Source organism: Diadema antillarum, unplaced genomic scaffold, assembly GCF_040938485.1.
Source record: "Diadema antillarum isolate AM-2024a unplaced genomic scaffold, OU_Dant_1.0 seq00000550_RagTag, whole genome shotgun sequence".
In the NCBI taxonomy this organism is placed as follows: domain Eukaryota; kingdom Metazoa; phylum Echinodermata; class Echinoidea; order Diadematoida; family Diadematidae; genus Diadema; species Diadema antillarum.
Genome location: NW_027271495.1, coordinates 3282066 through 3424213, shown reverse-complemented (window position 1 = coordinate 3424213; position 142148 = coordinate 3282066). Strand labels below are relative to the sequence as shown.

Here is a 142148-nt window from a genome sequence, read left to right as displayed (position 1 = left end):
ATGAAATCTTGCTGTGTCAGGCAAGTTCCTGGACAAGCTTTTATGGTTATCAGGAAAAACTGGTAGAACAATTAATAGAAACTTCTGCATTATGCTTGAACACATTATCGCTAAGGTCTACAACTGTGCTCTTCTATTTGAAATGTCACTCTTGGCCACAGACTTTGTGATATACATGTAGATGAGCAGAAATCAGATTCTAACATTGGCCTCAAAAGTTACTTTTGACAACTCAAATACCCAGCCTATCTAAGAGCAATTCTGAAATGTGTGCAATGTTCAATTCTTTAGTTACAGGTGGCACACCAACATAGAACTGGTTGACATAGATTACCTGGCATTTTGTAATAGGACCTAAACAGTTTTACATCAAATGCCATTGATTTGAAATATTCATACAATGTTCTATATCCTGACTTCATTGGTCTGAAAAGACACCAAGAAATTTTTAAGACTGAGAGTGATATCTCAGTAATGATATGGTAATCTTCAACCTCAGCCTGTAAGGTGTGTAACAGTAGTTGTACACGAGGTGCATGCTGTGCTATGGTAATGGGGTTTGCAGAGAAGGTGTGCTGACTACAAACATCCAGTTATACTAAGGAGGTTTAAGAGTTGGAGTTCCAACTGGCTGTAATTAATCAAACAGTTGTCAGATTTCTATTGATGAACAAAAGAATTTCACCGGTGCATTTGTGCCTTTGATGATCGATGTTTGACGTCGCCGTCTTGCTGAGCAATCTGCAGATTCATTTTGAATGTTAACATAATATTGGCCGTATTTTGCTTATTTATTTATTAAATGAAATGAAATTTCACTTAATGATAAACCATGTAAAACAAAAGTCAATCCCGTGCAGAAATTTGTGCAAAAGTGTAAATCAGAGCTGTATCATGTGAAAATGTTTAAAACTGTACCATCCTGGAAAGCTGGTTTTATCACTTTTCCACTTAATTTCCACAAATAAAACTAACATGGAATAATCTTCAAGTATCATTCGTTATTGATAGATATATCAGATTGGTGCCATGGTATGCCCAGTCAAGTAATTTTCATCTTTATTTCAGCATTTTTTGTGCAATTTCTATTCGCACATCCTCGTGTCTGTACCACCTACCTTTTGTAAGAAGGGATAGCGAAAAGTAATTACCATCACACAGACATATCTTCCTTAGAAAGTGATTATGCGATAAGACATGAGTGAATTGTCTTCCTATCTGCGTGGCAGATCCTGTTTGACACATGCTTCAAATATTTTTGAGCGGCGGCATCGAACATCTAGCAAAGGAAATAAGACGGTTTTGACTCCATTCTCTTGAACCTCCTTGGTTATACTTGTCAAGAGTAACAATCAAAGGTAATGATATACCTATGGTCTAATTTATTTCAGTAAACCATAAAAGAACATAAAATGGACCTTAACCTCTGATGCATTGATTTGTGTTGTTGATGTCAGAGTGATATTGGCTGCATGAAGAGAGAGAGGGAGAGAGACAGACAAAGAGAGAGAGAGAGAGAGAGGGAGAGAGAAAGGGGAGAGAAAGATGAAGAAGAGATTACCGTATTTTGTTTTTTACCATTTTCAGGTCAGTGGTGCTTGGTGCAATCTGATAGTGGAGTGTACTAATAACAAAGATAATGATGATAATGATGATTTAGCCATTTATTGAAGATAATAATGAAAATGATAATGATAGATATAATAATAGCAATGCTCCTTACCACTGACTGAGTGCTCAAATTGCATGAGAAATTCCTCACACAGCATAAACAGAAAAGAGATTAAGGAAAGAAGGAAAAGAAAGGAAATGAAGTTATTAATCATATGCTGAATTAGATAGGTGATGATGATAATGATGATTATCATCGTACTTCCGTTATCATTATCATAATGATTGCTATTATCATCATTATTGATATTATTATGATTATTATTATCAGTGTCAATTTTTTAAAATCATTATCATTGTCATTTATTATCATCATCATAATCATCATTATCGTCATCCTCATGATCCTCATGATCACTGCTATGATTATCTATAGCTTACTTGCCAGCTAGGAGAAAAACTAAAAGCTGATTTACTACCATAGCTAGTAGCTCTGAGCTACACACACTCAAATTCACACACACAAAAAACACTTTTTTACAGAGATGCACACACATGCACATACCCACATACAAACAGGCACAACTATTCGTTGCCCTCTATACACATCTACCCCAGATCTTGCTCCTCGCTGGACCATCCCACTTGGGCACGGATTCTAAGCCTGTGGGTAGACCTGTCTGCTCATTGCCTTTCATCTATTTCTTTGTTAGACCTCCTTCAAGGTCTACCGTTGAAGATATGCTATCACTATATAAAATGGTGCGTGTTACTGTAAGAGTGGATAATTTTGCACAACTAATTTTTCGCACTTGGCCAAGTAAGAAGAGTTTGGTGTGTTTTTAATTCCGCGGAATCAAGACATCAACTACTGGAACATATGGCAAGCAAAAATATTTGCGTGCTTTTATTTTTGCGCTAGTTTCTGGTTGCGCGAAATGCGCTAAAATTTCAACATGGCGAAAATTTCCACTTTTACAGTACTCCTTGGGGAGACTATGACAAGACAGAGACAAATCCAAACACTAATATACACAATGAACATTTGTTGTGTCTTTATTATTTTTAGTGCGAAGGGTTTGTAGAAAATCCAAGCAGAAATGTCTTGATTCTGATTCTGTATGCGCCTAGAGGAGACAATGAACTATTAAATCTGTGATGAAATTTTAAAGAGGTATATATGCTTATTGCAAAGTATAGTAGTTTGAAAATATAGATAATTGAGAAAGACTTAGAGTGGCCTTAGTTTTCTTGGATGTGCCACAAGGTTTTAGTTTTTTTATGTTTGGTGTTGATATCTTGCTTTTCTGATCAAAACCAGCAGTTTTCGTCTCTGCAGTAGTAATTGGATGGTAAAATCAATGTCCTACACATCAACAGGTTACTGTGTTAACATTAAATGAGGGTTGCATAACCACTTGCTTGTGAGCTGTCTTGTGGCTGTTACTTTTCACAAAACAGGAGAAGATTGATGTTATACAATTATTTCTTGCTAAACTCATAGGGGGAGGGAAGAGAGAGAGAGAGAGAGGGGGGGGGGAGAGAACAGGGGGGGGGGGGACCCATTCCAGGCTGACGTCGAGGGCGTGATGATCAACTGTACAGTGAGCTATATGACCAGTTCTTTGGATGTTCATCCTGATGCAGCTATATATGGCTCCATGGTAAGCTGCTTGGAAGAATGTTAAAGGAATAATTCTTTGGTAAGATGAACACACTGATGAGAATCAAGATTTGAGGATGAGTTCATTGTTTGAGAGGAACAAGGGTTTGATAGGGGAGCTGAGTCAAAAGGGCACCCAAAAAGGGGGCATACATATCCGCGCTAATTTAGGCAAGTATTAGCGTGGTTCAAGCTGCGGGAAGATCCAACCTTCGGAGGCTAATCTGGGAGTAATCCACCAGCTTTGCCAACCATCGTCATCAATCACCACGGCAACCTATAGGCTCTATGGTAGATGTGGATCGATCTGGGCGGTTGATTTTTTTTGTTTGATCTTGCTATTATCAGATGCATTTTGACAGAGGAAGATTCCACTCGTGATCTGGCCATTAATCTTTAATAGGCCTGCAAATGAGAAACTAAGGAGGCCTCATTTGTCCCTTGGTCCTTCATGTTAAGTACCAATCCTTGAAATATAAGAACCAATACTCTTGACTTCCCCTCCAAATTAAGATGACAATTCATCACATAAAATCCCACTTTGATGCATCTATAGATAAGTTTACAAACTCATGAACACATAGAATATAATACATTCCCTTGTCAATAAATAAAGTAAAAAAAGAAATGTGTAATATAGTTGAACTTTAACAGTGATATTTCTTTTGTTTGCTGGGGGGGGGGGGGATATCTCTGAAATCTTTGCAGCAATCAACTGAGACTGTCAAATTAAAAAGTTCGTGAAACAAGTGAGCCTCCATCACCTATCACCGACTGTGACCTGCTTCTTATCTAACACTTTGATAACCCACGATGCAGGCTGTATGAACTGCTGTCCTCCCGATGACATCAGGATGGCAATATAGTGTGCAAACTGCAATGAATGATATAACACTTTGTCAAACTGGCCTCTGTGCACGGCGCTGCATCTGTCTCATTGTAGGTCTCTTCATTCCGTTTCATTTCATTTCATTTTATATAATTCCACTTATTTCAGTTTATTTCATTTCATTCCATATATCATTTCATTTTATTTCACATATTTCATTTCATTTTACTTCATTTCATTTCATTACATTTCATTTCATTTCATTTCAAACAAAAATGCAGTTACAATAAAACAGGCACACATATACTTTGATATACAAAATCCGTACAACAGTTCAGTGAACAGTGCAAGGAAAACTCTGTGAGCTATGTTTCTTTGTGTGTATGTGTGCGTGTGTGTGTGTGTGTGTGTGTGTTTGTGTGTGTGTGTGTGTTTGTGTACAATAATCAATTTATCCCTTTGAAAAGAAATGCAAGATTTATACAGCTTGTCCACTTTACTATCAAAAAGAGAATCCAGAGAATCAGACAAACAAACAAACAAATAATCACAACATCACTATCAATGAGGAAATTATGGTTAACCATTTTGCGTAGCAAAATTATTTCATCCAGGCTGATATGTAATGCCCACATGTGAGGTCCTGATTTAGTCAGGTATTCATAGATAATAGAGAGTATCATCTATTGTGGTTTACAGAGGATTGAATGAGACAACACGATGATGGGAACCAGCTTTAATGAAACACGATGAAACAAAGAGAAACACTGTTATAGACAGTAGACCACGTTAACATTTCAAGACATTGTACAATGCTAATAGATTCCTACCACTGTATCTGGTTATATATCATACTTCTCTTAGTATATAAAATATCCACAATGCTCTTTGTCCAAAATCTGAGCATGATTACTTTTGAGATTTCTGATTCAGGTTCTTTGATTCATGATAGAAATCTTTGCTAATAGCTCTGAACCTATCTACCGCACGACTTGCACATTGTGCATGTATTCTTACTGTAATTGCTTAATTCACCTGATGTAACACTCTTGGTAATGTAGTTTATTTATCCAATATTTATACAATAAATGTGTGTGTGTGTGTCTTCAGTCTAGATTTGATGTACAGTGCATTGAGAGTTTTGTGAGATTTTAAATGTCTTTTTTTTCACAGAATTTATGCACTCTGTAAGTGAAGACACTTCAACTTTACATATTCAAAGAGCTGTTTCAAAAAGAGCAGAGGCTAGCTTTGATTTTTGTGGCCCCAAACTGTGGAACAGTTTGCCAGCATATTTATGGCTATGTACATCAACAGAATCTTTCAAGAGAAACTTAAAGACATATTTATTTTTATTGTAATGTAACGATATTGGAGAGCTGATGTATGTAAAGTGCGTAGAGCAGTTTTTAATTGATTATGCGCTATACAAGTGCCAGTGTAATATTATTATTATTATTATTATTGTTATTATCATTATTATTATTATTATTATTATTATTATTATTATTATTATTATTGTTATTATCATCATTATTATTATTATTGTTGTTGTTATAATTATTATTTATACTATTTCTTGTCATGGTCCAGTCTACGAAGAAATAAAACCAATATAAAAGAAAAACCTTAAGAGTGACCGGAGCATTGGTTAATCAGGGTTCATACAGGTCATGGAAAACCTGGAAAGTCATGGAATTTAGCCTAGTCTTTTTCCAGCCCTTGAAAGTCATGAAAAACTGATATTTCCATCAAAAGGTCATGGAAAGTCATGGAATTGCAAGAATTATACAATTTTATCTGTTATTTGTGTGAGATGTGTATGTATCCCCTTTGCTTCACTTTGAATTGAGATCAAATTTTCAGTTTAATGTGTTAAAAAAATGTGTAAAAGTCATGGAAAGGTCATGGAATTCTGGCTAAAATGGTCATGGAAAGTCATGGAATTTAATTCATGTTAATCCTGTTAATGGATATTCTGACGGGGTCATGGCAATATCTCTAGATATCATACACTTCAAAACTCAGAACACATAGAAGCACACACATCCACATCAGTCACACGCACAACTAATGATCGATCGGGAAACAAGTAGACAGGACAAAACAGAGAGACATTGGGAAGTTGAAGTTAGAGAGAGAGAGAGAAGAAAAGACGTAGACCTACAAAGCAACTGCCGAACACTACCCTCTGCCATTGGACAACAGCAACAGACAATATGATATATTATCATCCATACAGAGGATTTATAGAGCCCAAATACAAGTGTTATTTTGTCGACGCACCTCATAACCTCCGACCCACTTGGAAAGTTTGTTGAACTCGACCAATATTTTTTGCCGAGGCGACCAATAATTAAAATATTGGACGGCAAGAGGGGAATTCCCCAAAGTTTTTATAAACTGCACCGTGATTGGTTGAAATACACGAGATAACCCGAAATATGAAATAAAAACGTCTGTGATTGGTCAATCACGAATTAACTAAAACATCGGGGTTTTTTTTTCTAAAATTCTGTGTTTACACAAACAAATTTCATATATTAATTAGTTAACATTGTATACATCGAAATACATTGATCACCGTTTTATCTGGGAATGAAGTGGATTAACTTGCACTGAAGAGTGTACCATACCCCATGTCAGGATCAAGTACAGTAGGAGACCATACAGCACTCAGAGACAGAAAGGGTAAGTGAAAATATTCTTGGCTAAAATCCTCTGTATAATAATGATAATATTGGATGTCCTATTTTCGGTTAATACAAGGAAATATTGGACTCGCAAAGCAAAATATTGGACTCGTTTTCGACTCGTCCAATATTATGTGCATAGCTCGTCCAATATTTCCTTGTATTAACCTCAAGGCCCTCCAATATTGCATAATGCAAATACAGGCTAATTAAAACAGCACATAATTCAAACAGTAAGTAAGAACCGAATAACACTTTCTTTAATTTTATTCAAATACAGCAAGACTTTGTGCATTTAGATCATCATTTTGATTTGAAAAACTCGGTCTAGCATAAGCAAAATGTGTTCTCTGATGGAATACTGCATGCGGAGTATAAAAAAAATCAATGAAATTCATTTGACCGTCTAGTAGGGTACGAACAGTGCATCTCTACGAAATACATCATAATAAAAAAAAATGGGAAACTCCCTGCTCGTATCATTGTAACTGACCTATGAAATTCACACATTATAACCATTATCATGACTATAGGCCAGTATACACGCGATCATCATTCTCAGCGTTTTGTTGAGGTATTGCTTTTTCGGATAGGTCGACCAATAATAAAGAAATGTTAGTAGTAGACTACCAGTTTAGTAACGTCATGCATATCATTATGAGTATACTGTTTTAACAACTTGAAGTTAATTAAACTTTTGGTTACCTATATTCATTTACCCTAAGTAGCCTATGTTCGATTATACCTACTGTGACTTTGTTTTGTTATGTTTTTGAAATCAATAAGATATGAAGAGAAAAATGTAGTAGACACATTTATATAGGGACAGCTGGAATCAATAAATCTCCCTGCTTTGATTATGATACAGCTTGGGATCGCCACAGTAACTAACACAACGATGTCAACATATGACAACAACATCAACAACAGAAACATAAAATATTGGGGATGCTGAGTATGTAATTACCAGGTAAATCTGACTGCCGGCTGTCAACCTGTGAAAGTAACCTTGTGCGGTTTCTAAAACAATCATGAAATGCGTATAAGATTTCCGATGGAAGCCTGTAACTTGTCAGGTGTCTCATTAATGTATATTTGTTTGTGTTTGTGTTTTTCCTGTTGAGATGCACATTCCGCGGGCTTCAAATCTGCCTGATAGGATGATGAAAATTCTATTCATTAGGCCTAGTGTTTGTCGCTGGCTTTGGTGAGCTAACACATCAACATCAGTGAGTGTTGATTTAACTGAATGTCTTTGTGTTTATATTGAATGCTGAAAAAAATTGTATCCTCACAAACATGACGCAAGCCAAAAGGAGGAGGGATGGGAAGAAAAACAAGCAGTGCTGAAAACCTTCACCTACGTGTCCTTGTGAGGGGATGCCAGTGAGATTGTCTATTTTGATTGTGAATTATTCACAGAATTACTCCGACCTTCAACTTAGAGCGGATGCACTCCATTCAGGTATAGAATAATGTACAAACGATGCGAACAAAAGCAGTGCAGCTTTACCTCCCCTTCCGCGATGCAATCAAGAATTTTATTTTCCCCACTTGGTACTATTTGCTGTGATGTTTGCTGCGTCTTTCGCAGTTTAAATGACCACTTACGCCGCAGTGTGTTTACTTTGCGTGCGTTGAAAATGAGTGGTTGTTATTGTTGTTAATAGCCCAAGTTATACATTGTATAAAAAATATACCGAGCTTTAGCGAGATTTAGATCTGCGACGCAAACGCTATAATAGACGACGCAGCCTCCCGGGTTGAATGGAAACAGCTGTCCCGCGCATGAGCAGAACACCATTTTTGGCCTGATAGGCGTCGTCTTAGCGTTTGCATCGCAGCTCTAGCTTAAAGCTTGCTAATAGGCCCTATGCCATTTTAGTAGGACCTAGTACCTATAACCAACACTACATGTGGTTGGTTGGAGGATTGTTCCTTTTCATGGTGGTGACCACCTGTTTCCATATCGATGCCGATCAACTTAGAGTGTCCCGATAGAATTACTCAGTTGTAGTTTTATATACACTGCCAAATGTGGCCATAGTTTTTAGATCATTCATTCGGGATGAAATAACGTCATGCTGATTTTAATGTTTTGAATTGTTATAAGGGAACGGGGAGACGTCCCTGAAGCAGTCAAAAGAAATGTGGCCTTTTATGCCTAAATTTTGCAATATGCACTTACACGAGAGTCTTATATAGCATTCAGATTTTCTCCACACCATTCTTACACTTAGTCTTCTTCCTTGAAGAGACTCGAGTTCTTCGAGAGAGAAAAGAAAGAGAGAGAGAGAGAGGGGGGGGGGGGAAACAGAAGGTATTGATCGAAATATATATCCACATCCATCAAATATGAAACAAAGCAAAAACGGCATGCACTGGATGTTTTGGCATTTCTCTTCTGTAGATCTCCTTTTTCTTCCCTCTTTTCTTTTAGCCACCTGAAGTGAGTGATATGTGGATGTGAGTTGAAGCTACGGAAAGATTACATTAAACTACAACTGGGTATTGCTATCTCTTGTTGAACTTTCTTTTCTCATAAACAGTCGAGCATAGCCTTACTTCTAAAGTAAATTAAAAAAAAATGGCGTAATGAGCCTGTTTTGATCACGTCATGTACACCCAAAGCTGTAGCCGAGTTCGAAGTATTTGCGCTATAGAGTTTATCACGAGGGAGGGTGTTGGAGCATGGCTGATTACCGTCTGCTAAGTGTCTGCTTCATAAGAAACATCAAAGCTTTGGCTAGCTCCTCTAGACCCCCGCAGAACATTTTACCCTATCCGTAGTCCTCATGGAGGTGTCATACATTACAGGACCTGGTATGCCAAGCCGGAGTGCTATTGTCACTGCTCGCTCACCCCAAGGGACCTGGGAAGTTTGAAGTGTGTGAGGGGTTATAAAGATACATTAAAGAATTTACTGGCAGTTCAACTTTCTGCATCAATGTTGTATCCATATAGATGATCCAGTCTGTGAATTCAGAACATTTTTTCTTTATTATTATCATTATCATCAATTTATTTATTTACTTTTTTTTTTACGTGGCGTGTGTCATACATGGGTGTTATCATTTTTCGCCTCAATATGGCGACAGCACACATTTTTGTTTTCAACTAAACAAGTACGCATAAAATTGTATAGGCTAGTATACACACTTCTAATTTCGTTTTTTTTTTGGTATATTTTGTCTTGTTTCCCCCTTTTGTTTAGGGATATTTTATCTTTGTTTGTAACTAAATAACAGTGCAAGATGCCTGCCCACCAGAAAACGAAAAAAGAAAAGAAAAAAAAAAGAAAAGAAAGAAAAGAAAAGAAATCAAGAGTCATTGTTTTACCGGACATTATTCCCCAAATCGATGGAATAATCAAATAACAGTGCAAGATGCTTGCCCACAAGAGAAAACGAAAAATGAAAAGAAAAGAAAAGAACAAAGAAAAGAAAAGAAGAGAAAAGAAAAGAAAAGAGAAGAGAAAAGAAAAGAAAAGAAAAGAAAAGAAAAGAAAAGAAAAGGAAAGAAAAGAAAAGAAAAGAAAAGAAGAGAAAAAAAATAAAGAGTCATTGTTTTACCGGACATTATTCCCCATATCGATGGAATCGACACAATGAAGAGTGATAATGGCTATATGAGTATGATTGAAGTCCAACTAACCCCATCAACATCCTTCCATTCTAGGCTATGTTGTTCACACACCTTATTTATCAACGTAACCGTTACCACCCACATTGAAAACAATTCGGAAAAAAATCCTAAAGACATCATTGTATAAACGGTAGGTAGTAATCAATGTAAAAAGTAGCATAATGGTTGTTAAACGCTGATTTATGCAGTATCTTTTAGTTTCTTTACTTATCATTTCCTTTTATTTTTCTTTCTCTCTGTAAAGTGCATATAGAAACCCTATCAAAGGTATTATGCACTGTATAGGAGCGGTAATAATAATAATAATAATAATAGTAATAATAATAATAATAATGATAATAATAATAATAACAATAATAATAAGAATAAAATATAAACAACGCATTCTTGTGTCAATTTTGCTGCCTTTCAGATGCCAGATTCGACTAAACTGCTTCATCGCATCTGTTCACAATATATTTTATTTCTTTACGGCAAATAAACGACTTTGCAATAGATGATACTGTCTTTCTTATAGCAAAAGGAGGCCCACAGCTGTCATAAATGTCGCAAGCTGCAAGGATTAAGGAGATAATGACATCCGTTCTTATTTGCATGAGATGCATTCCCAAGCATCCTTGCAAGTGAGGTGTCAGAGCGTGTGGCATCACCGTCTGGGGAGCAGTTAGACCGGAAAGGTAAAACAAAGAGGGGAATATGACTCTTCGCTGACAATTGACTTCACTGCATCCTTTCTGCGTTGTTTTAACTTTTTTTTTTTCTAAATCGTTTCCAAACAGCGACACAGTCAAATTGAAAACACCAATCAGTATAACATTACACTCCTATTACCACTTCTACTACTAATGTCTGCTACTACTTCCGTTACTGCTGCTGCTGATGAAATGATGATGATATCATCACATCATCATTGTGGTGATGGTAATGATAACTGTGATAATAATGGCATTATACTATTGATAATCATCATAATGATTATTGTTATAGTTATTGCTATTATTATCATCGTAACGATAATGATCAATACTTGACAACTATATGATCGACATAAAAGGGCTGCCGAGTGTTTTTGAGTATGTGTACGTGTGTGTATGGGGGGGGGGGGGGAGTTCATAAGGGTAGTACTCGTCGTTGGGTCAATGGTATCCACCCCCCCCCCCCCCCCCACACACACACACCTTGGGTCAATGGTATTCCCCGCCGCCCCCTCTTTCTTCGACGGGAAGAACCCTCCGAAAGTAACATGATGTGTGTGTGTGTGTGTGTGTGTGTGTGTGTGTGTGTGTGTGTGTGTGTGTGTGTGTGTGTGTTTACGTATTTCCCCGAGTTTTTCGCGGCCCCTGCAAGTATATCTTTTGCTGAATTGAGTAGGCTCTATAACAAAATAACTCAAATTCAATAACATTCGTCCTACACCTTTGTGTTGTTTCTTTCATCTACAAGAAAAATGGTGATCTAATTTAATGAGAAATCGAAATTACTAGTTTAATGCATGTGTAGGTATGTGCTAGGTACAGTCTTCAAAGACAAAGAGAAATTACCCTTTCTTTATGTGAACCGTGTCATTGTACTTTTTTTTACAAAGAAATAAAGTTGCATCTATATCGTGTTGTTTTACAGTGTATATACGCCCGAGCTGTGATGTAAAATCTTCATCAGCAATTCTAATTCCAAGGTGATTCTGTATTCATAATCTGAAGATGTCACCTCCTCATACCAATGAAAACTTCCATGAGTAAATAAACAGATAAAGAATTTCATCGCAACGCTCAATGGTTAGATATAGAGTGATTGTGCTAATTTATACCAATAGTACAGTTATCCTTTCCAGTGAACTTCTGTACCGTCATGATTATGTAAGACTTTTCTAAAACTCTAGTCTTTTCACACGCGAAAGATTAAAACAAATCTTTTCAAGTGTGCAGTAAGACAAATAATAATAATAAATACATTAAGAAGGAATGAACATAAAAATACGTCAGTGCGTTGAGACACTTTTAATGACCATAATGTGTGAACTTAAAGACGGGTAATTTGACATTTCCTTGAACCAGCAGGAATGCCTCAAGGAAGATGGTGCCAAGGAAAATGGTGTCAAATTCACAATCAATTCTCGCACGACTGAGCACGTACAAACTCATCAACGCCAACTAGCAACGCCAATCCTTCACAATAAGATTTAAACTACTTGCTCATTGCCCGAGGCTTTTTGGATGAAAGCCTTGGGAATGCAAACAGCTATATGTGAAGAGCTGTACAGCATAAAACTATTGTGGCATATAGGTCGAGGTGGTGTTACTCTAACAAAATTATACGAACTTGTCTGAGTTTATTCTGTCTTAACAACAACAACAACAACACACACACACACATACACACACACACACACTCACACACACACACACACACACACACACACACACACACACACACACACACACACAGAATGGATATTACTCTCCAGTATACCATACCTGTGAAAATCTGTTAATTACAAACTCTTTTAATTGCAAATATTCTCTTCAGAAGCACCATAAGAAAACAAGGTGCAGTTTTTGTTTGATTGTGGTTTACTAGAGATCACTACACAATGTCTACCCTGAAAACTTGGTGTGATAGAGGTGCCTGGTATTCTTGGAGAAAGACCCCATCGCCACCCATGGCTGTAATGGACTTCATGTGAACTTTACCCAACTTTCCAAAGCCACTCTTGAACTACTCACCTCTATTTCTTCTTGCCCAGGTAATGAGAAATTCCTTTGTCGGCTGGAGCGTGTGGCCAAGCATCATTTCCTGTTGATTAGACTGCCACTAATGCCTTTATTGTTAGACACCTTTTGCTTGCTTTGTGCTGGAAAGTTTTGAACTTTCTAGCATGACCCCATACTGACATTAGATAGTATGCAACATTGGAATATCAGAGACACCAGTTTTTCCTCTTTCCTCCTGGTCTACTTGTCATCATCACAACAAACTAATCATCCCAGTACTCATATTGGTATCAACTATATCATCATCATTCACATCACTTGTACGATCCTCCTCCTCCTCCTCCTCCTCATCATCATCCTCATCCTCCCCATCATCCTCATCCTCCCCATCCTCATCAACCTCATTCTCATCTTCCTTATCCTCATCATCCTCATCATCACCATCATCTCTACCATCACTCATGTAATCTTCACAATCGTCTATAACATCACTACCATCCCCTTCATCAACAATCTGTTACTTTGCAAAAAGAGTTGGCTTATAATTTAAAAGTCATTAATTTTATCACATCGGATAAAATTACTGACATTCAGCCATTGCTTCATTTAAAAGCATCAATAACTTGGGAACATGACCTATGGATGGTTGGATCAAGGGTCTTTCAATTATGAAAGCTGATGAGCATGCAGTTCATGTAAATAAAAAGCTACACATAGGTCCTGTGGGATCACAAAACAGTATTTCATACGTTCCACAAGTATTTATCAACCTAAATGGTTTACTATCTATATTTCTACAATAATTTTGCTTTTTATGTAATCATAAACATTACAGACACACACTAACACCAACACCAACACAAACACAAACACAGACATATAAATAAACATAAACAACAAACATCAAAACAAACAAGTGAAGTAGAGGTTGATACGAATAAACATAAACATGACTTTATTATTCAATACTGTTTTGTTCCCTTCAGGGGAAAAGATGACTCTGCATTACTTTTGAAGTCAATCACACCTTGCATTGATTCTTCTGTCATGAACATATTGGAATAATCACATTTCATAGATATCTATGCAAGAAACAAATACCCTGGCATAATGTGAAGCTTTTAAAAACAAACAAAAAAATATAGCATCATTTTTAACACCAGGTGGCAAAAATAAGCTGTTGCAAAATCATACATCAAATAATACATTAAAACATGGAAGAAGATTCCTTATTGGCACTTTATTCTGCATAAACAAATATCATGTTCACTGAAAGGCTTGGTGCCAGGAGCTGTGGCCATGTAATTATGCTTCTCTTATGTAAGCATCCTATGAGATGCCTTCACAGGACAAACCAACACCACCATACAACGAAACATTCAAAACCTCAAAATTGCAATAGATGATTAGCTTTTGGGATATATCTACTTGTTTCCACAGTATTTTCAACAAATGCAATTGCAACAATATCACATCAATTGAACTCCAGGCTGTAATCAACTCTGGTCCAGCTGAAGTGCAATAAGAAAAAAAAAAAGTAAAATAAATCCTCATTTCTATTCTGTCTTTGAGGTTATCAGAAAACAGACCATTTTTCTTTTGAAAGATTTTCTGTGCAGCTATCTTGCAGCACTCACTGAAACCTAGCATAGGTTAATTCATTAATGTGTTCCTTGAATTGATAATTTCATTATAACGAACAATCATCACTGAATCCAGCCTGACATTAATGTCATTAATGATAAAGGATTTAGTACACTCCTTCAAATATTTATCAAAAGATAAACTTATCCTTTGCACATGTATTCTCATGATGTAGTGCTCTTATTATGGTACAGATGCAAAAGAAGAATTCAGCTGTAGCTATAATATTTCATCAAAATAAATCCATTTTACATGAAAACTGCAAAATCAAATATTTGAAGTTACAAAAGCAAAGCATGAGAAATGATCAAAAGAGCAGTCTTGGATTGACATACACTACGGAGAGAAGCCAGAAAACTTCAGCTGAACTACACTTTGCTCTACGTACTAACATTAAAGAACATTAATACTCGTCTTCTGTCATGCCACTGCAAAATTACCCCCCCCCCTCTCTCTCTCTCTCAAAAAAAATGAACCAACCCTAGATTTAAGTTAAATGGGTTGTCTCCCTTCATAAGGGAGTAGCTACGATAAGGAACTTTACACCAAGGCACTATTCTGAGAGATACATGTATTTTTCTAGTGTGTATCATAACAGCTGGTATATGTGACCCGCTACAACAAAATGGTCCTAAAGTCGCGCACGGTCGAAGCCGTGGAAATCGAGTTTGAAGTTAGAGCATCAAAATTGGTCAAAACTTGCGATTTTCTGAATTTGACATATTATTAGAGTCTGACATGTCTTCTATCATCTGTCGAAATTTTGAAGCAAAATGATGAAAGGAAAGACCAAAAAATAGCGTTTTTCTGGGCCATGTTTTTTTGGCGTTTCAACGAAGCAGAAACTGGTTCGAACATTTGGATTGAGCGCCACACATAGGCTCCGCCCCTAACAACGACCAGAGTGATCTCATTGGTCAGTTTGCTGCTTGCCGCTAACCGAAGCGTGAAGCTCGCACACTGCCCAGTCGACTGGTGCGTGCGGGCGGGTTGCGCTATGCCCAGCCGCTTCTCCTGACATCCTGGTCACTGATTGGTCGGTGAGGAGACCGCCGACGCTGTGTTTGAATGAGCATTTCGGGGGTTGCTGGGGCTTTACTTCTATTGTCCGGAGGTGAATACTGACTTGCGTGTCTCTTGATTGTGGTTGCGTCGCAAGGAGAACTTTTAGGGCGCTTTTCTCGAAACAGTGATTTCCAAGACGTCTTGACATGCTCTCTTTTAAACATCGATATCTCCGCAGCCGATTATTTTTATGAGACGTATTATATATCAATTTAAAGCAGAAAGATTAGGGAATTGTGTCATGCAATTTTTAAATAATCGACCTCGCCCGACTTTAGGATCATTTTGTTGTAGCGGGTCACATATGTATAATTGATGAACTTTTTCAAACTTGAACATTTTCCAGTGACCAAGTGCAGAAAGAGGTGTGAAATCACATAAGTTCAAGGAACCTCACTGTATTATCCTTGTAGAACACAAAACAAATTCCATCAATTTACAATGAGGGTCTCTGCTCACTGTGAAAAGGTTCTTACATGGTGTCTCAAAATGGTTGACAAAAGTGGATTTAAGACTTAATTGGAAGATTCATTTTGAACAACTGAATACTGCCTTTAGTAAAAATTGCCCAAAATAAAACTAGATATATCGCTACGGCTACTGATATGCCTCCGCCATAATGCATGGTTCTCCTAATAGGTCTATAGTACAATGTCTTGACAATGTGTGATTCATGACAGTTTCACACAATTGGCAAAATATTAAAATGACAGGTTTGACACAAATGTGCTGAATGTTCACTTTCCTAGAACTAGGTTCAATTGGATGAATGATTAAAATGTCAGAGTGCAGGTATTTGGGGAACTGATGATTTTTACTTGACTTTTGATCCTTTTATAAGTTTATGCATTGAGTAATTTTCAAGGTATTGAGAAAAAGTATAATTTCAGTATCAAATGGGAAAATAGCATTTTATCTAAACCTGGCCTTTGACCTTTGACCTCACAGTTCCAAAGAGAATCACTGTTAGGTTGAACATGCATAAATATGTAAGTTTCATGATGATACCTTGAGTTACTTTCGAGATATGGAGGAAAAAGTGCAATTTAGCACTTTCACTTGACCTTTTACCTTTTGACCTTTGACCTTTTGGCAAGAAACTTCCCCCAAAATACAGTCAAACTCGGATACCTCGAATTCGTCGGGACTGAAGAAAATGGTTCGAGGTACGCGAATTTCGAGGTACGCGTACGTCGAATTTTCTTCGACTTATCCGAAGTTTATCGTTGTTCAACATGGTATCTGTTGTAGTGCCTACTGATTGTTTACATGCTTGTCAATTGGAATTGAATCGACTTTTATGTGAATGAATTGAATGAAAATCGGAATTGAAATTAAAATTTCAGAAATAAAGATTTTGGTGGCCCGATCGCGCCACCGAAAAAATTCGAATGTTTGCCTTTACTAACTTTTGAAAATGAATAGCGGTAACAATCGGCTACGTAAGATGCTAAAATACCAGGTAAATGTCAGATGTTTGCTTTTAATTTTGGAAATGAATAACGATAATATTCGACTCTGTATGATACTAAAATAAATGTCGGATGTTTGCTAATACTTTTGGAAATGAATAACGCTAAGACTCAGCTCTGATGGTGCTAAAACTAATGTCAGATATTTGATTTTGCGTTTGAAAATGAACAAGGACAACATTCGGCTCCGGAAGACGCTGGAATAAATGTCTAATATTTGCTTTGACGTTCGGAAACTAATATTCAACTCCGTACTATAGTTTGATAAATGTCGGGTGTTTCCTTATACTTTCGAAAGGAAATAGCAATAACATTCGGCTCCGGAAGATGCTAAAATAACTTTCTGATGTTTGCTTTTAAATTTCGAAATGAATAAAAGTAACATTCAATTGCGTTCAATGGTAAAATTAATGTTTGATGTTTGCTTTGACGTTCGTAAATGAGTAACAATAATATTCAACTTCTAACGATGATAAAATAAATGCTGGATGTTTGTTTTTACATTTGAAAGTAAATGGCAATAACATTTAGCTCCGGAAGATGCTAAAATAAATGTCGAATGTTTGCTTTGATGTTCTGAAATGAATAATAATACAGTGTAATATCAAACTCCGTACGATGATAAAATAAATGCCGTATGTTTGCTTTTACGTTAGGAAGTACATGGTAATAACATTCAGCTCCGGAAGTTATTAAAATACATGTCGAATGATTGCTTTTACGTTTGGCATGTTTGGAAGTGAATGGCGGTAACATTCTGCCCCATACGATGTTAAAAAAATATTGGATATTTGCTATTACATTTCAAAATGAATAACAGTAATTCAGCTATATTTGATGGTAAAATAAATGTCTGATGTTTGCCTTGACGTTCAAAAATGAAAAACAGTAACATTCGGCTCCGTACAATGATAAAATAATTGTCAGATGATTCATTTCACTTTCGGAAGTGGACAGCAGTACCTTCAGCTTCGGATACGATAATGAAATAAATGTCGGATGTTTGAAATGAATAACCGTAATATTCTGCTCCGGACAATGCAAAAATAAATAACAGACTGTTGCTTTTACATTTGGAAATGATTAACGGTATTAATCCACTCAGTTAGATGCTAAAACAAATAGCGGATGTTTGCTTTCACGTTTGGAAATGGATTAGGATATAAAAAAGAGTTCAGCTCCGCCAAGATGCTAAAATGAATGTCGGTTGTTTGCTTTACATTTAAAAATGATTAACGGTTATATTCGGCTCCGTAAGGTGCTAACATACTAATATATGTTGGATGATTGCTTTTACAATAAGAAATGAATAACGGTAACTTTCGGATGCTAACAAATGTCAGCAAATGCTCCCACTTTCTCATTTCAAACGTAAGTTTTAACCTACTAGTATAAGCATCAACTTTTATAATAATCTCTACGCCTATGCAAAATTTGCTAAATCTTACAACACAGAATAAGATGATTGAATTTTCTATTCACTTCTTTAAGACATGGGCATCTGCATCACTTCAATTATGCTTAATATTAATTTTTCTATGTTCAGTAGGACTAATTTAGTTTTTCTAATGTTTTTCCCGTTTTGGTTTTTTTTTTTTGCGTCAGCAGATTTTACTTTTGACCACCAAAAAATAAAAATCAATGACATTGGTGACCCGATAAAGTCAGTGTGGAGCCCTGTCTATTCCATTCTTTATTATGCTCGGCCTATACTTCCAGATCATTATACGACACTACATGCATTTTCATAATCGCATTGCTGGAAAAAAAATCCAGTGCTTGCGTTCTCGGGGAAGAATAAATGAAACAAACTTCGTGAAAGGCCGAAAAAAGCTAAAATATAGGCACTACGCAGGAGATTGATGTTAGAACAGTGGACCGTGATTAACGCCAAAGATATACCTACTGTCAACACCTAAGCAGGTGCGCCACGACAGTTAAGAAATCTACGCGCACGGTATGACTACTCGTTATCACGATCAAAAATCAGAACACAGAGGATAAAGAAAAGAGCGTAGTGTTAACGTAAGTACTCCATTGGCATGGGTGCTATGTGCATATCGTGTACGTGTGTAGTAGGTAGGTGTTGGGGGTTTTTCTTGTCAGCTGTGTAGGCCTACCCGGTATTTCTTTGGGCGCGCGATTGTTAAGAATATTTACAGTCAAGTGTGAAAAGATTTGTGACATGTCTCCGCTGTCCACGCGCGCTTAATCGGAGATTCTGAGTGACGTTGCAATTCGATTCGAGCTACATGCTGGGAAAAACAATAAGTTAATTAAGATCAGGACAGTAGATTTCACTTCGAGGTAACCGAACTTCGAGTTATTTTCTTCGAGCTACGCGAATTTTAATACACGGAAACTCCATAGGAACAATCGGGACTTTCATTTTGCACCCGAGGTAAGTGATATTCGGCTTATCCGACGTCGAGGTATCCGAGGTTGACTGTATATATTGGGTAATACATGCCATACATCAAGTTTTAAAAAAAAAACCTTCAGGCATATTGCATTTTAAGGAAAGTAGTGATATTTTGAGGAGTTGACCTTGACCTTTGACCCCCTGACCTTTGACCCATGACCCCCAACTTCCCTAGATAATCACTGCCCATCGGTACAAGCATATATACTAAGTTCCATGAAGATACCTTGAACCATTTGCGAGATATGGAGAAAAACATGAAATTTCAATTTTTTTTTTCCACAAAATAACCTGTGACCTTTGACCTTTGACCCTGTGACCCTAAAATCCACACAAAGTATTATCCCCCAAGGATATACCCTCATACCAAGTTTGATGTAAAACCACCACACGGTTCTTGAGATATCGACAAAAACAAAACGGGACGGACGGACGTACGGACGGACGGACGGACGGACGGACGGACGACCCGAAAACATAATGCCTCCGGCCACTTCGTTGCGGAGGCATAAAAAGTTAATTATGGGAAAGTAAAGAGTAGTGGATATTATCTTCACAAATATTCACTGGAACATCCAGATTACAAAAGTTTGAATTTTGTTGAATACCATCATGGCTTTCTAACCATCATTTGACCTTTCGTGGTAATAAAAAAGGTCACTTCCGATATTTCCAAGGCTGTCCAGAGCTGCCTGTCCACTCTTTACATGAGAGGCTGAATGAGATCAAAGCAACCTGTCCCGCCGTTGACCACTCTGCCCACCACAAGACGAGCGGACGGTGACTGCAGGTTGTCCTTGGCACCTGTTTGACGAAGAAAGTAAAGAAACGCTCTCTCAAAAACTGACTGGCAAGGCAGACAAACACTTCCAACTGACTGAGCCACCTCATCATCCTCACACATCTAACTGGCTAGTGGTAACAGAGCAACAAATTGTGGTTACTTAATGGACAGAGAGTACCCCTTCCATAAAAGGGTTTGAAGATTTAGCAATTCACTCAAACTCAGTTGAAACAACGCTCTCCTTGAGTTGGTGACAAAAGAAGAGGTGGAATTTTTTCATATACATATATGCCCCACACTTTTTGAAACTTCATCATATCTCAGCACATATCCCTGGAAGCACAGCACAAAATCTTAACACTGCTACCAGAATCATCACAATTCAGCGACTTCATACTGAAAGTTCTCCTTAAATTCATTGCAATGGTCATCCACAGTAAAGAAGCCTTGGTAAAATCCTGTGGATTTCACTGACCTTGAATTGTGGCCTCACGGAGAAACTTCATACAGCTCTCAAAGGTCATCTTCTGCAGGGGTGAGGCGTTGGACTCCAGGCCAATACGGTTGAAAGGTCGGTAGACACCCTCAAAGGTCATGTAGTCTGCAATGAGGGACAGGTGACGGGGGTCCACTGTGATCCCGTACACTGAGAAGACATCTCGAACTTCCTGTTAACAAAGACAATTTTATTTACGTTAATTAGCAGAGGTTCTACATTCATGAAGCACAAAAAAACCTCTATGCTGGCCTGTGGCATCGATGCATTTGCTCTAGCACTGCAACAGTTTACTGACTGTATATTTGTGATAGCTATCTCTATCGTTCAGATCGTTATCGCAAGACGTGAAATTGCTCCAAAAACTGGTGGGTGATTCTATTGGATTCATGAGAGCACTACTGCCTAAAACACACAAAGAGCAAAATGGTGATTTCTATTACAATTTCTTTGTAGCTAAAAAAAAAAACAAGCTTCTGAAAACTGCTTATCCAATAGTGGTGAGCCAATGGAGTAAAATGGAGTCAAAAGGGGCCTGATCTTTTGATCCTATCAGAATTTTTGTCAGAGGCAAAATAACAAACATGTAGGGAAAGTAATCACATATAAGGACTACACACAACAACAACAGTCAGGAGAGGGCTAGGGACACAGAACAAAGAAAACAAAAGGGAAGGATTAGAAGTCATGGGCAAGGAGCCCAACAAGTTAAAGCAGGAAGGTGGCCAGACAAAAGACACAGGGAGGTCAGTGATGATCCCAAGGACCATAAGGGGCAACCTGTGAAGGATAAGGATGAATAGGGAGGCAACATCAAACAAGATAATGAACAACAGAGAGATAAAGAACAGAGAAAGAGTGAAATAGCAACAGCAGGAGTGAAGGGATGAGGGGGGGGGGGGGGGGGGGGTGGGGGCTGAACAAGCAGTGTGCCCTGGCCTGTCTGTCCGCCTTCCTGCTTTAATCCCCCTCCCCTACTTGTTGGGCTCCTTGCCCATGACTTGCAAACCACCCATTTTGCTTTCTTTGTTCCGTGTCCCTAGTCCCGCCCTGACTGTTCTTGTTGTGTGTAGTCCTTATATGTGATTGCTTTCCCTGCCTGTTTGTCACTTTGCCTCTGTCTGACGAAGATTCTAATAGGATCGAAAGCTCAGGCCCCTACAATTTCTTTGTGTCAATTATCACCTCAGAAAAAATGGCTTCTATTGTGACAATCTTTTGATGTACACTTCAATTCAAAAAGAAGGCAATAGAGCACAGACAATGTTTCCTGTAACTTCAAAAAGCATCTTGGCAAAACAGCTGAGGATGCTATTATTTAAATATCACCAGATATTTTGTTGTGGGGAAATAGTCTCTGATCTTCTACCTCTATCGTACACCTTAACCATTTTTCCAAGTAAACGCATCATTTCACCAGAGTAAGAGAGAATGAGCACACTGGATGCTGCTCAGCGAAGACTTTGCCCCAATAAAGAGGTGTGTCCAGAATCAGTTATGAGAAGCTAAAGTTTAGTGGCTTTCTTGTGTCCCCCCCCCCCCAAAAAAAAGAAGAAGCAACAAACCAAATATACTCAAATCTCTTGCGAACTTGCCTTGATGATGGCTCTACACGCTGCTTCTATTCCATAAGTGTTGGCCATGGCATGGATATCATTGGTGTAGGCTCTGTTCAGATTCAGCAGCTTGTCATACTTGTATAATTCCTGTAGGAAAAAAAGAAGAAGAAGAAATCAGGAAGTGACAGCAACACAATCAAAGTCATAGCACCATTGAACTTTTGGTTATTAGAAAAAAATGAGATAGAAGAATATATCAATGCAATAACACACATTTATTTCCCTCAAAATGTGAAAGCTGTTTTAGATAGGTTTAGGAAGGACTATGACATCAGCACATGATTTGTTGGTACTTGAATGGCTTGCATTTCAGAAACCTGCCACTAGATGGATGCTTAACCCTTGTGAAAAATGACTGACTGCTCTCAGAAAATACTGAATATCAGGACCCAGCTGCAACACAGCCTGTGACATTAAAGACACCTGGAATGAGTGTTCACATACTTGGGTTGCTTTGGATGGCAGTGATATTTCATTTGTGTGTCTGGATGATCTTCCCCTGACTAGACTATTTTGAGACATTGATCTCCAGATGGTGATAATTTGCATCAGTGCAACACGCACTAATTATGAACATGCTCTGGTCGAAGGTTGTTTTCTCTACTATAATTGCTAACCATAATCACCAATTCCTGGGAAAATCAATTTGCTCATTGTGAACATCCCTGGTGACGCAAGAATGCCCTCAATTCAGATCTTATATGTTTTTTTCCCCCCAATGTCACATTCCCTTCACTAGCTTATGCTGCCTTCTGGAGAAAAAAAAAATCTGTGATAACTGGAGGAGAGGAGGAGGGGGAGGGGACCTAGATGGGGAGAGGAGGAACACAAATCCCAGTCCATTACAGGAAAGAGTCCTCCTTAGCAAGCTGGTAGAATACAAATTGAATATTACCTAAGGACAGTATTTGTTCCAAACCCTGCCCTCTCTACCTGTAGTGCTGATATGGACTCCTGTTTAATTTTTGTGTTTGATTGTCTGTCATTTTCTTTCAAAGGAATGCAGCAAAGTGATGAGAATACTTGATGTTCTTGACAGGTTGACTGTCCACTGCTAGAAGTTTTAAATGACAGTGGCAATTCTGCACCTTCAAATATGATACTGTTACAATGAATACTGTGATGTATGTACTCACATTGGTGACACAACATTTGCTCCTGTGAAAATTGCTGCAGTCTTATTTTCTCCAAGGACTTGGGGTTTGGGTTATAGTTGTGCAGGGTTTTAGGTTTACATGTAGTTTTGAGGTGAGGATTAGGATTAGGGTTAGGGTTATGTTTGTGGGTAGAATTTATGTTTATGTAGTGTGTAGATATTTAATTGAAGCAGTTGTCATAGGAGCAAATGCCATGGAACCATTTACATCACCTACTTTGAAATGTTACAAATCAGCCACTTTATCTGCAAGACTTCCCTGATAGGTGTGGTGACCACAATAAAAACAGTATAGACTGAGATTCCACTCTGTAGTGTATCCTCCAACATTAACTGTTAGATGAACTGATCTTTAACCCTACAAGTACCTACAGGTATCTTCAAATGTCAACCTGTATTCATTAAAGAAGTAAAACATTTCACATTATCTAGCACGCATTAACAGAAACTGTACTGATTGTATACTATTTTGTTTGTTTTTGTTTTTTTACTCCATTTAGAAAACACGGGAGTACAGGGATGCCGTGGACCTTGAAATGAAGCACATGCACACACACACACAAACACACACACACACACACACACAGCTGTGCTATGGGACAGCTGCAGATTGTTATGTAATTTTCAAGAGGGGCAGCCCAGGGTCACAGTTCAGAAGCAATATGGTCCAATGCCGTAGAAGTGGAAATTTTCGCAGTGCTGAAATTTTCACACATTTTGTGCAACTAGAAACTTGCGCACAAATAAAAGTAGGCAAATATTTTTGCTTGTAATATGTTCCATCGGTTGGTGTCTTGATTCTGCGGAATTAAAAACACGTGAAACTCTTCTTGCCCGACCGATCGCGAAAAATTAGTTGTGCAAAAATATCCACTTTTACAGTAGCAGCAAGCTAGACTCACCTGGAGGTTAACTCCCTCTGTGAGCAGCCTGGGCTCCAGTCCCCCATGTCCAGAAACCAGGCATCGAGTGATGCCGGGGACATGGTGGACGGTAGCATCTTCAGCCAGGGACTCTAGTAGGGAAGACATGTCCAGTTTGGCATCTGTCAGGTCAAGCTGTAAGGATAGCAATGATGCATTTGTCAGTTAATACACTATGAAGGCTATTGATGATTCTAATTCACAATACTGTAAGGTGATTGGGAGCTTTGGTGATGTTTTATCTTATTCTTGTGAATATGATAGTGAAGATGCACAGTGAAAAATACAATGTACCATCTTCATACTTGATTTACATTGAAAAATGATGATGCTTGAGCCAAAGAAACAAAAGTAGAAGATCTGTAACAAACTTTGGATTTCAAAAGGGAAATATGAAGATATAAAACCACGGTGACCAACAATTTTTGATACTGACTTTAACTTGATGATTACTTGTACATAGAATCAGTTGAAAACACCACTTGCGACCACCAAGCTCAAAACCCACAAAAGTAGGTCAAAATGAACTGCCACTTTTCTTCATACTTTAAAAGAGTGAGCTTTAAATGATATACAACTTCTTAGGATTAAACCATCTTAACCCACTTAAAAAGTAATTAAGTATGACAGAGTCAGGAGGTTCAGTTTCATAGAAAAGGGGAAAAGAGGATTTAAAGATTAATGTCACTCAGGTGAGCTCTGCAGAAGGATCAATGAAAAGGTGTTTTATTTTCCAGTGAAAGCAGCACCTGCCCCCCCCCCCCCCAAAAAAAAAAAAAAAAAATATGTGGTCCAGAAAAATTGCTAATATCTCCACTTTGGTTCTGTTTTAAGCCACCAAATTTTGACAGTACGTAGAGAAGAGATTACTCTTCCAGGTAAGACAAGCTTCAAAAATTTGAGTCCGTCAACCCAAATGACATGTTTTGGTCCATTGTAGAGAATCGTAATCTGCGTCTTTTTGTAGGTTTTGAGCTGAGCAGTCACACTTAATAATAGAGCTGTGGCCTGAACACTTTGTTTAGTGAGACAAGAGGTGTACGTTAGGAAAACGTGTTAGAGTAATGAATGAGAGAAATTATATTTCCCTCCTGGACGTTGAGCATTTTCCTAATGTACACCTCTTATTCCCAGTTTGTTCCTTCCTCTTGCCAGAGTTACTTTTATATACTTAGCCCTTTTAAAGTTAGTTAGTAAGCCCCCTCCCCCCACACACACATGCTTGTATTGGTATTGTGTGTATGTGATTTTATATGGATTTCTTTTCGCTTTCATATCAATTGACTCTTATCATAAATAGATAGTATGCATTGCCTTTTTTGTGTACATTGATATGTTTTTTACTTTGCATATGTTGGCTGGCTCTCACCTTCATATTTTTTTTCCACATCTTTGTATACCCGGTTAGGGCTCGCTGCTTTTTCAGTCCCCCCCCCCCCCCCCCCTTTCACTTTTGCAGTTGCTATTTCTTTCTATTCCTATTCTTTATCCTTGTGTTGTTCCTTATCTTGTTTGATGCTGCCTCCCTATTCATCTTTATCCATCACAGGTTGCCCCCTATGGTCCTTGGGATCATCACTGGCCCACCTCTGCCTTTTGTTTGCTCACCCCCTAACGCCCCTTCCTTACCTGTTTGGCTTCTAGCCCACCCCTTTTGTTTTCGTTGTTCTGTGTCCCTAGCCCTTCTCACACTGTTCTTGTTGTGCATAATCCATGATTGCTTTCCCTGGTTTGTCATTTTGTCTCTGATGAAGATTATGCTAGGATCAAAAGCTCAACCTCCTTTTGACTGCATATATTCCATTGGCTCACCACTATGGGATACTGAAAGTGGTTTTCAGTAACCTTATTTTGCTACCTTGTCTGACTCACCTTGAACGTGAACTCACACCACAGTTGATTGACAGCATCAAAGTCATAGAGTGCAATCATGGGGCTGATCATCAGGACAGCCTGGCAGCAAGGAGAAGCAAGCAAAATCCTTTGTATGAATAAACATTTCTGTCACCATGGCAACTGGCCACTCATTTCCACAGACTAATAAACTTCCCCAGCATCACTTCTTCATATGCTTTTGCAGTTCAGAAATATATCACAGAAAAATATATGGACGTTTGCAAATTTGAGAGGAATTTCATTATAAATTCTATCTCTCCTTTTTATAAGTTGCATATGACAGTGATAGCCTTTGATAAGCATCACCACTAGAACAGAAACTATTCAAAACTGTAAGATCTACAATTACAAAGGCACACATTTGTACATTGTACGTTTACATAGTGTAATTTGTAAATCTAACTCTACATTCCACAAATCCTTTATTGAAGACGTCACATGATATATCCAGTCTTAGATGCTCTCTTTGTAAACAAACATGCAATATACACAATGATGTAAGATGAAAAGGGTCGGGGGATAGCGTTAAGTGGTCTCCCAATCCAGGGCCTAATATCAAATTTGATAAACATGTGAGATTACAAATGAAGGCAGTCATTTCTACTGCAATTCCTTTCTACCGAGTGAAATGAGACTTAATGCTCTATGCTTCACATACCACCAAAATGTCATTGTTCTTGTCACCATAATGAATCTCTACATCTCTGAAAGTATGCACAAAACATGTAATGAAAATCACTTCTAACCCAGGACTTCTTACATTCCTCAATCATACATAAACTTACATTATTAACGAACTTTCACAGTACTGTAACTTGGAAATTTTCAGCGTTGAAAGTTTTGTACATTTTGCGCAGGCAGAAACCAGCGCAAAAATAAAAGCACATGAATGTTTTTGCTTGCTACATTGTATATGTTCCAGTAGTTCATACAGGTATATCTTGATTCTGCAAGACTAAAAATATGCAAAGCTCATCTCACCTGGCCGCGCGGGAAAAATTACTCACACAAATAATATCCAATTTACAGTATATCAAAGTTTAGTTTTGTTTTGCCTGTTCAGTTTAAACTTTGAATATATAATTTTTGCATATTTCTGCAATTGTGCCTCACAAGTGCCTTCTATGGCATTTGCTCTCCAAATGTGTGTTTATTATCATAATTACTCTTGCTACCATTCTCAAAGCAAAAGAAATGTATTACACCTTTACAGGGCCATTATACTGTCATCATGCACTGGTGCCAACAAATTCAAATGAAGACTTTTATCAAGGACTCAAGAATTAAAGCAGTTGTAATTCCTGCTCTCGAAGGAGTGTAGAAAGACAAACATACCATATACTCCATTCCTAATGGAGTACACATGGATAGACAAATATACCATAATACTCCATTCCTAATGGAGTATATATAGACGGACAAACATACCATAATCCTCTGCTCCTTCTCCTTCTCACTGACTCCCATCTTCTTCTTCCTCCTGGGAGCTGCACTGCTCTCCTCCATACTGGAAGGCAGCAGATCTTCTTCCATCATCTCCTCCTCCTCCTCTTCCTCCTCCATCTTTATCTCCTTTTCATCATTGTGGTTTCCATGGATACTCTCTCCCTCTTCATCACCTTCAATGAATCAGAGAGATGGAATGCATCTCAATATCACTAAATTGTAGATGCCCAATTTTTTCTATTCACAGGAGAACACACCCAAGGCATATATCTGGCATTCATATCATGTATTGCATGGAAACGAACACAGCATGTCAGTGACAGTTTGATAATCGTCCCTTAAAAGATTTACATGATAGGCATCTACCATGGCATGTATAAGTTGTTACCATATTGTAATTTTGCCCTTGTAAAAACATGTCTTGCCATTCCCTTTTTCCCAATAGTCATTAGTGCCTGAAATGTCCCTCATTTCACATATTTCTTAACAAAGTTTTTTATGACTTTATCACAAGATGAATAAAGGATATAATGTCATTAGTCATTAAATTCCTTATACAACTGTAGAAGGCATTGTTCACTTTCCCAAAAAATGCCATGGCCATTTGACAAAGAGAGAAAACTACATGTATGATGGCATCATGGCTGGTGCAGTGTCATACTTTAAAAATGCCTGATCTGATGTCTCCATTTACCTCCTGTCAGTGACATTGACCCAAGTTTCTTAGGTAATTTCCCCCTTCATTTCAAAGCTTCAGAATTTGCAAGAATTCATTCTCAGAAAACTCACAAAATGCTTTGTAATGCATTGGTTTAGACAGTGGAAAAATACCAGTACTTATAATTGCGTATCTCTCATACTGATTCTGTATAATTTCTCTTTTCAACACAAGCACATTATTTCCAGGTGAAAATGGGTGAAGGGCCACAAGTTGTGAAGATCAATTCAACCACTATGAGATAAAGTGTGTTAATTATGAAAACAAAACAAAACAAAACAGATGAATCTTCTGATACCTTCCCAGAGATACCACAGATTTCTCACCAGAGTCAAGAATCTCCTCCCAATCTCCATCTTCCTCCGGATTCTCCTGCTGTACCTTCCTCTTCCCCTCCTCCTCCTCCCCCTCCTCCTCTCCATCCTCATACTCCTGCTCCTCCTGGTGTCTCTGCTTGTACTTGGAGGTAGCTGCATCCTGGTCTGCTCCACCCTCATCCCCACTCCCCTCATCGGATGACATCGACTCTCTTTTCATCGTCACTGGGGACGCATCATCTGCTGCATCACCACTGGAGGCATCCTTGTTGCCATGGGAACCAGAGTCACCCTCTCCTCCAACAGTCCTCTTTGATTTCTTGGCTGATGCAAATCTAATGATGTGTGTATAATGGAGGTAAACTATTTTGATGGGCCACACTTTAACAATAATTTAAAAATGGATGCAGACATTTCAATGTGTGTGTGTAATTGATCTAATCTGTACAATTCACTATTCTATCCCGCTGAGTAACAAATGACAGGTTTGATGAGAATTTCTTCAAAGATTATGTGTGACAGGGCAGGCTGGAATAAAGTCTGTCAACCCACAACTGAAGGGCAAGTGGTCTCATTCATGCAAGTTACTAGAAACATATACCTTAATTGTTATCACATGAATGAATATCACTACTTAATGTTTGGATATTCAGTTATGCCTCATATTTCTGTTATGTACTTTGACGGGTATATTTCATTGATCTTGCCTTATTTTGGCTGAACTCAATATCAAGCATTATGTCAGACCCACTGCATGCATCTAATTTGTAAGAATTGTAAAAAACTGTCCAGTCCTCTGTAAAATCATTAAAACTCAACAGCTGTGCCTGAAATCTCATCCCTTGACTTTTGCAAAATGCTAATCTAGGTTCCTCGCACTGCTTTTCTGAAAAGAGTTTGATAAAAAAAGGGCTTAATTACTGAGTTAGAGTGGAATACCAGTCCATGGTTATGTTGAAATTTGAAGAATGAGGAAAGGCAGTATGGAATTGGACCTTGACTTCTGACCCTGGATATCCTTCAATATCACAGACAATCTACCAGGTTTATAACTGTGTCATATCCATTTATCCAAACTGATTTGATTAATATGATCTTCCAACAACTTGCATCAATCTGGTACTAAGTTCGATAAGAATTCTGAAAAAATATGATTGTAAAATGTATTATGATTGCACGAGGACTTCATAAACAACAGATCATCACAAGATCGTGAAGGAGGTCAATGCTTACTTTGTCTTCTTGATGTCCTTCATTTTTCTCTTCAAAACATCCAGAAATTTCTTCAGGAAAATTTGCTCGATGTACTCAAGAATGCTGGCTGGTGTGGCATTCAATTCATCCTAGAAGTCAAATGTGATAAAGAAGATAAAATGTTCAAAATGTAACTTATCACATAATGGAAGTGTAATGACAAAGTGAATATAACTATAAACTTTCTAAATTCACCTAATAAAAAAAACCACATAACGACTTCTCTGGGGACACCTCACTTTCATAGAGGTATTTCAAATAGATTTCTACTGCAATAGCTCAGTGATACCTGAAGGGGAAGTCCGTATTAGAATCACACAAAAACTATGTTTAGTAATTTCTTGCATCTTTCCACATCTACCGTTACTTGTTTTGGATAATGCATTCATCTCGCATCGACAAGGTCTCTGAATTTTCACCGATAAGGAAAATGACAAGTAGCAGGCACAAAACAGTTCAAACAGAGGATGAAATTTGTATGTGGTATGTCATCATGTTTACCGTATAAAGTAAGAGATTATAAAAGGACAAAAATTTGGGCATAAAGCTGACATCTCAGCCATTTTTAAAAACAATTTTCATCAAATAAACATTGAATCTCTCTTGGAATTACATGCTCCTTCATATTTTATAAAAGGTTTCTCATTATCTCACCAAAAAATATTAGAAACCTGAAGTTAGGTCTCAACCAAAACCATCTTTTATAATCTAATGAATTCAGGTTTGCCGAATACCAAAAAATTATTTTCCCTAACATTATAATCCTTCGGCTGAATCAAAATGCTCTATGCTCTTTCATCTTATTTCATATTCAACTACTATATTACACACAATAATAGATGATTAGCATTCTTCTCTCTCTCTCTCTCTCTCTCTCTCCCTCTTTTTTTTTTTTTTTTTGGTTGGGGGGGGGGGGGGGGGGGGGGGGGGGGGGACCTGTTAAAGACAAGACCACTGTGATGAAAAGGTTGCACTTTTCAGAATAAGCTTGAGCAGTACAGTCCCAGTTCTAGGAATACCACCTGGGACAAAAGCCATAAAGGCCAGCCAATACCAAATTATGTATCTCACCTTGTACTCATTGTGTGGAAGAAAGCTCAACCTTATTTTGTAGACTCGGTAGTGGTCACTGGCGAAAATGTGAAATGCAAAGGAAAAGAGTCAATAGCATATCTATTTCACTGCACTGTTTGAAGAATGTGATTGTATCTTGGGTCAGCAGGAGATGAAATATATCATGAAAATCCCTGTGTTACAAATTGAAAACTAGAAATATCACTGAAGGTGATTAATACCCCCGCCCCGTGACGACAGTCTTACCCAAGGAATGATCTTTCCTTGATCTTCTGCCATTTAAATGCCGTTACCATGGCAACGCAGCTTCCGACACGTCCGAAAAATATGTCTTGCACATCTTCCCACCAAGACTATTGTTTGTGCCACATTTCATAAGCTTTTGTCAAAAACTGAGGAAGTAGTTCAATCCACAAGATCTTTCCTTGATCTTCCGCCATTAATATGCCGTTACCATGGCAACGCAGCTTCCGACACGTCCAAAAAATATGTCTTGCACATCTTCCCACCAAGACCAATGTGTGTGCCACATTTCATGAGCTTCAGTCGAATACAGAGGAAGTAGTTCAATCCGCAAGATCTTTCCTTGATCTTCTGCCATTTATATGCCGTTACCATGGCAACGCAGCTTCTGACACATCCGAAAAATATGTCTTCCACATCTTCCCACCAAGATCAAGGTGTGTGCTACATTTCATAAGCTTTGGTCAAAAAACTGAGGAAGTGGTTAAATCCGCAAGATCTTTCCTTGATCTTCTGCCATTAATATGCCGTTACCATGGCAACATACTTTCGGGTACTGTCAAAAAATGCGTCTTGCACATCTACAACCAAAGGCACACATCTGTACCAAGTTTCATGGAAATTGGGCAAAAACTGAGGAAGTAGTTTGCAACACAAAATTTTCCATCATTTTGGCTCATAATATGTGAGCTGTTACCATGGCAACATACTTTTTGTCACTGTCAAGAAATGTGTCATGCTGACCTATATCCTAAGACAAACATTCAATATGAATTCCATGAGAATTGGAAGAACACTGATGAAGCAGTTTTGCCATGAAGCATTTTGCCCTATATTTTACCAATAACATGCCGTTACCATGGCAACGCACTTTTTGCCACTGCGGAAATATGTGTCTTGCACATTAACATATTCAGATGAACATCTGTACCTAATTTCATAAAAATTGATCAAAAACTGTGGGAGGAGTTCGCGACGCAAGATTTGTACCCATTTTTGCCCATAATATGCCGTTACCATGGCAACATACTTTTGGGTACTGTCAAAAAATATGTCTTACACATCTACAACCCAAGGCACACATCTGTGCCAAGTTTTATGGGAATCGGTTGAAAACTGAGGAAGTAGTTCGCGACGCAAGATTTGCAACGGACCGACCGCCCGACCGCCCGACCACCCGACCGACTGACCGCCCGACCGACCGCCCGACCGTCCGCTGATTCCTATATACCCCCTTCAAAATTCGTTTGGCGGGGGTATAATGAATTAAGTAACAAGCACAATACAGTGTACGTGCTCAAATCACTCTCCACACGGGAAAAAAACAAAACAAAACAAAAACAAAACAAAACCATGATGTAGAAAATATTTTGCATTTCTAGGCTTCATATGTCCGCAATCAAAACAGTAACACTGAATTCACACCATCACATTTTTTCCAACTTTTACGTCTGTCATTTATGAACATGACATTGGAAGCCATTTGAAATGACAAAAATATTATCATCATTTGAGGCATTTCTGCATTTTTATCTAGTAATCATCCACATACATGTACTGTCACTGAATTCAAGTATCCGCTGTAATACTTACAAAGCTGTTGGAAACTGGTAAGACTCCCAGATGTCAATGTCTTCAATGACCTGTGAATCAAAAACAAGGCACAATCAGATAAAGCAGAATGGAGTGGAGACATACTGTCTCATAGTTACAAACAATACTAACTTTGTTCCCCTAGTCTCGGGGCAAATTAGAGTTATGATCACTGATTTGAGATAAATGAGAATACCAAGACCTGTTACATCGTCAAACAAATATCCTGATTACATCCCTGAGCATCAATTTCTTGCTTTAGGTATTCTGTCATTCTCTAGGTGCTCAGACTGTAATATGCAAAATTTGTCACACTTTACTCCTTAAAACAGAAATTCATCAAAGATGGCCACAAGAAAAATCTCAAGGTTTTGAAAATATCTGATTTAAGATAGGAAATGTTCAAGTGTTAATGTTTCTTGCCTTCTTTAAATTTAAGTTAACACTTGCAGATGAGACTGAGGAATTGTAAAACTCGAAATGAAAAATGGAAATGTCAAACACTGATACATGAACTTGACTGACAACTACACAGACAACTGTCTCAAATATGCCTTGGAAGGGGTGAAAGATATGATTATGATTAAAGTGGCTGAAAGAAAAATCAACTTCATATCAACAATACAAAATGGGAAATCCATTTCAAAGAAGAAACAAGAATGTGTTGTTGGCTTCACATATTTGCTATCTGATTTTATCCAATCCAAATTACAATCCAATTTGTAAGTATCAAGAGAGAAAAGCTGCAACCAGGACAAGCTGAAACTTTCCACTGACCTGAGAGAGATTGACCCTGGTGAGCTGCCTCCTAACTTTAGCCACTCTCCTTGCTGATATCCCAGGGTCTTGGAATGGTGCCTCCATGCTTGGAGTCTTGATGTTGGCACTGGCTACCATCAGAATCTCTCTGCACAGGGGAAATGGGCAAAGGGGAACAGGGTGGAAGGGCAGTTAAGTAGAGGTTGGGGTGTTACTTGTACACACAGAAAACTTGCCTGGGTATAAATGCAGTAATGATTAGTAAGACTGCTTGATTTGTTTCCTTTTTGAACATGTTGAATTTTATATGTGAATCCTAGGGTAATGACCACCAGTCCATTACATTCAGTGTCACTACCGCTGAAGAATTTACTTTTCAGAAGGCAAGTTCAATCTGTTTACGTATGAAAACATTGTTGGAAAAAAGAATGTAACATTGCTTGTCTCAGTTGTCAGAAATTTACAGGATTCGGAAAGATTGATCTGAGATGGAAAAGTGGATCAAAGTTCAAGTTTTTCTTTCCATTTTATAAAGTCTGTTGTAGAAAAAAAATTAACCCAAATGTTCATGTCAGATTAGTATTGGCTAGAGCTGTCAGGTGTTTACAGAAAATATAGGCTGAAATAAAATCCAAATCATGACAAGAAGGTTTTCAAGAAATATTATAATCTTCCACTATTAAACAGCAACAAAAATGCAACCGAAACATTGTACTACCAATATAAAGGAAGAAGTGACAACTAGAGATGAATTGCTACAACTTCTTGATCTAGAATGGAAGCAGGGGAAACATCAAACAATATTCCAGGCTGAGCAAGATAAAATTCACACATGTTTGCAGAAGGTGGTCCAACTGCTAGATGCCAGACCTACATTTGTACATTTGTAAACTCAAACACGCAGTTGGCCCACGTCTGCATGACTGGGAGAACTACATGTTGTCATTATAGCTGCCTTACACACTCTTGGTGCCTCCTGGCAATGATGATGCTGGGATATATAGAAGCTGATGTCGAGATCTCTGGGTCTGCAACAACAAAGCAAATCCTGAAATGTACACATTAGAAGGGTGTGCTCTTCGTGTCCACACCTCTTCATATGTAGCACTCTATGAAATAGCACTGGAAGAGGTCCGTCTGAAGGCAACAAACCAAGATGTCACAGGAACCGGGAGTAATATTCAATACCAGGTCAGAAATGACACCAACATATATCCCAACAAGCAGGTTCCCTTCACATAAAGTCAAAGGCTGAGCTGACCAACTATATTGCTGCAAAGGTTCTAGAATACTACAGTACATCACACAAACATGGCATCATCTCTTCTTCAGGGCATAATAGGATAAAAAAGACTTCTTTTTCCAGAATAAGAATCATGAAGAAGTAGACACACTGTTGATCTTTCATGCTGTCCAGAACTCACAGTGAAATACATCGAATGCACGGAAGGTTTTCTTCTCTGCAGATACAGATGTCCTACTTCTTCTTCTTTTTCTTCTTCTGGTTAAGTCTGCCTCATTCAATTAGCTGAAGATTCTGACAGATGTTTAGTGTTAGTCATAACAAACTTAGCCCTTTTATTCCCAGCTACGACTAGTGTAGGCCCTTTCATTTTGCAAGACAATTTCTATAACCCTTTTAGTCCCAGCTTAGTGTAGACCCTTTCATAAGTAAGGACAATTTCTATAACCCTTTTATTCCAAGTTCAGTGCAAGCCCTTTCATGTGGCACTGGCAGGGCAATTTGAATTTTGAAGTTATCAGCTTCAAAACATGCACCCAAAGACATGAATTTTGACGCTCAACACCATTTTCAGTGACCTCTTGTGCAATAACAGATAGTCAGATCTGCACCATAACACATTATGCATCTTAAGATCATAAAGTTCTTCCAAAGGTTTATAGAAATTGTCTTGCAAAATGAAAGGGCCTACACTAGTTGTAGCTGGGAATAAAAGGGCTATAGAAATTGTCCGGCCACATAAACGGTCTACACTGAGCTGGGAATAAAAGGGTTATCATAAATGTCCTGCCACATGAAATTGTCTAGCCTGGGCTGGGAATAAAATGGTAATATAATTTGTCTGTCTACATGAAAGGGTCTACACTTAGCTGGGAATAAAAGGGATATAGAAATTGTCCTACCAAATGAAAGGGTGTGCAAAGAAGCTGGCAATAAAAGGCTTATAGAAATTGTCTTACAAAATGAAAGGGTCTACACTGATCTGAGAATAAAATGGTTATTGAAACTGTCCTGCCAAAAGAAAAGGTTTCCCCTGAGCTGGGAATAAAAGGGTTATAGAAATTGCCCTGCAGCATGAAAGGGCTTTCACTGAGATGGGAATAGAAAGGTTATAGAAACTGTCCGACCAAATGAAAGGGTGTACACTGAGCTGGGAATAATAGCGTAATAGAAACTTTCCTACCAAATGAAAGGGTGTACAAAGTAGCTGGGAATAAAAAGGTTATAGAAATTGTCCAGTCAAATGAAAGGGTGTACAAAGTAACTGGGAATAAAAGGGTTATAGAAATTGTCCAGTCAAATGAATGGTGTACAAGGTAGCTGGGAATAAAAGGGTTATAGAAATTGTAGTGCTACATGAAAGAGTCTTTACTGAGCTGGGAATTAAAGGGTTATGGAATTCGTCCAAACAAATGAAAGGGTGTACAGAGTAGCTGGGAATGAAAGGGTTATACAAATTGTCCAGTCAAATGAATGGTGTACAAAATAGCTGGGAATAAAAGGGTTATAGAAATTGTCCAGTCAAATGAATGGTGTACAAGGTAGCTGGGAATAAAAGGGTTATAGAAATTGTCCAGTCAAATGAATGGTGTACAAGGTAGCTGGGAATAAAAGGGTTATAGAAATTGTCCAGTCAAATGAATGGTGTACAAAGTAGCTGGGAATAAAAGGGTTATAGGAATTGTAAAGTCAAATGAATGGTGTACAAAGTAGCTGGGAATAAAAGGGTTATAGAAATTGTCCAGTCAAATGAATGGTGTACAAAGTAGCTGAGAATAAAAGGGTTACAGAAATTGTCCAGTCAAATGAATGGTGTACAAAATAGTTGGGAATAAAAGGGTTATAGGAATTGTAAAGTCAAATGAATGGTGAACAAAGTAGCTGGGAATAAAAGGGTTACACAAATTGTCCAGTCAAATGAATGGTGTACAAAGTAGCTGGGAATAAAAGGGTTATAGGAATTGTCCAGTCAAATGAATGGTGTACAAAGTAGCTGGGAATAAAAGGGTTATAGGAATTGTAAAGTCAAATGAATGGTGTACAAAGTAGCTGGGAATAAAAAGGTTATAGAAATTGTCCAGTCAAATGAATGGTGTACAAAGTAGCTGGGAATAAAAGGGTTACAGAAATTGTCCAGTCAAATGAATGGTGTACAAAGTAGCTGGGAATAACAGGGTTATAGGAATTGTAAAGTCAAATGAATGGTGAACAAAGTAGCTGGGAATAAAAGGGTTATAGAAATTGTCCAGTCAAATGAATGGTGTACAAGGTAGCTGGGAATAAAAGGGTTATAGAAATTGTAGTGCTACGTGAAAGAGTCCTTACTGAGCTGGGAATTAAAGGGTTATGGAATTTGTCCAACCAAATGAAAGGGTGTACAGAGTAGCTGGGAATGAAAGGGTTATAGAATTTGTCCTACCAAATGAAAGAGTGTACAAGGTAGCTGGGAATAAAAGGGTTATAGGAATTGTCCAGTCAAATGAATGGTGTACAAGGTAGCTGGGAATAAAAGGGTTATAGAAATTGTAGTGCTACGTGAAAGAGTCCTTACTGAGCTGGGAATTAAAGGGTTATGGAATTTGTCCAACCAAATGAAAGGGTGTACAGAGTAGCTGGGAATGAAAGGGTTATAGAATTTGTCCTACCAAATGAAAGAGTGTACAAGGTAGCTGGGAATAAAAGGGTTATAGGAATTGTCCAGTCAAATGAATGGTGTACAAGGTAGCTGGGAATTAAAGGGTTATAGAATTTGTCCTACCAAATGAAAGAGTGTACAAGGTAGCTGGGAATAAAAGGGTTATAGGAATTGTCCAGCCAAATGAATGGTGTACAAGGTAGCTGGGAATAAAAGGGTTACAGAAATTGTCCAGTCAATGAATGGTGTAAAAAGTAGCTGGGAATAAAAGGGTTATAGAAATTGTCCAGTCAAATGAATGGTGTACAAGGTAGCTGGGAATAAAAGGGTTATAGAAATTGTAGTGCTACATGAAATAGTCTCTACTGAGCTGGGAATTAAAGGGTTATAGAATTTGTCCTACCAAATGAAAGAGTGTACAAGGTAGCTGGGAATAAAAGGGTTATAGAAATTGTCCAGTCAAATGAATGGTGTACAAAGTAGCTGGGAATAAAAGGGTTTTACAAATTGTCCAGTCAAATGAATGGTGTACAAGGTAGCTTGGAATAAAAGGGTTATAGAAATTGTCCAGTCAAATGAATGGTGTACCAAGTAGCTGGGAATAAAAGGGTTATAGAAATTGTCCAGTCAAATGAATGGTGTACAAGGTAGCTGGGAATAAAAGGTCAATAGAAATTGTAGTGCTACATGAAAGAGTCTTTACTGAGCTGGGAATTAAAGGGTTATAGAATTTGTCCTACCAAATGAAAGAGTGTACAAGGTAGCTGGGAATAAAAGGGTTATAGAAATTGTAGTGCTACATGAAAGAGTCTTTACTGAGCTGGGAATTAAAGGGTTATAGAATTTGTCCTACCAAATGAAGGAGTGTACAAGGTAGCTGGGAAGGGAATAAAAGGGTTATAGAAATTGTAGTGCTACATGAAAGAGTCTTTACTGAGCTGGGAATTAAAGGGTTATGGAATTTGTCCAAACAAATGAAAGGGTGTACAGAGTAGCTGGGAATGAAAGGGTTATACAAATTGTCCAGTCAAATGAATGGTGTACAAAGTAGCTGGGATTAAAAGGGTTATTGAAACTGTCCTGCCAACTGAAAAGGTTTCCCCTGTGTTGGGAATAAAAGGGGTATAGAAATTGCCCTGTAACATGAAAGGGCTTGAACTGAGCTGAGAATAGAAGGATTAAAGAAAATGTCCTGCCAAATGAAAGGGTGTACACTGAGCTGGAAATACAAGAGTTATAGAATTTGTCGACCAACTGAAAGGGTGTACAAAGTAGTTGGAAATAAAAGGGTTATAGAAATTGTCCAGTCAAATGAATGGTGTACAAAGTAGCTGGGAATAAAAGGGTTATAGAAATTGTCCAGTCAAATGAATGGTGTACAAAGTAGCTGGGAATAAAAGGGTTATAGAAATTGTCCAGTCAAATGAATGGTGTACAAAGTAGCTGGGTTATAGAATTTGTCTTGCAAAATAAAAGGGTCTACACGGAACTGGGAATAAAAGGGTTATAGAAATTGTCCTGCTAAATGAAAGGGTGTACACTGAGCTGGGAATAAGGGGGTTGTAGAATTTGTCCTGCTAAATGAAAGGGTGTACAATGAGCTGAGAATAAAAGGGTTATAGAAATTGTCCAGTCAAATGAATGGTGTACCAGGTAGCTGGAAATTAAAGGGTTATAGAATTTGTCCTGCTAAATGAAAGGGTGTAAACTGAGCTGAGAATAAAAAGGGTTATACAAACTTTGCTACCAAATGAAAGGGTGTACAAAGTATCTGGGAATGAAAGGGTTATAGAAATTGTCCAGTCAAATGAATGGCGTACAAAGTAGCTGGGAATAAAAGGGTTATAGAAATTGTCCAGTCAAATGAATGGTGTACAAGGTAGCTGGGAATAAGAGGGTTATAGAAATTGTAGTGCTACATGAAAGAGTCTTTACTGAGCTGGGAATTAAACGGTTATAGAATTTGTCCTGCCAAATGAAAGGGTGTACACTGAGCTGGGAATACAAGGGTTATAGAATTTGTCGACTAACTGAAAGGGTGTACAAAGTAGTTGGAAATAAAAGGGTTATAGAAATTGTCCAGTCAAATGAATGGTGTACAAGGTAGCTGGGAATAAAAGGGTTATAGAAATTGTAGTGCTACGTGAAAGAGTCCTTACTGAGCTGGGAATTAAAGGGTTATGGAATTTGTCCAACCAAATGAAAGGGTGTACAGAGTAGCTGGGAATGAAAGGGTTATAGAATTTGTCCTACCAAATGAAAGAGTGTACAAGGTAGCTGGGAATAAAAGGGTTATAGGAATTGTCCAGTCAAATGAATGGTGTACAAGGTAGCTGGGAATAAAAGGGTTATAGAAATTGTAGTGCTACGTGAAAGAGTCCTTACTGAGCTGGGAATTAAAGGGTTATGGAATTTGTCCAACCAAATGAAAGGGTGTACAGAGTAGCTGGGAATGAAAGGGTTATAGAATTTGTCCTACCAAATGAAAGAGTGTACAAGGTAGCTGGGAATAAAAGGGTTATAGGAATTGTCCAGTCAAATGAATGGTGTACAAGGTAGCTGGGAATTAAAGGGTTATAGAATTTGTCCTACCAAATGAAAGAGTGTACAAGGTAGCTGGGAATAAAAGGGTTATAGGAATTGTCCAGTCAAATGAATGGTGTACAAGGTAGCTGGGAATAAAAGGGTTACAGAAATTGTCCAGTCAATGAATGGTGTAAAAAGTAGCTGGGAATATAAGGGTTATAGAAATTGTCCAGTCAAATGAATGGTGTACAAAGTAGCTGGGAATAAAAGGGTTATAGAAATTGTCCAGTCAAATGAATGGTGTACAAAGTAGCTGGGAATAAAAGGGTTATAGAAATTGTCCAGTCAAATGAATGGTGTACAAGGTAGCTGGGAATAAAAGGGTTATAGAAATTGTAGTGCTACATGAAAGAGTCTTTACTAAGCTGGGAATTAACGGGTGTTAGAATTCGTCCTACCAAATGAAAGAGTGTACAAGGTAGCTGGGAATAAAAGGGTTATAGGAATTGTCCAGTCAAATGAATGGTGTACAAGGTAGCTGGGAATAAAAGGGTTATAGAAATTGTCCAGTCAAATGAATGGTGTACAAAGTAGCTGGGAATAAAAGGGTTATAGAAATTGTCCTGCTACATGAAAGGGTCTATACTGAGCTGGGAATTAAAGGGTTATAGAAATTGTCCAGTCAAATGAATGGTGTACAAAGTAGCTGGGAATAAAAGGGTTATAGAAATTGTCCAGTCAAATGAATGGTGTACAAAGTAGCTGGGAATAAAAGGGTTATAGAAATTGTCCTGCTACATGAAAGGGTCTATACTGAGCTGGGAATTAAAGGGTTATAGAAATTGTCCAGTCAAATGAATGGTGTAAAAAGTAGCTGGGAATATAAGGATTATAGAAATTGTCCAGTCAAATGAATGGTGTACAAAGTAGCTGGGAATAAAAGGGTTATAGAAATTGTCCAGTCAAATGAATGGTGTACAAAGTAGCTGGGAATAAAAGGGTTATAGAAATTGTCCAGTCAAATGAATGGTGTACAAGGTAGCTGGGAATAAAAGGGTTATAGAAATTGTAGTGCTACATGAAAGAGTCTTTACTAAGCTGGGAATTAACGGGTGTTAGAATTCGTCCTACCAAATGAAAGAGTGTACAAGGTAGCTGGGAATAAAAGGGTTATAGGAATTGTCCAGTCAAATGAATGGTGTACAAGGTAGCTGGGAATAAAAGGGTTATAGAAATTGTCCAGTCAAATGAATGGTGTACAAAGTAGCTGGGAATAAAAGGGTTATAGAAATTGTCCTGCTACATGAAAGGGTCTATACTGAGCTGGGAATTAAAGGGTTATAGAAATTGTCCAGTCAAATGAATGGTGTACAAAGTAGCTGGGAATAAAAGGGTTATAGAAATTGTCCAGTCAAATGAATGGTGTACAAAGTAGCTGGGAATAAAAGGGTTATAAAAATTGTCCTGCTACATGAAAGGGTCTATACTGAGCTGGGAATTAAAGGGTTATAGAAATTGTCCAGTCAAATGAATGGTGTACAAAGTAGCTGGGAATAAAAGGGTTATAGAAATTGTCCAGTCAAATGAATGGTGTACAAAGTAGCGGGGAATAAAAGGATTATAGAAATTGTCCAGTCAAATGAATGGTGTACAAAGTAGCTGGGAATAAAAGGGTTATAGAAATTGTCCAGTCAAATGAATGGTGTACAAAGTAGCTGGGAATAAAAGGGTTATAGAAATTGTCCAGTCAAATGAATGGTGTACAAAGTAGCTGGGAATAAAAGGGTTATAGAAATTGTCCAGTCAAATGAATGGTGTACAAAGTAGCTGGGAATAAAAGGGTTATAGAAATTGTCCAGTCAAATGAATGGTGTACAAAGTAGCTGGGAATAAAAGGGTTATAGAAATTGTCCAGTCAAATGAATGGTGTACAAGGTAGCTGGGAATAAAAGGGTTATAGAAATTGTAGTGCTACATGAAAGAGTCTCTACTGAGCTGGGAATTAAAGGGTTATAGAATTTGTCCTACCAAATGAAAGAGTGGACAAGGTAGCTGGGAATAAAAGGGTTATAGAAATTGTCCAGTCAAATGAATGGTGTACAAAGTAGCTGGGAATAAAAGGGTTTTACAAATTGTCCAGTCAAATGAATGGTGTACAAGGTAGCTGGGAATAAAAGGGTTATAGAAATTGTCCAGTCAAATGAATGGTGTACAAAGTAGCTGGGAATAAAAGGGTTATAGAAATTGTCCAGTCAAATGAATGGTGTACAAGGTAGCTGGGAATAAAAGGTCTATAGAAATTGTAGTGCTACATGAAAGAGTCTTTACTGAGCTGGGAATTAAAGGGTTATAGAATTTGTCCTACCAAATGAAAGAGTGTACAAGGTAGCTGGGAATAAAAGGGTTATAGAAATTGTAGTGCTACATGAAAGAGTCTTTACTGAGCTGGGAATTAAAGGGTTATAGAATTTGTCCTACCAAATGAAGGAGTGTACAAGGTAGCTGGGAATAAAAGGGTTATAGAAATTGTAGTGCTACATGAAAGAGTCTTTACTGAGCTGGGAATTAAAGGGTTATGGAATTTGTCCAAACAAATGAAAGGGTGTACAGAGTAGCTGGGAATGAAAGGAATATACAAATTGTCCAGTCAAATGAATGGTGTACAAAGTAGCTGGGATTAAAAGGGTTATTGAAACTGTCCTGCCAACTGAAAAGGTTTCCCCTGTGCTGGGAATAAAAGGGGTATAGAAATTGCCCTGTAACATGAAAGTGCTTGAACTGAGCTGAGAATAGAAGGATTAAAGAAAATGTCCTGCCAAATGAAAGGGTGTACACTGAGCTGGAAATACAAGGGTTATAGAATTTGTTGACCAACTGAAAGGGTGTACAAAGTAGTTGGAAATAAAAGGGTTATAGAAATTGTCCAGTCAAATGAATGGTGTACAAAGTAGCTGGGAATAAAAGGGTTATAGAAATTGTCCAGTCAAATGAATGGTGTACAAAGTAGCTGGGAATAAAAGGGTTATAGAAATTGTCCAGTCAAATGAATGGTGTACAAAGTAGCTGGGTTATAGAATTTGTCTTGCAAAATAAAAGGGTCTACACGGAACTGGGAATAAAAGGGTTATAGAAATTGTCCTGCTAAATGAAAGGGTGTACACTGAGCTGGGAATAAGAGGGTTGTAGAATTTGTCCTGCTAAATGAAAGGGTGTACAATGAGCTGAGAATAAAAGGGTTATAGAAATTGTCCAGTCAAATGAATGGTGTACCAGGTAGCTGGAAATTAAAGGGTTATAGAATTTGTCCTGCTAAATGAAAGGGTGTAAACTGAGCTGAGAATAAAAGGGTTATACAAACTTTGCTACCAAATGAAAGGGTGTACAAAGTATCTGGGGATGAAAGGGTTATAGAAATTGTCCAGTCAAATGAATGGCGTACAAAGTAGTTGGGAATAAAAGGGTTATAGAAATTGTCCAGTCAAATGAATGGTGTACAAGGTAGCTGGGAATAAAAGGGTTATAGAAATTGTAGTGCTACATGAAAGAGTCTTTACTGAGCTGGGAATTAAACGGTTATAGAATTTGTCCTGCCAAATGAAAGGGTGTACACTGAGCTGGGAATACAAGGGTTATAGAATTTGTCGACCAACTGAAAGGGTGTACAAAGTAGTTGGAAATAAAAGGGTTATAGAAATTGTCCAGTCAAATGAATGGTGTACAAAGTAGCTGGGAATAAAAGGGTTATAGAAATTGTCCAGTCAAATGAATGGTGTACAAGGTAGCTGGGAATAAAAGGGTAATAGAAATTGTAGTGCTACATGAAAGAGTCTTTACTGAGCTGGGAATTAAACGGTTATAGAATTTGTCCTACCAAATGAAAGAGTGTACAAGGTAGCTGGGAATAAAAGGGTTATAGAAATTGTAGTGCTACATGAACGAGTCTTTACTGAGCTGAGAATTAAAGGGTTATGGAATTTGTCCAACCAAATGAAAGGGTGTACAGAGTAGCTGGGAAGGAACGGGTTTTACAAATTGTCCAGTCAAATGAATGGTGTACAAAGTAGCTGGGAATAAAAGGGTTATAGAAATTGTCCAGTCAAATGAATGGTGTACAAGGTAGCTGGGAATAAAAGGGTTATAGAAATTGTCCAGTCAAATGAATGGTGTACAAGGTAGCTGGGAATAAAAGGGTTAGAGAAATTGTAGTGCTACATGAAAGTCTTTACTGAGCTGGGAATTAAACGGTTATAGAATTTGTCCTACCAAATGAAAGAGTGTACAAGGTAGCTGGGAATAAAAGGGTTATAGAAATTGTAGTGCTACATGAACGAGTCTTTACTGAGCTGAGAATTCAAGGGTTATGGAATTTGTCCAACCAAATGAAAGGGTGTACAGAGTAGCTGGGAATGAAAGGGTTATACAAATTGTCCAGTCAAATGAATGGTGTACAAAGTAGCTGGGAATAAAAGGGTTATAGAAATTGTCCAGTCAAATGAATGGTGTACAAGGTAGCTGGGAATAAAAGGGTTATAGAAATTGTCCAGTCAAATGAATGGTGTACAAAGTAGCTGGGAATAAAAGGGTTATAGAAATTGTCCAGTCAAATGAATGGTGTGCAAAGTAGCTGTGAATAAAAGGGTCATAGAAATTGTCCAGTCAAATGAATGGTGTACAAAGTAGCTGGGATTAAAAGGGTTATTGAAACTGTCCTGCCAACTGAAAAGGTTTCCCCTGTGCTGGGAATAAAAGGGGTATAGAAATTGCCCTGTAACGTGAAAGGGCTTGAACTGAGCTGAGAATAGAAGGATTAAAGAAAATGTCCTGCCAAATGAAAGGGTGTACACTGAGCTGGAAATACAAGGGTTATAGAATTTGTCGACCAACTGAAAGGGTGTACAAAGTAGTTGGAAATAAAAGGGTTATAGAAATTGTCCAGTCAAATGAATGGTGTACAAAGTAGCTGGGAATAAAAGGGTTATAGAAATTGTCCAGTCAAATGAATGGTGTACAAAGTAGCTGGGAATAAAAGGGTTATAGAAATTGTCCAGTCAAATGAATGGTGTACAAGGTAGCTGGGAATAAAAGGGTTATAGAAATTGTCCAGTCAAATGAATGGTGTACAAAGTAGCTGGGAATAAAAGGGTTATAGAAATTGTCCAGTCAAATGAATGGTGTACAAAGTAGCTGGGAATAAAAGGGTTATAGAAATTGTCCTGGTAAATGAAAGGATGTACACTGAGCTGGGAATAAGAGGGTTGTAGAATTTGTCCTGCTAAATGAAAGGGTGTACAATGAGCTGAGAATAAAAGGGTTATAGAAATTGTCCAGTCAAATGAATGGTGTACCAGGTAGCTGGAAATTAAAGGGTTATAGAATTTGTCCTGCTAAATGAAAGGGTGTAAACTGAGCTGAGAATAAAAGGGTTATACAAACTTTGCTACCAAATGAAAGGGTGTACAAAGTATCTGGGGATGAAAGGGTTATAGAAATTGTCCAGTCAAATGAATGGCGTACAAAGTAGTTGGGAATAAAAGGGTTATAGAAATTGTCCAGTCAAATGAATGGTGTACAAGGTAGCTGGGAATAAAAGGGTTATAGAAATTGTAGTGCTACATGAAAGAGTCTTTACTGAGCTGGGAATTAAACGGTTATAGAATTTGTCCTGCCAAATGAAAGGGTGTACACTGAGCTGGGAATACAAGGGTTATAGAATTTGTCGACCAACTGAAAGGGTGTACAAAGTAGTTGGAAATAAAAGGGTTATAGAAATTGTCCAGTCAAATGAATGGTGTACAAAGTAGCTGGGAATAAAAGGGTTATAGAAATTGTCCAGTCAAATGAATGGTGTACAAGGTAGCTGGGAATAAAAGGGTAATAGAAATTGTAGTGCTACATGAAAGAGTCTTTACTGAGCTGGGAATTAAACGGTTATAGAATTTGTCCTACCAAATGAAAGAGTGTACAAGGTAGCTGGGAATAAAAGGGTTATAGAAATTGTAGTGCTACATGAACGAGTCTTTACTGAGCTGAGAATTAAAGGGTTATGGAATTTGTCCAACCAAATGAAAGGGTGTACAGAGTAGCTGGGAAGGAACGGGTTTTACAAATTGTCCAGTCAAATGAATGGTGTACAAAATAGCTGGGAATAAAAGGGTTATAGAAATTGTCCAGTCAAATGAATGGTGTACAAAGTAGCTGGGAATAAAAGGGTTATAGAAATTGTCCAGTCAAATGAATGGTGTACAAGGTAGCTGGGAATAAAAGGGTTATAGAAATTGTCGACCAACTGAAAGGGTGTACAAAGTAGTTGGAAATAAAAGGGTTATAGAAATTGTCCAGTCAAATGAATGGTGTACAAAGTAGCTGGGAATAAAAGGGTTATAGAAATTGTCCAGTCAAATGAATGGTGTACAAAGTAGCTGGGAATAAAAGGGTTATAGAAATTGTCCAGTCAAATGAATGGTGTACAAGGTAGCTGGGAATAAAAGGGTTATAGAAATTGTCCAGTCAAATGAATGGTGTACAAAGTAGCTGGGAATAAAAGGGTTATAGAAATTGTCCAGTCAAATGAATGGTGTACAAGGTAGCTGGGAATAAAAGGGTTATAGAAATTGTCCAGTCAAATGAATGGTGTACAAGGTAGCTGGGAATAAAAGGGTTAGAGAAATTGTAGTGCTACATGAAAGTCTTTACTGAGCTGGGAATTAAACGGTTATAGAATTTGTCCTACCAAATGAAAGAGTGTACAAGGTAGCTGGGAATAAAAGGGTTATAGAAATTGTAGTGCTACATGAACGAGTCTTTACTGAGCTGAGAATTCAAGGGTTATGGAATTTGTCCAACCAAATGAAAGGGTGTACAGAGTAGCTGGGAATGAAAGGGTTATACAAATTGTCCAGTCAAATGAATGGTGTACAAAGTAGCTGGGAATAAAAGGGTTATAGAAATTGTCCAGTCAAATGAATGGTGTACAAGGTAGCTGGGAATAAAAGGGTTATAGAAATTGTCCAGTCAAATGAATGGTGTACAAAGTAGCTGGGAATAAAAGGGTTATAGAAATTGTCCAGTCAAATGAATGGTGTGCAAAGTAGCTGTGAATAAAAGGGTCATAGAAATTGTCCAGTCAAATGAATGGTGTACAAAGTAGCTGGGATTAAAAGGGTTATTGAAACTGTCCTGCCAACTGAAAAGGTTTTCCCTGTGCTGGGAATAAAAGGGGTATAGAAATTGCCCTGTAACGTGAAAGGGCTTGAACTGAGCTGAGAATAGAAGGATTAAAGAAAATGTCCTGCCAAATGAAAGGGTGTACACTGAGCTGGAAATACAAGGGTTATAGAATTTGTCGACCAACTGAAAGGGTGTACAAAGTAGTTGGAAATAAAAGGGTTATAGAAATTGTCCAGTCAAATGAATGGTGTACAAAGTAGCTGGGAATAAAAGGGTTATAGAAATTGTCCAGTCAAATGAATGGTGTACAAAGTAGCTGGGAATAAAAGGGTTATAGAAATTGTCCAGTCAAATGAATGGTGTACAAGGTAGCTGGGAATAAAAGGGTTATAGAAATTGTCCAGTCAAATGAATGGTGTACAAAGTAGCTGGGAATAAAAGGGTTATAGAAATTGTCCAGTCAAATGAATGGTGTACAAAGTAGCTGGGAATAAAAGGGTTATAGAAATTGTCCTGGTAAATGAAAGGGTGTACACTGAGCTGGGAATAAGAGGGTTGTAGAATTTGTCCTGCTAAATGAAAGGGTGTACAATGAGCTGAGAATAAAAGGGTTATAGAAATTGTCCAGTCAAATGAATGGTGTACCAGGTAGCTGGAAATTAAAGGGTTATAGAATTTGTCCTGATAAATGAAAGGGTGTAAACTGAGCTGAGAATAAAAGGGTTATACAAACTTTGCTACCAAATGAAAGGGTGTACAAAGTATCTGGGAATGAAAGGGTTATAGAAATTGTCCAGTCAAATGAATGGCGTACAAAGTAGTTGGGAATAAAAGGGTTATAGAAATTGTCCAGTCAAATGAATGGTGTACAAGGTAGCTGGGAATAAAAGGGTTTTAGAAATTGTAGTGCTACATGAAAGAGTCTTTACTGAGCTGGGAATTAAACGGTTATAGAATTTGTCCTGCCAAATGAAAGGGTGTACACTGAGCTGGGAATACAAGGGTTATAGAATTTGTCGACCAACTGAAAGGGTGTACAAAGTAGTTGGAAATAAAAGGGTTATAGAAATTGTCCAGTCAAATGAATGGTGTACAAAGTAGCTGGGAATAAAAGGGTTATAGAAATTGTCCAGTCAAATGAATGGTGTACAAGGTAGCTGGGAATAAAAGGGTTATAGAAATTGTAGTGCTACATGAAAGAGTCTTTACTGAGCTGGGAATTAAAGGGTTATGGAATTTGTCCTACCAAATGAAAGAGTGTACAAAGTAGTTGGAAATAAAAGGGTTATAGAAATTGTTCAGTCAAATGAATGGTGTACAAAGTAGCTGGGAATAAAAGGGATATAGAAATTGTCCAGTCAAATGAATGGCGTACAAAGTAGCTGGGAATAAAAGGGTTATAGAAATTGTCCAGTCAAATGAATGGTGTACAAGGTAGCTGGGAATAAAAGGGTTATAGAAATTGTAGTGCAACATGAAAGAGTCCTTACTGAGCTGGGAATTAAAGGGTTATGGAATTTGTTCTACCAAATGAAAGAGTGTACAAGGTAGCTGGTAATAAAAGGGTTATAGGAATTGTCCAGTCAAATGAATGGTGTACAAGGTAGCTGGGAATAAAAGGGTTATAGAAATTGTCCAGTCAATGAATGGTGTACAAAGTAGCTGGGAATGAAAGGGTTATAGAAATTGTCCAGTCAAATGAATGGTGTACAAAGTAGCTGGGAATAAAAGGGATATAGAAATTGTCCAGTCAAATGAATGGTGTACAAAGTAGCTGGGAATAAAAGGGTTATAGAAATTGTCCAGTCAAATGAATGGTGTACAAGGTAGCTGGGAATAAAAGTGTTATAGATTTTGCAGTGCTACATGAAAGAGTCTTTACTGAGCTGGGAATTAAAGGGTTATAGAATTTGTCCTACCAAATGAAAGAGTGTACAAGGTAGCTGGGAATAAAAGGGTTATAGGACTTGTCCAGTCAAATGAATGGTGTACAAGGTAGCTGGGAATAAAAGGGTTATAGAAATTGTCCAGTCAAATGAATGGTGTACAGAGTAGCTGGGAATAAAAATTGTTATAGAAATTGTAGTGCTACATGAAAGAGTCTTTACTGAGCTGGGAATTAAACGGTTATAGAATTTGTCCTACCAAATGAAAGAGTGTACAAGGTAGCTGGGAATAAAAGGGTTATAGAAATTGTAGTGCTACATGAACGAGTCTTTACTGAGCTGAGAATTCAAGGGTTATGGATTTTGTCCAACGAAATGAAAGGGTGTACAGAGTAGCTGGGAATGAAAGGGTTATACAAATTGTCCAGTCAAATGAATGGCGTACAAAGTAGCTGGGAATAAAAGGGTTATAGAAATTGTCCAGTCCAATGAATGGTGTACAAGGTAGCTGGGAATAAAAGCGTTATAGAAACTGTCCAGTCAAATGAATGGTGTACAAAGTAGCTGGGAATAAAAGGGTTATAGAAATTGTCCAGTCAAATGAATGGTGTACAAGGTAGCTGGGAATGAAAGGGTTATAGGAATTGTCCAGTCAAATGAATGGTGTACAAAGTAGCTGGGAATAAAAGGGTTATAGAAATTGTCCAGTCAAATGAATGGTGTACAAGGTAGCTGGGAATAAAAGGGTTATAGAAATTGTAGTGGTACATGAAAGAGTCTTTACTGAGCTGGGAATTAAAGGGTTATAGAATTTGTCCTACCAAATGAAAGAGTGTACAAGGTAGCTGGGAATAAAAGGGTTATAGGAATTGTCCAGTCAAATGAATGGTGTACAAGGTACATTTGTAGCTGGGAATAAAAGGGTTATAGAAATTGTCCAGTCAAATGAATGGTGTACAAAGTAGCTGGGAATAAAAGGGTTATAGAAATTGTCCAGTCAAATGAATGGTGTAGAAAGTAGCTGGGAATAAAATGGTAATAGGAATTGTCCAGTCAAATGAATGGTGTACAAAGTAGCTGGGAATAAAAGGGTTATAGAAATTGTCCAGTCAAATGAATGGTGTACAAGGTAGCTGGGAATAAAAGGGGTATAGAAATTGTAGTGCTACATGAAAGAGTCTTTACTGAGCTGGGAATTAAAGGGTTAAATAGAATTTGTCCTACCAAATGAAAGGGTGAACAGAGTCGCTGGGTTATAAAAGGAATAAAGGGGTTATACAAATTGTCCAGTCAAATGAATGGTGTACAAAGTAGCTGGGAATAAAAGGGATATAGAAATTGTCCTGCCACATGAAAGGGTCTACATTGATCTGAGAATAAAAGGGTTATTGAAACTGTCCTGCCAACTGAAAGGTTTCCCCTGTGCTGGGAATAAAAAGGGTATAGAAATTGCCCTGCAACATGAAAGGGCTTGAACTGAGCTGGGAATAGAAGGATTAAAGAAACTGTCCTGCCAAATGAAAGGGTGTACACTGAGCTGGGAATAAAAGGGTAATAGAAACTTTCCTACCGAATGAAAGGTTGAACAAAATACCTGGGAATAAAAGGGTTATAGAAATTGTCCAGTCAAATGATTGGTGTACAAGGTAGCTGGGAACAAAATGGTAATAGGAATTGTCCAGTCAAATGAATGGTGTACAAAGTAGCTGGGAATAAAAGGGTTATAGAAATTGTCCAGTCAAATGAATGGTGTACAAGGTAGCTGGGAATAAAAGGGTTATAGAAATTGTAGTGCTACATGAAAGAGTCTTTACTGAGCTGGGAATTAAAGGGTTAAATAGAATTTGTCCTACCAAATGAAAGGGTGAACAGAGTTGCTGGGAATAAAAGGGTTATACAAATTGTCCAGTCAAATGAATGGTGTACAAAGTAGCTGGGAATAAAAGGGATATAGAAATTGTCCTGCCACATGAAAGGGTCTACATTGATCTGAGAATAAAAGGGTTATTGAAACTGTCCTGGCAACTGAAAGGTTTCCCCTGTGCTGGGAATAAAAGGGGTATAGAAATTGCCCTGCAACATGAAAGGGCTTGAACTGAGCTGGGAATAGAAGGATTAAAGAAACTGTCCTGCCAAATGAAAGGGTGTACACTGAGCTGGGAATAAAAGGGTTATAGAAACTTTCCTACCGAATGAAAGGTTGAACAAAATACCTGGGAATAAAAGGGTTATAGAAATTGTCCAGTCAAATGAATGGTGTACAAAGTAGGTGGGAATAAAAGGGTTATAGAAATCGTCCACTCAAATGAATGGTGTACAAGGTAGCTAGGAATAAAAGGGTTATAGAATTGTCCTGCTACATGAAAGAGTCTTTATACTGAGCTGGGAATTAAATGGTTATAGAATTTGTCTTGCAAAATGGAGGGTCTACACTGAGCTGGGAATAAAAGGGTTATAGAAACTGTCCTGCTAAATGAAAGGGTGTACAGTGAGCTGAGAATAAAAAGGTTATAGAAACTGTCCTACCAAATGAAAGGGTGTACAAAGTAGCTGGGAATAAAAGGGTCATAAAAATTGTCCAGTCAAATGAATGGTGTACAAGGTAGCTGGGAATAAAAGGGTTATAGAAATTGTCCTGCTACATGAAATAGTCTTTACTGAGCTGGGAATTAAAGGGTTATAGAATTTGTCCTACCAAATGAAAGAGTGTACAAGGTAGCTGGGAATAAAAGGATTATAGAAATTGTAGTGCTACATGAAAGAGTCTTTACTGAGCTGGAAATTAAAGGGTTATGGAATTTGTCCAACCAAATGAAAGGGTGTACAGAGTAGCTGGGAATGAAAGGTTATAGAAATTGTATTGCTACATGAAAGAGTCTTTACTGAGCTGGGAATTAAAGGGTTATGGAATTTGTCCAACCAAATGAAAGGGTGTACAGAGTAGCTGGGAATGAAAGGGTTATAGAAATTGTCCAGTCAAATGAATGGTGTACAAAGTAGCTGGGAATAAAAGGGTTATAGAAATTGTCCAGTCAAATGAATGGTGTACAAAGTAGCTGGGAATAAAAGGGTTATAGAAATTGTCCAGTCAAATGAATGGTGTACAAGGTAGCTGGGAATAAAAGGGTTATAGAAATTGTAGTGCTACATGAAAGAGTCTTTACTGAGCTGGGAATTAAAGGGTTATAGAATTTGTCCTACCAAATGAAAGAGTGTACAAGGTAGCTGGGAATAAAAGGGTTATAGAAATTGTAGTGCTACATGAAAGAGTCTTTACTGAGCTGGGAATTAAAGGGTTATGGAAATTGTCCAACCAAATGAAAGGGTTTACAGAGTACCTGGGAATGAAAGGGTTATACAAATTGTCCAGTCAAATGAATGGTGTACAAAGTAGCTGGGAATAAAAGGGTTATAGAAATTGTTCAGTCAAATGAATGGTGTACAAGGTAGCTGGGAATAAAAGGGTTATAGAAATTGTCCAGTCAAATGAATGGTGTACAAGGTAGCTGGGAATAAAAGGGTTATAGAAATTGTAGTGCTACATGAAAGAGTCTTTACTGAGCTGGGAATTAAACGGTTATAGAATTTGTCCTACCAAATGAAAGAGTGTACAAGGTAGCTGGGAATAAAAGGGTTATAGAAATTGTAGTGCTACATGAACGAGTCTTTACTGAGCTGAAAATTAAAGGGTTATGGAATTTGTCCAACCAAATGAAAGGGTGTACAGAGTAGCTGGGAATAAAAGGGTTATAGAAATTGTCCAGTCCAATGAATGGTGTACAAGGTAGCTGGGAATAAAAGGGTTATAGAAACTGTCCAGTCAAATGAATGGTGTACAAAGTAGCTGGGAATAAAAGGGTTATAGAAATTGTCCAGTCAAATGAATGGTGTACAAGGTAGCTGGGAATAAAAGGGTTATAGAAATTGTCCAGTCCAATGAATGGTGTACAAGGTAGCTGGGAATAAAAGCGTTATAGAAATTGTCCAGTCAAATGAATGGTGTACAAAGTAGCTGGGAATAAAAGGGTTATAGAAATTGTCCAGTCAAATGAATGGTGTACAAGGTAGCTGGGAATAAAAGGGTTATAGAAATTGTAGTGCTACATGAAAGAGTCTTTACTGAGCTGGGAATTAAAGGGTTATAGAATTTGTCCTACCAAATGAAAGAGTGTACAAGGTAGCTGGGAATAAAAGGGTTATAGGAATTGTCCAGTCAAATGAATGGTGTACAAGGTACATTTGTAGCTGGGAATAAAAGGGTTATACAAATTGTCCAGTCAAATGATTGGTGTACAAGGTAGCTGGGAATAAAAGGATTATAGAAATTGTAGTGCTACATGAAAGAGTCTTTACTGAGCTGGGAATTAAAGGGTTAAATAGAATTTGTCCTACCAAATGAAAGGGTGAACAGAGTCGCTGGGAATAAAAGGGTTATAGAAATTGTCGAGTCAAATGATTGGTGTACAAGGTAGCTGGGAATAAAAGGGTTATAGAAATCGTAGTGCTACATGAAAGAGTCTTTACTGAGCTGGGAATTAAAGGGTTAAATAGAATTTGTCCTACCAAATGAAAGGGTGAACAGACTCGCTGGGAATAAAAGGGTTATACAAATTGTCCAGTCAAATGAATGGTGTACAAAGTAGCTGGGAATAAAAGGGTTATAGAAATTGTCGAGTCAAATGATTGGTGTACAAGGTAGCTGGGAACAAAAGGGTTATAGAAATTGTAGTGCTACATGAAAGAGTCGTTACTGAGCTGGGAATTAAAGGGTTAAATAGAATTTGTCCTACCAAATGAAAGGGTGAACAGAGTCGCTGGGAATAAAAGGGTTATACAAATTGTCCAGTCAAATGAATGGTGTACAAAGTAGCTGGGAATAAAAGGGGTATAGAAATTGCCCTGCAACATGAAAGGGCTTCAACTGAGCTGGGAATAGAAGGATTAAAGAAACTGTCCTGCCAAATGAAAGGGTGTACACTGAGCTGGGAATAAAAGGGTTATAGAAACTTTCCTACCGAATGAAAGGTTGAACAAAATACCTGGGAATAAAAGGGTTATAGAAATTGTCCAGTCAAATGAATGGTGTACAAAGTAGCTGGGAATAAAAGGGTTATAGAAATCGTCCACTCAAATGAATGGTGTACAAGGTAGCTAGGAATAAAAGGGTTATAGAAATTGTCCTGCTACATGAAAGAGTCTTTATACTGAGCTGGGAATTAAACGGTTATAGAATTTGTCTTGCAAAATGGAGGGTCTACACTGAGCTGGGAATAAAAGGGTTATAGAAACTGTCCTGCTAAATGAAAGGGTGTACACTGAGCTGAGAATAAAAAGGTTATAGAAACTGTCCTACCAAATGAAAGGGTGTACAAAGTAGCTGGGAATAAAAGGGTCATAAAAATTGTCCAGTCAAATGAATGGTGTACAAGGTAGCTGGGAATAAAAGGGTTATAGAAATTGTCCTGCTACATGAAAGAGTCTTTACTGAGCTGGGAATTAAAGGGTTATAGAATTTGTCCTACTAAATGAAAGAGTGTACAAGGTAGCTGGGAATAAAAGGATTATAGAAATTGTAGTGCTACATGAAAGAGTCTTTACTGAGCTGGGAATTAAAGGGTTATGGAATTTGTCCAACCAAATGAAAGGGTGTACAGAGTAGCTGGGAATTAAAGGGTTATAGAAATTGTCCAGTCAAATGAATGGTGTACAAAGTAGCTGGGAATAAAAGGGTTATAGAAATTGTCCAGTCAAATGAATGGTGTACAAAGTAGCTGGGAATAAAAGGGTTATAGAAATTGTCCAGTCAAATGAATGGTGTACAAGGTAGCTGGGAATAAAAGGGTTATAGAAATTGTAGTGCTACATGAAAGAGTCTTTACTGAGCTGGGAATTAAAGGGTTATAGAATTTGTCCTACCAAATGAAAGAGTGTACAAGGTAGCTGGGAATAAAAGGGTTATAGAAATTGTAGTGCTACATGAAAGAGTCTTTACTGAGCTGGGAATTAAAGGGTTATGGAATTTGTCCAACCAAATGAAAGGGTTTACAGAGTAGCTGGGAATGAAAGGGTTATACAAATTGTCCAGTCAAATGAATGGTGTACAAAGTAGCTGGGAATAAAAGGGTTATAGAAATTGTTCAGTCAAATGAATGGTGTACAAGGTAGCTGGGAATAAAAGGGTTATAGAAATTGTCCAGTCAAATGAATGGTGTACAAGGTAGCTGGGAATAAAAGGGTTATAGAAATTGTAGTGCTACATGAAAGAGTCTTTACTGAGCTGGGAATTAAAGGGTTATAGAATTTGTCCTACCAAATGAAAGAGTGTACAAGGTAGCTGGGAATAAAAGGGTTATAGAAATTGTAGTGCTACATGAAAGAGTCTTAAAGGTAGGGGATACTTTTTACAGACATCCCAAAATGCAGCAAAACATTAAATATGAACCTCAGGGGACTTGTTTAGACCACTGCTGAGAAATTTGGAAGTCAACAGTTATCTACAATTTGAATAATGCACAAAACTCAACTACTCAGTAGTTCTGTGTGTCAGCCACACTTAAGCCTTTTTGTTGCAGTCTTCTGTATTTTTTATGTATAAACACAAATCTAAAAGTATGAGAGCTGATGTTATAACATATAGAGTGTGTGGCAAGAATGTATATAGAAATGTTTGTAAGTTTTGATGAACTTTCTTCACAAAATATACATAATGGACACACATGCAGTGCATGGGTCTGCAAAGGTAGCCTAGTAATGTACTGGAATTTACGGTGAGCCCCGAAAAAAATTCAATTCAAAATCTAACGGTCAATGAAAATGTACTAAATGTTACCTTCCACTTTCAATACTTTATGGGAGTTTCTAAAATGACACTCTCTTCAACATACCACTGTATTTATACAACTCTTCATTTAAGGCATGCAAATGGGATTCCCTACCTTTAACTGAGCTGGGAATTAAAGGGTTATAGAATTTGTCCTACCAAATGAAAGAGTGTACAAGGTAGCTGGGAATAAAAGGGTTATAGAAATTGTAGTGCTACATGAAAGAGTCTTTACTGAGCTGGGAATTAAAGGGTTATGGAATTTGTCCAACCAAATGAAAGGGTTTACAGAGTAGCTGGGAATGAAAGGGTTATACAAATTGTCCAGTCAAATGAATGGTGTACAAAGTAGCTGGGAATAAAAGGGTTATAGAAATTGTTCAGTCAAATGAATGGTGTACAAGGTAGCTGGGAATAAAAGGGTTATAGAAATTGTCCAGTGAAATGAATGGTGTACAAGGTAGCTGGGAATAAAAGGGTTATAGAAATTGTAGTGCTACATGAAAGAGTCTTTACTGAGCTGAGAATTAAAGGGTTATGGAATTTGTCCAACGAAATGAAAGGGTGTACAGAGTAGCTGGGAATAAAAGGGTTATAGAAATTGTCCAGTCCAATGAATGGTGTACAAGGTAGCTGGGAATAAAAGCGTTATAGAAACTGTCCAGTCAAATGAATGGTGTACAAAGTAGCTGGGAATAAAAGGGTTATAGAAATTGTCCAGTCAAATGAATGGTGTACAAGGTAGCTGGGAATAAAAGGGTTATAGAAATTGTCCAGTCCAATGAATGGTGTACAAGGTAGCTGGGAATAAAAGCGTTATAGAAACTGTCCAGTCAAATGAATGGTGTACAAAGTAGCTGGGAATAAAAGGGTTATAGAAATTGTCCAGTCAAATGAATGGTGTACAAGGTAGCTGGGAATTAAAGGGTTATAGAATTTGTCCTACCAAATGAAAGAGTGTACAAGGTAGCTGGGAATAAAAGGGTTATAGGAATTGTCCAGTCAAATGAATGGTGTACGAGGTACATTTGTAGCTGGGAATAAAAGGGTTATAGAAATTGTCCAGTCAAATGAATGGTGTACAAAGTAGCTGGGAATAAAAGGGTTATAGAAATTGTCCAGTCAAATGAATGGTGTACAAGGTAGCTGGGAATAAAAGGGTTATAGAAATTGTAGTGCTACATGAAAGAGTCTTTACTGAGCTGGGAATTAAAGGGTTATAGAATTTGTCCTACCAAATGAAAGAGTGTACAAGGTAGCTGGGAATAAAAGGGTTATAGGAATTGTCCAGTCAAATGAATGGTGTACAAGGTACATTTGTAGCTGGGAATAAAAGGGTTATACAAATTGTCCAGTCAAATGAATGGAGTGCAAAGTAGCTGGGAATAAAAGGGTTATAGAAATTGTCCAGTCAAATGATTGGTGTACAAAGTAGCTGGGAATAAAAGGGTTATAGAAATTGTCGAGTCAAATGATTGGTGTACAAGGTAGCTGGGAATAAAAGGGTTATAGAAATTGTAGTGCTACATGAAAGAGTCGTTACTGAGCTGGGAATTAAAGGGTTAAATAGAATTTGTCCTACCAAATGAAAGGGTGAACAGAGTCGCTGGGAATAAAAGGGTTATACAAATTGTCCAGTCAAATGAATGGTGTACAAAGTAGCTGGGAATAAAAGGGATATAGAAATTGTCCTGCCACATGAAAGGGTCTACATTGATCTGAGAATAAAAGGGTTATTGAAACTGTCCTGCCAACTGAAAGGTTTCCCCTGAGCTGGGAATAAAAGGGGTATAGAAATTGCCCTGCAACATGAAAGGGCTTGAACTGAGCTGGGAATAGAAGGATTAAAGAAACTGTCCTGCCAAATGAAAGGGTGTACACTGAGCTGGGAATAAAAGGGTTATAGAAACTTTCCTACCCAATGAAAGGTTGAACAAAATACCTGGGAATAAAAGGGTTATAGAAATTGTCCAGTCAAATGAATGGTGTACAAAGTAGCTGGGAATAAAAGGGTTATAGAAATCGTCCACTCAAATGAATGGTGTACAAGGTAGCTAGGAATAAAAGGGTTATAGAAATTGTCCTGCTACATGAAAGAGTCTTTATACTGAGCTGGGAATTAAACGGTTATAGAATTTGTCTTGCAAAATGGAGGGTCTACACTGAGCTGGGAATAAAAGGGTTATAGAAACTGTCCTGCTAAATGAAAGGGTGAACACTGAGCTGAGAATAAAAAGGTTATAGAAACTGTCCTACCAAATGAAAGGGTGTACAAAGTAGCTGGGAATAAAAGGGTCATAAAAATTGTCCAGTCAAATGAATGGTGTACAAGGTAGCTGGGAATAAAAGGGTTAAAGAAATTGTCCTGCTACATGAAAGAGTCTTTACTGAGCTGGGAATTAAAGGGTTATTGAAACTGACCTGCCAAATGAAAAGGTTTCGCCTGAGCTGGGAATGAAAGGGTTATAGAATTTGTCCTTACTTATGAAAGGGTCTACACTGAGCTGGGAATAAAAGGGTTATAGAAATTGTCCAGCCAAATGAAAGGGTGTACAAATTAGCTGGCAATAAAAGGTTCCCCCTTAGCTGGGAATAAAAGGGTTATAGAAATTGCCCTTCCACTTGAAAGAGCTTGCACTGAGCTGGGAATAGAAGGATTATAGAATTGTCCTTCCAGTTGAAAGGGTCTGCACTGGGCTGGGAAAAAAAGTGTTTTAGAAACTGTCCTACCAAATGAAAGGGTGTACAAAGTAGCTGGGAATAAAAGGGGTAAAGAAATTGTCCTGTAAATTGAAATTGTGTACACTGAGCTGAGAATAAAAGGGTTATGGATCAATCCACATGAAATCACCAATTTTCAGACAATTTGTAATCTGACCCCCTTTGATTTTCTTTAAACTCGCCAAATGTTCCCCTAAGTGCCTTACGGAAGATTCAGAAGTATTTTGCCCCAAGCCAAACGGTTGCTAAGATACGGCCTCCCTCAGCAACCAATGCACAGTTGAACAATCAAGTTTAAATAAAATTTGTTATTTTTTGATAACTGCTGCAGCCAAGCTAGATGAGTTATATTGCTCATTTTCTGTAAATTGGAAGACTTTATGATCTTAACCCGATCCATACTGGATACTGAAATCCCCATACACTTAATACACAGGCCACCAGGTTCCCGTATAGAACGGATTAACATGCACATGTATGTATGTTGTGAATATGGTCGTTTTAAGGCATGATGGCTATTTTTAGAATAATATCAAGGGCAAATGATATGACTTTTGATATTAATATGTAGCTCAAAATGGAACAAATAGGGAAAACAATTTCCAATTATCAGCTATAACTCATCAGTAATATCAAAATAACAAACAATTCAGAGTCTGTGTTAACACCTTATAATTTTCAGCACCTTATAATTTTCAGTTGTATTTTCAACGTCATTGTCATGTTAGACAAATACTTTAAACCAGATCCTCTAAATACCCATTAGAGACTACTAATAATGCAAATATAAATATGATCAGGCATTCTCTCTGAGAGAAAAGCAATTTTGAAATATGGTGTAAATCCTGTATGTTCGGAATATGCTAATATTAAGGAATTTATAGCCGTTTTCACAACAATGTCAAGTTCAAAAGATCTGGAGATGACTTGATATATTATTTGTAGCTTAAAATACAATAAAGATAGAACATCATTTGCAGTTTTCAGCTTGAAGTCACCATTAGTACTAAAGTTGTACACAACTAAAAATCCATGTAAACACACTTTAACACCATTATGGTTACAGAAAATTGCCCTATTTATTGGTTTTTTGTTATTTGCAGCTGCATTTTTAAGGCCATTGCCAATAAGACAAAAAGTTTTGTGATGTATATAAACATTTCGGTACAAAAGTTTCTAAGTTACCCATGAAAATATTGGTACTGTAAAAATGGATATTTTCGCGCTACTAGTTTTTCACTCTTGGCCAGATGAGAAGTGTTTCCTGTGTTTTTAATTCAGCGGAATCAAGACATCAACCGCCGGAACATATGGCATGCAAAAATATTCATGTGCTTTTACTTTCGCGCTAGTTTCTGGTTGCGCGTAATGCGCGAAAATTTCAACACCGCAAAAATTTCCACTTTTACAGTAAATGTCATTCAATGCACAAAATATGGTGTCGCTCCTTGAGGGAACTAGTGGTGATTTGTGACCTTGAACTTGGAATTCAAAAAAAAAAAATTCAACTTTGAGGGCGCCCTAAAAGTAACAATATATACTTTTTGACGATTTTTGGTTGGTCTCTAGAGCAAGTGAGAGTCTTTAAATATACATAATATTGGGTTCTGAGCTAATTGAATTTTGAAGTTATCAGCTTCGAAACATGCACCCAAAAACATTAACTTTGACGCTCAACACCATTTTTCGGTGACCTCTTGTGCAATAACGGATAGTCAGATCCGCACCATAACACATTATGCATGTTAAGATCATAAAGTCCTTCCAATTTACAGAAAATGAGCAATGTAACTATCTAACTTGGCTGTAGCAGGCAATCAAACATAATAAAATTTTGTTTAAACTCGATTGTTCGACCATGCATAGGTTGCTAGGGGAGGCCTTAGTGTAGACCCTTGCATGTGGCAGGGTAATTTCTGTAACCCTTTTACTCTTAGCTCAGTGAAGACTCTTTCATTAGGTAGGACAGTTTCTATAACCCTTTTATTCCCAGTTCAGGGTAGACCTTTTCATTTGCCAATACATTTTCTACAACCCTTATTATTTTTCCAGCTCTCTGTAAACTTTCATTATACTCCCGCATACATGAAGTGTATAACAGGGTATATAAGAATCAAGTTTTTAGGTTATTTAGAAGCCAACATTTTAAAGAAAACCTGTTTTATGACAGCCATTTTGGAAAAATCCAAGATGGCGGCTTTATAGGTATCGGGGCAAATGGAAACATTGTTTTCCTGATGTCTTATACAATAAGCTTTATAAAAAATTTATAATTTTGATACTCTCTCTCTCTCTCAAAAAAAAAATGCAGCAAAATAACATAAGGAGCCTAACTACTATCCTCACTCCAAATTCAAACATTGACAATAAAAAGTTAACTGACTGCTTGTTCAGACACGTATTGATAGATGATCAACACAGACAGAAACTGTAAGTAAATGACCCCCACTGGACTCACCGTAATCTTGGAATACCCAGAGTAACGTTCATATCTCCACGGCCAGCAAAGTGGAAAGTATTCAGGGTCATCTGTGTGGATGGCTCTCCAATGGACTAGAAGACAGACAACAATTTGGCAGAAGAACATCATACAAATTGCTGATATGGTCAGTTTTACAGTAAAGGGTGTAACTTTGATGTGGCAAGGGTCAAAAATTAAAGTTGTGTTTCCATATTTATCTTTGCCGTTATTTTATATAGGAATGTCTATATTTTCAATATTTTGTCATTCCAGAGCTTAATTCTTAGGCTAAATATGAAAAATGAAGTGACTATTATGGAATTTTAGATAAATTTAGGTAAAAACAACAAGAATGTTTTGGTCACCCACAGCAACCAAATGAAGATAAATGGCGGAGGTAATGCAACTTTTCATTTGCTGTGAACATATATTTGAAATATCAAAACACTTTTCCCCAACAGATATTCGCTCTTGCAATTATTTGGATGTGAACTTCAAATTCCAAGGTAAAAATGGTACCTGACAAATTATTTTTAAGTTAAAAGAATGTTCTAGAAGCAAGAGCCACTCTAAACATAGCCCTAAATTATCTCTTGGTAACAAACATTTATCAACCCAAATCCCAAAGAAATTTGATTATTTTTGACAAAGTTGAAATTTTCAGACTTGTGAGTTTCGGAGGCTTCAGTTAACAAACTAGTGTGTTTCGGAGGCTTCAAAACTGGTAACACAAAGTTCTAGTCCTGTAGTCACTTAAAATAATAAAACTACAGTAAGCAACTATCACTACATGCTAGAATAAGAACAAGGCATCAATAAAATGTGAATAACAGTATACAGATGTACATTTTATGGCAGTGCATAATGTGTACCCTTCATACAAATTGTACTTATTATTATAAGGAAATTGGCTTCCACAAAAGTGAATGACAAACTGTGTACACTTTGAGCAATGCTCAGTTCGAATTTATGACATTACATGAGGCAATATGATTCTAAAGGAAACTGCAACAGTAGCAATAAAAGTACACTGATTAGGAACATCTTTTTTTTTTTTGCGGCTTAAAGTTAGCAGCAACGCATGTTTTGGAGGCTTCATCATGACTGTTAACATGCAAAAATGATCCATTTTAAGGTAATATGAAGTACTTTAATGCAGCTGATTGTTTCCAAATAACTAACAATGTTGTAACATGTAAAATAGTATTTATTTGTATGCAGAAAAAAGACTTTCCAACATACATGTTAAGAGACAAAGAAAAGTATTTTAAATCTTTATGCTCAGTTGTACACATACACTGTATTTGCATATCCATGACTTTGGCAATGCAGAACATGATTAGGCTACACACATGTACAGCTGTATGCATTTGTCAAACTTTTCATCATAATGCAGTAAGAATTACTTTCAGTGAGTTAGAACTGTAGCTATAGACTTAATGCAAAGATTATGTTTGCTTGCTTTATAAGTGCAGTTTGTGGGATGTATATTGACATAAACCACCCATCATAATTGTTTTATATACATGTGAAATCAATTTCAACTGTTGATGAGAAAGGGATAGAAAATAGACTATGAGATGGCATGACGGTTAGATTACAACATAGCATTGTAAAATATAGAAAGGGGAAAAAAGGCTTATAAACATTCTTTTGCATATGACCATGCCTGATACCCCCTACTATCACTGTAGCTATCAAATGCAGTGATCATGGTCATAGAACAGCAATCTTAAACACCGATCAGCCATTCCATGTAAGGGTCATCATCAAACTGTCATCATCAAAATGGAGTTGGAATAATCAATATATTGGTGACATTATCATGGAGCTCAATAGAAATTGAAATGGTCAAGATCCCATTCATCTTTTTGAATCGGCTGTTGAAAAGATAAATGTGCATACCCTACCCATGACTGTGTACGAATTTGAATTAAAAAAAAAATGTTGACCAAATGTATAGTTCCCTATAATATATGATAGTTAGAATTTTACTTTCTTTTTCTGTGGTATACAAGTCACCCCTGTTTCATATCATTGTATTTTTCATTTTTTTTTAATTCCTCAAAGGCTTTTTTTTTTATAGTTATTTTATAAAATTCCAGTTAGTGTGACTCCTGTGACAGCTAGGAGGCCTGTTTTTGAAGGTACGCATTGAGAAATTGCTAACAGAACTTTTACTGTTTCTAAAAATGACAACCTTTTTAGCAAAAAATTAAAAAGCAGCAAATGTGTTTAAAAATATCTAAGTTTTTTAGAAACCCACAAGTTTGTTTTCAGGGTTCGAAATTGGCGATGGTCCGCTGGCCATTGGTCACCCAAAATCACGTCGGACTAGCTAAATATCATAAAATTCTGAAGTTACTAGTCCGTTTGGCTAGCCAAAATATTGCTTCAGTGTCAAAATTGATTCTAAGTAGTCCGCTTGGCTAGTTAGAAAAAAAGTTAAGTGCGACCCCTGGTTTTAAATAGTATATAAACCCACAGACTACAGTTTTAACCCTTTAAATTTCAAAATAGTTAGGGCTTGTAACTTTTTCCAGAAAAGCCAGGACTAAACAGATTGTAAAGATTTCAATCATTTCAATATTGTTCTTCATGAACATAACTTCTCCAGTCACCCACCCATGTAAACTACATGTATCCCATGGCAACAGGCTATTTATAAGTAGAGGTCTATATGTCATTTATAAACAATCCTATCCCAACCATTACTGTCCATTTACTGCACTGAGAACTACATCCGCAAACATGTCATAGAGTCTCACACATGTATGCGAAGAGATGTTTCGTAACACAAGTAACATTTTGTTTAATAAAAAATAGTCAAGTGGTCACTGCCAGCATGATAAAGTATGGAAAATAGGGTATAGTATCAAGATTGTGTTGCACATTACATGCATCAGATCTGACATACAGATTGATATGAAAACCTGTCTGAATGAAGTAATCAAATGTCAAAATTCCAAAACAGTACCCTGTGATCCAAGTCACACCACAGAAATGATAATCTGCAAGATGTTAGCTATTTTCAAATCCAATCACAAATTTATTGATTAATTATTTTCCTCCAAATAAGTATTGGAAATGAAAGCCAAAGAACTTGTTAAGAAATGGAAAGCTGAAAAAGTCAAGATTTTAGTATGGCAAAAACAAATGCCATGTGAGTAACAATGGAATGGATTTGTCAATGGGTTATAAATGGACATGTAAAAGATTGTGTTTCGAAACTATTACACTCAGATGATAGTGAGTCGAAAGTCTAAAAATCCAAAAAGTATTTCCCACCATTTGCTCTGGATCATGCATAAAAGATACAACCTTATATTCAAAAGTAATATATTTCTTAGTTAAGTGTATGCTTCCCTCTTGAATAACCATCTATTAAAGTCCTTGAATCTTCAGGACAGGAATAGTGTTCAGTTCTTTAAAAAAAAAAAGTGTATTTAACACTAAATAATCAAGTAATTGTTTGGTCTTCATTATCAAAGTCTAACCAGTCAAAAGAGTGATACAAATATGGTCACAACACTTCAACTTCTCTCAAGAGTAAAAATGAGTTATCCAACTTAAGAACATTGATGTATCCACAACTACTTGCTTTGTTGCACTACTGTTGCATGATGTGGGCATGCACGCAAGCTGGAAGTCACTTTCATTACTCACAATATCTAGCCTGTTTCATTGTTTCAAAAGGAAACCTACAAAATAAATGCTTTTCATACATTTAAACAACTATCTACACCTTGCTTGAGGAATCATTAAGTCTCATTCAGTCCAAACAGTTATTTGATAGACTTAGAATTACAAAATTGTAATCAAAACATTCCATTTACATGCTGTTAACATAAAATGAAGCCTCCGAAACATCTGGAAAATTAATTTGGTATGCCTTATGTTTTTATGAAAATCATGTATGTTATGTAGAAAGTGATGGGTAAATTGTGTCTTTTTTGGTTGATATACACTATTTAAACATATTTGTGGGGCAACATCCTCATCTGCTAATATTTTATTGCTGAATGAAAAGGTGAGTTATGTGTGACACGTCTGCACTGTTTAAGAAAAATAGGTAAATCATATAGTAAATCTATATTGGTGAGTAAACAAAGCAGCCAGAAAACTGAATGTGATTAAATATCTTTAGATATGTCATAAGCAATCATTGGGTGGGTGAACAATAAATCTAATTTGATTTTGTCCAGAGAAAATCACAAAAATGCAGTGTTAACATCCTTTTGAAGCCTCCGAAATCACTTTTTCTCTATAAAATGTATTAGCTCAAAAAATTATTGCAGTATCATAATGTTTTTATTATTTTTGTTGTCTGTCTATGTCTGTTGATGATTTCATGGCATAATTTGGGGCAGACACTCAAAGAATTTATCAGAAATGTCAAATTAGATGTTTTTGCTGTTTCGGAGGCTTCAATGCGTCTCGGAGGCTTCACGTGTTAACGGAAAATTTGTATTGTCTCCTATTTTCAGAGAGTTTGGCGGATCTTAACTATTTTTGGTCTATTAGGTTAGGGCCCCATATCCTACATTTTGACATATAGATTAGGTCGCTTCTCTTATCTATATTCATATTATTTGACTAAACACTTTGTTTCGGAGGCTTCAAAACTGCTAACGGAAATTTCACTTGATGGAATAAAATTATCACAAAATTTCAAATAGCCCTAGAATCAAGTAAACTTTGATGTAAGTCAAAAGTTTAGCTGTACCTTACTATTTTCAGCATAAAAGAAAGTAACCAAAACACATCCACTGATCATTACTGTCCATCAAAGTTTGTAAACAATTGTTAACGGAAAATGAAGCCTCCGAAACCTCAAATTTGAAGTCATAGTATTCTAAAATAAAGGGCCAGATACAAACCAAACTAATTTGGTCATTTCAATTGACCATACAACTATGCTTTTAACATAAAAAATTAGATCTCTGCAGTTGCTGTAGAAAATTATTAACATTTCAAAAATGTTATATAAATTTCAATGCAACAAAATAGTCATTTTTAGGGTACATATGTGACTGTCAAAACAAAACGCATCAATACCTGGACCTGATTATGCTACCCAAGGTGGCTACTCATAAGGTGACTCACATGGGAAAAAATCTTTGAGATCTGTAAATCTATGTGTTCAGGGTGGGCCAAAAGGCTAAAAATTGAAAGTTACACCCTTTACCGTAAAACTGACCATATATGAGCAAAATAATAAGTTCTGGATGACGCTGTTCCACGATACTTACACGATAAGAATCAGAATCCATGATGAGCAAATGTAGTTCTTGCCTTTGGAACTCGATACACTCTTTCTAAATTTATAATAATTAACTGTAACAAGAAACACCAGAAACAAAATTCATACTTCTGATTATTTCTGTTTGTTCTTTGACTTTTAAAAATAATTTTGTATGTATTATCATGAGTTGACTTAGTGATGCGTGAAAAAATTATTAGAATTGGTAAGTATCTCACCAGATTTTACTTTCATGCAACAAATCATGTAACAATCACTCTGTGCTGCTTACTTCTGACAGAGCACTTGCAGTGTGCCATAGTATCTTAATCTTATTGTTTTGCTGGCATGTACCAGCAATGTAACGAATATCAGAGACAATAATAGGAGGACACAAATAGCAAAGACACAGTACACAAATACCACTCACCAACTCAAATATACAAACATATACATTTGTACTCCCATATGATGAACAAACTAAACTACACATGATATCAAACATCCTCACTTATATAAGCACACATGATCAAAAACACACACAGCATAAATACAGAGAGCACTTGAAACACACATAAAAACAGACACACAGACACATACTTGTAGCCTCTCTTACCTGAGCTGCTAGTAATCCCACTGCTTCCCCAGGCTCACACAGGGCTCTCTGGTACTTGGTGTACATCAGCTTCCTGAGTCTCTGCTCCTCATCACTCTCTTCTCCCTTGCTCACCATGGAGTCATCTCTCCCTTCATCCCTCCCTGGTACCTTGGAGTCTAGGTAGTCTTGAATCAAGGCCTCCAGTCTCTCAGAGATTGCACCCAGCTGGCGGTCGGGACGCATCTGGCAGCTGACAGGGTCTGGACAGCTCGATGTCTTCTTCTCATACCTACCCAGTATCAACATACCAATGACTGATAATAATCAAAAGCAGATACGTCAAGACGTTTTTTTTGCATCCTCTCCTTTTGGGATTTAATATCTTGAAATATCGCCAACAAGGAAATCCATCCTATTGTCATCTTTGGACCATATAAGTGATTTGGAAAAGTGCTATAAACTATCCTGTTTTTGAGGACTAACAGACTGTGTTTCTTGACATCTTCTGTGGGAAGTTAACTGGCGAAGGTGCATGCAATATGTATGTCCAGAAAGCGACGCCACGCCCAGACATACATACGACAGGGCCCAAGCCAGTTTTCCTACGCACAGACGACATCAGGAACAATGACAAGAAACATTGTACAGGTGAGGAAATATATGTCGCCTTGGAAAGAACTGTCAGCACTGACAGCATCCTGGGAATCCAGCAAATTCGCCGTCTATGGCGGATTTATCTGAACTCCCATGAGGACCGCGTGAAACTGATATCCAATGGGCTTGTCATTCGGGGAGCAAACGCCGCTGTATACGACGTGAACCCATTCACGAGGTCAAAGGATGAGAACCTGACCAGAGTGACCATCAAAGACATCCCGTTGTCTGTCAGCGACGAAGTCATCCGTAGCAAGATAGAAAACCAAAAATGCGAGATCCAAGGGGACATCTATCACCAAAAACTGAGAGTAAACGGTCAACTGACCAACTGTCTGAATGGTGATCGGGTACTCTACATCACCCCACCCTCACAGCCACTACCACGGAAATTGTTATTTGGAAACAACTTCATGGGACGTGTATACCATCCGGGACAACCCGAGCAATCTAGTGCAGCTGGTCCGGTAACATGCTCCAGATGCCTTGAATCGGGACACCATGTATCCAGCTGCCATAACGAGGTGAAATGCCAGCTTTGCAGAACCACCGGCCACAAAAGGAACGAGTGTCCACAGAACCCGGCACTACACAATCACATAGCAACGCCCGACGCCTCACCACCGCGACAACCTACGGCACGTGAGAACTCCGAAAGTACCAGTCCAACACACCCCATCGAGACTGCGAGTCAAAGCACCAAAACGCGACAAACTCGTCTTGCTGATTTCATCACGAAGCTTGTGCAACAACCATTGCAGACCAACGATCCCGAAAGATCTGAGGCCATCGATCTTCGATCACCGTCGAGAACGCGACCAGCCTCATGTAGTGCAGGAGCATCTGGTACGACATGTGAAGCATCATATCGCACGCGATCACAGGCAAAGATCAGTGAAAGCACGCCGCGTGATGACGAGAAGAGAGAACAGCAAACGGATGGAGAATGTGATGATGAAACATGCAGTATCTACACGAACAGCAACAATGATGATTCTACGTTATCCCCGGAGACTCCTCCTCCGAAGGCTGCTGGGAAGACAAAGGAATCTAAAAAAAGGAAAATGAAACCAACGAAGAAGCAGAAGTGAGTAGATTATTTGATCGTGATTAATTAGAAAACAGGTAATCTCATTAAGAGCGATGGAGTGTTTCCATTTTGTCTCTTTAAATGTAAGAGGAATATGTGATACATTCAAACGGAAGAAAATATTCTTATGGTTGAAACGTCAAAAATGTGATATAGCTTTCTTACAAGAAACATTTTTATCAGGAGAATTAGAAAAAGTAATTTCAAATGAATGGAAAGGTTTCCGAATATACGATCATGGAACAAAACACTCAAAAGGTGTAGCTGTTTTAATCAGAAATGACCTTCCAATTGACGTCATAGACACACATTCCAAAGGTGACGGTAGAGCCATTGTGTTGAGATTTGTAAGCTATGATTCTGTTTATTTCTGCCTAAATGTATACGCTCCGGCGAAAAATGCAGAAAACGAGCCGTTTTACGCATCATTACATAACTGGGTGAAAAAGATCAAGAAACCAAGTGAAATTATGATTGCAGGAGACTGGAACTGAGCGCCAAATAAAAAGTTAGACACAAACGGAATGTCTTACATATATTTACCAAAAAAATATTTTGTTAAATTTCAGCAGTGTTAAAAAATTCCCGGAGAGGAGGCAATTTACGTGGAGACATCTGTCACTCAGTATATGCTCACGCCTTGATTATTGGCTAGTATCCAGGGCATACGCTCCGTATGTACATTCCTTAGATATCAAACCAGTGTTAAAATGTGATCACAATGCGGTGACAATGAAGCTTCGGGTGACAACAAAAAAGAGAGGAAGGGGTTTCTGGAAATTGAATAATTCATTACTTAGAGATGAAAAATATAAACAAGGTATAAAGAATATTGTTCAGAAGGTTAAAATGGAGTGTGACAAAATTGATGCTCAGTTAAGATGGGAAATATGTAAGATAAAAATAAAAGAATACAGTATTAGATATGCATCTGAGTTGTCACAAAAGAAGAAGAAATATATCAGGAGCATCGAAGAAAAATATAAAAGATTGAGTATGAGTGTTAATGAAGACCAAAATATTGATGATTTAGACAAGATTAATTGTTTAAAACATGAGATAGATCGATGGTATGAATATCAATGTAAAGGTGCATATGTTAGATCAAGGGCAAGGTGGCTTGAGTCAGGAAAGAAGTCATCTCGATATTTTTTTCAGCTTGAAAAAGCAAAGGGTAAAAAAAAAGAAATAAATAGTATTGAAATAGATGGTAATATTTTCAGAGAAGATGAAGAGATTTTGAAAAAAATACATGATTTTTATAGCAGTCTTTACGGAAAAGATGATTCCAAGTCTGATATCAAAGACTACACTCGTAATTTAGACTTTAACCCGTTGAGGACGGTTTGATTTTGCTACAACACGCATTTTCCATAGACACCTGCCCGAGTATACTCGGGACTCGTCCTCAACGGGTTAATGTATTAAGTGAGGAAGATGCAAACATCTGCGAGGGGAAGCTCACAGAAAATGAATACTGGTTTGCACTCAAATCTATGCATTTGAATAAGTCACCTGGCAGTGACGGTCTTAGTGTAGAATTTTATAGATGTTTCTGGGAAGACCTGAAACAGATGGTAATAGACAGCTTAAATCAGGGATATGAAAAAAAAGAATTGTCTGTTTCTCAAAGTCAAGCCATTTTAACACTCTTGTATAAGAAAGGTAATAAGAACATATTAGATAATTGGCGACCAATTTCGTTGCTTAATATAGATTATAAGTTGGCGGCTCGTGTTCTGACAATCCGATTGAAAAAAATAATTCATTGTATTATATCCGAGGACCAATATGGTTTTATGAAAAATCGTTCTGCATCAGAGTGTATACGGACAGTTCAGGATGTAATTGATTACTGTCAATGTACTGAAACACCCGCTATTATTATGTCATTGGATTTCAAGAAAGGTTTTGATACTATTAATCATGATTTTTTGTTTGGTTTGTTGAAGGAACTAAGATTCAAAGAATCTTTCATTAGATGGATCAAAACGTTGTATAGTAATGCTAATGGTAGAGTAATGAATTTATGGTTGGATATCTGAAGAATTTTTTATGAAAAGAGGTGTGCGGTAAGGATGTCCGTTATCAGCTCTTTTGTTTATCATTGTTGCAGAAATTTTAGCAGCAAAGATAAAGTAGAATGTTCAAATAAAAGGTATTTTAGTACCTAATATTGAATCGGAAAATGAGTATAAAGATTTTCAAATTATTCAATTTGCTGACGATACCACAATTTTAGTTGATTCTGTTGATTCCTTCACAGAAGTAATGAAAGAAATAGAATTTTTCGGTGAAAATGCTGGCCCAAAAATTAATTGGTCAAAAATCTCAGTTTATGAGACTGAACTTAGGTATTGAAACTATTGGAGAATTAAATCTCACAGAAGACGCCATAAAATGTCTCGGTATATATGTTGGGAAATGCTATAAAGAAGTTGAAGACCTATGAGAAGGCAAAATAGGGAAAATAAAAAATACACTAGATTTATGGAGAATGAGAAATTTGACATTGTATGGAAAGGTGACCATTATCAAACAATTAGTTACATCTCAGTTAGTATACACAGCTACAGCAGTACCTGTGCCCTTAAAGATAATTAGGTCAGTAAATAGATTACTGTATTCTTTTTTATGGAATTCCAAACGGGAAAAGGTACAACGCACCGTATGCTGCAACCCAGAAACAGGAGGAGGACTTAAAATGGTCGATTTGCTTTCAAAATGTTTATCTCTCCGTTTATCATGGATTAAGAAGTATTTTTCTGAGGAACAAATGTCATGGAAGATTTTATTTCAATATTGGACCCAGAAAATCGGCGGAATGCCTTTGTGTTGGAAATTTAATTGCAAGAAAAATTATGTATTAAGAATATGCAGAAGGAGAAAAATACCTGAGTTTTATATTGACCTTTTCTGTTCATGGTCTGAGTTAAAGTATATAGACATGTTTAATGTTAATGATATAAAGAAAGAAGTTGTTTGAAATAACAGTCATATTAGATATGACAACGAAATGTTATGTTTCCAGAGCTGGATAAAGGAAAATGTTATCACAGTGAAACAGATTATAGAAGATGGGGAGTGGAAAGACGTTACATCCATAAATGAAACCTTCCGAGACAGGCAGCTGCTCACCTCATTTGAATTGTCTAAGTTAAAAAAAGCATTCCCCAGGTTTTGGTTAGACAAGTTATGTAATAATATACAGACTCCTGTACTGCTGCACACAGAAGAATTTGATGCTATTGACTTGTCAACAGGTGATAAAATCAGTGTACAGAAAACGTCAGCTAAACGTTATTATAGATTATTTTTGCATAAGAAAAAACAAGAACCTTCATGTTTATACCTCTGGCAAGGTTATTTGAATTTACCCTGTGATTTTGATTGGAAAAAGGTATTGCAATATAAGTTTCATCAGATTAATGATAACAGAATAAAGCAATTTAATTTTAAGCTTTTTCATCAAATACTGCCCAGTAAAGACAATTTGTTTAAATGGGAAATTTTGAATGATTATTTGTGTACTGTATGTAATTGTAAAGAAACCGCTTGTCATTTTTTGCTAAAATGCAAAAAAATCAAAATGTATTGGAGAGTGGTTTCGGTTTTAATTCGAAATATTTTCGATCTTGTAATAGATATCAATGAAAAAGTCATTATTCTCGGATATGATATAGGTAACAAAAAGATGAAATTAGTAAACCTTTTATTGAATTATGCCCAATTCATTGTCTACAGGAATTATGTCAGAGAACGCAATGAAAGAAACAAATGTTTGTTCAATTTACACCATTTAGTAGAAGATTTGAAAGCGGAATTAAGATTTTATATCAGTTTGAAGTGCAACCAAACGAGATTCGCTGATATCGGATTAAGAAGAATACGCAATTATTTTGGTTGGTACCATTGATGTACCCTTCAATTATTTTTTTCCTGTCATAATGATTATGTTGAATGCCTTTTGGATACTTGCAGATAATGCGATTGTAAATATGCGAAGATATGTGGAAAAATAAAGTACCTCAGATGAGGAAAATAGAAAAAAAAAAAAATCAAAAGCTCAAAAATGAAAACGAACTATCTAAGCCTGTCAAGTCTGATAACTGATAAACCATGTTGGGAAATCACTAAGTAAGGTGAGTAATACAGGGTTTACATGATCCAGCCTTTGTTTGTTTAACAATCAATGTACAGTGTTCATTTTTACAATTCAGGATTCATTTGTGACACTTAAAATGCATTACACTAATGAATTTTTTCTCTTCAGTTACATCAGATAGAGTTGTACCATCATTACCATACGTAATAATCATTCAACTATCACTTCTTCAAGTCCAAATTTGGCTATCATCTTTAGAGATCCCTTGCAAAATAACAAAAATATGAATAATCATTCATTAAAATGACTGTTTCACACTTCAATTTGTATACAATATTGCGATAAATGAAAGTGAAAAAATTTCAGGATGTAATTTTTTTAATAAATATTTTCTTGAAATTCTCTCTAATGGACTGGAGTCTTTCCTGTAATTCAGTATTCAATTGGGACCTTCAAAGGTAGGAAATAAGAATTACCAACCTTTGCTTGTCTGTCTCCTTCCTCCATTTCTTGATGACCTTTGACCTGGCCTTGATGTAGGCCTTCCGGACGTTAGTCTCCTCGGCTTGGACCTCATCCAGGATGGATGAATACTCTTTGTGGCAGAACTCAAGGAATGGTGACCGTCTGGCCGCCTTGCTCTGATCAGCATGTTTCCTTTGCCATCTCTTGATCTGAAAGCAATTGTATATTGACAATAAACATTCTTAAAACTTTGCTGCGATAAAGCTGGCCATATGAACACTGAGAAAATACAGCATTCTTTCATTTACTTTAAGCACTTTTTTTCCACATTAATCTTCCTCAGCAAATTATACAGCAAAGTAAACAATGACAAGATAACAGTTCTACAGTAATCATTTCAACAATCATCATCAAGACCTATCCCTGAGAAAGGAAAAGGTACAAAAATGATTCTGACTTAAAAGTCTAATATGAACATACACAGTCCATTCTGATGCCCAAAGCTTTCTACAATGACAGATTTCTTTTGGATAGCATGTGTGACATACACAGGAAGTAGGATCCACACAGGATCTTTTAACAAGGAGGAAGAGGAGAAATATATCACATCCATCAATCACCTTCCTAAAGAGCTTCTCAGCCCTACTAGGATCATCCTGAGAAGCACCATCTATCTTCCTTGCATTCATCCCCATCTCTTCATTGTCAAGGAGAAATGAAAACTGCTGTTTCTGGAGGAACGGTGTCCGTGGGATGTCTAGTCCATCCTCACCATATTGGAACTGGATCACACTGCTGTCACTGTCTCTTACCTGTCATTGGAGAAATCAGTGACACACAATGTTAAGATGGACATGGAATGGTGAGTGTTTGGTTCTACGTAACAGCTTATCCTTTCAGATAATTAACTGACATAATTCTCATTTTTGAGCATTTACCGAAAGTCTGTGATCCAATGATGCTCGTTTATTTCTTTTTTCAATCTGAAAAGACGGCTGGATAGCTCATATTCACCCGCACTAGCTGGTCCTCCATGGGGTTCAGTTGGATGTGAGGTGGGACCACTTCACTAATGCTTTTCAGCAAATGAAAAATCCCCACTGGACTGGGACTAGTGTGTCCAGTATTGTTGGTTCTAGTAAGATTCTGTTCACTTCAGATTACTTTCAGGACTCTACTGATAAATTTTATGGTTTGAGATAAACTAGGGTAAACATGAATATCCACGTAAAGTAATCATTTGTGATGCATATGACTCCTATACACTTGTCAAGATGACGAAAGTGAAAAATGATCTAAGGTCATGAGAATGGTTAAAGGTCACAATAAATACTCACAGTGAGGTCATAGTTGACAACCAGCCCCTCGAGATGTTTAATGATGCACCGCTGGAGATATCCACTGCGACTGGTTTTCACGGCAGTATCCACTAGACCCTGTGTTGATACAATACAATGTAAATCATCTTATACTATCTACTGTATTTGTATATAGTTGCTTCTTTGAAGTTTGAATTGTATTTGCTTTTTATTTTGAATCAAATTACATGGATTGCACTACATTGTTCTGGCAGACTTTCATATCAAGTACCATACAGCTGTAATTGGTAAGGTCTCACAAAAGTTTTTACTATAAAGCACACTTTGTCACCTCTTTATCATCTTCAAACAAGTACATTCACTTTGCTGGAAACTGCTCAAATCTTGCAGAAATAACAACAATGAACAATGGAAATTAAACTACACTGCAGTCCATTTCATTTTTTTTTTTTTTTGAGTGCAGAGAATTAATCCATGTACCTAGCTATAAAACAGGACTATGAAACTTTGATTGGTTCCATGCAGAGCAATCCCTTGCCTTTTCTCTCATCTAAACAGTTTTAAATAATGTTTGCTGCTTGGCTGTTAAAATAAAAGAGAACAACAACATGATATTTTACTTTCCATTTACATTCTTAGCTTTTCTTTCATGCTTCAAATGCCTATTATCATTATACAAGGAATGATATTGCTTTGGTGGTATTCCAGTAAGGGTTAAAGTAGAATATAATCAAGGAAAAGAGATATGACTACGCTCACCTCCCTGCCAGCCATACAGTGGAAGAAGTACTCCTGGGGTTTGATACCTGTCAGGAAACGTCCATCAACAAAGCCCCCTGCCCTAGGGGTGGTGTCATAAGGCAGAAAGGAGGGAAGGGAACGCCCACTGATCATCAGAGGGGGGCGCCTCCCTTCTAGCTCTATCTGACCCAAGAGACAAGAGATCTGAAGACAATTCACCTATAAATAAAGAGAACATACACAACTTTCTATGAGAAGATGGGTTTCAACAAAAGCATTAACTGCTGTAAAAGATGGAGAAACATAAAATCAAAACTAACAGGCAATTATCATGTCATATTGGCAGAAAGTACTTACTTACTACACACAACTTACAAAATACTAACATTTTATCATTATGCATCTGACAACAATATAAAAAAATCAAGGATCATCACTATACCATTATTCTCTCTTTACCATCATTGTTTTGAGAATGTTCAATCATTTTAATCATCATCGTAATATATAATCTTCCTTGTTACTGAGAACCATCATTGCCAACCTAATATCATAACCACCACATTGATCATGTCATTATGCATTATGTGTACCTTATCACCATGAACAGCAGCATACTTTGCATCTTCATTAATATGATGATAAATTCTTTATCGTCATCTGAGTGTCATTAGTTATCCATGTAAATTATTATTCCTTTCATGATACTTGTAAGTGTCCATAGTACCAGAAATATAATATGTAACCATCATCATCATCGTAATGCTTATCATTGCATAAAATATCGCTAATCATTTTCATCATAACAGTTATCTTTATCACCATTGTCATTATCAATCCATCACTGCCAAGTGTAATTAAAATCCATGCATTTCTCACCATTGATCCTTTGGCTCCAGACAGGACCACCAGCTGCAGGTTGTTTTCAGGGAACTGCTTCAGGAGTCCACTGCCCAGACAGGTGCTGCTGACCTGGTTGCTATAGAGATCTGTCTTAGTCTTCATCTGGAGGTCAATCTCCTTCATGTCAGCACCATCTGGCTTTCTGCAGTGTTACATGCACAGAGCAACAGCATTGGATAGCCACTTCTGATTCATTCTAGGTGCAAGAATTCACCTTACATCCAATGTAATGTCACTGGCAATTCAGAGCTACCATACAACAGCTAGAAGCCAAAATATGACATATCACACAACGGTGATGACAAACATAAGGCAATTATAGGCCGCTTCTCAAAAGTCATGAAAAATTGAATTGGTGATTACTCAATACCTGGTTTGTCACCAGAACTACAACTGTGAGTAAACTTCTCAGAATCTCTGAAAATGCATTCACACAATCAACAATGTTTACTGAATGCACCTGTTTTAAGATGATTTGATGCTTTGTGATGAGATTTCACTTTTATGAGTGAATAAGTTCAAGGAAGGAAAGATTATGACAGTCCATGATTTTAGGACTTTATATTATCATAATCCTATTAGATAGATGGACAACCCACTCTTGCAAACAATGCCACTGCCCCATACGAAGGCTACTGTGGAATATGATTAAGATAACTACTTAACTTTATGCACTGATGGTTAGTTTTTAAGTATGGATGTAAATCTGTGAAAAAAGATAGAAAGAGTTTGAATGCATTCAGACCTGTGAGCGTCTTCGTAGCTCTGTGTCAATATGACTTCCTCTTCCATGCTATCATCGCTCACTCCTAGCGCCTTAGCAACCGCCTCCGTCCCACATCCTTTGGCTTCCTCTAGGATCTTGTGCCGCTTTTTGTCAGCCTACAGAAAGAATAGAAAGTAATTATATGATATCTTTCTGCAGAGATATGACAATGCTTGTATATTCTTTATCATTTGTTTTTAAGACATAACATTCACAGTAACATCAATTCTCATTTGCAACATTTTCTCCATTACTCTTCCTTCCAAATAGTCAGGAAAAAACCAAAATCACAGACATTCTATAAATCAAAAGTTTTGATTTTGCTTGTACATTTTCTCCCATCTTTTTTTTTTTTCTGTGAAAGCTCTGCTCACACTATCTGCACCACAGACTCACAGATCTACTGACAAGCAAACAAACAGAACATATCAAATCATTTCATTTCATTTTGCTCAAGATCTTGCTGACTAATACAAATGTTGTCATGCTATATCTGGTCAACTGCCCATATAATGTAACACTACTCTGAGATCACTTTTTGTGGTCATATAGTCATACAAAACTCATTTATTTATTTTTTATTCAAAGTTTATATGACACATTTTCTACACCTAGTACAGTTGGTACTATTCAGAGAACTAAAATGGCATCTACAGAGAAAGCAAGGAAAAGTTCATGGACCTAACAATAGCCAAATTCTCATGCTCACCCTACCATTGATAGTCATATTAAGTCCTTACTACTTCATACATTGCTAATAGGACTCAGAGCTACACAACAAGCTACACTCGACAAATCCGGAAGTATAATGTGCCCGTGCAATGACCCCCCCCCCCCCCAATTTCATGCATACTGAGCATTTGTACACTGGTGTTTGTTCATCAGAATTTTAGTACTCACAGGGCTCAAGCCTGATGACAAACTTGTAGTTCAATGTGCTCATGTGGGATTGCTAAATATGATGCTTTGCTAAATTGTAGGTTCACATTAATCTGCCCTAACTTATCCTAAGTTAACTTGGGACTTTGATGATAGTGTTGCCCTAACTTGAAGTTACCCTGTGTGAACTAGTTTGCTAACTTGAAGTCAGGGTAACACTTCAAATTAAAACAAGGAAAAGTAGAAATTACGCGGTGCGTAATATATGTCCCCCCCGGAAGTAGCATTTTGTAGCAAAATGTACAATACAGGTCAAAAATCAAGGTCAAAGGTCAAAGAAGTCAAAGGTCAAAATTCTGTGTAGAAGTTTTGAAGCCTTCACCTAGTGCCATCACAAAAAGCAAACGGAATCGAAATCGGGTTAGAAATGGCGAAGGAGTAGCATTTTGTAGCCATGCAATGTACAATATAGGTAAAAAATCAAGGTCAAAGGTCAAAATTCTGTGAAGAAGTTTTGAAGCCCTCACCTAGTGCCATCACATAAAGCAAACAAAATCGAAATCGGGTTAGAAATGGCGGAGTAGCATTTTGTAGCTAATGTACAATATAGGTAAAAAATCAAGGTCAAAGGTCAAAGAAGTCAACGTCAAAATTCTGTGTAGAAGTTTTGAAGCCCTCACCTAGTGCCATCACATAAAGCAAACGGAATCGAAATTGGGTTAGAAATGGCGAAGGAGTAGCATTTTGTAGCAAAATGTACAATACAGGTCAAAAAATCAAGGTCAAAGGTCAAAAAAGTCAAGTACGGAGCCCGTTTCATAGTCCCCTGCTCGAACTCGTTCGGCGGGGACAACAAATCTCGTGGTTAGAACATGTGCTGACTGATAATAGGGGCTTCCCTTGCTATGTACATGTTGTAATAAGTAGGCCCATGGGTCAATTTCATGGAGTCATCACATACAAGTCTTTACATAAAACTCAGACTGGCCAGTCGTTCATATGTATGAGAACTTTCAAAGAGAATTAAGATCTGAAAAAAATAGATTATTCCAATATTATCACAAATTTAATTTGTAGGGGGAGACAAAATGAAGAAATTCGCATCAGAATTAAGATCTATTTTATGAAGTCTCTCATAAATGTGTCTTATGAACAAATGGCGTTTTTACATCAGCCCGATGTTTCGAAATAGCGCGCTATTTTGCTGACTATTTTCTGCGAAAAATATCTCGAGCTTGGATTTTTATCGGGCTGATGTGAAAACGCCTAAAGAGTCTCAAATAAGACTTTCATGAAACAGACACCATGACAACATATCTAACTACTAGCTTGTGGATAGGTTTGATGCCTGTCAGTCTTGAATTACTTCCATCATCGATTCGTGTAAATGCATCAACTAGTTGTTTGTTAAATATGTCATCAACACAAGGTAGATTTCTGAAAGTCAGGTGGTACCACACTCTGCACATCTGGCCATCTATTGTTTGTAAGTTTGATTGACAGTCAAGTATTGATTTTTCCATTGTGTTTTTCACCTTGCCAAACATGAAATGTACATTTTTTCTCTATTTGTTTGAATGTCATTGATTAGTGAGTTGGCATAAAGGAGTGTTATTCACTCACAACACCTGTGACTGGCATGTCATTGTTCTCTGTTTACCCAACATAACAAGTTCATTCAACTTTAACCTGTTCTTTGTATATTGTACATAGAGTAAAACTTTAACACTTACCTTGTTGCCTCAGCGTTTTTTTTTTTTTTTTTTCTAATCATAGAGATAGTTATGAATACAGTAAATAGGTCAGATTATGGTTAAAAAAGACAACCCATTTTATTTATACATGGAAGTGTGAAACATGCATTGCTTGTGATATTGTGACAAGAACTACCTAAACAATGCTTAAACTAGAAATGTCGCTATGGCGACTGGTATGCCTCCGCCATAATGCATGATTCTCCTAATAGGTCTATAGTACATGTGGACAATGTGTGATTACATTTTCACAAAATTGGCAAAATATTAAAATGACATGTTTGTCACAAATGTATTGAATGTTTACCTTCCTTGACCTACGTTTAATTGGATGAATAGGAGAGCATGTATTTGGGGATTTAAGAACTTTAACTTGACTTTGACCATTTCATAAGTTTGTGCACTGAGTAATTTTCAAGGTATGGAGAAAAAGCGCAATTTCTGTATTGAACAGTAAATTGTTATCATTTTCATCTGGCCTTTGATTTATAAGAGAAGCACTGTCAGGCAGAACATACATAAATTCAGCATGTACTAAGTTTCAAGATAACTTGAGCCACTTCCGAGATATGGAGAAAAAAGTAAGTTCAGCACGTTCACTTGATCTTTGACCTTTGACCTTCTTGGCAAAAAAAAAATCCCAGAGAATCTCTATTGGGTTAGACATGCATACATCAAGTTTTAAAAAAAAATATATCCTGCTGGCATTGCACAAATATAAGGAAAATAGTAAGATTTTGAAGTATTGCCCTTGACCTTTGACCCCTGACCTTTGACCCCATGAACCCTAAATTCCCTAGATAACCACTGCCAGTCAGTAGATGCATATACACTATGTTCCATGAAGATACCTTGAACAATTTCCAAGATACAGAGAAAAAAGTGAAATTTTAACATTTTACTTGACCTTTTGACCTTTGACCTTTTGACCTCATGACCCCAAACTTTCACCAGAGAATCTTAATAGGGTAGTACATGTATACACTAAGTTTCAAGAAAATATCTTCAGGCATTGCATAGATATGGGGGAAATAGTAAAATTTTAAGCATTTGACCTTGACCTTTTGACCTTTGACCTTGAGCATGTGCACCCAAAAGTTGATAGGCACAACTTCACCCCCTAATACACATACATGCCAAGTTTCATTAGGATACCTCAAAAGGTTTTGGTAGTTACCCTGTCCACAAAATTCATTACGGACGGACGGAAGGACGGACGGACGGACGGACGGACGGACAACCCGAAAACATAATGCCTCCGGCACCACTTCGTGGCGGAGGCATAAAAAAAAACAATGTGCAATGTGTGCAAATGGCCTTATACAGAATACTCATCTCCATTTTGCATAAAAACAAAGTGGAGGTATGAAAGCGAAGGGAAGAACAGCAAAATACCATTATCTTCTCTCCAAACAAAGAAAGGAATACATAAATGATATCACAATGTGAAGTACAAGCAAATGAGCTCACAGACCTTCAAGGTGACAATAATATCCTCAGGTCCCAAGGTGAAGCCGGTGTGCTGCTGTAAGAAAGTGGTGAACAGTCGTCCAAAATGACTTAGCAACTTGCCTGCAACTTGCCCTCCATACAACTGAAAACAAGAGAATAGCACACACTTCATTGTTAGAATTGTCCTAAACAAAGTCATTACAAAAGCAACCAGAACATCCACTCTCAAGGTGTTCCTGGACAGAAGTTCTATGGTTGCATGATGTCACTTTTGATACTGCACTTATGCTGCAATGTTATAATTTTATTTTCAAAGTCAAACTTCATCTTAGATTGGAGTAGTAATATAACAGTAGGTGATAAGAATAGACATGATCACATGATAATGTACCATTGGTAACGACGAGCGTTCTCTCACGAGTTGAACAGTCTGGGATGTTATTCGACTGGAACACATTTGGTGAGTAAACAAATTGCAATTGATTTAAACAGATACAACAATGACACTTCATGTGAGCCGTTGAAATGTCCACTCATGCATCTTCTTGAAAATTCCACTCAAGTTTTTGATCCCAATGGAGCTAGGACACTTCAAACACTTACCTCATAAATGCAGTGGACAAGTCCATAGGGTGTCGGTCCATAGTTCCCTTTGTCCAGCACTCCACAGAGTAACTCGCCATCTCGGACCACAACCTCGGCCTCGGACATGCTATTCCCCTCCAGAGGGCTCCCTCCAGCTTTAGGGATGCGAGGCTTATGTTTACTCCATGACTGGCAAAACAGCAATGTGCAGCAGACAGAGGGTTAGGACGAAAATATTTAGTTCTCTTCATAACACCCCACAATAAATTCCTAGCTGTTTTGATTAGTTGCAAGTCAGGAATGTTTAATTTTGAAATTGTAGAACTATAATCCTACTGAATTCATATTTGTTAGATGCTGATGACTGAATCTCGTATCAACTACCTGAAATGTACATGCACGGGGTAGCAGCTCATCTCTTCTGATCAGCACAGGTTCCTACACTGTATAAAGTGCAAATGGGTATCACAAAGCAAGAACTTTGTTTTTTACGGAGGTTATGACAGATACACCACACGCAAACACATATCACAGCGATTTTCATTTCAAAAATTCTGTTTGCCTCCACAAAAAGACAAAATTTGTGCAGTATTTTGCCATGTCGATACTGTAACAATTGATACACGTGTATCCCTCAATTATGCAACGTTGATCAATACTGTGGATATCAATATGTGGATGTTTCTGTGCTCTGCCGAGTAAGATAAATATTGTGTTTTTAATTATGCAGAATTGACCCATTATTTAGTGGTACAAGTGTACACATACAACAAGCAAAATTATTTGCTTGCTTTTATTTTACCGCATACACCCAGTCGCATCCACCCCACGTGCATGTGTAATAACATAAGTAGCCTCTGCCTACAAACCTTTTGGAATCCTGACTTTTTACTTTGTTCATCACTGTCAGTGTCAATTCCAAAGTTATGTACTGCCAGCATTCCACACATTTCACTTGATTTTCATTTGTTTGAATTGCCACAATTGTTCAATCTTTAATAAAATAAGCAATTTGCATGGCCTGCCAAATTGGTACAGTGTCTAATCTATGCATAGACGAAAGTCTTGAGGCAAGACAACGAAAATAGGCCCAAAACTTTTTTTTTCTTTTTGGCACTGTTCATCTCATTTCTGTTGTTAATTCACGATGAGATTGTTATATAACAAAAACAGATTATCAAATCATTTCCTTTGACTGGTGGTCCAGTTTAAGTAATTACACCATAAGTCTATGTAACAAGAACTAAGCCACCAACAGTAGAATAAAAAATGTATTCATTTATATCACAAAAATTTAAAATCCTAACAAATAGATGTGTTGTCATGCATCTCCATTGGCAAATATACCTCTCAATTAAGAGGGACTGTAATAATTTCTTGTTTGGACATCAAGCGACATTTGATCTTCAAGACAGCCTTCTGCAGAATGAAGGAGACTTGGAACCTCTGTAAAGACAAATAAGCATCTACCTTGTCATTGATCTTTGACTTCCCTTTGAAGTTAAGTGGCTTGCAGTCATCTGGGATGGTGTTAATGATGATGGTGGAGATGAGCTGTTTTCCAGACCACAAGAGGGCAGGCTTCCTGATGCATGGAGGTAGACATCTTACAGGGCCGTCCTTGTCAGTCAGTGCACAGAATACCAGCTGCTGGTACTCATGTCTACAAAGAACAATGGTAAAATAAATGAATGAACAAAAACATTCAAAAAACCCAAGTACTCTTCATGATAACTGTAAGATGATAAGTACAAATATTGTAATTTAAATAATAACACAAACAATAAACACAATGACAATTTGCAAACACAAATTCATACAAGACATGTAGGGATTTAAAAAAGAAGAAGAATGTACTGCATAGGCTATGTCTATTTACATTCACAAAATTAAAAACTCACCAAAAATATTATTCCCAATAACAGTAAAGAAGTGTACCTGTATATCACCTCATAGGGGGAATATTGCTGAAAATATTGTTGTAAATTTGAATTTGTTCTCAAGAACAAAACTGCCTCACCAGTCTAAATTTGTGAAATGTTACTCTTGCAATGTAGATTATGTGTACAGTAATTCTTTGTCAGAGAAATATCTCAGCGATTATTCTACAGAGATCCACCAAGAGTGTGAATGGTATTTTATAACTATGTAGAGATGAGGAATGATTGTCTGAGGTTCACCTGGTAAAGAAGCGCCCTCTGATGGTCATTCTCACTCCAGACACGATGTGGTCCTGGATCAGACCTCCAAGGGGTGTACCATCCTTTGGGACTAGGTACTGATGACTGGTACTGGCTGCAATTCACCAGAATCACACATTTGCATGGAAATTAGCTAAGCAGTATACAGCTGATGATATGCCAGTGTTAATTAACTTATTGTTACAACTATGCATTCACTTGAATGATTTCCTCCTTACATATCACAGATAATCATTCTTTCTAAAGACAAATTGCTTTGAAAAAGAAATAACAATCTTTTTATTTGCGAAGGCATGATGACCAGTATTTCATAGTTGGCCAGGTTTGAAAATTACAAAAATTGTACCTTGTGTGGAATATGTTACACAAACAAACAAACAAACAAATATATAAACAAAACAAATCCAAGAATTCCATCACAATAACATGACAAAGACATCACCCAGACACAATACAAATGTGGGAAACTTATAGACTTCACAGTAATACATGTAATCTTAAGACCAAGATCTGGACACTTCTTTTTTTCAATCAAATGATTTGATTGTTTGTTTGTTTTTGGCAAATAGAGAACTATTGTAGGGTTCAGAACACTCAAGGCCACTCAGGTACATAAAAATGTACCCCAATTTCATTCAATATAACTACTTGATATCGGAACTTCAAATGGGCAAAGGCTATGAACAATCAATGAACAAATACCAGTAATTGCAATTTATGACAGCCTACTCCACACTCATTTCAGAGAAAACAAGTAACACACTATAATACATCAAACATCAATTACATAAGTAAATGTGACCCTGCACCTCAAAACAAACAAAAAGTCGCCAGACATGAATTTTTAGTTAAGACCATATTCTGAAAGAGCAGACTTTAAGCTTTAAAATGATGTATAACTCAAATCAAATGGACTCTCCTAACCTATCTAAATATTGGAAAGAAAGCACAAACTCAGGAAAAGTGTGAACTGAGAAAAGAGGCTCTGAAGTACAGTGTCTATTCAAGCGCTTAATCTTTACCAAACCATGCTGGCTGTGCGATGAATGCGACAAAAAACAGGAAGTAAACCACCAGAGTAACAACAATGAAGGGATTATCAGATTAAACTGAAATTAAGCATGCTTCATTAACACATTCTGTCCATAATCAATGTCAACTTTCACAGCAGTAGCACTATCCTTTCAAAAGTTATTAGAGTTGAAAGTGAAGAGTGTGGACAAGGTTTTTCAGAAATGAAAAAGGGATTCTAAAGACACGCCTAATCACACTATTCTACCAAAAATGTTCGAGATAAACTGCTAAAAAAACACACTTTCCTGCCCGTTTCATGATACCAAATTTTAGCATAATGTAAAAGAAGACCCGCTCTTTCAGAAAATATGAAAAAGTCAAGTTCGGCTAGGTTGACCCATTTCACTTATTTTCAGTCCTCAGGCAAAATCAGTGTGTGCGACTTTATGTTCGTTTTGAGGTGCACGGTCACAAATATAATACAAAGAGTATGTGGTAACAAACTAGATGGCATCATAATTTCACATCAGAAGTCAAAATTTATCACATATCTAAAAGTAGTCCATTTCTGCGACTTCTCGATGAAAAAGAATTTTTCTTTTTTACTATAATTGTTCATGAAATGTTTATGTGGGAATGACATGAAAAGAGCAGGTATGGCCAGCAATGATAAAGCTACTTTTCTTTTAAACTAGATTAAAGACGGCTTCATATAAATTTTGTAACAAGTTGGAAACATTACCAATTGTAAGTGCTTCCGCTCTTCCTAGTTCATTCTGTGGGAAGTGGACATTCATCTCATCTCCATCAAAGTCTGCATTGTAAGTCTTGCAGGAAGAGTAGTGTAGACGGAGCGTCTTCTCTCCTGGGAGCACTCTGACCTAAAAAAAAATAAATACAATTTGGGTTACTGGTACTTTGAAAGGGGTTTATTGTAATACTGAGATATCTACTGAAAAATACATGAATCCCTTTAGAAAATGCCATGCATAGCGCCTAGAAGGACTTAAAGGACAAGTCCACCTTCATATACATAAGGATTGAGAGAATGCAGCAATATTAGTAGAACACATCAGTGAAAGTTTGAGGAAAATCGGACAATCCGTTCAAAAGTTATGAATATTTTAAGTATCTGCGCAGTCACTGCTGGAAGAGAAGACTACTACAGGGTATGGTGTCACATGTGTACAACTATATAAGGAAAATAAAAAGAGAATTTCACAAAACTTTACTTTTTGAATAAAGTGCACATTTCTTCGACTTGCTACTGACGTATGTTAAGGGTAATATTATTCCCCCTGCCTTCTGAAAGAGAGAAGTCAAGTGTTCTTTTGTTTGCGAGAAAAAGGGAAATATGCTGAATTTTCTTTATTCTTTCTTTACATATGTCGTTGTACTCATGTGACATCACAAGCTATAGTACTCTTTACATCCAGCCGTGACTGAGCAGAAACTTCAACAATTCATAACTTTGTAACAGATTGTCCGATTTTGCTCAAACTCTCACTGATGTGTTCTACTAATATTGCTGCATTCACTCAACCCACTTGTCTATGAAGGTGAACTTGTCCTTTAATCTGCTTTGCACTGATTTGCCTACGTGATCTAGACCGAAAGTACTTAAAATGTTAATGTATGTACCATAACAAGTCTCCATAGAAAGCAAATATATAAACAAACTACTGCACACTAAAAATATCTCTGAATCTGTCAATGCAGGTTCAAGATGAATAAAGCCATAATGGCCATTCATCTGTAGCACTTAGAGTCTTTAATCATAATAATATTTCACTAGCGGAATTCTAAGAACCAGAAAAGCACTTTGAGAGCGCAGACCTCTGCCAAGCAGTTACTTTCCACCGATGATCTTGCTCTTCCCAGAGATTTTTTCTTTTCTCTACCACTGGGGAAAAGCTCTTTGGGCTCTTCCATAGAGATCAGTGATTTCCACCCATAGGTCTACATGCTGAAAAATTGCCCGATTTCCAAATATAGAAGCCTTTGTTACGTCATAAACCCTCAGCTGCACGGCGCGCCTCGCCCTAGCAGAAACTAGAGCACGTACTTTAGTGTGCGTATGCAAACCTCAAATACGCGCAGCCTGAACTCCCAAGTTCATTGACCCTACCTGCCAAAATATCACAAATCCTCCATAAATTCCCCCCAAATTCTCGGATCACTACCAAAAGTTAATCATTTGTTACTTGTGTCATTCTCAACCTTTCCTGCAAGTTTCATTCCAATCCGTTCACCATTTTTTTAGTTATTTTGCACACGGACAAACTAACGAACTAACTAACAAACAAACAAACGGTAACGAAAACATAACCTCCTCCCTTGGCGGAGGTAATAAAGGCTCTCTTACAGTACACTAAGCCCTGTAAAAAGACATTAATAACTCATTCAGAGATGCGTCATCCGTGCATTTAGGTGACTGCTTGGCTCTAAATCTTTAGCAGTACCTTGCAACCCATGCAAATCACATCTGTGTCAACAATGATATGAAACCTGGAGTATGCACTCAGAAGCACATGTAAACACAACATGGAAAAGACATGCTCATAAAAACTTCATAAAACAAAAGAGTCTTTGAAAGACAATGTGATGGTATGGAAGGAGTACAACTCTGTGTAAGGAAAAAGCAACAGAGCAAGTACAGTACATTGTATCCTGCTATAAATGCTTCTCTACAAAGGGGCATACCTTGTGTGCCATGATGCCTGGTTTGTGAAGAGTTGGCTGTCTGTTCAGCAGCACTATATCACCTGTCTGTAGATGTCTATGGACCTGCATAGACAAAGAGACAAAGATTCCACTCACTTTATTCGTGCCTACCCAGATTACGAAGTACTACATCACGACAAAACAAAAACAAAAACAAACAAAAAAACCCAACCCAAACAAACTTGATCTCTACAGTCTACCAGGACTGAATTTAATGGTTAAATGGAATGACACATACACTTTTACAAACCCAAACACAATATGATATTGGGATAAATCAAAACCACTGTTTAGTGATTTACTTAAAAGATATATGAACAGAAAAGCTACCATCAGAAAAATACACCAGATACAATGTGGAAATGGAATGTTATACAAATATTACAATTTTATCTCTCAAAGCTAACTTGAAATATGAAAAATCGACTGTGTACTGCAAATTAAACAAGTAACTATTAAATGTACTATACAAGTGTACTGTTATTCTCATTTGCTAACAAAAAATATGTAAGAAGAAATAGACGATCCCATTTATAAGGAAAGATACCTTTTTGGATCCTGTGATGTTGTTGCCAAGGTTACTTGGTGTCAGGAGGCATTTGGCGACTGACTCTCTATGGGCTTGGTTGACGGCACTTAGTCTGGTCATTGATCCGGTCTCATTTTCAACCAGCACAGCTCTGCAGCAAGTAAATATGACAGCACAGACATTATATACCTCATAATCAAGATTCTTATCACTGACTGATCAAAAGTATATCATGTGACATTGTGCCGTTCCGGCTATCATTGCCTCACGGTTTTGACTTTCTATCACTTGACCTAAAGGTCAAATGATAGAAAGGCAAAACCCTCAGATAGAAAACGTAACCCCTCCGCGACTTTTGCACACAATACTGTACACGTTATTGTCTGCAGCCCACACCTAAATTCACTTCCGATTTGATTTTCCAATGACGTTACTAGGCTATTGGTTACGTTCACTACTCACATCATAGATACGTGCAGCACAAGTGTGTTGGAATATTTCAACATGGCAAGTACGAGAATCTCCAAGATTCGAAATGTTGGATGTGGAGGATTTGGAGCAGTCTCTAAGAGGAAGCAGACAGCAAAGCAAAAAGAGACCAATCAAGTGTGCAGTGTCTATCTTCATGGATAACTGTTCAGCATGCAATGTTGGAGATGTTGAAAACATGAGCGACATGGAGTTATATAGTCTGCTGTCAAGAGATAGTCTGCTGTCAAGGTTTTATGCAGGAGCTCGCAATAAGGCTGCTGAGTTGTACTGTAAGAAAACGACTCACTGCAAGTGATTTGCTATGGTCTGCACAGGCACTTCCAAACCACTCCCAATGTTGACATTGTGAAAGTCAATGAATTCAAGGGTTGTAACAAGATCTTCAAAGCCTTCTTGGAAAAATTGAAGAAAAGTAGAAAGGGTAATGTCAAACGACACCCATCAAAGCACCCAAGTGACATGGAACACTTTTAGCAGAGCCTGGATTTGAATACTGTGGAAGGGTTACAGCGAAGTCATGATTTATTTTGCCAACTGTGGATGAGAGAACGTATTATGAGAAATGACACCAGATTATTTTGAGCTGCACATGGAAAAAAGTGGTCACCGCTACTTTTAGAGATAAACTGACAAAAATCATGATGATGAGCACTCACAAGCTGGACTAATGTTTGAGATACCACGACACCCAAGATGCCCAGTGAGTAATTTGACGAAATACAAGAATAAGCTCCACCCTCTTTGTCCATGGATGTGACACAGACCAAGGCCACAGGTTACTAAAGATGATCCTCAGTGGTATGTTAACATGCCAATAGGAAAGAATCAGCTGGGAGAGTTCACAAAGATCATATCCAAAAAGGATTGATGTAGAAAGTAACACAAACCACTGCCTGAGAGCTACAAGTGTGACAACCCTGGATCATGCCGGCTTCCCAACCACACAAATCATGGCAGTTTCTGGACATCAATCTGAAACCAGTGTTAAATATCACAGCTGCACCAGTGGTGCCCAAAAGGAAGATATGTCTGATGCCATGTCTTCAGCCCTCAGTGTGAGGCCAACAAATGAAGAAGATCTAGAAATTCATCCTGTAGATCCACAACCTGGACCTAGCAAAGCTGGATGACAGGTCTTTGTCCAACCCATAGCCTTCAGCACATGTAGCTGTTAGCTTGACAAACGAACCAAAGAGTGACAGTCGCGTTGAAGATCTCATCAACGATATTGTAAAAATTACCAGCCATATTGTAAGACATAACTAATTCTCCCATTACGATCACCTCAAAAAACACAGTCAATACAAATTTCCACTTTCATGGCTGTTTTGTGAACATTTATAATGAATAGGCTATGTCTCTGGCCTATTTAGACTAAATATGTTCCTGTGTTGCAGCCAAACTGTCAATATGTTACTCCAAGGAGCAAAGATTGTTCACGTTTGAGTTCTAATTTTTCATTCAGTGTTGGACATGAGATCTGATTCTATTCTGGTAAGTAGAAATTCTTTTGATCTCATTTCCTGTCAGATCAACAAACGTAGGTCTAGACCCAGACGTTTTTATTGTAGGCCTATGTTGTGTGGCTACAGTATGGTCTTTATAAACACTGTGACTTTTGCATGGAGGATTGAAATAGTTATATTGTGAGCAGTGACATCATTTCAGGTGATATAATTCCAGAATTTAATTGGCTGCTGACAGGGATAGCAAGCACAGATGTGTACTACATATATAGACCATAATATTCCCTTGTCTATCAAAGCTTCCTAAGTTGACAGTCTCTTGAGAGTTATATTTCACCTCAAAGACAATATTTTTCCTCAGTGCTGTGCATTTTAGGTAATATATATCATTTTCTTGGAAAATATAACTCCCACTAGGAGTGTTTTTACACCTTTAAAAAAAAAGACACTATCTGCAAAATAATCGCACTTGTACAGACTAGCAATATGTTAGAATAAAAATCAGTACTGTTTTCACAGCCAGTAGGTGATAGTTGCTTCATTAATGAGAGGTGGCAGACATCAATGAAAGTTCCTCACCCTGGGTGAGCATCTGGTCCATTCATGACCATCCGTCTCAGCTGCTGGACATTCCAGTCAGTGACCGGCTGAGGGTAGGTCAGTCGCTTAGCAATCACCTCCGGAATGCCAATCTCATCGGTGTTGATGTAGGGGTCAGGTGAGATGACCGATCGGGCAGCATAGTTCACTCGCTTCCCCATCATGTGCTTGCGAAAGAGACCTTCTTTTCTCTCTAACAGCTGCAGGGCAGGATGAGTTGAAGAAAGCATTGGATTGTGGTCACATACTTTGAATTATGAGATAAAGATACAAATGTACTGTATTGTTATTACACCAGCTTGATGCTTTATTGAACAAACAAGTGATCTCTGATGCATCCTCTCTCAATACCCACAATTATGTATGAGAATATTGTGAATTTTGCCAATTATGATGTTACATTTGTCAGGGCTAGGATAGTTGATTTTACACAATACATGTACATGAGTCCTATTTCCTTCAAGCACTTACCAGACTTTGGGGGTATTGCAAAAAAAAAAAAAAGACAAAAAAGAAGAATTGCAATCAATGGCAAATTGCATATTAATCACAAGACTTTTGATTAATTTTAGGGATTTACAAATTGATTGCAACTTCTGGCAATGCTCCTTGTGGCTTTATTGCCTTTCAGCCCATATCATATGGACAAGGTGACCAATTACATTAGCCTTGCAAACAGCAATAGAGCTGTTCACAGGTGAAGGTTTTGTGGAAAAACAGTATTTTCATCTTCCTGCACTGTACATGTGTAGTAACACAATTTTGGGAAAAACATTATTTTCCATGAAACATGATTTGTGGCAAAAACCAGTACAAAATATTGCCTCCAAAACGTAGCAGTTAGCATCTCTGATCATGGTTTAACATTGAGTCAAGTTTTTATTTGATGTAGAACACAACTAAAATGGTAGCATGGTGCAAACACAAATCTTTCTTGAAGTTACAACAATACCTGTTTAATCCCAGGGAACTTCTCTGTGGAGAGTCTGTCCAGGTCACTGTCCACCACACAGTTGACATGGGTCTGTAGGTTGGTCCACGCATTCTGGAGCTTCTCTGGAAGAGTCTTACCTGGGATGGAGCTCAGCACACTCTGATAACACATCATAAAGACAAACAATGGGTAGTGCACACAACACTAGATGCAGCTATTCTACAACTGACAATGACATGTGACAACTACCAAAACAACAACCTATGTGCACAGACAGTTGTACAATGTGTGGATCACAGGCTCACTAGAGCAGAGAAAACCCAATGTTTGCCTACTGTGCAACATGCAATAAATGCAACTGTTGTAAGTGCTTCATAAAATTCTCAAAGAATATGTTTGGAAATAAGAACAACATAATTGGTGGTAAGGAGTAATTTGTGCTCATTTAATGGCACAGATTCTGTGATGGACATAATTCAATGTGAATGATATAAACAAATGAGTTTGTGTTCCAGGCTTTTAGTGAGCAATGTCTCAGGCTATGACATAGAGAAAGCAACTTTAGGTATTTCGCAATGAATACAACAACATAATGCTTAGAAATTATGGGAGTAAACACATACTCGTACACTGCTGCCTTACAAGTTACTTGTGTGTATAATCTATGGAAGATGATGGTGGCACACTGACACAGGACAATGCCTATTACAAGACATGCACTGAGAATGTGGAAATGCCATCACTGGATTGTGTAACAAAAGATTGACAACAATTTCCTGCAACTGGTTGTTTACATGCAAAAAAACCAAAACAAACAAACAAACAAACAAACAAACACCCGAACAAACAAGCAAACAATCCATGAAATGAAAAGCTACCTGATCAATATTCTCTTTGTTCCCTGACTGCTTCTTGTTGTCTCTTGTCCTGGGAACGTCTTCCAGCTTGACAAGCTGCTCTCCAGCGCTGGCCTCCCCCTGACTGGTGGCATGTCCTATCACCTTGAGGAGATGTTGGACGGTGTGGCAGTCTGACAATACTTTATTCAGATTGGCTGTCTGGGGATTCTCAAAGGTTTTATCACCCATCCTGGAAATCTGGAAGCAGTAAGTGAAACCAAATCTAATCAATTGCATTATCTTTTCAACTGCATAAACATGATTGTCAGGAAACACTTATCCAGCTGCCATAACACACATTTGCTTGTTTTGTCAATAAAGCTGCACAAGTGTAAGATTTTAGATTTCGTATTCTAAAAAGGAGTTAAAAATCATAACTATGACATACCTGCCAAAATTTCAAGTTGAAGTATCCTACTCGTGGATTGAAAAAATCTTATTTTATATGCAAACTGAAGTTAAAAATCTTACTTTCAGTCAAATGTTCAGAAAATACACATGAAAGGTATATCTAAATATTTTTTAAAAATCTTATTTCTCTGACAGAAAATCTTATTTGGCTATTTTTAATGTAAAAAATCTTACTGAATCTGATAAATTCTTATTGGTTGGCAAGTATGCTATAAGCTTAAAACCCAGAAGGGCAGGAATACTTTCTTATAGCTTGCAATCTGCATTTCTGGTAACTTGAATTAATGTACATGAACTACAGATGAAAAATCAAAAACATAAAGAAAAAAAAAATGTCTATAAACCATAGGTCTCTAGGCTCCACAAAGAGAAAATCAAATCCAACAAATATTTATAAAGAAAGTATTTTGTTTTGTTTTGTAACTCATTGTCTGTATTCTTTATATCTTTTGCTGCTTATTCTCACCTGAGCATTCTTTGTTACCCATTTGCATTCTGTTTTTCTTGATATCTCTCTTGCTGTTGTTACTCTGATCTATATTATTCACTATTTTTTCCTCCTGGAGCACATCTTCTTTTTTTTCCTACAAAGATATTAACATGTAGACAATTCTACAGTGACAAGACATTTTACTAAATAATAACCCTTTAAAGGGACGGAATAGTTTTTGGTTATGATAGAGATTATTAAAGGTGCATAGTCCCGGTAGTGTAAAGGGCGCTGTCGATGATACTGCCGATCACCGTTAGCATTGATACGAAGATTACCAAAGTTGAGCTGTCATCAAGAGTAAAGTGCGTAGGTGTTGCTAAGTACCGTTGCCTTCGTTGTTTTCTCTGCGCATCGCGCAGTCTGTAGTAATGCTAGGGTGCGTGCATTATTCTTGCTATTATGACATCACAAAAGAAGTTTGCTAAAGTGGTCATCCCCCCCAGCTGAATCATGAGCCGAACTGTGATCGGACCATTGACTACAGTGGATCAGACTTTTTTGGACTCGGGGAAGTGGGCCACAGCGTAAGCGCCAAAGAGGAGTCTATAGCGTAGGTCTCTATAGGAAACTTGCGTTGTGCGCCCGCGTACGCATTTGACTAAAACACCGGGACCATGCACCTTCAAACTTTTCATGAGAAAATTAGAAACCACTAATATACATATACCATTGAAATATCAAAGAGTATCCATTCTAAGAGGAATTCAATTTATTTGATGAAAATTGGTTTTGAAATGGCTGAGATAACCAAAAAAAAGAGAAAAGAAGAAGTACTAATAAAAGTTGGAGCATATCTTTTACTAGGATGATTGTGGATATTTCAGCCAATTCACAACAAACTTTCATCAAATAAACTGTTAATTCCTCTTAGAATCCCATGATCTTTAATATTTCATATAAGTTGTTTCTAATCATATTGCAGAAAGTTGAACTCTAACTTCTCATCTCAACCAGAACGATACCATCCCTTTAAAGTTGTGATTAGACAAAAGCCACAATAATCATTTGGGAACAGAATTGTTTTGATTTTCCTCCGTTTGACTTACAGGTCTGAACTTTGAGGGGATGACAGGCAGAGCTTCCAGGAAGAACTGGTCAATGGCTGAAACCGAGTTCCCATCACTGCCGGAACTTGGTACATTTAGGACTCCAAAAATGTGGCGCAAAACTCGACCTGGAAATGGTGGTAAGATTTACACTAATCAAAATTTTAACAAACATATACTATATTTTGCACTAGCAAAAGCTGGAAAACACCCTATGAATACCATGTACATTCTAAATGTAGTAATGTTTTTCTGCATATCTAATGTAACAGCATGCTGTCACATACAAGTGAACCATATGGTACTTAAAGTATAAAAATTGTTGACAAATTGTACAATCATGCTCTCTGAAGACCCAAACATCCACCACCACCACCACCAAAAAAAAGAAAACAAAACAAAACAAAAGCCTAAAGCTTCCAAACTTTTGTGATATTCTGCATTTCAAGGGCAGACTCAGCATTCTTAAAATTTCTCTCTCATTTGCACCTTCAGAGTCATGCATTGAAGGAAACAAGCCCAAATATGAACGTGGACTGAGTAAAAGCAGGAATGCTATATAGGAGAATAGGGTCAGTGAAAATGCGAGGAAAATTGGACAATCTATCAGCATTTGAGTAACCTCTTTCAGAAAGTACAAGGAATGACATCACCCCTTACATATGCCAGTAACAAGTCAATGTATTATGTATTATTCATGGAAAATGAGAATTTTATGGAATTCTCCTTACATTTTCTTTAAAATGTTGTCAAAAATAACCTCACAAAGTGTAGCAGTCTCCTTGAAATTCTCTAATGAACTGTCTGATCTCCTGAAACTTTCATTGATGAGTTCCACTAACATTGCTGCTTTCGCTCAATCACATTTGTATTTGTATTTTGATTTCCTTTGATACACAACAGTGCAATCAGCCTTCTTGAAATTCTCTAATTAATTGTCTGATTTCCTGAAACTTTCATTGATGAGTTCTACTAATATTGATGAGTTCTACTAATATTGCTGCTTTCACTCAATTCACATTTGTATTTGGATTTTGGTTTCCTTTAAAACAAAGAGTACTATCTTCCTACCAAAGGCCTGCATTTCAGAGGGGGAGGCCAAACACTCACCATCATTGGCCATCAGCTGACGTAGGTGGTTGCGAGCCTCCTGGGGTGACAGGAAGACAGTCTGTAGTCCCTGCCCTGGGCCGGCACTAGCCTTGGTTAGAATCACACTATTGTGCTGGGGGCGGATCTCACGTACCGGGGTCTGGCACAAGGCACACTTGCGCCCTCTGGAGGCCACGTAATGCCGAATGAAATCCTGGATGACGTGCCGGCGGCTGTCTTGGATGTGACGTGCTTGCTGAGCTGTCATATGTCGAGATGCTTGCTCTGATACAGAGGGCATAAAAATTCAACAGTTCTTTTCATAATTTGCGTAACTAGACTCTTTGATGTGAGATCATACTTGACTGTTAATCAGAATGTTCTGTCTAAGCTGCTAGTTGTAAACCAATGCCAGAAAGAATGTCTTTCTAACCTCCTTGAGCTACTGCAACAAACTGTATAACAGTTGTATTCACACAAATGTGCTAAATAACCTTCTTTCTCAATTTTGCTCGTTTAATAGTGTGGTCAACCAAATCCATAACACTGTTAAACTACACAACGTGTAACATGGATTGTATTTTGGGAAAATAAGAACCATGTGAAGGAATGATATTTGGCTCTGTGTACAGTGACATAGCCGTAACATATATCATACAAATATATATACATGTCAGCTAGGAACTGACAACACAAATACATTTCTGTGGAATATTAGGATACAAAAAATCTGCTCCACTGTAAGGTTATTTTATTTTTTTTTTTAAGTCTTCACCTTTCAGAGCATCAGTCATGTATTCCAACAGTTTGGCATCAATATCATCAGCCAGCGATTCGTCATCAGCTTCAGACTGCGCAATGACCTGCTGGGCTATCTCTGTCAGGTCTCGCACACTACCTAGGAGACCGTTGTCAAGGCAACGTAGCTGCTGGACAACCAGACGGAGCGTCCACCTTGGGGCCATGAGATGGTGACATTTCAGACAGCTCCCTCTTAACAGCTGAAAACAACAACAACATAGAACTCAATCAAATACTGCACTCTCGGCCTGCTTCAATATGCATTTACCCATCTGTCCATACTCCACAAGCCCATGTTGTGAGTAGAAATGATATTCACTGCAGTGAAGTTTGTAGAGCATTATTTCATAATACAAAAGGTACCTTTCTAAAGAATAATTTTGCTACAAAAATCATAATCCATACTGGCATTTCACTATCAACAGCAGAACAAGTATGCACTGCATGCAGATAGTCCTTTGTGCAACAGGGATGCACACACTAGGAGGGAAAGAGTAAATATGCTCTTTTTACCGCACTCAGGACATTTGCATATGATTATCTATTCTTCTCTCTCTCTTTTTTTTTTTTAATACACAATTTCTCACTCGTGAAAACAACCACATATCTTTATATCATTGCAAAGTTTGCAGCTACTGAAAGAAGAGACATACTCTGTCAAATCATCCAGCAAGTATCACAGTTTCCACTCAAATTGGCTCACCTGCTGAACTAGAGGGAAAAAGAGGGGGTTGAAGACAGGAAGTGGTAGGGTCACATGACCCATGTGACCTGGACAGTGCAGCTGCCTTAGGCTGCATGTTCCACACAGTTCGTCACGGTCACTTGGTCCTATTAAAATGTGAGAAAGAGATCATAATGACTTGTATTGGCAATCTTATATTATGGTCACTATTTCCATTACAGTATGCTTCCAACTACAACTAGAATTATCACTGAAGGTGATTAATACCCCCGCCCCTAGTGTTGCTTTATAGTATGTGATGTCATGAGGGCAATGGCAGAGACTCCAACTCTCCCATTTTCGACGGGAGATCTCCCGCCGAGAGCCCATTTTTGCAAAATCTCTTGTTCTCCCGCTTGAGATTGAATTTCTCCCGCCCTGGCTCTGTGTCTCCTGCTTGAAATGATTTCTTACTTAATATCATTGTATATATGTTAAAAAATAAGCCTTAGATAGCACGAGAGAGCATCTAGACCCCGGCCGCAAGGAACTTCGCGCTTTGTGCTCGTGAATTGGATTCTCCCATTTGCTAGGGGTTTCAGGCGAGAGAATCTCCCGATTAGAAGGTGCTTGGGGTTGGAGTCTCTGCAATGACGTTAATACCAAGTTTGTGCACTTGTCGAATTGGAAACAGATTTTCCACAAGGTTTGGGTAAAAAGTGTGGTTACCATGGCAATGCATTGTCTGATACAAACACAAGGGACATTTTGCATAACTACACTTAAAGACCATCATACACACCAAATTTGACCTTCATAGTTTGAATGGTTTATTTTGATACAAAAATGAGTGGTTACCATGGCAACACATTTTCCTTAAACTACCACATTGGTGTCTTGCAAAACTACAATTCTAGATCATGATAAATACTAAATTTGACTTTAATTGCTTGAATGACGGAAAAGTTATTCAATCTGCAAGGTTTTGGTAAAATTGTGGTTATCATGGCAACGGTTTGTGTGACAAACACAAAAATTATGTGTTCCACATCTATACATCAGGGCCATAATGCCTACCAAATTTGGTTTCAATTGCTTGAAAACTGTGGAAGAAGTTCACTCCACAGGATTTAAAAAAAAAATGCGGTTGCCACGGCGACGCATTGTCCGATACAAATACAAAGGACATTTTGCAAAACTACACTTAAAGAGAGTATCATACACACCAAGTTTCACCTTCATAGATTAAATGGTTCAATTTGATACAAAAATGAGCGGTTACCATCGCGACACATCTTTCTTATATTAACACATTGGTGTCTTGCATAACTACGGTTGTACACCTCCCGATCATCATACATACTAAATTTGACCTTAATTGCTAGAATGATGTGGAAGTTATTCAATCCACAAGGCTTTGGTAAAATTATGGTTACCATGGCAACGCTTTGTCCGACAAACACAAAAATGATGTGTGTCACATCTATGCCTCAAGGCCATAATGCCTACCAAATTTGATTTCAATTGCTTCAAAACTGTGGAAGTTGTTCACTCCACAAGATTTCGAAGAAAACATGCGGTTACCATGGCAATGCTTTGTCAAGTACAAACACAAAGAGTGTACACTATAGATCATCATAGATACCAATTTTGAAATTGATTGCTTGAATACTATGGAAGTTATTCAATCCACAAGGTTTTGGTAAAATTATGGTTACCATGGCAACGCATTGTCTGACAAACACAAAAAAACATGTTTTGCACATCTATACCTCAATATCATCATTTACCCTAAGTTTCACTTAAATTGCTTCAAAACTGTAGGAGTTCGCGACGCAAGATTTTGCAACAGACCGACAGACCGCCCGACCCACCAACCGACCGCCCGCCCACCCGACCGACCAACATCACAGTGATTCCTACATACCCCCTTCACACTACGTGTGGCAGGGGTATAATAAAGTTATCCCTCAAAACATCAAACTTCTGAGTCAAATTATCAGAATACTATTGCAGCATGACAAATAAAAAAATGCAGGCCTGCAATCATACGTGGTACAAGTCACAAAACTTTTGTAAAATTTCATATATGAATATGACAGACTCTAGAATGATGTAAATGCATTAACTTGAATTCTCATCTCAATTTCTGTTTGTATGTACACATGATTTTTTTAATATTGGCTACTATTCATTGATCTGCAGAGGTACAGTGTATGTCACAAAAATATAACTTGTGTGGAAAACTTAATTGAAGTAAAATGAAATAGCACCTTTGAAGTATTTAGCTTTTGCCTCTTTCCTTTCCTCTTACCTACTTTAACACACAACAGGAGTCAAGCTCTTGTGACTTTGATACTGACTTTTCACTGCGAACACATGAAATATGCTGATGGGATGGCACTTCTCTACATAAAAGCTCGAAGCTAAAGTCAACGGTGAAGCACACTCACCTAGGTGGGGATCATAGAGGCCTCCAAAAGTGGGATGGCCTAGGTCATCAAAGGCACGGGGGTTCGTCAACTCCTTGACACTAAGGTGTCTCAGCTCATTGCAGCTGTAGGTACTGAATGACACGGAGTCAAGCCGTTTGCTGGGAATCTCACGGACAGACATCGTCAGCTAAGCCCCTCAGCGGAAAACAGCAGTCTGATGAGCTAGCGATACTCTCTTTGGTTGCTCAACTACCTCACAGCGTCATATCTGAATTAAACAGAAAAATATGGTAGCATACAACGTGTCAACAACACTCCAAATGTTTGATTGGATTAAAACAGATTCATGTCTCATTTGTTTGTAGGTATTATATCTCATCACTGTATGCTCTTAGTACAGGAAAGTTGAAAAAAAAAAAAATGCTTTCATACGAGCATGATCATCAGACCCGATATACAGTGAAAATCTGAGTCCGGCCTTTATTTCACTGTAAATGCTCAAGAGGCTAAATGTGGTACCAGAGGTAGTCTCTGCAAGGGCCCGGTCTAAGCTTGGCCAGGCCTTTCTCACTGTGAACTCAAGCTGGGCAAAATGGGGTACCAAATTGCGACCCTGGAAGTCTGCAAGGATGAGAATGATTGTGACATCCTAGAATATAATGTTGTAATCCTGGGTTTAGTACAAAAAATTTTGGTACTATAGTGTACGCTACTCATCATTATCATCATCACTATTTGAGGAGAGGTAGAATTTGTCTGCCTTAATTTCCAAACTTGTGTTTGAATCTTTGTTATCATCAAATCATCTTGACAGTAGAGTGTAATACACTGTTTTGTTTTTCCTCATGCATATTCTTGTTCTTGTGAAAATAGATAACCAGTAAGGAATGGGCAGCTGTTAGTGTGATGTTCAAAAGTTCACTGTGTATAAACACTGTAGTCCTTTGTTCACTGCAAATTGCCCACACCAGCACCTCTGCACTGTGACCCCCAATGGCTCCCAAATAATTGTTTGTTTACATGAAGAGCACCACTATGACAAAACAATGAAAAGTTTGAATTTAGCCTGGGCTGAGTCTGCTAAGTGATGTAAATGCACAGAATGGGGGGGGGGGGGGGGGGTGGGGGGGTGGGGGGGGGGGGTACCACGATTCAGGCCAGGCTTGGCCCAGCCCTGCACTGTAAATGGGTCTCATATGCTGTCATTGTATTATACTAGAGCTCATTATTTTGCTTAAATTCCAAAACATTTAGAAGATTGCAAATAGTACACAATGGCAGCTACAAGGAATTGTCATAGCTCCTCAAACATCATCCATGTTAACGGTATGAAGTGTCTTATTACAAACTACGAATACATTTTCAAGTTGCTCTGAAAGAATCTGCTATTATATCAATATCTACAAGTATAACTACAGTTCGACCTCGATTATCCGGCCATGTCGGGACCAGCACTCATCCGGACAAGCGAATTGGCCGGATATGGGAGACACAATGTTAATGTATAATTATACAATTGTAGCTGCCATCCCAGTGCACTGGCAGCTAGGCAGGTTGCGTACCCCACAACGGTGGTGTAATCTACAACTGTATGCTAGCCTGCACAAAATTGTAGTCCCTTCTTCACAAAAATAAAGTGTATCTCAATGTGAAAATCATACATGTTTTACCTCAGTTCTGTCGGGAATATAGTAGGTAAATCATGTGAGTTTTGTAGAAATTTTAATTGACTTTAAAGTCACTTTTTTTTCTCAATTTTTGGACAAAAAAAAAAGTCCTTCACTGCGTGAACGCGTCCGGATAATAGAGATTTCCGGATAAAAGGAGGCCGGATAATCGAGGTCGAACTGTAGATAATTTGGAATAAATTTGGTAGACAATGATAGTAATACAGAAAAATGTACTGGTATGTACAAACAATATATTGTAAACATTGATATATTGCACGATTACATTATTTGCAAAATTACAATCAATTTGAGATTTTAAATACCATTGATCAGGATGCATCGTTAGGCTGTATCGAGGCTTTGCCTTTGTTTGGTTCTTATTTACTCTGCTTATGTTCCACGAAGGGCTGCATGCGAGCAAAACTAGACATGTGAACGGGTATTCGCAATCGCAGCTAGCAGCACCGCGAGCCTTGCTCTCAGAGCACATCAACATCACAACACATGCATATTCTCTCCTGCATACTACTAGTAGGGTACACAAGGCAGCTGATGCGCGGGTCTGTGCTGGGGCACAACTGTACTGGCTGCGCTGCTGGCCATTGATTGTGGAGTCAGAATCAGGAAGTAGATCTTTGAGAGAAAATTTACAATTAAAACCGACAGGCACTCAAAAAAAAGAAAGAGAAAAGACGAAAAGAACAAATTTAAAACCATTTACAGATAATCAAGCAATTAAGAAGTTAAGGAAAACTAGGCCTGTTATTTCCAGAGCGGCACTTGCTTGAGCAATTGCTAGCACCAAAAGCCATGATGTAGGGCCTACCACAAGCACTTGCAATGTCAATCTGAAGTCCCTTAATTTAGCGGCCATTGTAACTTGGCTATTGATTTTAAACCCATGGTTTCCAACAAATATGAAAATGGAGTGAAAAAAATGTATTTTTATGAAAATAACATTTGAAGTTATGAAAACAATACTTTCATCAACATCGCATCGCTTTGCAAGCAAGCTGGTTTTGTGGTGTTCATGTGGTTAACGGTAAGGTGAATTCCCCACATGCACGGCAATATCTAACTAAATTGTATACACAGCCCAGTCGCTGTAGAAATATGACAGGACTGTACCAGGGTGGCCCACAAGACAGAGCAAACACAAAGCGAATATCACAATCACATTGAGTTTTGATACTTGACATCATTTTTTGTCACCTCAAACTCATTAAAGATAATCTTCATTAATTAGACTTCGTAGCTATGTTATCGATATCGACATGCACAATTCACAACTTCCCGAAAAAAATTCTTTGCAGCGTGTGCAAACGGTACATTGTCTTTCATTGACGGTGATTTTGATTTTGAACAATCAGGAGTTCACGCGATCTAGCTGCATTTTTAAAGGTCACGCTGTTGACTGTGCTGCTACAGTCAAGCAGCGCACGCATGCAAGAGATCGCTGCATTCCAGTCACGCATGCGCATAAATTGCAGAGGTCAATGCACCATTTTGAATTCTGCAATGATGAACATGATGAACTCCAATGGTCAGGGATTGTGCTAGTAAAAATAAAAAGCCTTTTTTTTTTTCCATGGACGGGATGATGGACTTATCGCGAGGGCTCTCTATGCCCGTATGGACTTATAAGTTATGTACCTTCTGTAGTATAACTATAAACATGCACTTTACGTAAGTAACGTATACATTTTTGTAAGTTTTGCAGTTGTGTTGTGGTTTCTGATGTGATACTGATATTCGGATAATGCCCCGCTTCACACTTGTCTGATGCCGTGCTTTGCACAGCGTCTCATCGGCTTCTGTTCTGGTCCAGCTTCTCCGTGTGTGTGGATATGTAGAATCTACAGTACACACGAGTGTGGCGTGGCTGTATCCCGCGACTCGGGCCATGACTAAAACCCAAACCCCGGCTACATAGCACAACCACATTTGTGTGGCCGGATGGATGGTACTAACAGTAAAATTTAACACTAAGTAACAGTATAATATGCGCGTGTACATGTGGTTGTACACTGGATACACGAAAATGAAGGTGTGGGGCAACGTTGTAAATGCAGCAACTACCACTGTCTCTTGTGATAGAGCGAAGTTCAACAATTGTGACACACCAATAACGAATCAAACAAATAGAGGCTGTAGGAAAACACTTACTTTCTCAACAAACAACCACTTCAGGATTCGTGGACATGAAACAACTAATTTAACTCTAACTTCCATTCAGTCCAATTACATGCCAGTGAGTGCAGGGGCCAGGCCAGGCGGCGATGTGCATGCTAGGCAAGCACGTGCAATTGACAAGCATGCAGCATGTGTGGTGCAGTTTGTTGTTGTTGTTGGGTTTTTTGGCGCTGTATGTTCAGTCAAACTTGACTACAATTTTACGTACAGGTACATGGTGCAGTGGGTGGAAACAGGGTATTAAAGTACCATTCAGTGACCGGTCGACAACTGGTGACGGAAAATCAAATATTGCGTGGAAATCCCGTCACCCGTCGGCTATTTGGCATGCCGGCTATTTCAACGGGAAAATGAATAAAATCTCAATATCCTATTTCCAACTGAAAACGGAACACGAGATAATGGATCTGCTCTGAAATTCTGTTTTGTTTGGTTGCCTATGGAACGCCATATGTTGCAAAAGTAGGGGGAAAAAACTTAATCAGGTTTTTCAAACCACTGATCTCACTGACCAGAGTGTTTTTTTCTCTTTGTTTTTGTTTTTTGTTTTTACTCTACCGGGCAGAGTAAAAACGGTACGTTGATTCAACCCCCCCCCCCCCCCCGAGATCTCGGCCGTCGATCGCGCAATCGCCATGAAAATTGGCACATGCATTACCTATGGCGCAATTTACCACATTATGCAAAAAGAAGTGGAAATTTTCATTATATTAATCAATTATGCTAATATATGCATAAAATCATACATTTTGCCTTAAATCATCAGAAAATAAAGCTCCTAGTTACCTTTTGGTGATAACATTCTTTGTAGCATTCCTAACAATGTAGGCCTACTCGAAAAAAAAAATCTGGTATCAAACTTGATTTTTATGTATTTTATTGTTTTATGAATTTCTTGTGCATTTCTTTGTTTTTCAACCTTTTGTTTTATCATTTTTTATGACACCTTTTTCAAGCATAATTATGGCAAAATTAAATAATTTCAGCCTATGAAAGTGAAAATAATAATATCTTTATGAACAAGGTGAGAAAACTCCATTTGCATAGACTTTATACACAAAATCACATTTTTGAACCATTTTCGGTCTGACAGGCTAGTATAAAAGGTCGTGCAGCGTCGTAACGGTATGTGCGATTTTCGCGAAATGGTGTCAAAAAATGCGCGAGACTTGAAAGTAAAAAGTCAGCAAACGGCGCAGTCAAAAATTTTTGCGCGGCGGAATCAACCCCCCCCCCCCCCTCCCCGGCCTTTTTAGGGTTAAGAAAAGCTATATAATTTTACAACGAAAAACAGTCATTTGCTTTCTAAATCATCGACTATACATCATGGCTATACACTCCAGAGTGTAGGTCCTACTTTCCAAGAAGAAGGAGAAGAAAATCTTTGCGCCCTCCAAATGAGTTGTGTACGGAGCCCTATTAGGTAGAGGGATTCACCTTAAACAGTATATAGCCCGGTAGGTCTAAGTAGTTTTGAATAAACCCATTAGTATGACTCATTTGTCGTCATTTTTCAGAGTTATCGTTAAGATTTTCTATCATACATTTTATTTTCTCTTCTTAATAGGTTATATCTAAACTCTACACGGACTGATAGTCATGTTGTTAGCCAGTAATAGGAATTACTTATGACAAAACAAAATTTGTAGTGGGACTAAACAATTTATGCTCTTATTTGCTGGCTATTCTTATGATTAAACAATTCTAGAGAAACGGGAAGTACAGTATTCGAAGAGCTTGATCCAGAAGGCGCTAATTCCACCATTTTGTAATGGATTTCGCACATTTTTGTTGAAAGTTCTTTATTTGTAAACTTGCACCATATAACCCACAAAAGGTCGCTATAGATAACACTTCCCCGGTCTTTTTTTTTACGCCATGGTCGACTACTGATATAAAGAGATTTTAAAACAATAGTCCTTTATAAGTCAGACGAATTAATGATTGATATGATCAAACAGGAATGTTGTTGTTTTTTGGCACTGGCCACGTTTTGTGTATTGTGCCTATAGAACAAAGGGGATTTAAAACTCTGTGCCAACTCTATAGTAAAATAGTTAATCTAAAATTACTCATCATTATCAATAAAATTCAAGAATTATTATGCGTAGAAGAAGTCCAAGGGACTGTCGGCTTTTCGTAGGGTTTTCATACACATTTCCATACTCCTCATGAACGGAAAATGGAGCAAACCACCGAAAGTGAAACAGACAGGAATACCAATTAGAAGTTTGAAAAAATCACATGAAATTTAGTTTATGCTTCCACACTTTGAATTCAAATGAGAAAATGGTTTCCTTGTCAGAAAACGCCAAGAAATAACATCAGCGTTGTTAAACTCAAATCATATTTTCAGGCTATTAATTTGAAAACCAACCAATGTGATGCTTTTTTTGTTTTTGTATGTATATGTGAGTGAATGTGTGCTGATGGGGAGTGGGGAGTTGGATAGGATCACATATTAGTTAAATGTTTGTCTCTTTTATACTTCTGGCTTCACCTTCTCTACAATGTTAAATACAAAATAATCTAAAACAAAATGATATCAAACACACGTGGAAAACAATAAAAATGCTATCAACACGCATTAGATAATGCTTCAAATAATCATTTTAGAAGATACTGACTCCAGTTAAGAATCCGCTGTCATGGTTCAAGTGATTTCCTTCCTTCGATTAAACAAAATCTGTCACAAAATATCCCTTCATGTAATAAACAATTTACAATTCTTATATTCACCTATATCCCCGAAGTGAAGAAATAATTAAGATTGTTTTTAATTTGAAAGAAAGAAACAATATTGACATTGTTTCTTACCTGTTATAGATATAATTTCCAAAAATAGTCAAGAGTATATTTTGTTATAGTATGCATTATAAATCTATCTCTTATGGCAACTGGCCTTGTGTCAAAAAACATAATGATTGCAAAAGTTATTCCTATCCATGAGGACGGGGAGAAGGATGATGTCAATAACTACAGACCCGTGTCTTTGTTAACTTCGATTTCTTAAAAAGAAAAGGAAATATATGGTGTAATTGTCGGAACTCTGAAATTCTCTTTTAAAACGATATTTTCAAATTTCTCATTTGAATTTAGAAAAGCAGTTACAAAAGCCACATGAACCTTTGTTGAGAAATGTACACATGATATTGTGTACTCGGTATATTTTCACATACAATGCGCATCTTCTCCTGGTATCCTGTTCTCGATATAATATCCGGTTTCGGTTCCCTTGGAAACGCCTTGAAGCGGTTAACGAAATAGGGCCTATACCCATTCAACAGATACCACCATATATAATGTATATGCACACGTCAACGGCTTCGATTCAAAATGAATACAGTTTAATGTGGTATTCCACAAGGAAGCTTGCTTGATTCATTGTTATTCATATTTTACATCAATGATTTTCATATCCTCATACAGACAAACTCTTATTTAAGTTTACATTATTCGCGAATGACTCCAACCTTTTGTCTTTCACCCTGACCCATATTTTGATAACAACAGTACATTATATGAGTTAAAATGTTATACGGTGAAATCACGCAAAATAACTTGTCATTAGATATCGAGAAGACTATTAGCAACTCTGTTTATAGATTTCAAGACAAAATTGCTGCTGAAGCTACTCCCATAGAAAACGTTTCTTATATGTCCATTACGTTCGTGTTTCTTGATAACAGGCTTTCATGAAAATGCCATATCTATGATATGTGCAGAATTGGGTGCAAATATAGGTTAAGATAGGTATCCTCCTTCATCTGCATCAATGACACTGTATACAAGCCCTTAGTATTACCGTAATAAAATTATGGAATCTTTGCCTTGGGCAATGTTTATCAGTCATATATAGAAAAATCTTTTATTGCAAAATATGGGGCTCGGAATTGTTTTATGGCTTCCACTTCCGAACACAGTGATGCTTTGTTTTGGAGCACTACATTTTGAAAATATTTGTGTGTGTGTGTGTGTGTGTGTTTTTCAGCTTGATCAGCATACGTTCAATTTTAGCTGCAATTTTACCAAATGATTTTTGTTTTATGATTTATCCGATGATTTCCAAAACGGTTTAATAAGAACTAAATTCAAAAGAATAAGTAATAAAATCAAAATCAAATCAAAACAATTTATCAAACTGCACGAACCAAGAAGACATTTGTTTATAGATACCGGACCCAGATTTTGGAACAAGTTACATAACAGTTCAAAGGAATCTTCTAGGCCCATCACATTCAGAATCATACACAAACAACGTTGCTTTCTACATACAATACTAGATATCAACTGAACTGCTCATAAAGTAACTTTCATACTCTCTACAAAAAGAAGAGTGAAAATGTTCACTCGTCAAGGTGTGAATGACAGAAAAGAATGAGTTTCGTGTGAAACTGGAGTGAGTTTTGAGTGAAAATTTTCATTTTCATTTATTTCAAAGTGACCTCAGGGATCACTCGAAGATTTTGGAGTTATCCCTGAGGTCACTCCAAAATGAATAAAATGAGCATTTTCACTCAAAATTCACTCCAGTTTCACTCGAAACTCACTCTTTTCTGTTATTAACTCCTTCAAGAGTGAATATTTTAACTCTTCTTTTTTAGAGAGCACTTCCCCCCCCCCCCCTGTTCTGGCGAGGGAGTAACGACGTCTTGTTCACAGACCACTCTCTCTTGTTTCTTTGGCCCTTCTCCTATCTCTTTAAATATAGTCGTAGTGTTGCATTGTAACCATAAAGTTAGATTTTTCTGTTACAATATTACGTCTTTTCATCGTGTGTGAATTCATTTTGGTGTAATCAATAAGTGTTTGTATACATACTATACGCGTCTAGTATCGTTGCTACTGTCATCAAATCATCCCAATACATGGCTGCTCTTATTGCATGCATTCTATGCCGTAAGATTTATCGCATTTTAATGGTGCATGTCCTCTGTATTTCAAGGGGATGGTGTATATACTTTTTGTTGAGATGTGGGATTCAGGTTTTAAGTTTTTGTGAGATAATCAGAAACCTCTTATGAAATACAACAGAGAATACAATTCTAGCGAAACAAGAGGATTTCAAAGTTTTATGAAAACCGATTTTGAAATGGTTTAGATAATCCAAAAGCAAAATGGTCGTAATGAAAGATGAGCACCTCCTCTTATTAGGACCTCTTTGTATTTGGATATCTCAGCCATTTCAAAATCAATTTTCATTAAAAACTTTGAATTCTTCTCAGAAATGGATGCTCTTTCATATTTCATGAGAGGTTTCTCATTATCTCACACCAAAATTGGAACCTGAAGCACCATCTCTACCAAAACTATATACTATCCCTTTAAAACAAGTACTAGCTATAAAGTTTAATTTTTCCAATTTCACCTGAGACATATATCAGGTATACAAGGCTCTAACTGTAATGAGGATATTTATGATATTTGCTTCATGTTTTTGAGTGATGCACATTTTACGATCTCCGCTTTTCAGTAGATCACTTTCTTCCACCGCTATGGTAACTTTTTGCTTTCATATCGCAAAGTATCCAAAGTTTCTATTCATTTGTTCATTTTTCTTTATAAAATTTGTGCAAAATAGAACCAGACATGAATGACAATGGTTGTTTGAATTTTTAGGCAACTCCGTGCACTGTACTCGTCCTGGTTGCCTTACAGTATCTTTTTTTAGAGATTATATATGTTGTTATCTAAAGATATGTTAATTTAAGGTACCTAAGAAACAAAAAGTGTCTGAATGTTTGTTTTTGTTTGTGTACACTGAAACAAAAACCCGCATGCACATCTAGATATGTTAATTTTAGGTACCTAAGACGCAAAAAGCGTTTGAATGTTTGTTTTTGTTTGTTTTTGTTTGTGTACACTGAAACAAAAAGCCGCATGCACATGCAGATATGTAAATGTTACTGTTAGATACCTGAGAACAAAAAAAAACATGTTTGAATGTTTTGGGTTTTTTTTTTTCAAATAGAAAAGACGAGAAAGAGGTCATGTTAGAAGACACCAAAAGCACTGACATATGAAAATAACATGTAGCTGGAATCACTATTATACCCTGTTAATACATATATTTCGAAATTGATATTGTGATATGGGGGGGGGGGGGGGGCTCTTCATTTCAAGACATGAGTTTTGACAGTGAAAGTCCTTTACATCGTAACACCCAGCTATGAAGTACAAGCACGTTTTCTTCCTTCCTATATATAAGACGCATTACTTCAAGTGTGGAATTAATTTGGACAACATTTATTTGAAGAGGTTTGATCATTATCTACGAGAGCTTTCGTAACCATTCAAACGGCCATACTGCTTTGAATAGTGCCATCCATGCTTGAAAAGGAGGAATACTTTTGGCTTGGTCTTGTTTATACTTCCATATTGCTGCAGGAAAAATTACACTTTCGGTTACTTGTTCATGGTATCAAGGGACTTTCTGAACACACATTCGCCATTTACTTTCCCACAACAAACGCATTGCAGATTGCAAACTATAGGGCCTAATTATGATATTATATGAGAAAAAAAGACCGTAAGTTCTGTACCTGTGTTGCTGGATTAATTTTTATTTGCCAGAATGTTGTATTATTTGAGGGCATTATACAACGTTTTGATCATCAGTGATTATTGACTCACCTTATCATGGAACAGAAGAATGCATAATGCATCTTAGTTATACAAAATCAAGATCTGTAGGGGGAAGTGGTATAATGTACAGACATACGTGCCCGAGAATGTCTTAATGAATGCTTTGTGAAATGAATATGAATTATGACATTTATGATAAAACGGCAGGGAGAGGTTGAGAAATAAGAGCTCTGGTAATTGCCTTGACACCGTCTGTGTATACAGACACTCATCTATAAAAAGTTTTCAAGAACACTTGTTATCTAACACTAATAATAGAGAACGAAACTGACGCATAAAATAAACACTCAAACATGGTATATCCTTATCATTATTGGCAATGATTTTTAGGCTGTTAGATGGCGTGTTTATTGTGGATGTTATTAAGGAATAGTTCATGAAGTTGGGCTCAAATCAAGGAAATTTCCCCTTTGACCTACTTGAAAATAATATCAAAGTAATCTGAGATGGACTCGTGAACTGATGATCGTGCTAATTCCTATTACAGTTTTTCAACTGACAAGAGTGGTTTGTACTGTGTTTTGAGATCGGTATTAAAACAGACAAGCATGTGTACCTAAATATAGTGGGGGTGTTGATGATTTACAATCATTTTTCGTTTTGATTGAATCATTTTCAACAAATTTCGCTCAGATGGGGCTTCACATTTGACCAAAAACTGCTTTTAGTGAATCGATAACCAACCCAACCCAAGCAAACTGGTTGTAACATTGCAAGATTACTAAATAGTCTGAACTTTTTATACCTATATTATTGATTATTGTTTATAATGATGTTGTTTAACGACATGTTACGTTTTGATTAATCCACTTATTGCATGGCCTTGCTTTTTAGTGGATCACTCTCTTTAATCCTTTTGTGTCAGCCTTGCAAAGTAGGCCTACGTATACATTCATGCTCTTAGTTATTCTTTTCACTTGTGTATTACATCTTATCGCATACTTTATAATGTGTATTCACAATGTTTTATGCATTTTCTTTTTCAAAGTGAACAAGCAATGTGAAGGTGTAGAATGCATACTTTCTATTTTGTTGTACTCTTTGTTGGATGTTGGATGCAAAATAAATGGAACTGAACTGAACTGAACTGAAAAAAAAAACGGAAAAAAGACTCCCCTATCAAAGAGACAAGACAAGGCATCTTTCTATATAAACGCATTATAAAACAATGCATTGCCACGCACCTCTTCAACAAACATATTTCAGTTCTTGAGTAAAGGAAGTGATAGGCATAATTTCCAGCGCTTTACTGTGAAGTGGTTCATCCGGTTTCATGCCTTTTGCAGAAGAACAAATATCTAGATTAGCAGATGTCTCCTTGATAACCCGCATACAAAACTTCTTCGACTTCCTTTCAATTGATTCTCTAGATGAGAAGGAGGGAAAGGGAGAGCCCCACCCTAAAACCTGAAAGACCCTTGTAAATGGGTGCACGTCACGAGTACGACACTAGGGAGTCATACAGCCCAGGAGCTTGACACTAGGGAGTCATACAGCCCAGGAGCTTGACACTGAAAATAAAGCCATGAGTCTAACTAATGCTGGGCAAACAATAGCCCAATGAGTCCGACACTATATGCAAATAGGCAAAAAAAGGGCCCATGAGTCCGACACAATAGGAAAACAAGGCCTAGTCTGGCATCCAGACAATCTGCTCATACTACTTTGCATCCCAGAATATCAGGGTCAAAAGAAGTACGACAAAACAGAAGTAGTGCAGGTTAAGATAATGGTTGTTCCCACTACTTCTTCGCCGCAGAGGACGCATCTCGTGGAAGGGACTACATTGCTCAGTTAGAAGAAGTCTCATACACGGTATCATAGGCCTTTTTTGCCTATACAATGTATAGTATGGGACTCGTGGACCTTTCTTTGTCTTCTGTCAGACTCGTGGCCTTATTTGATTATGAGTATCGAGCTCTATGGAATGTATGACTCTTTGACTGTTCAATGTGTCACTAATCTCGAGCTCGTGGACCGTATAGATGATTCGTGGGATGACCCCTATAAAAAGGGCATTTTCTTATGGTGATATGACTTAGCGAAAGTGAATTCCTCTTTAGTTACTCTCGTAGTCTCAATAAATGTGTATAATGGTTTATATTTGGCCCCCCGTTTGGCTACTATATGCAAGTACCATTGCCATACCATTGCCATCACTGTTGTTATTATTGGCAGTTTGACTCTAAAATATGATATAAAAAGAGTAACAAAAATATTTCAACATACATTATGCTTAATGTTTAATGCATTAACGATTAATGTTCTCCTGTTCGTCAAAAGTAGGCAACCGGAAAGAAAGAAAACAGGACAGAAAGAAAAAAAAAAGACATGCAACAGAGGTTTATATATCTTCTGAAGAGAGTACGCAATATGATTAATTTCCGTGTTAAGTTGTTATTTTATAAATCTATAATACAGTCACATTTTGACTACTGTAATGTAGTCTGGGGGAAGACAGGAAAGCGTAACTGTGATAAATTGCAGGTTCTCCAAAACCGTTCCATAAGAATTGTTTTGCAGGTTGACTCTATGTATTCTTCGAACGATTTGTATGACACTTTACATCTTGATTGTTTAAACGTTCGCAGGTCTAAACAATTAGCTCACTCTCTCTTTAGAGCTGTGAGGCAGATTGGTCCCCCGTGCATCAGTGAATTTTTTGTTCCTCGTGACACTAATTACAATACACGTTCTGGACATTCTCAGCTGAAGCTTCTTAGACCCAAAACCAATCATTGTAAGAGTATAGGTTCGCATATAGAGGCACTAAACTGTGGAACAAAATTGAAAGATCAGTAACTCCGTCCATGTCATTGGAGGCATTCAAGCGTTATATAAATACACTGACTAAAGATGTTTTATTGCCTTGTAACTATGTTTGATTTATTGTATATCTGTCTTTTATGACTGCTCCGTTGTTAAACTGAAATTTGTTTTTATATGGTTTTATTTTTTAACTTTATTTTAGTTTAGAGTTCGCTTTTAAAAGTTTGTTTTCAGTTGTGCAATTTCTGTGTGATTTTTTATTAAATTTTTACTTGATGTACTTATAATCCTTTTTTCTTTAATGATGTGCAGTATATTATATATTTTATTCATCTTAGGGACTGTAATGGAATTAACCGTTTTAACTGTTTCTTTTATTTATTTCAAGGTGTAACTGCCAAAAATTTGTTGTTACAGTTGTGTTACATGTATTTAACTTTTGAATCTAAGCTTGTTTATGTGTTTAGTATAGTTCTGTTTGTATTGTTGCGTATACATGATTTTTGTTTTAATTCTAGATGTCGCTTTTTACCATTATGTATGTATGTATGTGGACACCAATGGAAACCAGCTCTGCTGATCGGGGTGTTTCACCCCATGAAGAGGAAATAAATTCAATCAATCAATCAATCAAGTTGACGGAAATAAGAAAATGAACAAAACCTACGTTGCATGGCGCATGTGTTCTTTCGATGTCTGGTCATCGAGACGAAAGATGATGACATGTTAACCCGACAATGGCATTCTCACAGATAACTGATAAGCCTCGTACAAGGAAGTATTCACCTACCATGACTACCCTAAAACATGATGTCTTTTGATCTAGGATCAAATTTCACATACACAACCTCTGTAAACGGGGGACTGTCGTAGACTCCTAACTTTTAATCTCTGCGTTCTCTTTTGGCAAGAAGTAAAGCAGCTTAAAGACTTTATTGGAGCTTATTGTCACACGAATGTGCTTTTGTCTCACTCGGACCTATTTATCTGGTCACAAAGATGGATCTGACAAGAGAGCAGCGGTGTGTGTGGACTCTCGTCTTTTTTGTCACACTTTTCACCTGTGTCCTGTCACGTGAGTTGGCTGTATATCATACTACAATGTAAAGATTGCATTATTGCTTCATAAATCAGAAGAAATCAATCAGACCTTTTAAAAGTCTCAAGCAATAGGAAAATAAGAGCTGTGAGGAGACATCACTTCGTCATGTGCAAATTGTGCAGAGACAGTAAAAGCAGCAACGAGCTAAGCAGGCAATCATAATTATCACGTTTCGATCACCTCAAAAATCCTTGATAGGATACTGCTCATGGAAGCATTGGCCTATAACAATATCGAGGTCACTTACACATGTTTTGATGACAAGTAATGTAAGAAGAATATTTTTGTATTCACGTCAATGATGTATTTCCTGTTTCATACGAATTAAAACACAAAATGAACCAAATGCTGTGAATCTTACCGAAAGAAACTCTCCCGAAAATTGTGACGGGTAGCTGTTGAGAGACTTGAAGATATCTGAGGTATAGTATCTGTATCTCTTTTAATCTCAAGATTGAAATAGAAAGTCATAACGAGCGAGATTATAGAAAAAAAATCCACTCCTATTTACTTGGTTTAAAAAAAGCATCAACCAAACTCTGGTGAAAGTTCCTTTCTCGTCGGACGATTAGACAGATTATTTAGTATGGAATTTGCAGTCTTATAAGAACCGAATAATGATATCAATCAAAATTACGACCCAAGTATATATAATAACACCTTGCGATGATTGCAATTTACAGTCGGTGGTGTAATTTCCGACATACTCTATTCAGTTGTGTGTTGTCCGGCTATCACCATTGTAAGTACAATAACGGTAAATTGCAATTATTATAAAGTATTTCTGAAAAAAAAAACCAAACAAATTTGAGGAAGAGATAAAGAATACCATCGCCTTAGGTTTGTATTGACCCACATACCATTGTTCACCTATTTACGCTTTGGTGATGAGATGAAAGGATAAAATAGTTTTCTTTGTTTCAAATTATTGTTTTAAAGCTCACATACATCAGCCGTTATGACTTTCTAAACCGGAATGATTGATCAAAATCCCCCAAAATCTCTTATAATTAGATAAACAAGAAGAAATCTTCTTTATGCAAACTCTCGGTGGCATTCACCACACATGATTAAACATTCAAGATAAAATATGAAACTAATTAATTTTCAAGACGATTTTGATAAATCGATAAAACAGAGCATTACCACTTGAGGTATATCAGATATAAAGATACAAAATGTTGTGGAATGATAAATTTCCATCTTTTTCACGCCAGCTGTGATGTTGGTTGAAGATTGACAATAATAATGCGAATCACTTGCGGTAAAACTAATGACATCAAACTCTGTCATTGGTTTGTTCAAAGGAGCATTACAAAAATCTTGTCTTTGGTTGACGTGTAGTTTATAGCAATCACAGTCCTCCTTCTTAATTCAGAAATACCAGATATACAATTACTATACTATTATCAATATTATTTTGTACGTCACCGCCAGATGAATTCCTTATCACCTAATGTCAAGTAAACATTGCTTCTAAATTTGCCTATAGGCATCATGTTTCATGGTTTATCGTTAAAAAGAATAATGTCCGATTGTATTGATGCTCATATCTTTCATCCTTATTATATATATATATATATATATTTATTTATTTTTGTTTTACTGTGCACTTAAAAACCATGTACATATTCTTCTATTTCTAATACTTTGCTTTAGCCTTCCCAAAGTTTGTTGGATGTTCCATCAATCATTGCTAAGTATTATTAGTCGAAAGCACTTATTCCTAATCAGAAAAAATAAACAAACAAACAAACATACATACAAAGCAGTATTTTCAATATGGCAGTACATAAGGGGCAAGGGACCTCAGAGACGCCTAACGCCAATAACTCGGCTGAATAGTGCAAACCTCCTGCTCTGTGCATAATTGCCCTTTCCCGCTTATGATACCAATTTACAACAGTATCAACCACTTTCCTTTCTACATTTATTTTATCCTGCGCAGAATTACTGTTGTATTATTATAGTGAAATATAGATACTCATTGGGCTTTATTTTTGGTAGGATTAGCCATGAGTGCTTCTAGAATATATTTGTGGAGGTAAAATAACATATGCAGTGCAAAATAATGTATCAAAATGAATTATGTTTTATGAGTCTTCTTCGAGGAGTTTATGGAGACAGATTGTTTATAATCAAGGGGTTAATTATTCTACAATTTTGGTACAGCAATTGCTTATTAGTTATGACAGCTGAGTTGAAGGTTGTGATTGGAAGATCTAAATTTTTTACTAAGGTTGCATATTCTCTGACGTATCTAGATATATGCCGTGGAGACTTCTTGTTGGGAAATATACACAGAGAAGTATTTTAAAGATCATAGGCTGTGCAGCTAGTGAGAGTAATTAAAAAGAGACGGCATTTGTTCGTGTTTGTTCTGTTATTTAGCTCCCTCTTGGAGGCATTTTTGTTTCTTTTTTTTTCCGATGAGCTGTCCTTTGCAGGTATTTTTCATTTGAGCTCCCTTGTGGGGACATTTTATTAGCATAGGTTTAAATACTAACATTTGATCTGTTTACAATATCACTTGATTTCATAACAGAACTGCCTGGGGCAAATTATTGGTCAATATAGGGCCCCATTTAACTTTACTTCTTTTTTTGTTCTTCCCCCATTTAAAGTGATAATGATACTACTACTACTACTACTACTACTATTACTACTACTACTACTACTAATGATAATAATAATAATGATTATGATAATAATGATCATCATAATCATCATAACAACAAAAACAAAGGGTTCGAAAGATAATTTCTCAAACACAAAACACGCAGCACAGTTCTGCAGGCACTTTGGACGATTTTGTGAGAATTCAAAAGACCTTATAACACAAGGCCGGCGCCGTGTTTAATAATAAAAAAGATAAAAACAAGGCCTTACTCCTGCCCCTTCCATCAGTCTACAATCAAGCAAGCAAGCAAGCAAGCAAGCAAGAAAGCAAGCAAGCAAGCAAGCAAGCAAAAAAAGAGCAACAACAACAAACAAACAAACAAACAACAAACAAATGAATAAATAAACAAATAAAAAACGATCGCGCCGGCAGGCCGTCCGGCCGCCCCGTAGCAGGTATGAAAAGTCAATAATTGTATAGTCAAGTCTGGAGAAAATGTGTAACCTTATACTACACATGGTGACAGAAGAATACTTTGAGTCATAAATCTCCAGATTCTAGATATTTTATCTTCATATATGAAAAATCACAAACGTTTAATACTGTACTAATGTGTTCTGACTTAGTTGCGTTATACCTTAAAAGAAGAATCTAAAATCCCTATTGTTCTTTAATGGACTGTTTACCAGCTGACAGTTTCAAATACTACAGGTCTTTTTGTCTTCATATGAAGAGTTTGTTTGAAAAAACCCGATAAGTCCATATTTGCCAAATGGAGATAGAGAATAATAAGAAAAGTTTTGCTTCTTTTGACCATAACTTAAAAAATATACCTTTATATGTAGTGAGCAATATATCATTTAAAAGGAATTATTTTGTACTTTATGACAGAGATCGTACTTTAAAATCTTCAAAAATGGACTTATTGGTTTTTGCAAACAAACCCGTCATATTTTGCCGATGCCAGCAATGTAAGAATTGAATACCGAACATTCTGATTATGTGCGAATGTGTGCCGAAAACGTATACATGTATAGGTAGTTGGGAGTGAAGCAGATTATGGATTATTTTAATTCTTTACTCGATTGCTTTAAATGACAGTGTGAGTATATGGATGCTGGATTGACAATAGATTTTTTTTCCCCAGAAAAGTAGGTATAATAGATAGCTTCAGTCAAACTAAGTTTTGATAATCATGGATAGGCATGTCGATGTTAAGAAATGAATCCGAAGTTATACGTATTGACTATTTTTTAAAGGCAATTATATCTATTGGCGTTGATTACTGTACGGAATTACAGACTATTATTATACAGCTGTAGTAATCTGATACTTAACGAATGCCAGTGTTTTACCATTGTGTTCATTTTGTTATTTTGTGATCTGGAGAAGGTTATGAAATAGCTTGAAATATTTTCCATCCCCACGCGAATATGTTTGGAACTATGGTATATATAATGGCATGGAAATCTATGAAAAGACATGTAACAATTCTACCATAATAAGCTATTACTGGAAACTTGAGCCAAGAAAATAGGATTCCATCGGGATTCGAACCCGAGACCTCCGGATGCTAGCCCGGTGCTCTATACCAACTGAGCTATAGAAAGCCCTAGTGTTTGTCCCAGAAATCCTATTTTCAATGCTCGAATGGTCAGAAACTGTAGCAGTGTGTTTGTGTGTGACACACACGTACATACTTAAACCTGACATATACCCGAAGGAAAATTCAACTTGGGGATAAATGTGAGGGACCACCGAAGTGATGCAGCTTTTTGATTATGTAACAAAAAAAAAAAAAACAACATAGCGAATGATTGAGTGACTTTTCCATATATTAAATCTATGGTACAGTAAGAGCATGACAAAGTCCGATCTCTGAAGAGACATGAGACTACGCTAGCCAAACCGCTGGAAGTCATTATGCTCCTGCCCTTTTGTGTATGAGGTGTATTGTATGTGGCCATTGGCGAGACATTTTTGTTAAACACAAGTGATAGACAGACTCTCATTTAAGTATCACATGAAATGTAGCTATAAATAACTATCTCGTGATTAATTGTATGAACGCAGGGTATGTTTCTTTTTTGCCCTTTACTTCATACCGGTTAAAAAATTTTTGTCCATAGTTTTGACACTTAAGAGGCATAATCACGGGTTTTTTTTTTTAACGACTAACCCCATTATACCGAAAGGAAGATTACTTTGTCACAGCGGTTTTGAAAGGGAAAGCAATATATAATCATTGAGGGTAATGATCAAGGGACGTCCATGTCGTGAATGGGGGCACATGAAGTATATTGGTTGATAATCCACACCCTTCTCAACGTTATCAAAGCCTGGCAAACTTCTTCCGGGAAACTGTCAAATTGAGTAATATCTTTTCTCATTAAACTCGTGTGAAACCTTACGAAACAAAACAGCGGTGAGAACAAGCAAGTGGTTGGGAAAGTTTTTAACAAATCAAACGTTTCCAGAATCCTTTAATAGTATTGCTTGTAATGTATTCTGAAAATGCGATATTCTAAAGAAAAGGTTTTTGCTTATGATAATCAACACTCGTTTACATCAGTGTAATGAAAAAGCTGACTTAAAAACAAACAAACAATAGGCTGCTTGATATCTTGGTACTTTTTATAATTTTCAATGGCAAGAGTTTGGATTAATCTCACCTGTTATAAGGGCTTAATCAGTAGAATTATGACAAAATCGTAAGTATTCCATGGTAGACAATCTATGCAATAAATCAGTTAACTAATTGCAGTTTGATATAGACTTACTTTGGCAGTGTTTTCAGAAGGATAATGGTAATGATAATACTAGTGATAATGATAATGATAATAAAGATAGTAATAATAATAATGATAATAATAATAGTAAGAGTAATAATGATGATAATAATACAGTGCTTATAATATAGTGCATATCACTAACGTATCTATGTGATTTAAAGGAGAGGGTTGAAAAATGGAAAAAGGAAATGTACTGTATGTACCGTGGATGTTGCAGCTTGCAAAACCAAAACTCATTCATAATACTTTTTAAACATAAATGTCATGAGAAGAATTTTGAAATTTAACACTAATTCCTTTACATGAACTCCTTTGCATAACAAGGAATGGTGTTCCTCAGTGTAGGAGCAGTATGAGCAAAGGATTTACATGAGAATGAAAAATTTCATTTTGAATTCGAGCTGGCAGGGAAATTATTTAGGCTTTAAGCTACTAGCAAGACAACAGTATGATCTTTGGGCACTTTTGATTCTAACTGACGGCGAGTAACCCAGTACCTTGGCTGATATAGGTAAATTGGAGGTCACAAACGCCTATCTACCTTTTCAGATCCGAGAGAGAAGGACAACTTTCACGGTTGCTGATTGCCGCTCGTGTTTCCGAATGTTCGTTGTGTTCTGATGATCGAAACAGACACAGGTTGAAATAGTCTCGTTTAGGATGGTTAATCAAATCACAACCACAATCATAATGGGTGCTGTTCGTTATTCCGAACGGTTCGTTAATCCAAAACACACGAATTCCCTATACCTAGAGGTTCGTTAATCCGAAAATGAAAAAGGGTTCGTTAATCCGAACATTTGTGGCGTTATTCCGAAGGTTCGTTATTCCGAAAGTTCGTTAACCCGAAAATGAAATAGGGTTCGCTACTCCGAAGGCTCGTTTATCCGAAAATGAAATAGAGTTCGTTGTTCCGAAGGTTCGTTGATCCGAAATGAAATAGGGTCCGTAACAAACCTTCGGAATAACGGGCTTTGTGTAATTTTCGGAATAACAAACCTTCGGAATAACGAACCTTCGGACTAAAGAATCTTCGGAATAATGAACCTTCGGAATAACGAACTGTAACCATCATAATATTAGTCAATAAGTTACCTGAAAATATCTCGATTTCAGTATCTTAGTCTTTATTTTGTATTTATAGGAAATTCCGCACCCAGGCAAGGACAAGGAGGATGCATTCAAAGTAAGTAATTAGCGTGGCAATGGGTGTTCCCGTTTCTTTCCAATTTCTTTAAACTAGCTGTTTAAGAAAAGCAACAATCCTTTTAAATATAGTAACCAACAATTACTTTCGGGCGCCCACATCAGCGAAGTTTTTTTTTCCCCTGCAGTGGTATGAAAATCACATCATCACAGTGACTAATATTTGAGCAAATTGGTAATGAATCCATTCATTTCATTTATTTTTTTTTTTCATTTCCAGCGATACATATTTTACAGAAGTTGAATATATCAATTACAGCACAATGTATGATAAAGGAACTGTATGAGTTTGCGAAATATTGAAGCATACGGAATGCTGGAAATGAGGAGGAGTGCTAAAAAGCAATTCTTATAAGGTGCATTTCCCCCCAACGTTATACAACAAATCATGATGGATGTACTGCTGTAAACAAATTCCTATTCACTAAGTCGCTGACATGCAGTGCAGAAGGAAAAGAGAAAGAGAGACAGAGAGAGAGAGAGGGAGAGAGAAGGGGGTGGGAGGACTATATATAACAAGACTAAACTTAACGCATGGTTAGGGACACTCCTCAGCAATAATTGAATGATTTTAAGAGAAAATAAAGTTTGATATTCCGGTTTATGTGCAACTAATAAAGGATCAACATGATTTTACGATTTCGTAATGGTGATATACAAGACTTTAATATGGTGATATACTCATTTATGTGGTTAATCAAAATTCTTTCTGCAAAAGAATGTTGAAGCACTTAAACTTAGGGTCGCTTTTAAATTACAGTATGACAGAGATTGTTCGAATATTTAGATTAGCAAACGTTATAGATTGTATGAAAGCAGTCCTATAGTTGAAAGCAAATGAAATTCATTGGAATAACGAGTTGGATATGTATGGACGGAGCGGATTTACCAAAGGATGCTATTATACGGTTAGAGCGAAGTGGTAATGAATCTGCAACATGCTAATGATGAGTTTACATAACACTAACAAACTTCTATCACAAATGAAATGAGTATGATGCTACACTTGCTTAAGGTATTGTATAGGGGTCATCGTCGATACTCAAATTGAAAAATCATGGTTTGTTAGGTGATAATGATAATCTTACATGAAACGCAAAGTTTGACTTGGAATACAGCTAAATAGAGATATTTCGTTTTCTTTCTGTTTAGTGAATGTTCCACCTAACCATCTGTCAGCAGATGCTGCAAAAGTCTCCTGGACGCTTGACTATTGGCAATGTCCCTACAGCTTGTATTTTTATACCGTGAGTGTGTATTACAAAGTCGCTTCGACAGATCTTTGCCCACGAGAACGTCTTTTCGCATCTGGATGGACTGAGATCACTCCAAACTATAATCAAAGGAGCGTAAACTTGGAAGACTTAAAGCCACTTACAACATACGAAGTCAATGTGACGCTCTCGTACCAAGGGATAGTATCACGCATCATCTCGTTTACCACAAAGGCATTTACACACGGTAAGCTCAATAGTTATTCAACCGTTGTGAATAGTACTGTGCATTGCAGCAGCGATTGTTGCCAAGGCAGGAACTGCACAGAAGTTGCAACAGTCCGTTTTACATAGTGTCTGTGATTATAGGTCTAATCATCTGTGTACAATACAACTACCATTTCTTTGAATCCACTATTTTTTACTGTATGAGAGACCGGGTTTAGTTGTTACTTCGATAAGTTGTTACATGGTAATTTTCTCAAAATCTTAGCACGAGACGGTGCTACAGGCTATATCACATCAAAACATGATTATCCAACATTATATAACGCCTGAGGATATCCTTGTCATTTGATTGGTTGTAGTCCATGGGCCAAGACCCGAAAAATGGGTTATTGGTACCACCTGAGGTGGCAAAACCTGTTTGGTGTCATTTTGTTTGTCGGACATAGATATGCTTATCAAGCTATGATAGCATTTCCAAATGAGTAGCTTAGTCATAATAAATGAAGTTTTAACCAATTTGGTCTCGTTTTTATATCCCTATCCCACGGTAAATGGAGCCACAATTGCACGGATGATGAAGTCATACTGAAATGGGTCAAATAATCAATGTCAAACAATAGTCCATGGGCCAGGCCAGATATTGGTACCACCTGAGGTGGCAATACATTTTTGGTGTCATTTTGTTTGTCGGACATAGATATGTTTATCAAGCTATGATAGCATTTCCAAATGAGTAGCCTTGTCATAATAAATGAATTTCAAACCAATTTGGTCTCGTTGTTATATCCCTATACTTCTGAATCGAAACTAAACCGCTATACAAAGAAGAGCACTGCCTTCTGTATGTCCACAGGTGTTCTGTTGTAAACGCGGTGCGCTTAGTCTTTATGCAAGGCAGCGAAGGAAATATCCAAAGGGTTATGATGTCCGCAGCTGTCACGCGGTGCGCTTAGTCTTTATCTAGAACAATGTACCGTTATCAAATCTAAAGTTCCTGATAAAAGGGATTATCTATACTGTTTTTATACCACCCTCTCAACAAATACATCAGTTTTAAACAAAAATCACTCTGTTCATTTGCAACATTATTTATCATAATGTATTGGTGTACCGGTACATTGTTTTTGCATCATCTTTCATTGTTGGATGGAAATAAAGCGACATTGGCGTGGTATTAGCGTTTTCACCGTAGCGTTTTCACCGGAAAATAATAAATAATTGAAAAATACGGTAAAATTCACGAGGAATTGCTTTTGTTGTTGTTGTTGTATTTAGATAAAGGGATATATACTGTATTATAAGCTTTGGATATTCCCTTCGCCGTCTTGAATATTAGACTAAGCGCCTGTGGACATCATAACCCTTTGATATTCCCTTCGCTGCCTTGAATAAAGACTAAGCGCACCGCGTTTACAACAGAACACCTGTGAACATACAGAAGACAGTGCTCTTCTTTGTATAGCGGTTGGTCTCGATTCAGAAGTATAGGGATATAACAACGAGACGAAATTGGTTTGAAATTCATTTATTATGACAAGGCTACTCATTTGGAAATGCTATCATAGCTTGATAAGCATATCTATGTCCGACAAACAAAATGACACCAAAAAGGTATTGCCACCTCAGGTGGTACCAATATCTGGCCTGGCCCATGGACTATTGTTTGACATTGATTATTCGGCCCATTTCACTATGACTTCATCATCCGTGCAATTGTGGCTCCATTTACCGTGTAATTTTAGATCCATACGATTTGGTCCATTGCACGCTCGCTGAGAGCCAGGCACACACTCGTGTAAAACGCTTGCGTTTGCAGTGTGTGTATGCGACAGCGCGCTACCATAAGGCGCTCAGTGAGCACTCTCGCGATCTCAGATTCTCTCTTTGTTTCTAAGTGTTAATTAATGAAATATCAAATGACAAAGATCTATTTTAGGCGTTATATAAAACAAATAATAAATGTTTTTCAATCGTGCGATGGACAGAATATTTCATTTGGTGAAAGATGAAATATTTGATCCATTCAACTCGACTGCGTCTCGTTGAATGGATCATTTCATCTTTCACCTCATGAAATATTCTGTCCATTGCACTCATAAACATTCATTATTTGTATAATTTCTACGTGCAAAATTTGATCAAAATTTGATTGACTTTCAGTTTAGTTCTATATGTTTTGGTACTTAGGAAATCTGGTTTTCGCACCTGAAACGTACGTGCAGCTTTATTGATCAAGCATATTCTGATTAAAAACAACAACTAGTCTTCAATCAATTAAATCAAAGATCTTCATTATTACCCGCATTTAGATTGGTGAAAAACGTGTTATGTTGCATGATTTGCCTCTTTGTTGCTGCTCGGTACTTTAAAGTGCACATACAAAGATATATAAACATGATGGCTTTATACAACGTCAAAGTAGATCCTTGTAATTTGATTGGAGGATTATTGATGACGTGATATTCAATAAGTACTCCATTCAACGCTCCGTGCAATTTTGGTTCTATTTTTTGCGTGCAACTTGGTTCGATTTTTTCGTTCTATTCCACGGTTCGAGAAATTGTACGGTACTGCATGTACATTTTGTACTGTGCGTTGCATATTGAGGATCGCATGCAGCTAGCTCAGTGTACGTGTGCGGTGCGGTACATGCATGCGCGTATGTAGGCCTACGTAGTGCTAGTGTAGGATACGTGTATGTGCGCTGGCTGTGACCTGTGACTACACTGATTGCACAAGCCAGAAAGAGAATCGCAGTGGATCCACATGTAAGTATGGCTATATTTTTCATAGGCCTACTTAGACCTACCCAACAATCCTCCAACCAAATAACAAAGATCTACTTGGACGTTGTATAAAACAAATAGTGTATGGTCTTTACTCGTGCAATGGAACGAGATTTCGCACTCGGTGAAAGATGAGACGCACTATTCAACTCGGCTTCGCCTCGTTAAATAGAGCGCCTCTATCTTTCACCTCGTGCGAAATTTCGTACCATTGCACTCGTAACCATTCACTATTTGTATAATATTTCATGAAATTGCAATTAGAGTTTAAGCCAGGCCCAGTTATTACAATTTCCGACGTCACGGGAAAGATCTGTGAAATAGAATACCTTTCATCAGAATACGTTAATTAATTCGCATTCACCATTGTTATAGGCGGGCTTCCAAAATTTTGAAAAATGAGATGGTCCTTGCATTCTAAAATCTTAAATTATGCCTTTCAACCCATGCAGTGATGGTTTCCAAGCTTGGCACTGTTCAATGCAATGCATTAGCATTCTGTGTCACATCTTCTTTCGAAGAATACCACAATTAGTCTAGGAAAATTCGAAATGATTTAAACCTCTTTTTCAGTGCCAATGATTGCACTTATGTGTTTAAGCTGTTAGATTGTTCGATCTTAAAGGGGCATAGTCCCGGTAGTGTAGAGGGCGCTGTTGATGATGCTGCCGATCACCGTTAGCATTGATACGAAGATTACCGAAGTTGAGCTGTCATCAAGAGTAAAGTGCGTAGGTGTTGCTAAGTAACGTTGCCTTTGTTGTCTTCTCTGCGCATCGCGCAGTCTGTAGTAATGCCAGGGTGCGTGCATATGTGCTTGTTATTATGACATCACAAAAGAAGTTTGCTAAAGCTGTCATCCCCCTCAGCCGTATCATGAGCCGAACTGTGATCGGACCACTGGCTACAATGGATCGGACTTCTTCGGACTCGGGGAAGTGGGCCAAAGCGTAAGCGCTAAAGAGGAGTCGATAGCGTAGGTCTCTATAGGAAACTTGCGCCGTGCGCCCGCGTACGCATTTGACTAAAACACGGGGACCATGCACCTTTAATGAATGATAGTAACACCGTCGCCGAACTTTCCCAAATTCATTCGCAGATATCGTATAAATTGTCTCTTTGCTCTTACTGCCTCCCCTTTGTGGAGTCCTTTATTTTGTCATTTCCAAGATTCTAGCATAAACGCAGCATATGATTGAGCCAAATTGTAATTTTCATGGAGTTTCCTCTATAATAATTTTATCCCCTTTGGTGAGAAGTATAATTAAGCTGATAGCATTGCTATAGTTAAGGCAAAACTTATTCATTCCGTTCATAAAATTTATGAATGTTAGTATATAAATGTAAGTCATATTTTCTATGTGTCCTAATGTGTAGCATCCCAGCAAAGCGATAAAAAATTGCGTACACTCGCAGACCGACAAACAGAAATGCAGACAGACAATCGCACATACAGTCACACAATTTGACTTAAATAATTTTAATCAGTTTGATGACGAATAAGCTGATGACATGGTACAGTAAAAAAAAAAAAAACTTTGTATATCCTTATAAAATTCACGATTAATGTTACTATATGAATGTACGTCATCAATTATTATCTACCTACGATCTAATGAGCATAGCCTCCCAGCAGATTATATAAATGCTCACACTCACAGACCGACAGAAACACAGCATGCACATACCGGGGTAAAGAGAAACACAGGGCAAAGTGGGAAAAAACCCATTAAACCTACGTATATTCAGTCTTAAAGTTCATGCACCAAGAACCCTCTACGAAGGCTGCATCTTTTGATATCGGAGTTGTGCACATAAATCGTTGTATGTATGTTTTTAGGTAAAATGTCTATTTTTCACACCACAAAACCAATAAATGATATTTTTTTTAAATATTGTTATGCCAAATTATCATGCTTATTTCAAATATCTCGAAGTTTGTGGTAACGATGCATAGGCCTAAGCTTTCATAAATCGTGGTATCAGGGCTAGCAAATTTTGCTGGACGTCACAGTGATGCATGTCGGAAAAAATCATACATTGTTGGGGCAAAGGGGATGGGGCAAGGTGGAAGACCTTAATTAATGGGATTGTTGGTAAAATGGAGTTTGCTACACACTCTCGAGGCTGCGCAGCAGGGCCGCACGCCGCATATCTTCCAGCTCACGCTCTCCCTAGCTGCTAGATCTCTAGCAGAATCTGATCTCGACTCCGTGCTTACACGTCATTAATCACTAGTCTGAGGTTGGTCACGTTACATAAAAGTTCACGAAATTGTATACAATTCCTCGAAATTTATTACAAATTATATTTTTCAATTGCAGTTTTAGAAAACACTAAAAACTCTCAAGTGGAAAATTACCATGCGTAAAAAGGCCATTAATATAGGGCCTATACGCTTTCATTTTAATACTGTGTCAGTAAGTCTTTAAGGAAACAGGACATTTAAACCTACACGAGAATGGACTAGGCCATAGTCGAGCAATTTAGCAGGAGGTATAAGGGTTTTGACATAGAAGACAACCGCTAGGAGAAGAGTTTCATTTTGCTCTGTTCCGTATTTCCCTTTGCCCCAACGGTCTTGGGCAAAATGGAATTTTCATACTTTTTTTTCATGTTCATATTAATTGATCAAACTGATAATTTGAGACAAATCTTTACTGCCATTTGTTAGCAGTAGTCCTAAGGAAATATGAAATAAGAAATCTTGCTTCACCCTGCTTTGCATTCCCATTTTGACTGGACAAACATTTTTGGTCCACTTTGCCCTACACAGTCATAAACAGATATATAGTTATTATTACATATACATATATGCTAATGAATATTTTTTTATTATCATACTATTCATTATTAGATCTGCTTTTACTCGATTTATGGGGGTCATCCCATAAGACCGACACCCACGAGTCATACGGCCCATGAGAACGACATTGGAAATCAGTCCATGAGTTATACAGCCCACGAGTTATACAGCTCACAAGTAGTACATACAGCCCGTGAGTTCGACACTAGGAAAATAGAGCCAGTGAATTCGACATAAGGCGAAAAAGCTCATGAGACTGACACTATGCAAACAAAGCCCGCGAGACCGGGACACTGCTCAAAAAGGCTCACACTGAGTCACAGGACCGACAGTATATATGGCAAAGAGAGCCCACGAGACCGACGCTAGGCAAAGAAGGCTCACGAGACCGACAAAATGAACAGCGCCTTCTATATAATGTCACTTACAAAAATAATTATGTATCTGTGCAGGGCGTTGAATTAATATCATAAAAGGGAAAAGGAGATCCTCATTTTGAAAGGCTTTCCCAATGTATTATAGCTACAAGATAGGTGGACAGGATGTAAGATTTTTCTCCTTTTTTCGTCGCGGCATCGCGGCATTTTGTTGTTCTGTTATTATTATTATTTCTATTGTTGTTATTATCATTACTATTATTATTGTTATTATTATTTTGTTGTTATGTTGTTTTGTTTGCAATGTGTCCTCGATTTGTGGCTTGTGATTGCTGTATGGTTACTCTCCTCAAAACAGTAATTTTGTAAAGGAATAAACAGCTGTTTTCATGGATGCATCTTCTTTCCTGAATCATATTATGAATTCATACTAAATTCAAATCTTTGCTGATGACTACGCCCCCTCCACATCATGCAAACCGTAAGGAAAATATTTGAAATATATTCCTTAAACTTCATTTCGCAACTGGACGTTTTTTCTGGTAAGCTGACTTGAATAGTGAGTGAATGTTCTGCAGGAAGGTACGTCTTCGGGGAATAAATCCCCGTACCTCCTAGGGGTGCGTTCGAGCGCTCTAAAGCGAACCAAAGCGAACTGAACTAAAGCGTACCGTACCGTACTGTGCCAGTTTGGGAGCGTTCGAAAGCTCTGTGGAGAAAGCGTACTAGTACCTCTCGAGTTATTTTTAGAAAAGGTCACGCTTGTTTGTAGCGAGAAGGTCATTCACCTTGCGCTTCACCTACTTACAGCTGCCCCGAACAAAGAGAATGATGTTTTTGCATTGTGACGTATGCGCATGATACGCGCATGCTTTACAACGAACTTATGGTACGCTTTGGTACGCTTTTGGAGTATAGTGAGGTGCCCGCACCTCGTCAGGGGCCCGAATACCGTCACCCCACCTAAAATTGTTTTAAGCGCACTAAACAAAAATTTATGCCCGGGACTGTGTTCAGTACGCTTGAAACTTGGCAGGGCTACCACAATCAAGCAAATTTTGGTGAAAACCGAACAGTTTTTCGCGAAAATCTGAAATTTTAATCGGAATAGGACACTACGTGTAAAGTATCACCACTGTCCCCGCACGCATCTTTTACGTGTAGGTCTATGGGAGCATCACGGTCACCCGCACACGTCTTTTACGTGCTTTGTCTATGGGAGCGCAGGTGACGAGTTGCGGGCCCCTTCCCTAGCGCGCAACTTTTTCGCATCGTTCGCGTTTGACGACGATAGCTGCAAATTTTCGATATCGATCAGTGAGCCTGTGATTCCATTGGAAATTTCAGCATTTTTCCTGTATGTGAGATGAATTTCACAGAATTTCAGTGGCGAAATGTGATTCAAATATGCGCAAACATTAACTATGACGAGGTGCGGGTCACCCAAGTATACATCGGGAAGTGATCCACTTTTGGCTCGGTACAGTACGGTACGGTACACTTTAGGAGCGTTCGAACGCTCCTCTAGCGCGGTACGGTACGGTACAGTTCACTTTAGGAGAGCGCTCGAACGCGCCCTGATAGATAAAGAATTGAATAGATTAAAATCTACGGCAGAGGTACAACTTACTTATTTCATAAAGATCTGTTGTAAACTATAGCAAAAGAATTATTGTATTGATGCAATATCATAGAATTTGATATTGATATCAGTCACGTTTTCTTCGAAGATCCCTCTAGACTGTGGCAGTGCACTTAAAAAAAAAAGGGGGGGCAAGAGTACCAAAAGGAAGAGCAGTTTAATAGGAAACGAAGGTGCTCTTTTGCATTTTCGGAATTGAATTTAAAAGATCTGCAAAGTTTTTCGTGAATTTTAGATTTTACATAAAACACCCACATTCACACACACGCACGCACAAATAAAGGTCTTGAAAATTCCAGGGGTTAGGGAGGGAAACTGACGGTAACAAATCCCCTCCCCCAACACTTATTTCTTCATTATGCCACTATCGGGACACCGTATACATCCTGTCGGTCTCGTGGGCCTTCTTTGCCTGGTGTCGGTCTCGTGAACCTCTTTTGCGTGGTGTCGGTCTCATGAGCCTTCGTTGCGCAGTGTCGGTCTCGTGAGCATTTTTTTTTTCAAAGTGTCGAACTCATGGGCTGTATAAACTCGTGAACCTATTTTTCTTCATGTCGAACTCTTGGGCTTTGTTTACTTAGTATCGAACTCGTGGGCGTTATAGTTCGTGGGCTGTATGACTCCTGGGTGTCGGTCTCGTGAGTGCACCAGATTTATGTATACTTCTGAATTGTATCAAATCATATACCCCCGACAGCGGGGAGATATAGTCACAGAATTTTATGATTGTTTATTCTGCAATATTTCATTCATGCTTGATTGACTGAAAAAGTTATACTCTTTCCAATGAATGGGGATATACGTTATTCTCACAGGAAATACATTTCTCCGTTGTTTGGTTAAAAGGACCTCAAAATGTAAAATTGGCAATATCTGCAGTGAGTGTACCTGCTACTGTTATCCCGTACACTGAAACAAGAAAAATCAACTAAACAGTGTAAGGGGTAGGCATCATAGACAATCTTCGACAACTTTGTCAGACTCTAAGACATGTGCTACGTGATTTGAAAAAAAGGACTAAATTACGACTTGGTATGTCTGTGGATTTTCGAATGGTCTTTAGACGACAGGAATTTTTATATTTTATACATGAAAATATTGTGAAAATTGTACATGCTTGGGGGCACACAAACTAAAAATGTGGACGATTATGACCCCACATGCAAGACTTCAAATAACGTGTACTTTATACAAGTAATTACAAAATTAATGATTTAAGTTCATGAGATTAGCTATCAGCTTGTGAATATCACATTGCAAAGACTGAGCAAGACTTCATGGTCTGTTAAATGCATTTCTCTTGATGTTGTGCTCAAGAGTGACTTGCTTTGGCATGCTAAGTAGTCTATCACAGTCGAACATCATTAGCTGGCACTAAATCACAGCGTGTATAGTTGTAAATAGTGCAGAAATTCACTTTTTTAGGTTAAGCAAGATCAGTTCATTCAGATGTTATGTCGCTAAAGAAGATTATTTTCTTTTTTTTTCAAGGCTCAGGACAAGATCTTTGTTTTACACAGATCGGAAATTAGTTTTGATATCGAACCGACTGCATGTATGAAACCGAGCCTGTTGAAAGTAGGCATGTTAGCCCATCAAACATCAGTTCGGGTAAAGTTGAATGTGATACAAGTGTCTTCAAGGATGCCAGAATGACTAGCCCCTTCATGGCAAAGGAAATGACTCTGAATGATAGATCGATTTTCCTTGATTCAAGAATTAATTAGTTTGGGTGATGTTCTTCATTCCGAAGGTTCGTTATTCCAAAACACCAACATTCCGTACAACTATAGATGTTTGTCGGTCGGGAAATAAAAAAAGGGTTCATTACCGTTGGCTCATCCGAAAATGTAATAAGGCCAGTTTTAATCCGAAGGTTCGATAGTGGTAATGAAGAAGGGTTGTTTGGGACGAAAATGGAGTAGAAAAAAAAATGAATGAAAGAAAGGGGAGTATACCCTAGGCCACTAACTTCAAAATAACGACCATATTTCTTTTCTTTTTTTCCCCTTCCATTTTCGTACTCACGAACCTTTGGAATGACAAACAGATCTCTGTGTGTTATATTTTTGTCATTAAAAAAGTGATAGAGCACTTCAGGACAATAGAGATTTCTACTTGGCGTGTCGTGGGCTTGGCGGTTAGCAAGCGAGGCTGCTGACTGGATGATTTTGTGTGTGCTTCTTTTTAACTTAAAAGGCTTGTGTCTGTATGTGTGTGGCGGTGTGTGCTTGTGGGTGTGCTAGTGTGTGTTTTTTTAGCGTGATTTCAATAACTAACGCTGGTACTTTTCATAAAGTGAAGTCTTCAATTCAATCCAATATATCATTTTTGTTTTAAAATGTATTGATAATGTAACATTTAATCTGTGGGATGCTTGTATGGGTGTCCACTCAAAGATTATATTGCGCATGCACCCCCTCATTTTTTTCTTTTTATGTCTTTAGTTTTAACCAAAAATAAAGAAAAGGCGCGCCTCCTTGTATCCCATATTATGTTTGACCTTCAAAAATACTCAATTATGTGTACATGTATTTCGTACTCACAAATTACAAATTCAGTTATTACTTCTGTAGCTAATTGTATATAGCCTTTCAATAATGCCAAGCTTGCACTATACTCTGAACATCCCATACCCTAATTCACAGCTCTCTCCATTTTTCTTCCCTCCCAACTTCCCTCTTGGTTTATCCTCGGATAGGCCTTCCTTCTTCAATATATCATTTTCACACATCTGCATATAGCATTCTCTATTGTCAATACTGATCAACAAGCAGTGCTTTATTTAGATCCCTCGCAACGTATACATAAACCTGCATGAATTTTGTAATTGATGTACATGTACATATTTAATGAACATTTTCTATTTTCTTCATGTATGTGTAAATGTCAATTATGTGAATATTTGTGAAAATAAACTGAATTGAATTAGATTTACTCAACATCACAGATTTTATAGAACCTAATTCAAACTTCCCGGTATGTGGTTGTACTAGGACTACACAGAAAAAAGCCAGATATTTTCCCCTTATCCCTAACTACCTGTCCTGAGCGGATTTTCTTCCCTTTGGGGTGTGAAATTCTGTGCGTATTTCTACAGGAAATCATGCGCCTGATTTTTTTTTCTATGTGTGGTTGGCATGATATAAGCACCCGGTCCTATAGCTCTCAACTCCATCACAAATACGGAAGGGAAACGAGTCCGTTGGGATCCCGTGTCGAATGCTGACCATTTTGAGGCATATGAAGTTCAGCTTGTGCGGAACAGTCTTCCTGAGACGTGCATCAACATCAACGACGCTAGTAACACCACAGTAACCTTTCACGACGCTACATCGTGTATCCGCTATGTGTTCAGAGTTCGTGTTCGACAAAGATGGCAGAACGTTGGGCCTTGGCAATCAAAGAATGTTACTTTCTATGAATTGAAAGGTAATCAAACGTTTCCTATTAAGAAATTCAATACTGGAATTAAACATTAAGGGTTTAATCTCTTTTAAATAGAAAGTGACGAGCTTCTGTTATGATTGTAATACACTTCCCTATAATATAAATTTATAGTATTAATAAAAGTATGAATTCCAGCAGAAATGAGGACATTTTCAATAAGCACTTAGCACAGTGGTATTCACCATGTTCACTGTATTAGTATTAGTTACTTAATTGCCAGGCAGTATAGGACAGTATCTTTCAAATATAAAAGAAAAAAAATGTTTTATAACCTGATAAGGGTGGAACATAGACATCAAAGTTTGCCTTTGGATACAGTTAAACAGCGATATTTCGTTTTCTCTCGGCTCAGTGAATACTCAATCTGTACATTGGTGGACGTTTGAAACATCAACTGCAGTCTCCTGGACAGTACTTTGGCACTGTCACCTCACCTCCGATGCTTTTCGTGTGTATTACAAAGTAGCTTCGACAGACCTTTGCCCTCGTGAACGTCTCTCCGCATCTGGATGGACGGAGCTCTCTCCAAACTATTACGAAGGGAGTGTGTACTTGGAGCACTTGCAGCCACTCACTAAATACAAAGTCAAGGCGATGCTCTTCTACCAAGGGATAGAATCAAGTATCACCTCGTTTACCACAGAGGCAAAAGCATATGGTAAGCTGAACAGTGACATAATCATTCTTTGGCACTGTTTAGTGCAACAGAGATTGTCGCCCAAGTATTGTCTGCTCAGAATTTGTAAAACTCTGTTCAACAGATGCCTGTTGTAGGTCGATTAAGCATGATATAAAGTGATTATATTATATATATCCACACTAATTTTTACATTTGGTGGCCCGAAAGTACAATCTGATGGCCCGAAAGTAAAATCTTGTGGCCCGAAAAAAAAATCAAGGAAAACATAAGAAAAACTAAATCAGTCCTGCTGAACATAGAACAATAAATATTAAGTATTGCTGAAGTGAGGTAGCCATGTCTATACAAGAAATGAATAGAAAATTCAATCATGTTACCGTTATTCTAGGATTTTCTAAGATTCTAAGATTTAGCAAATAGGCTTATAGATTATTATAAAAGTTGATGCCTATCAAGGTGGTCAAAACGTACGTTTGAAATTATAAAGTGGGAGCATTTGCAGACATTAGTAAACATCCGACATTGATTTTGTTTTGGCATTGTAAAGAGCCAGAAATTACCGTTATTCATTTTGATTGTAAAAGCAATCATCCAACATTTACAAGTATTTTAACACCTTAGGAGCCGAATTTTCAAGTGTAAAAGCAAAAAACTGACATTCATTTCAGCATCTTACGGAGCTGAATGTTATCCTTATTCATTTCCGAACGTGAAAGCAAACATCCTCTATCTATTTTAGCATCTAACTGAGCCGATTGATACCGTTAATCATTTCCACATGTAAAAGCAACAATCTGTTATCTATTCTAGCATCGTACGGAGCAGAATATTACCGTTATTCATTTCCAAATTTAAAAGCAAACATCCGACATTTATTTTATCGTACGGAGCCGAATGTTATTGCTGTCCACTTCCGTAAGTGAAATGAATCATTTGACAAGTATTGTAGCATCGTACGGAGCCGAATGTTACTGTTTGTCATCTTTGAACGTCAAGGCAGACATCAGACATTACTTTACCATCAAACGCAGCTGAATGTTACTGTTATTCATTTCGAAATGTAATAGCAAATATATTTACTTTCGAACGTAAAAGTGAACATCCGGCATTTATATTTTATCGCCGTACGGAATTGAATAGTGTTGTTATTCATTTCCGAACGTCAAAGCAGATATCAGACATTTATTTTAGCATCTTCCAGAGCTGAATGTTGTTGCTATTTACATTCGAACCTGAAAGCAAACATCAGACATTTATTTCATCATCGTACGGAGTTGAATATTATTGTTATTCATTTCCGAACGTCAAACCGATCATTCGACATTTATTTTAGCATCTTCTGGAGCCGAATGTTATTGTAGGTCACTATTGCTATTTCCTTTCGAACGTAAAAGCAAACATCCTGCATTTATTTCAGCATCTTCCGGAGCGGAATGTTATCCTTATTCATTTCCGAACGCAAAATCAAATATCTGACATTAATTGTAGCACCATACGCAGCTGAATCTTATTCACTTCCAAAAGTATAAGCAAACATCCGACATTTATTTTAGTATCATACGGAATCGAATAATACCGTTATTCATTTCCGAAATCAAAAGCAAACATCTGACATTTATTTTAGCATCTTACGGAGCCGATTGTTACCGTTGTCCATTTCCAAAGTGATGGCAAACATCCGACTTCTTTTGGTGGCCCGATCGGGCTAGGCGTACGGTCCTGTGCATTGGTTTCTTGTCCACTACCGGCGGTTTCACACTTTGGCGATCTTCAGGCAGTCTGAATCCTCAGCAAAACTATATATTCTGGACGGATATATACGCAACGGATATAATATACATATATATATCAATATATATATCATATATATAACCGTGCATCACAAAACAAACAGAAAGTCGCACCTCTCGCTTTTATGTGAGGACTCAAGAAAGGTGAAACGGGTCAACGGAGTCAATTTTCAGTTTTCCATATTTTCTGAAAAAGCTATTCTTTTTCTACATTATTCCTAAAATTGGAATCCTAATTTGAATAGGAAAGTGGGTTTTCTAGCAGTTTATCTACAACTCCTTTCTTGGTAAAGTATTGTGATCAGGTTTTCCTTGGAGGCCCCTTTACATTTCTTGACAATCATTTGCACACTCTTGACTTTAAATTCTAATAACTTTTGAAAGGATAATACTACTTCCTTTAAAGTTGACATTTATTATGAACAGAATGTGTTAATAAAGCATGCTCAGCATGCTCAATTTCAGCTTAATCTGATAGATGATCCCTTCATTGTTGTTGCTACAGTGGATTACTTCACGTTTTTTGTCCCATTCATGGCACAGGTATCACGGTTTAAAGATTAAGCGCTTGAATTGCCCCTGCACTTGGCAGCCTCTTTTCCCAGTTCAAACTTTTCCAGAGTGTGCGCTTTCTTTCCAATATTTATATAGGTTAGGAGAATCCATTTGAAGTGAGTTATACATCATTTTAAAGCTTAGTGTCTGCTCTTTCAGAATATGCCCTTAACTAAAAATCTGTGTCCGGCGACTTTATGTTGGTATTGTGGTGCAGAGTCATATCATAATGTAAATGGCGTATATCCTCCCCCTCCCCCCCCCCCCCAAAAAAAAAATACAGCGGGATCCTCCGCATTAATAACTTTAAAAATAATGAATCAATACAATCTTTAAAGGTATAATGAAACTGTTACTTATTCACTTTTGTTATTACCCACGTCTTGCAGAAAACCCCACCTGATTTGCTACAGTGGTCAAAGAGAAATGAGGATTTTTGTAGAGCATGTCAGGAATACCTTCCCTCCAAGTTCTGTCCATTGTGTTCACAAATTGATATGGAGGTCCAAGAGCATCCAAATGCTAAAGAATCAGACGCATGACATGCTTTACAACAATCCACATTTCTCTGAGACCGCTTAACCAAACTGAATTGGGTTTTCTGCAAGATATAGGTAAGATGTTACATTTTTAGACCCTGAAATAACATTCAGACAGTTCAATCATATTGGAAGTTATCATTGCGAAAATCCAATTGTATTTTTTTGGGGACATTATACATATGTATCATATATCAGACAATATAGGCAACAGAGAAAATGAAGGGGAAAAATAAGATATCCCAATTCGACAATTCTACCAGACTCTGAGAAAGTAATTTGCCGTGGGACCATGCACTATCACCGTGTTAAACACCCTGCTCTTTGTGATGAATACATGAAGCGGGATCTTTTACGTGCATGACTTCCGTTGTGATTCTCTTACACACGGGACCTCCATTTTATGTCCTATCCGAGGGACAGAGTGTTTTGCCTTTAGTATGACTGGAGGGGACGATAATTACGGGAATCGAACCCGGGTCCTTTTTATCGTGAGGTAGACGCGCTACCGACTAAGCTGATTAACCATCTGTATACCCTATAGAGTGTAGTGCCCGGTGGACGTCTGTTCTGTTAATCGTTTAGATGTAGTGCGTTGAGCATAATTAATCACGACTAGATAGATGACGCGGAAAATTCACATTGTTTTCTCCTTTATTTTAAGCAAAGTTAGTATTTTCATGAGACATGTTTCGTAGAGTAGAACTGTTTTTCTGTTGCAGTGGTTTGTAAAGATTGAGGCCAAGTCTTTGCTTGACAAAGAATAATATCAAGCCGAATGCGTTTTAATATCTAACCGAGTGCATGGGGAGAATGAATAGCAGGCATATAGTTGACATTATTGAGTGAGCCTCAACATCCCAGAAGATGGTTGCACCACTTATCAAGTTGTATGTCTTATTCAAGCGTCTTCAAGAATGCCAATATTACTAGCCTTTTACACCAAAGAAAAAAAATGGCGGTTAGATTGCTTTTTCACTGATTGAAGGGTTCATTTCCCAGTGAACCAGAGCCCTTTCTTATGACGTATCTCGTATACTATGGTATACATATATGCATATCATATAGTCAGAGAGAACAAACGTCATACATCACAATATCAACTTTTCATTCTAAAAATAAATGGGCAACTAGGGTCTTTACAATGATAATTGAATTGCTCAACATTATCAAACGAAGTATTTAAGCACGTAATCATCAAAGTAGATACTGGTTATACTATATCTTCTTTTGCACCTGAATCATGTTAATGTAGCATAAAACGATCGTTGATAAATTGTTTCGTCAGATGGTGTTTCTCCCTGTTTCTCCTAATCTCAAAAACACAAAAACAAAATCCGTCTCAGACAAATGAAATACTAATGCTAATGCTAACTAACATGACTAATAAAACCAACCGATAATTTCGGGGTAAGAACTGAAAATCAGAGTTGGAACGCTCATCCAATTTAATTCAAAATGGTCAAATCAAAGCAGTTTATGTCGATAAAGATTACAACTTGAGCGTAGGCCTATATGATGTGAAAATAAAACCCCTCAAATTTCAGAAAATTTGTTACGGTTTTGAGCAGGTAAAGCAGAAATACGAACTTGAAAATTTAGACAATATGCATTACACACATACACAATGTAGGGATAGACGCATTGCATATTAATGTTCTAAAAAGGAAAATACTATGATATAGTCCTTTTTGAACATAGTAGAAAGACAACACTTTTAAAAGTAATGGTAGTAAAAGGTCAAGTTCGCTTTTTTCATCTCTACATAATCGAAAACAAATACGTACAAGGTGAATAAAATTAGAGAAATATCAAATTGATAATGAAAAACATCAATTTGTAGAAGAAGTGAGACATTTTATTGAGTAGAAGGATGGTCATAGGAGACCCACTAAAAGCGAAGTTTGTAGATTGTGGGTCCCACCTTATACGATACACATGAGAAAGAAACAAAAGATGGGTTGTCACCAAACTAGGTATGGGCTGTGCCTCGTGGGATGTATGACTCATGGACTTTTTTTCAATGTCGAGCTCGTGAGCTGTATAACTTATGGGTGTCTGTCTCGTGGGATGACCCTTTCAACAGGATTACGACGACAATTTGGGCCTACTATGGCACCCATGTTTCTCACAACGGTGAGTGTTTCAAAACTCCATTTTATTAAATAAAAACAACATTTCAGTGTGGCGCTCCGACAAAATGAGTCATAAGTCGCACGGGGAGTTTTCCCGTAATGAGCCGAAAATGAAGGTGAAGCACTGCTCGGGTCGAATTTATTTTATGACGGATTTTGATTCCTTGATGTTTTTTCTGTTTGTACAGAAAATTTCAGCGTGTAAAAATGAGTACAAGTGTCCCAAATCACAGTTTTTCTGAGACAATTTTTTTCGATTACATTTTTTTTCGAACGCTCGCCTTTGCGTTGCGTTTCGCATCTATTGTTCTTGCCCGATCTAGACTCCGCCTCCGTTGCTAGGGTGTATACTAATGAGACATTGCTCTTGACCCCATTGAAGACAAAACAAAGCATGGTGCGCGCTGCGGCGTCGGCGGCCAAGCGGCGACACACGCAATAATAGTGAGCTGACCAAGGCTATCGATTGCATGACCAGCGAGTTTCGTTTGATGCATGCACTACATTTCATGAAGTGGTGATTGATGTGACGCACAAATCGCGCTGAAAAAAAATTAATTCCAACGAACGATCACGCAAAATTTATGATACTTTATCTATGAGCTAATACAATGATCACATATCGAAATTGAAACCTCTTTATGCGTGTGTGTACTTTTACAACGGTTATTAATTGGCCTCATTAATGAATTCATCCAAATAATCATAACTTTCGTTCCCTCCTGGTATGTGACTTGCTGTTTAAAGTTTATCTCTAGAGATATACATGTAGTAGGGCCTAGGTTTTCAATTATTCTCGTTTTTATACAGTCGACAATTCGTGTGATAATTCGCCAAAATTAATGTAGGTAATGCGTACTATTATTTCCCTGGTTAATAAAACTTATTGCCCTATTTCTTATGATGGTTTGGGCCGTGACGGCATGGAGAGAAATCGGAAGACAAACATTATTAATGCCCAAATAGCTTGTGTTCCCTTTGGAGGATATTCTGACTCTCTTCATCTGTGTATTTTTTTAGAAGTAGGACCTATTTGAGAAAGTGACCGAAAGCTGTGTCGCTACTCAAAAGTGTGCTTCTTCATTTTGTTTTGTTTTTTAATCAGAATGTTTGTAATGATAGCTGTTTGTCGTGTATTGCGTGTAGCTGACATGTGAAAGGTCAAGTCTGCAAAGAATTTGGCTAACAGCTTTGCGAAGTAGCAGCGCTAATTGCACATTGAATTGCGTATTCTGAGGAATTTCGAATGAAAGTGCTCGGACGACACTGTTCACGCCTTGTATCCGAGTAAACCCCGCATCAACGAAGCCTTAAACAATGAAAGGTAAACTTCCTGCTATCAAGGGGTGGATAATCACGCAACCAGTATTCTTTCTTCGCCATTGATAGCAGAATCAGTGACGTAATGGAGCAACAGTGTTTGGAGGATCGGCATTATGTCTGCTAATTTGTAAAAGAATTTTCCAGTCCCCTTTTGTGTTCAGAACCATAGTCAGGGACGCTGACTTACTCTATCTCCTACAAGCTATCGTTACTATCTTAAAACGTGAATTTTATGAAAGGTTAAAAGTGATCGCGGAATCAGTTCTTCTGCGTGACACCAGGCTTTTATAATAGCATACCAAGCTTAAATCGTTTACCTGTATAGAAAGGGCGGGGATACACACTTATCGCAATCATCCGGATTTGAGAGTGATACACTCTACTACTTTTCTTCATCTTTCCCCCGACAAAGACCATGGTAATTCAAAACAAACAAACAAAAAACAAATAAGCAGTTGCATTATATCAGAACGTACAGAATTTTTGTGTTTCATGTATGTATAGGTCATCTCTTGATGTATAGTAGGCATTTGTTGTTGTTTTTACAGCGTTTCCTAATAAATGCCTATAGCGAAAATCCAACACAACTTTTATCAAGGAGGGAAGGGAACTTATAATAAAAATTTAAATATAACATAGTTTACAGAAATCAGACATGTAAATAAGGCAATCATATAAATCCGCATGGCCGATTGTAATCTCTTACTTTGATTATCAAACATGATCGCCAGCATTTACGTGCTTTTTTTCTAATTTCTTGAACTTTGCCTCATTTTCTCTTTTTTAAACAATTGCTCGAAACATTTGATTTGAATCGTAACACAGTCTGCTATCCCACAACATAACATTCCATTTGATTCGTCACTTATTGTTGGTCGGGTGACGCCAAATGTTGGAATCTCGAGCGATGATACACGGCATTTTGTTTGTTGGTTTTCGTCTCATCGCTCAAAAGAATTTTGACTACGATTACAGAGGTATCATCTACAAGACATAACTGATGGTTTACAGAAGTGATCATGAATTCAGTAAGGATTAGTCAAGTCGTGAATTCACTTTACCCATCATGTCTAATCGAACTACGACATTGTTTGGGTAACTGCGCCTTTTTATTCTCATAGTTCAAACTAATTCTTGACATAATCAAAACAAATAATTCTTTATATAATTTCTCGAAATACTCAAAAGATGGCCTAAGTCAAAACTTTCTACAAAGCATTCAAAATGTTTTTTTTTGAAATACACCATGTACAATTTAATGTTTCAGTATACGGTTTGAAACTTTGAATTTGCGAGTCCTTTATAAAGTTATAAGCAGGGTTATTACATTATCAAGCAACAATCAAAGTATTTAGGGATTCGGATTTGCGCAGAAGACTGACAGTGCTATAATTATATGGCGATCGTTCGCAACAGAGACAATCCTCTTCACTAGATATACAATGTAATTCTGTTTTCATGAATGGAAAGAGAAACGAAAAGAAGTCAACTTTTTAACTTCATTTAGCTTTCTCTCCAATTGAACTTGATTTGATCTGCCATGCATGATATCGCTGTGTGTTCTATTAATTCTATTAAATTATTTAATCGGCGTGCTTGTTTTTTATGCAGAATATCACAGGTAAGTTTAATTCATTGAAGTTCATAATGTTTGTACATATGGCGTGTTCGTTGTTTTGTATTTTCATTTTTATAATATACCATTTTATAATATACCATGTGTCCATTATCTGATTCTGACCACGAAAATATGGCGACTGTTTAAATGCGGAGCATGTACTGAAAAACTAATGTCTCCTGCCAGTATAGACAAACTAATT

At 37.4% G+C, this 142148-nt stretch overlaps 1 protein-coding gene across 1 annotated transcript; it reads right to left on the bottom strand.

Annotated features, from left to right (window-relative positions):
- Positions 1-20458: 20458 nt before the first annotated feature.
- On the bottom strand, positions 20459-103785 carry LOC139734863 (DNA-directed RNA polymerase I subunit RPA1-like). Its single transcript, XM_071645644.1, has 35 exons — positions 103683-103785; positions 99865-100114; positions 97451-97578; positions 96722-96947; positions 95965-96231; positions 94855-94982; positions 92884-93102; positions 92024-92164; positions 91051-91271; positions 88532-88664; positions 87964-88047; positions 86003-86141; positions 84226-84340; positions 83516-83708; positions 82064-82234; positions 81483-81602; positions 77355-77491; positions 76586-76751; positions 75725-75925; positions 74984-75082; positions 74267-74458; positions 73662-73855; positions 67351-67621; positions 61490-61584; positions 34052-34181; positions 33275-33324; positions 31436-31493; positions 30344-30453; positions 29120-29445; positions 28058-28248; positions 26606-26686; positions 24713-24868; positions 22631-22741; positions 21015-21207; positions 20459-20559 (listed from the first exon to the last, which is right to left on the bottom strand). The coding sequence occupies exons 2-35, from the start codon at positions 100025-100027 to the stop codon at positions 20459-20461; spliced, it is 5310 nt and encodes a 1769-aa protein (XP_071501745.1). The 5' UTR covers positions 100028-100114; positions 103683-103785.
- Positions 103786-142148: the final 38363 nt, after the last annotated feature.

What these genes read in the sequence shown, in the direction of transcription:
- LOC139734863 (XM_071645644.1), bottom strand. Translation starts at nt 100,027, where the DNA reads ATGTCTGTCCGTGAGATTCCCAGCAAACGGCTTGACTCCGTGTCATTC. An exon ending in TTGTCCACTGCATTTATGAG is followed by an intron (nt 81,603 to 82,063) that starts GTAAGTGTTTGA and finishes TCTTGTTTTCAG; the next exon opens with TTGTATGGAGGGCAAGTTGC. An exon ending in ACTGTATGGCTGGCAGGGAG is followed by an intron (nt 75,083 to 75,724) that starts GTGAGCGTAGTC and finishes GTATCAACACAG; the next exon opens with GGTCTAGTGGATACTGCCGT.